Source organism: Hyaena hyaena, unplaced genomic scaffold (assembly GCF_003009895.1).
Source record: "Hyaena hyaena isolate Hyena2069 unplaced genomic scaffold, ASM300989v1 scaffold_113, whole genome shotgun sequence".
NCBI classification, from domain to species: domain Eukaryota; kingdom Metazoa; phylum Chordata; class Mammalia; order Carnivora; family Hyaenidae; genus Hyaena; species Hyaena hyaena.
Window position 1 is genome coordinate 703754 of NW_024080745.1, and position 144179 is coordinate 847932.

At 39.0% G+C, this 144179-nt stretch overlaps 3 protein-coding genes across 7 annotated transcripts; 2 read left to right on the forward strand and 1 right to left on the reverse strand.

The window, feature by feature from the left end:
* Positions 1–20035: 20035 nt before the first annotated feature.
* NUDT4 (nudix hydrolase 4) lies at positions 20036–37896 on the forward strand. Of its 2 annotated transcripts, none has more exons than XM_039236603.1 (5): positions 20036–20517; positions 30913–31023; positions 32216–32260; positions 34645–34732; positions 35027–37896. In XM_039236603.1, the coding sequence occupies exons 1-5, from the start codon at positions 20419–20421 to the stop codon at positions 35227–35229; spliced, it is 546 nt and encodes a 181-aa protein (XP_039092534.1). In that variant the 5' UTR covers positions 20036–20418; the 3' UTR covers positions 35230–37896. The 2 variants fall into 2 exon arrangements, with proteins under 2 accessions (XP_039092534.1, XP_039092535.1); XM_039236604.1 differs by having other exon boundaries at positions 34648–34732.
* A 6701-nt stretch (positions 37897–44597) lies between these two features.
* On the reverse strand, positions 44598–80380 carry UBE2N (ubiquitin conjugating enzyme E2 N). Its single transcript, XM_039236607.1, has 4 exons — positions 80263–80380; positions 46330–46576; positions 45997–46137; positions 44598–45335 (listed from the first exon to the last, which is right to left on the reverse strand). Exons 1-4 carry the CDS (start codon positions 80290–80292, stop codon positions 45295–45297), a joined length of 459 nt encoding a protein of 152 aa, XP_039092538.1. The 5' UTR covers positions 80293–80380; the 3' UTR covers positions 44598–45294.
* A 16620-nt stretch (positions 80381–97000) lies between these two features.
* Positions 97001–124264, forward strand: MRPL42 (mitochondrial ribosomal protein L42). 4 transcript variants are annotated; one of them, XM_039236637.1, is made up of 6 exons: positions 97001–97022; positions 98605–98765; positions 104372–104435; positions 106073–106157; positions 111444–111607; positions 123085–124264. In XM_039236637.1, the coding sequence occupies exons 2-6, from the start codon at positions 98696–98698 to the stop codon at positions 123128–123130; spliced, it is 429 nt and encodes a 142-aa protein (XP_039092568.1). In that variant the 5' UTR covers positions 97001–97022; positions 98605–98695; the 3' UTR covers positions 123131–124264. The 4 variants fall into 4 exon arrangements, with proteins under 4 accessions (XP_039092568.1, XP_039092567.1, XP_039092570.1 ...); XM_039236636.1 differs by having other exon boundaries at positions 97015–97056; XM_039236638.1 differs by lacking the exon at positions 97001–97022 and adding an exon at positions 97111–97185.
* Positions 124265–144179: the final 19915 nt, after the last annotated feature.

Consider the following 144179-nt stretch of genomic DNA (forward strand, 5'->3'; position numbering starts at 1 on the left):
TATTATTTAGAAGATCACTTCTTTCATTAGTTATACATCTAGGAAGACCTTAACAATTACAGGCACACATAAAAAAGGAATTTGTGTATGGATTATGGTACTGAAAACTATCAAGGACTATGAAGGCTCTGAGATAAATACTTATGAATTAACCAGTAAGCCTAATACAGTTTTATGCATGCTGGTAAAAGACAAAGTATATTATTGCTCACATCAATGCCAGTAGCCAGAGTATCAGCACTCTCTTGCGCTGGTTCCCAGAGTGTCAGTCCCCACAAGGTGACATGAAAGGGGCCAGATAACATCTGTACATGCACTGGTTTGCATTAGAAGAGGAGAATGATGAATCTTTTATAATAAGCAGCAAATAAACCTGTTCCTTTGCTCCAGAAGGAGAGAAGACCTCTATTTTCTAAGACCATTCACTATATAAACATCCTTGAAAGGATAGTCTAGAATGAATACAGTCAGTGCATAGGCAGAAATGTGAGAGACCCATGGAAAATATCTGCCAACACTGACCATTCTGCTTGTTAGAAGAATACATGTTTGAAGACTGTATCTTGCTTGGAGCCATAGATTTTTATAAATGTTATAATGGCAACAAATTATTCACCAGGATCTTGGGTTATTCCTTTTCAAAAAAGTCAGTTGTGCCACTATGCTTGTCATACTTTCTTCATATCCTAATAAGTCAATATATACTTTTTAAGTTTATCTATTTTGAGAGAGAAAGAGAGAGCGAGAGTGAGCATATGCTCATGGGGGAGGGGCAGAAAGAGACTCCCAAACGGGCTCCACATTGTCAGCACGGAGCCTGATGTGGGGTTCGATCCCACTAACGCCAAGATCATGACCTGAGCCATGACTAAGAGTCGGACACTTAACCAACTGAGCCATCCAGGTGCCCCCAATACAGATCTTAATAATAAAATTTTCACACAATATAAAATGTAGTGTGGAAACTCACCTCGAGCACCCCAAGATTAAAAGGCTCTAAATACACAACGTAAGCATTTAAATTAAGACTACTGATTATAATATTCTAGAGCAAAATTATTTCAGTAAACAGCTATGAGGTTTTTTTTAAAGTCTGAATCTTCATGTCTAGATTGGAATGATACTGAATCCCCATTTCCTCATTATCCCTTGTGACAGATAAACTGAAAGGAGAAGGAGATTTCTCTCTTAGGAACAGCTTATAAGAATCCAACATTTTAAGCTACTATTCTTTCCTTCTGATCCATCAATACTGTCCTCACTCCTAAAACTGCACTAGTTCCTTCTTTCCAATGGCTCACAGGATTCTGAATCTTGCAGAACCACCTTTTAATAATCAAAAGCTAATATATTGAGGTTCAGAGATCTGTGTTCAGAAAACACCTGTTAAGTATTTCTGTCTGCTGTGATGCTGAGTAGCAGCAAGTTACAAAAATTAAACTTAAAAGTAAGCCCTTCCGTGAGTTTACAGTCACAGTTTATCCATGCAAACCATTTTCACTGCCTTTCCCCTATTCACTCAAATGTTACTCTATGTCTTACAGTCCCCCATTTACTCCCACAAACCAGTTCCATGCACCATTCATAAAATGAAAACAGTAGCAAAGATGTGCTGCTTCAAAATGAGGACATATTTCCTTTTCCCCAAATTTATTTCACCCAAGTATAAACACCCACTGACAAAAAGATGTGGAAAATATGGTGTGATTGAGAACTGCATCTCATATATTGTTTTTTTAAATAATATTTGTGTGGCAGAGTGTTATATATCTGTGTTTCTGTGGCTTTGGAAACATAATGCTAGGAAATATAAAATATAATTTTGTCCTTTAATCTCAATAAAGCTTGCTTTGGCAACTGGCTAGAAATAAACTCAAATTGTGATTGAAAGCTAATTTTTGTTGTTGTTTTTCTTTAATGTAACATTTAACCAAATCAGAGGTTGGTTTAAAAAGAAGTGTCACTCTCCTTTTTTGAATGGCATAAAACACACACACGTGCGCGCGCACACACACACACACACACACACACACACAAATACATGCCTCCCTGGAGAATACTTAACAAGAGCTAAGCTCTAAAATCAAAGAATCTATAGAAAATACAATGATGCACCTGAAATTTGTTTTCATTCTCTCCTTTGTATGAAATTCAATTACATAGAAAGCAAACAAATGGAGCAAACAATGAAAATGGCACATGGGATTTTTTTTCAATTACTATAAACTGCACTCTCTAACACAAAAAGACCATTTATGCAGCAATTGCATCTAATGATGTACATTGTTCTCCTGTCAGGCTATTTCTGATTTTAAAAATGCTGTCTCTTGCGGCCTCATAACACTAAATCCAGTATTAACTCCTTTGTAATAAGAAACTAACTCTCCCCAGAAATGCAAACTTAATAGTGCTTTTATCTTGATCTGTCCAAAAAAAAAAAGAAAAAAAAAAAAAAACACAAGCCTTAAAACTTTAACAATACTAAGAAAGACACAATATGTACTTTCGTCTTTCTAGAAACATTTCACTGAGCTTACTATGACCATTCTAAGGCAGCAAAAATAAAAAGTGTAAACTTTCATTCTTTAACTCAGTTCTAATGTATTGCTTTAGAATTAAAAAAAAACAAGCTACTCTAATATATAAATGCAGCCCTTATAAAAATACCAAAACATACATTTAACAGAGTAATCTAGAAAATTAAAATACACAAAATTCTTCTTCGTGTTCCCTTCAAAAGCAATCTCTTCTTATATTTATTAGACAACTCAAGAACAATTAAAACTTTGCTCCAAAAAAACAAACAAAAACTCTAATTTAACACATCTCCTCATAACACATATCCAGGAGAATGATACCGAGAAGCTGTCTTAACTTAAAAAATATTTTTATTGATTTTAATAAATATATATTTAATTATCCCTCTACTACCACATTATGTGAAAGAATATATGTTTGTTAATATTAATCAATATACATTTCTATCTATATATAACTACATGATGTGAAAGGATTTCAATCTCAAATTGAACTGGAGGATATTAATTGAGGAGTCCCATGCACATGCCCTCCGAGGAGCAGAACTTAAGAACTGAGACACTGATGTCCCATAAACAGCTGCACATGAGTGGAGAGGGACAGAGGGAAAGAGAGAATCTTAAGCAGGCTCCATGCTGGGCAAGGATCACGACTTACAGGATCACGACTGTAAGATCACGACCTGAGCCAAAATCAAGAGTCAGATGCTTAACCAACTGAGCCACCGAGGCTCCCCTTTGGGTGGTGAAATTACAGAATTTTCTTTTTACTTTCTTTTTTTAAAAAACTTGTCAATGTGCATTATAACAATTAAAATAAACACAAATATACAAACGTGTCCAAATGTGTTTCAGTGAACCTCTCTTACCTTTAATCTGGATATTCCCTCCCCCTTTCAAAAGGTAGCATGTGAATTACCCAAAGCATCGTAGAGCCATGTCAGGGCTCAGTGGCCTACATTTCCACAGAGGGACAGCACTGCAGTCGCACCTATGTAGAGGTCCTTCAGAGGACCTCATGACCACACTCACCAGTCGTTTGCCTCATTTTTCAGACAACTTCAAATGCCACAATTACACAAGAATTTAATCATGTGGAGGCATGATTTAGGTAGATTTATTTATAAAACCCGAACTCCTCTCAGGTCCAGAGGAGAAAGCTTTAAATTACTGAGGACAATGCAAAGGCTTTGTGGCCTGAGAGGTAGCTGTTCTTTGTATGTGTCCTGCCAAGCTTCTAAGAATGGTTTTGCCATTAGTTCCAGCCCCATAAGCAGCCTGGTCTGAGCCCCACCCCCTGCAGGAGGCCTATTACAGATAAGTTAGTCAGTGTTCATGGGACAGGCAAGCCTTCTGCGCCAGGTGTGCTTCCCGCCAAGGCTGGGTGTCTACCACCTCTTGATGGTAGTAGCTCATGTTCACATGCAGCCCACAAATGGGCTGCTGGGTGGTTAACCATGCAGGCACAATTACCTACTAACAATAACAGTGCAAACAACCACGGGGCAGTTCCTTGATGGTGGAAGAGAGAGGAAATAGTCACAAGAAGTTGAAACATAATTACATTCCTCTTCCTTAAAACCCTTGCAGGGTGGATACAACCTGAGAACTCAGGTAGATGGGAACAAATGAGAAGAGAAATCCGGCTTTTCCTTGGGATATAGCCAAAGAAGCTGGAAAGCAAACGGTGCTGAGTGGCTCAACAACCCAACAACCCGACTTGGTTCTAGACCAGGGGCGAAGCCAAGTACCCCCAGGATCTCTGGCTCATGGAACAGCTTGCCGAAAGTTCCCCACAGGACCATCAGGTTTACCGGGCCCCAAAATGAACATCCTTTCGTTGCTCCAGCCCTGCTACTTCTGTTGCAATGCTCCCATCTCAGTGAATCACACTCCAACCTACCCCTTTACCAGAGCAAGAACGTAGAAGCCACTTAAACCTCCTCTTTCTTCATCTGCCACATACGATTAATTATCAGGTCCTATAGATTTTACCCTTCTAAATATCTTTCTGATCAGACTTTCCCTCCAGTTCATGCCAACTGTCACAAAACCTGTTGTCCAATTTACTACCTGGATAACCTCCCTAAATTGCAAATCTGATCATGTCATTGACTTATTCTAGCCCTTCTATGATTCTCCATTGTCTGCCCAGATGTTTCTTGAGACAATTTCAAGTGCCTTCACTACTAAGTATTTAAATATGTGAAATCATGGGGTTAATACAGCAAAGCGGGAGGCACTATGGACCTAGAAAAGACCTGTCCCACTTAAAGGCACTCAAAACTGAAACTTTTATTTTTATTTTTGAAAGAGAGAGAGGGAGCAAGGAAGGGGCAGAGAGGGAGAATCTTTTTTTTAAAGTTTGTTTATTTATTTACTTATTTATTTTGTGAGAGAGAGAACAAACACAGGCAACAGCGGGGTACAGAGAGAATCCCAAGCAGGCTACATACCCTGAATCCCAAGCATACTTCACAAGTCCAAAGAGGGGCTCGATCTCATGGCAGTGATATCACCACCTGAACCAAAATCAAGATGCTTAACTGACTCAGCCACCCAGGCACCAAAATAGGGAGAGAGAGGGAGACAGAGACAGACAGAGACAGAGAGAAAGAGAGAGAGAGAGAAGCAAGCTCTCCACCCAGAGCAAAACCAGTGTAGGGCTTGATCTCACAACCGCAAGATCATACCCCAAGTCAAAATCAAGAGTCAGATGCTTAGCCAAATGAGCCACCCAAGTGCCCCAACCTGAAATGATTTTAAAGCAGCTGTGCCAGCCTAGTAAAACTCTTATAGAGATCACTTTGATACTCCCAGTCTTCACAGTAAACTCCAAGGTCCCTAGCCTGTGGTATGGCTGATGCCTGCTTCTGTGGCTTCATCTTCAACTATTCTCAGCAGGTAGCTTTCCTTTTCCTGAGGATTCTGTTTCACATAGCAGTGCCTTTGAACTTGACCTTCCCTTAGCCAGGGCCCCTCTTCTTTCTCTGGCTTTTACTGGAAACTCTCATTTCATGACCTCCACTGCCAGCCTTCCTGGAGCCCCAGGGAGAATTGTACCCATGGACATACATCTCTTATAGTTCTTCTTTCTCAGCTTGCAAATATTTAGTTTCCCCCTACTAGTTAGTACTTCGGGGACTTGTCTTATAACTGAGCAAATTATATGTTACAAAAGAAACAGCAAAGGCAAGAATTCTTAGAGACAGCTTTCCTCCCCAACATTTTAAATAGGATTGAGAAAATATTGTTTGCATCACAGAATGCATTTTTATGCTTTTGGTTTTGTTTGTTTGTTTGTTTGTTTGAGAGAGCAAGAGAGAGAGTACATGAGTAGGAAAGGGGTAGAGGGAGAGAGAGAATCTTAAGGAGTCTCCACTTTCAGTGTAGAGCCTGACACAAGGCTCAGTCTCATGACTGTGAAATCATGAACTGAGCTAAAGTCAAGAGTCAGACACTTAACCTTCTGAGCCACCCAGGTGCCCCTCACAGAATACATTTTTATTTTTTTTATTGTTTTCATAATACATTTAAAAAAAAATTCTGGGGTACCTGGGTGGCTCAGTCAGTTAAGCGTTCAACTTCAGTTCAGGCCATGATCTCACGGCTGGTGAGTTCAAGCCCCACGACAGGTATGTGCTGACAATTCAGAGCCTGGAGGTTGCCTCAGATTCTGTATCTCCCTCTCTCTCTGCCCCTCCCTTGCTCACACTCTGTCTCTCTCTCAAAAATAAGTAAACATTTAAAAATATTTTTTAATTTTTTTGCGTGTCCTTTGAAAGCTAATGGAGATTTTTATGGGACCTCCAAATATGTGCCATGTTCTGTCTTTATGCAGTCTTTGCCCACTAATCCTTTATTGAATATGATATTATAATAATCTTATGCCAGAAAAGCTGATTTAGGTCTTAATCAATTTCATAAAATGTTAATGGGGTAATAATAATCATTACCATGAATTTTCAGTGTTCAAAAGAAAGAAAGGAAAAAAGACACTGTTACATGCTCCAGTTCCTTTTAAAAAGTCACTCTAAGAAATAAAAGGGAACTCAACTGCAGTCCCACAACTGGGTCACAAGCTCCATTGGCGGAAGTAGTTGAGTGCTCAGTTACATGAAATAGTTCTGTTTCTCAGAACTTGTCCAAAGGGATCTCCCCTGCCTGCAGAGATAGAACTAAGGAAAAAAGAATCTTTCCTATACCTTTAAGTTTGACCTGTCCCATTTTCCCCTCCCTTCCTGTCCCTTGATTTAAGTCATTGGGGAGGTATGGAAATAAAATGGGAAGCTGGAAAGGGGAAAGATTTTGAAGGATGAAGGGGAGGGCAGTAGTGGGGACATACAAGGTACATATGTCTGTTGTGGCCAAGGTTAAACGAAGTCAACTGCAAAGCCTGCGTAATCTCACCATTTCCTACTTTGCACAGGAGCAGGCTGAGCTCCAGGTTGGACTTAAAATTGAGTGGTCTGTAGTGAACTCTTTTGTGATACACCTGCCAGAATATTATACAGATTTTTATCATTATTATTGAGATTATAAAGCCCTTTTATTCTTATTAACCAATGTGAGAGCAATTTACTTAGTACTGGGCTGAAAAAAATCAGACTCCATTCTAATATAAAAATGAACATGCTCATAGAAAATTGGAAAAATACAGCTAAATGTAAAGAAACAAATTCACCTATATTCAAACATCTTTATATAATTGGGACTCTATTAGATTTACTTTTAACACTTAAAAAATTAACTTTGTAACAAGCTCTTGACTTATTTTTAGAAGCTACTTTAGCATTGTTTTTTATAGCTACACAGTACTCTTGCAAGTGCATACATTGTCATTTATGTAACCATTTCTCTACTACTAGGCAATAAGTTTTTATCATATTTATTTTGGATTAATACTATGGATTTAAACCTTTCAGTAGCTGTTAGTAATACCAGCTATGAATAAATGAGAACTCTCCAAACAAGGTGGAGGCAGCAGGAGGGGAACAGATTAGGAAGCATTATAGTCATCGGTTTCCTTTAGCAAAACAAACAAACAAACAAACAAACAAAAAACAGGTACAGTATCACTGAGTTATAAGCAAAAGCAGGAAATACTCTGAAAGTTCCTCCAGAATAGAATATTTCATAAGGCTCTGTTGACTTAAAGGTGGGACCAGTTCTAGGAAGGCTTTGAGGGAAGAGAGGAATGTTCGGTCAGGAGCACAAGTACACGAGAGGTGGTATGAAGACATGAAGTTGGGGAAAAGAAACACAAGTTCTTATCAGGACACTGTTAAGTCTCAGCAGACCTTTCCACCCATTATGGGTTTTAATGGGGACTAGACTCTGAGAAGCTTGCCACAAGTCCTTAAATCCTGGAGGAACACTGGGGCGCCTGGGTGGCTCAGTGGGTTAAGTGTCCAGCTCTTGATGTCAGCTCAGGTCATGAACTCACGGTTCATGGGACGGAGCCTTGAATTAGGCTCCAAGCTGACAGCACAGAGCCTCTGTGGGATTCTCTTTCTCCCCTTCTCTCTCCCCCCTCCCCCAAAATAAATAAATAAACCTAAAAAGAAATGTTTTTTTAAAATCTTGGACAAACACTTTCTTTAACATCCCCTACACACCTGAAGTGTCTTTTCACCACCTCATTCACCTTTTCCACGTGCTCTAGACTTTACCAGAAACAGAGTGGATAAGCCAGAGGTTCCTTCACAGATTCAACATGGCTGGAATCACCACTGTGGAATGCTTTTAAAGTGATATAGAATTTAAAGTCTTCCTAAAACCCAATTTCCCTAGACCTTTGTGTCAACCTAGGGAAAATAAAATGCTATGTATCATTATACTTTAATTTTCACTTAAGTCAGTTTTTTTCTTAAAAAGTTATCTTAAAAGTTTGAATTCACTCTACATGCTTTGCTCAAAGTGTTTCCAATTATTTATTATCACACTTTGTCTTCAAGAAACCCTGAGAGATGGACAGGGCGGGCATTACTACCTATATTTCAGAGATAAGAAAACAGATGAAGAAAGTAAAGACGCTGTCACCAGAACCCAGATGTTTTGTGTTTGGCCCAGGGTATCTTCTCCTACAGAAAACACTGTCACAGAGGCTTTGGCAGATAGCATTGTTGGAAAGTCTGTGGAGACACGATTTGTGCTTCTGTGATCAGATATCTCAAAGCAGTTTTGTTCTTGTTTAAACCTGACATATAAACCCTGAGTTCTTCCTGAGGCATGTATAGATGTATTCTGTTTTAAAGCATCTCCAAGTTTTTTCAAATGTAGACTTTAAAAAATCTGTATCTAATTAGCCCACTTAGAAGTAGGAACCAAAGATAATTTTAGCATTCATTTTTCCAAATAGTTAACAGGGATAAAGAAAACCTTCACATACAGTAACATACCTGAAAGCCTGTGTCAAGGAGCACCTGGGTGGCTCAGTCAGTTGCGCGTCTGACTCTTGATTTCGGCTCAGGTCATGGCCTCACCACTTGTCAGATCGAGCTTTGCCTCAAGCTCTGCGGTGACAGCCTGGATTCTGCTCTCTCTCTCTGCCCCTCTCCCTGTTGGTGCTCTCTTTCTCTCTCTAAAAACAAAACAAAACACTATTTCGAGATTTAAAATAACAAAAGTAGGAAATGCAAGTGTGTCCCTTAAAAGCAGAAAAATCTACAGTATATGTGATTTAAATTAAATAAGTAAACATTTATCTTAATGTTACCAAGCTCTGTTAAGTAAGGTAGAACAGTTCTTTCTTGTCTTTTCTTCCTTTCTTTCTTCCTTTCTCTTTCCTGTTTTTCTTTTTCTTTATTTCTCATTCATTCTTTATTTTTTAAAATATCCAGTTTTATAAAGACTCAGCCTAAAAAATTCATTAATAGGAAAGGTATCTATATGCATGTGTAAGGCTACTTGCCCTCTCAAATAATGTGACTTCTTTATAAAGCTGGAACGTTAAGAGTCTTGAACACACAACTTCAATAGAACACGTCTTCTATATATCATACTGCAATGTATCATTGATTTTCTTTTTAAAAATGAAAAGTGATGTTGCAAACTTCTTTCATTAGGGATGAGGGGGTCTGTGTGTGTGTGTACATATCTATACACGTGTGTGTTTGCTGATGAATAGCAGTTTCCAAGGCACCTCAACTCTCTTCTGAATGTGGTTACATTTAGCACTTGACCACACGCAATCTAACTCTTCACTACAGATTGCACTTGTATTGTTCGTGTTTCCTGAAAACACTGCAAAATCTTAAGGTTAAGAACCCAGTCTTCTATTTCTTTTGTATCCTCCATAGTGCCCGCCACAATGTTTGTATTAAGTTTAAAGATAGGGTGTCTGGCTGGCTCAGTTGGTCCCAGGGTTGTAAGTTCAAGCCCCACATTAGGTGTGGCGATTGCTTAAAAATAAAATCTTTTCTGGGGCACCTGGATAGCTTAGTTGGTTGAGTGTCTGACTCTTGATTTCAGCTCAAGTCATGATCTCATGGTTCGTGGGTTTGAGCTCTGCACTGGGCTCTGCATTGACAGCATGGAGCCTGCTTATGATTCATTCTCTCTCTCTCTCTCTCTCTCTGTCCCTCTCCTGCTTGCTCTCTCTCTCAAAATAAAAAAAACTTAAAAAAAAATCTTTTTTTAAAAAAGATAGAAATGCACCAAATGTTCCATGAGAACCAGTCCTACTAACCACTCAATCTTTGAAATAAATTGTTCTCATTCTCAAACTATAAAACTAAATGTTAATATTATTATTTTGTGGAACACCTTGACCCCATAATAATCTGCAATTGTATGATACGGTTGCAAATATTATTATTGTCAAAAATATTATTTTTGTGCTTGCTCTCTGGATATTTTAAGGCCTCAGAGAGAATTTTATAAATGTAGTAAATAGGAGTAAGTCAGTAATAAAAAGCAGAGTCCACCATCCCTGAATCTCCAGTAGATTGCATATAAGGGTATGGAGAGACCCCTTAGGAGGGATAGGTGGAGACATCAGAGAGCTATCTGGGAGCTCAGACCCATTAACTCACACCAAAATACAGCACTATTACAGGGAAGCCTCTTGGCTAAGCCAGGTCTAAAATCAATTCCTTTTCAAGAACAGGCATTTACTAAAACTACCTTTGTTGTGTTCTTTCTTTCCCTCTTTCCTAGTTCCAGGCAGTTTCTACCCTGACATCTGGATTCTGATTTACAAGCTTATGACCAGCTCATGACTGGTAATAATCTTATTCTTGAAGCTGCAGCTGTACTGTTGACAGTGTCACCTGATTCCAACTTTGCCTCTAACTTCCTAACAGCAGATCCAGACTCCGATTGCCCTTGTCTGGGATTTACAGGGGGTCCCTTTCATGTAGCAGTTCTTAATCTTTTTGAGGGTTTCTTTGAAAATGTATGAACACTATGAACTCATCCACTCAAAAAAAGTGTACATTTATACACAAACACACAAAGATTTGCATACAATTTTAAGAGGTTCAGGATCCCACAGAAGCCACCTTCAATGGGCTTCTGTTGGTAGTAACCTGCAGTGTAAAAATAATAATAATAACCTGTAAAACAATGCAATCTATATAATATAGGATCAATTTTTATACCCACCAATGGAGAACTTCCTTTCAACCTTTAGATAGAAGAGAGAAAGAGATAAACACAGCTATCCCGAACCAAGTTAATAAACTTCTATGTTTCTTTCTAATCCTGATTAACTAAGTTTCTCAACAGTCACAAAAGTTCAGCCCTCCTCTGTTTTAGTCACTACAAATAGATGGAATTAATTCTTGGTGGAGTTTGAGAAAAGCTAGCGTTTGTCTTTATCACTTCCAAGATTTTTCTTCTAAAAAAATCACCAAAGTAATATATGTACATTGAAGAAATGTTGGAAGTAAGGAAAAGCATCCATAAGAGTTTTAAATCATCCCAATCCTAGTACTAAAGATACCCAATTGTCAATATTTTAATGTACAGATTTCCAGTCTTTTTTTATTTATATTTGTTAGGTTGCCAGAACACCTTTCCTTCAAGTTCTCCTTCCAGTTCAAGTTCTCCTTTTATAAAAGAACTTGTTATGTGTTCAAAGATTTAGTTCAATCTTTAGGGGTGTGAGAAACTTCTAGACTACCTAAGACTTCCCCTAGGCCTATACACTTCTGCACTCTGACTACAGACCCACCTGCCAGTCTCTTCATCTATACACAGTGTGGACTGTAGCTGAAGCAAGGCATCCTCAGAGATTGCTATCATACCTTATGATTATTAGTTCTGCCATCAATGTTTGTCATTGTGACGATAATTAGTTTTGAAATTCTACTGCCTGAGTTGAACGTTTGGCTCCACTGCCACCTTCCAGTCTTGTGAACTGGACAAGTTATATAACTTGTCTGTGCCTCATTATTCTCATCTATAAAATGGGCACGTTAGTGGACAATAAATGAGTTAATACCTATAAAGTATGATGACACAGGGGTGTCACCTAGGAAGCACTCAGGAGATGCTATCAATTACTATTCTTTCAATATTGTTGTTATCATTTCCCATGAGGTTTCCTGGTTTGTTAGTTCTTCTCTGTCACTGTTGGTCCAGCCATCTAGTCCACTCTACTCTAGCAAACTCTCCCTAGGTTTCAATGATTTTGCCTCAAAGTTTTTCAAGCACATTTCCTTTATTCAGTTGATGCTTTTTCAGAATGAGTACATGCAGGCCTTACAATTAGCCTTGAATACACTGGAGACCTGTGCCCTTAAGTGTCTAGAGTCTCTTGGGAGAAACATAAAAAAAAATAAAGTAAAATAAAAGAAAATAAAAAGTATTTGTAATTCCAAGTGACAAATGTGACCATGGAAGAAGTACAGGGATGGCAACCGGACTTTGCAGGAGGAGGGAGGTAATGCCTCCTAGAGGAAGGGTTTCTAAATTGAATCCTGAAGCAGGAGTTAGCCAAAGAGGGGTGAGAGCCAGAGAGAGAGGCTATGGTTGGAAAATAAGGGATTGGACTATGAGCTTGAAGATTTCTTCCACTTCAAAACTGTAGGACTCTGCTGTCTACCCTGTATGGAAACCCACTTGACCCTTCCTGCTACTTGCTGAAGCCCTTGCCAAATATGATTTTAGCTGGAGGTAGGGATAGTTTCAGAGAAAGCATAAGCTGCCACTGATGCTCACTAAAGCAGCCCCCCTTTTTTCTTTTATATGTGGAACTGATATTTTCTCAATATTATGTCAAATGCTATAAAAACTGTGCTTCTAAAAAGTTCCCTCTTCCAACCAAACCACCAGCCCTAAGTCCCACCTAAAAAATTCGACAGTCCTTTGTGTAACTACCTACTATAAACTGTTTGTGTCACTCTAAAATTCACATGTTGAAATCCTAACTCCCAAGGTGATGGTATAAGAAAGTGTGCCTTTAAGGGGAATCTGGGTGGCTCAGTCAGTTAAGCATCTGACTCTTGGTTTCAATTCATGTCATAATCTCACAGTTCTCAAGGCTGAGTCCTGCATTGGGCTCTGTGCTGGCAGTGTGGAGCCTGCTAGGGATTCTCTCCCCCTCTCTCTGCCTCTCCCCACTCATGCTCTCTGTCTCTGTCTGTCCGTCTCTCTCTCTTTCTCAAAATAAATAAAAATTTTTTAAAACATTAAAAAAAAAAAAGTGTGCCTTTAAGAGATGATTAAGTCACAAGGGCAGAGCCCACATGAATAGGATTAGTGCCCTTAAGAGACTAAGGGGTGCTCCCCGGCCCTTTCCACCTTGTGAGGACACAAGGAACCAGGAAGCATCTATGAATGAGGAACTGAGTTCTCACCAGACACTGAATCTGCCAGCACCTTGATCCTGGACTTTCTAATCTCCAGAACTGTGAGAAATAAATGTCTGGAATTTATGTCAGTCAGTTTACAGTACTCTGTTAGAGTAGCCCAAATAGACTAAGACAGCCACATCTCATCATTGGTCCCTGAGAGGCCCCATTTGTTTATGTCCCTTTGTCCTCATAGCTCACTCCAAACCCCCTCCTCACAAAGAGCAGCTCTTCTTCTAGGTAAATGTACAGATATTTTGTTCTTACCTACTACTGCTGCAAACTATGTCTTGTTTTCTATGGACTTACTTTTAACTTATTGCAAATGATAATACACCTTATTCTCCTTTTTAGGTTTTTCAAAAGGATTCTGTCTTCAAGATCTACCCGTGTTGCTTTTTTTTTTTAAACCTGTGTTGCTTTATGTATTTCTAATTGGTTGCTTCTTATGGTATCCAATCCTCAGCAGTGAGTATCTACCCATTTCACTTCTGAACACAGAAGTCAGAGTCCTCCTAATAAAAAAATAAATAAAAAATAAAAAAAGAGGGCAACTCGGTGGTTCAGTCGGTTAAGCGTCCGACTTTGGCTCAGGTCATGATGTCACGGTTCATGGGTTCAAGCCCCACATCAGGCTCTATGCTGACAGCTAGCTCAGAGCCTGGAGCCTACTTCAGATTCTGTGTCTCCCTCTCTCTCTGACCCTCCCCTGCTCATGCTCTCTCTCTCTGTCTCTGTCTCTCTGTCTCTCTCTCTCAGAAATAAATAAAAAAAAAAAAAGAAGAAAAAGTCAGAGTCCTCCTAAGCCACATCAACACACACAAAAGGTTGATGCAAGTCCTTAAGTCCTTTCTCTAACGCCAAACAAGTGGTGCTTTGAGTGTTTTACTGATGTTGCAAAGAAGGCAGGACTCTTGTAATATTTTAATGGGAACTTAAACATTTAGGAACAGCTAAGTAATACTTTTTCTTTATTTGGATATGTACTGCTTTTTCTCTTCTATTTGGGAATTCTTCACCAAGGAAAGAGAAAGCCAAAGTCATGAGCTAGAAAACAGAATCTACAGGAAATAACTAAACACATTTTAGTCACTGGGTGATGAAACTAAGATATGTGATTATTTGCATAAATTCAAAATACATCTCCATAAAATAATATATGGTTTACAGTAATATAGAAGAACAAAAAATATATATATTTATATATATACTTACTCTATATTACTCTAACTGAGGAATATGATCAATTCAATATATAAGAACAAAAGTATATATATATTTACCTTAATTGAGGAGTATGATCAATTCAATCCTCAGAAGCTCAAGTCCCCAAACCAGAACAATAAACAAAAATCAAGGACAGATTTAAAAATCAGCATAAATAGCCAGAGAGAGATTATCTGCATTTTCTATAGAGGAGTATGATGCATGATATAGTTACTATGCCAACAAGTGCATATATGGACTATCTCACAGCCTATAACTCAGCTGTAACACAAAAATATGACTGGATCACCTGGCTTCCTGTACTCCTAGGACTTGTAATCTTGTTATAAGAATGAAATCTTGTTTCACTAGTAAGGGTGAATGCTGATAACCAAATCAGTCACTATTAAATTTTCACATAGAAATGACCATTAAAATTTTTTCAATTCATGGAATGATATTGGTTAAAATTTTTTTGCATAGGTGAGTGATTTTTTGGTCAGATCTTATTTTATATTTTATAAAAACATTGTATATTTTGCAAACTGCATTTTTTAAAAAAATGTTTATTTTTGAGAGAGAGAGAGACAGAGCATGAGCAAGGGAGGGGCAGAGAGAGAGGGAGACACAGAACCCGAAGCAGGCTCCAGGCTCTGAGCTGTCAGTACAGAGCCCAATGTGGGGTCAAACTCACAAACCGTGAGATCACGACCTGAGCTGAAGCCAGACACTTAACTGACTGAGCCACCCAGGTGCCCTGCAAACTGCACTTCTGATTATTCCAATCATTCTAGACTCTAATACTTGTTTCATGAACATATACAACTTCTATCTAACAACACAGATTTATTTCCATGCTCCATGAAATAGAAGGCATTTCTCCTTTATCTTTCCTTCCTCTCCTCCATTTTCCTAATGGCTTACAAATTCAAGAACAATCAGCTCAGGGCCTGTCTAGTTTCCTCCACACTCCCAACCCATCTTCCCTGCTCCCAGCAACCCAGATGATTTTGAAGAAAATCTCAGAATGCATATCCTTTCAGTTCTGAATATTTTAGTATATATCTCTAAGACGTAAGGAGTTCCCTTTTTAAACATCACAGCCTCCTCCAAAATAACAATAGTTGCTTAATATCGTAAAATATTCATTGCTCACATTCCCTAGCTGTTCTATAAATGTCTTTTTTCTTGTTTATTTGTAGTTTGTTTTAATCTCTATCAAAACAAGGCCCATAGATTATAATTGATTAACATGTCTCTTCCAGCAAACATTCTTTTTTTAGCCTTCTTCCTCAAACAAAAATGCAGGATTTTTATGTAGCAAAAATAAGCAATTCTGAATGAAGCAGGAGTTTAAAATGCTGTCCTGGAGAAAGTGGTGAAAATGTCAAGTCATTGCCTTTGCAGAGGAGATAAGCACTTGGCATACACCTTTCCCTGAATGATAAATAAGGAAAGAGGGAAGTTGTGCTTCCAGTAAACATTTTCATTAGGCCCCCAAAACAGCATATCCAGGTGATGCCTGTGAAACAAAGTGCTCTGCAGTTAAATAGGAATTGAGGAAATGGGGGTTGTAAGTCTGAAAATCATTTCTTTACTTCAGTGAAAGAGAAGCTTATACACAGCCAAACCAGTCTCTTTTAAAGTTTTGCAAATGCTAGTCGCATCCATCCTTTTTAGGATTTTTCATCCTAAAGCTTTAGTTTAATTTAATTTAAGGCTTTTGAATTTTCAACTATTGCTGATTCCATTCTAATCAGTGCCTTTTGTAAAAGAAAGGAAATCATTTTAGATGACGTGAAATTGTAACCAAGACTTCCACTTCCGTTTTGCACTCTAAGAGTTTCTGTTACCATCCCACCTTACACAGAGCTCCTTTTTCATTTTAAATGGAAAAAATTCCCAGTGTCAGAACACAACAAATACAAAATAAATACCAGGGAATAGAAGAGGCAAGACAAGCTTGCAGTGAGTTAAGCAGGAGTTAAGAATATGGGCTAAGAAGACAGAAGGCTGTCCCTGTTTCTTTGCCTGTAAAATGGGGACAATAAGTAGTACTGCTGCTGGGATTACTCAAATGTGATTATGAATAGCACCCAGCACTGAGTAACATCCATTGACTAGGTATTAGTATCACTGGAAAGACATAGGAAGGGATCATTTGTCATGATCAGTTTTACCTTGAGGGACAGACCTTACTTTACAGTAACATTGTGAGTCAGCTCTAAGGGAAGGCAGCCAGCTCCCTGCACTGTACCCCTATTCCACTGCCTCCTGTAAAAAGGCCCAGGGAAAAGAAGTACCCTGCAGAGGGAATGTTGGCTCCCCTCTCTGATGGCTCCAAATATTTGAAAAGAGTAGAAGAAATAGCTCTGTGTATAATTAGTTCTAGGTATGACAAGACTGTGCTCAGTGAACTAAACAGATTAACCTGAAATTGGACTCTGATCCCCAAGGAAACCGGCCAGTGGAGCCCAGTCCTCTGGCCCTGCAGAGAAAAATCAGCCATGTGTCTATCTCAACCGTGATCTGGTTGGATATGATCTAAGCTTTGAAAGGTGCCTAAGCGTATTTCAGATGCATAATACCTGTTAGACAATACTAAGCAGGGGGCTTTAGGGAGAGGAGGCTGGACCCTAATACTGAGGAACTGACATAGGAAATGAAGATCCAGCACTATAATTCCGCCTTTCTCTAGTCTATCATTTTAGTCAGACAGATTTCCTTTTCTCACAGATGTTTGTCAAATAATTCCAAACACTAACTCAATAAATTAACTAACAAAAAAAGTAAGGGGTGGTTATTTATATGATAGAATTCTTCCATTCAAATCATTTGTTGCAAAATTCTTTTTAAAATAAAACCCTTCCCTCACGGTGTGAAAATTCACAGCCCTTTCCAAGCATCTGGCCCTCTCCATCACTCCTTTAACTCCTTGAGGAAAAGAGCAGGAAAGGAACAGAAGGTGAGACCTCCAAGGAAAACTTCCCTGTTAATAATATTCCACGTTTGTTTAAGCGCCTTATAGTTTTAAAGCCTCTCAGATGGACTGTGGTCTTTTACGAGATGGTATAGACAAAATTATACCTAATTGAATGATGAGAAAAATTACATATAGTGATTGGCACAGTGAGACCTGAACCCAAGATCTTTTCAACCAAATGCAGTTTGAGACCAGACACAAGTGGTCCCAGGCTCATGTTCCCAGTTTTCTGTGCAGTTTTTTCCTCCCGTCAATGAGTCAATTCCAGGCATCCTCCTTCCTCCTCGGTTAATTCTCATTCATACCTCACCTCATGTAATTACCAAGTGGGAAAGATTTGAGTGGACCAACATCCAATCAACAAATATTCACTGAGCGCAAACTAGAAGCCAGAACTTTTAAGTTTTAAGCAGAGGAAAACTTAATCTTCTTTATCATTTAGGAAGACTATGGTGAGATTAATCACTTTATCAATTTTTAGACCCAATTATCTAAAAATAATATTTGCATATTGGTCAAAATGGAGTCCCTAGCTAGATGTGTTCAGTCCCGGTTTATAAATCTGGAAATACACTTCAAGTGGCTTCTGTAAGAAAGCTAAGGCTTGGACAATGTCTCTGCATAGACTTGATAAGATTTCCAACTGCGCCATGGTAAAAATCTCATTTCTTAAATTGCTTTTTCAACATTAGGTTACTGTACAAACTTGCTTCTGCTTGGCTCTGGAGGTAAGAAGGTGATGAAGTTAGATCCAGCAGTCGTGAACTTGAAGGAGGTCAGAATCTAGAACAGGAAGACCAGTGCCCTACTCTGGACTCACTAAGGGAATGGTCAGGCCTCACAACCCTCTGGGCCAAAAGTGGAACCCAGCTACCCTCACCCCGTCTACAGCTACATGAGCCTTTTCTCATTTCTATGATTGCTCCTGGCTCCTTCTCCCACTGGACTCTATGTAAGCCCCAGTTTCCTCAGCCTTGAAAGTTCACCAGGCTCTTGGTGGCCTTAGATCACCCCCTCCTCCAGCCCTCAGCTCCTGACCTGCTGCCCTCAGGAAGCCCTTTCTGTCTTGCATGTCTGGTCATATCTGCCTGTGAAACCCTCTACCACCTTCATCCTAATCAGATCTGTAGTTTTATGGGTACTTGTGTGATTGTTTGATATTTGACTGTCTGCTCTCAGGTGCCTAAGATCTTGGCAGGGCAGGGGCTGGTTTGAGGTGCCAGTGCCTGGCACACAGTAGGCCCTCTAGGAATGAAAACCGGTCAGATATGTGTGGAACTAAGTAGCCTGGGCTCTGTGGAGGGGGCAGGGTGGACTGGGTTAGCTTCCTAAACACTGGGTCTCCCGGCTTCTATCTTAACCCTGGACCGACACTCTGAAAAGAAAAGGTTGTTTGTCCCAAGTCCTCAGAAGACTCTAAACTCCTGGATAGCAGAAATCCCATTATATTTAGTGTTGTGGCCCCAGCTGCCTGTTACTGAGCATGAAATACACGTGTAAGACACATCGTATTAATGAATACATTCCAGGGGGTGGGACAAAGTGGGAAACGTTACCCATAGCTTCAAAGAAATATTTAAGCCTGAATGGACTCTTGAAAGAGTATAAACAGGGGGCGTCTGCGTGGCTTAGGCAGTTGAGCTTCAGCTTCCGGCTCAGGTCATGAATTCTGGGTTGATGAGTTCAAGCCCCACTTCAGGCTCCTTACTGGCAGTGTGGAGCCTGCCTGGGGTTTTCTCTCTCTCTCTCTCTCGCCTGCCTGGGGTTTTCTCTCTCTCTCTCTCTCTCTCTCTCGCCTGCCTGGGGTTTTCTCTCTCTCTCTCTCTCCCCCTCCCTCTTTCAAAGTAAATAATTAAACTTAAAAAAAAATACGACCCCTTAACCAAAGATTTTTTTTAAGGGAAAAAAAAAGGAAATTTGCCTGCCCTCCTTCCTCTGGAAAACAAAACCACCAAAGCAACTCACCCCCCCAACCCCCCACCCCCCGCCCCCCGCCCCAAACGAAAACGTCTCAACCAACGTCTTGCCCTTTCCGGGCCTTCACCTTCTCGTCTCCCCGCACTTCACGGGCGAAGGCTGGTCGTCAGTCACTGCGGAGACTGCAACCGCTGCGGTGCAGCAAGGCATTTACTGACCAGGGTGCAACTTTGTGTGGTTGTACGTAGTTGGACCTCCTCTCCTGGAAATGGCATTTATGGGAAACGGGAAACTAGTGGTGTTTGTAGACAGGCGGGGAGGGATTTCTGCCTCTTCGTACTAGCTGGCATCTTGGCCCGCCACAGCCAACGCGCGCTTGCGGGAGGCAGCCCGGGCCCGCAGGCACCGCGGAACGCCGGCCGTCGCGCGGCCGAGGCCCCTCCCCCTCCGCCCCTCCCCCGCCGCAACGGTCCTGGCACGCAGGCGCGTTGGCGCGCGCGGGGCGGGACGCGCGGGGCGGGACGCGCGGGGGCGGGGCTGCGCGGGCTCGCTTAAATACAGAGGCGGTGGGGGCGGCGCGAAGCCGCCGCGGCGCTGCTGCCAGGTTGCCGGGAGTTCTCACAACTGTCTGCCTGTGGCGCGAGTCTCCTGCCTCGCTGTTCCCCCGGCGGCGGCGGCGGCACGGCAGCAGCGGGAGGAGGAGGAAGCGGAGGCAAGCGGGCGACGGGCTCCATGGAGAGCGGCGGACGCCCGGGCAGAGGCAGCTCTTCCTCTCCGGCACCCGGGCTGCAGTGACCCGCGCTTTCGCCCTGTTCCGCGTCGAAGCGGCCGCCGGCTCCGGGACTGACCGGCCTCGCTGTCACTCCCCGCGCCCCTGCGCCCCGACTCGCCCGCGCCCCAACTCCCCGGCGGGGTGGCGGCGGCCGGGCCCCCGCGGCGGCGGCCGGAGCAGCAGCGGCAGCAAGAGCCCGCCTCTATGATGAAGTTCAAGCCCAACCAGACGCGGACCTATGACCGCGAGGGCTTCAAGAAGCGGGCGGCGTGCCTGTGCTTCCGGAGCGAGCTGGAGGACGAGGTGAGGGCGGCCGGCGCGCTCCGCGCCTTCCGCCGCGGCGCCGGGGAGGGCTGGGGGGTGGGGGGCCGGCTGGGGGTCCTAGCCCTCTCCTTCCTCGCCCTACCCCTTCGTTTGGCCACCGGGATGGGAGGGATTAGCCCCCTCCCTCCTTCCCTCCCGCCCTCCCTCCTTCCTTCCTTTTTCTGGGTTGATAAAAGAGACAAAGAGGCTCGCCCAGCCCAGTGTTCCTCCGGGCGGTCGTGAGGCCCCGAGGCCGACGCGCCTCCTGGCCGGCGGCAAGATCCCGGGCCGCATAGGTCGCTTCGGGAGGGAGTCACCATTTTAACACGCGACTTGGGTAAAGCCAGATAAACCTCGAGTGCTAACGGAGGCGGCAGAAATGGCGTGGGTCTTGCAGCCCGAGCCTTCTGCCCCTGTTACATGTTCCTTCCCTGTTAGAGCAGTTTGCGGTTTCGGGTTAAATCTAGGGATGTTTGCGGAATAGCCCGACAATCCCCGTGCTTGAAAATAAAACCCCATTCGGTCCGGTTTTCTCAGTTCCACTTTTAAGTGGACCTTTTAACTCGCAAGCACTTGGCGTAGTTATACTTGACATATTTTTTAAAGGCCTCTTCTTAAAGTTTTCTGACAATAGAAAGATGGCTAGTGGAATAATGCCAGAGGAAGAAGATGGACTAGAGGTGGGCAGAGTTGCCATTTTCAGACAGTAATCTCTAGCTCTCAGCATATGTATCGAGGTTTCTTTACTTTGCTGTATTTAGATTGACATCTGGAGAGGAGCAGCCTTTCTTGCTCTAAGAGTAAGCAGTCTTTAATTTACCCTTCATTGGGTTGATGGCGAGACTCTCAAGGTTTGCCTGGAGAAAAGTTTTTCCTTGTTTCAGTTACATTTAACTTAAAATGGTTCACTGTTTCAAATTTACTTAAAACAATAATACTGATTGGTAGCCAAGGACTTTTTTTCTAAAGCATTGCCACTCCTCTCCATCCGTAAGCATCTGTCTGACTTCCGATTTCCGCCGAGGTGATCATCTCACGGGTTCACGAGTTCTAGAGTTCGAGCCCTGCTACCGGCTCTGTGCTAACAGCTCAGAGCCTGGAGCCTGCCTCAGATTCTGTGTCTCCATCTCTCTCTGCCCCTCCCCAGCTTGTGCTCTGTTTCTCTCTTTCTCAAAAATAAATAAACATTAACAGTTTTTTAAGATTGCCTGGGTGGCTTAGTCGGTTAAGCCTCGGACTCTTGGTTCTGCCTCAGGTCATAATCCCACGGTTTCTGGGTTCAAGCCCCACATCGGGCTCAGTGCTGACAGCGTGGAGTCTGCTTGGGATTCTTCCTGCTCTTCCCCTGCTTGCTTTCTGTCTCTCTCTAAAAAATAAACGGATAAACTCAAAAAAAATTTTTTTTAGTTTTTTTAAAGGCATTGCCACTCCTAAAATGATTAGACGGGAAAAAATTAACAATCTGAATTTTGCTTCCATAACCAACTGTGTCCAATAAAATACCAGGCTAAAGCTGGAGACAGGAATTTAATGGCTTCCTTATTGCTCATCCCTGAAGTTAGGATGAACATGACATAGTGTACACTCAGTGGTATAGTTCTTACTCTATGACCTGGGCCCACTTAGGAGAGCTGGAAACTAAAAGGAGATAGGTTTTTGTGTTTTGTTTTTAACATTTACACAGAAACAGTCTACAAGCATCAAGTGCATTGAGGCAAAAACAAACTTTGGATATAAAAGCATATAATAGCCCACAGTGATCAAGATAGGTCAAGGATCTGGTCTAATTTGCTCAGTGTTGCGTAATCACATTCTTGGTTGAGTGTTTATAGAGTGTGGGGCTTACCTGAAGACCTTTAAGTTTGCTGCATTTAATCCTTTTTGTGCTGGTCTGTATGTGAAGAGACGGTTGCAGAGCCTCAGTACTTTGCCCAAATGACATAATTAGGAAGTGGTGGAGTCAGAATTCAGGATCCAGCCCGTTTCTGATGCTGGGCTCTTGGCACAGGGCTCCATAGCAATTGGGTGCACGCTATTTGCTGAATGAAAGATTTTGTGAGGCTGAGCTTGGAAGCCTTCTGGAAGTGACGACTTTGAAGTCTTGCCATAACCTGAACTTGGAATTCATGCTTTGTAAAAACGGTTCCCAGGGGAATATATAGGAAACGGGAGGAAATTGAAATGATCTGTATTGTGTGAATGGTAAAGCAAAGCCTGAAGAACACTTTAGAAATTATTGTAGCAGATCAAGGAGTTATTTTTGTGCTTGGAAATTGTTCCTGCTGTAATAAATGCTAAATTCCTAGCCTCTGGTTGAGACAAGAGACTAGTGCCATTAGAAAAAATGAAGAAAGGAGCGAGCTCTGGAGCATTTAATAGAGAAATCTGTTATATGAATAAATCTGGTACCATACAGGTTGAGAAATCAAGTCAGTTTGTTAGAGAATACGCTCTGAGGGAAGGCTTGGAATTCTCTAAAATGCACAGCCAACTTCAGTGTGTGGCTTAGGATCTACATTTTTGTAGTTGCATATAGTTGAGGCTCCTTCTGTTATGTGATAGTTACAAAAAGGATCCTGTTAGCTTTCCTGGACATCTTGCTGTTTTGCTGTGAATTTGTTCCCACCTTGTTGAAATTGCATTGGTAGCCTTCCAAGGATAGGATACAAAACAGCCTGAATCCACCTCTATACATTTGATCCTCACTCCACCTCGTTACTTCTGTAGGAACCACCCTAATAGATGGGACTTTTTCCCCCTCCTGGGTTCATAACACCTAGATCCCTGTTGGGAGATTTAAATGTATGCCTTATTTCAGAATGGAATGTTTATAGAGCGTAAATTGATGTAAAATAGGAATTGCTGTTTGACCACAAAAAGTTATGCAGTGCTCCAATATGGCTCTCTTTGTACTGAAGGCGTTCATCAGTAGCCCTTAGTTGAGAACAGGTTGTTTGAGGAAAGAAACAGCAAAGTCTATCTTTTCTTTGGGGTGGTTTTATATATTTGCCCATTTTATCTTCCCTGGGAGGTAAATAAGCATTAGTATTTGTATAGTAAGAAATTAGGCAGCTGAGCTAACTTGTCCCAAGATCACAGAAGCTGGTAGATCTTTCTGAGCCCAGATCCTTTATTTCTAAATCTCCTATACATTTGATCCTCACTCCACCTCGTTACTTCTGTAGGAACCACCCTTAGTTTTGGTTGTTGGGCTTCCACACAAGCCCACGAGTATCCCACATAGAATGGCTGGAATACTGTGTGTGTGCAGTGAAAGAGAACAGTACATTCACAGAAGGCAGCCAGAAATGGACTCTGTTGAACACATTTGCGTATATGATAGTTTGAACAGGGATGCAGAAATGAAAAGAATCCACTCCTAAAAAGCATACTCTGTAGTGGTTGGATAGACAAAACTGATATAAAGGGAAATCAAGTATGGGAAAAGTAATATCAGATGTTTCAGGGTTAAGATCACTGGAGATGGATTTCAGTGAGTTAGAGAGGAAAAGACCAAGCATCACAAACAGAGCAAGACTTAGGGCTGTGGACTAGTTGAAAAAGAGCACCTTGTATATAAGGCTAAGGAGTTGCTAGGCAAGACAGGAACACTTAGTTTTGAACAAGGAATATTTACATTTTAAGTGTATTAAAGCTTGAGGATGATCTAGCAGCAATATAAGATAGAGTTCTGAAGGGGCGCCTGGGTGGCTTAGTCGGTTAAGCGTCCGACTTTCGCTTAGGCCATGATCTCGCGGTTCGTGGGTTCGAGCCCCGCGTAGGGCTCTGTGCTGACTGCCAGCTCAGAGCCTGGAGCCTGTTTCAGTCTGTGACTCCCTCTCTCTCTGACCCTCCCCCTGCTCACGCTGTCTCTCTCTCTTCCCTAGAAATAAATAAAAAAATATTTTTTTAAAAAAAAAAAGATAGAGTTCTGAAAAGAGAAATAGAAATGACTTGATTCTTGGTGGAATCCAGGGACAATTGTGAGTGGGAAATGCTAACAAAACTGTTTTAAGAACTGCCTATTACTCTTCGACTTGGACTTACTGCCCTAATTAGCTTTTAAGCTCCTTGAGCCAGGGCTGCATTCTACTGTCTGCTAAATGCCAAGTGTGTATTAACTAAAATGTCTGAATTCTACAAAATTATGCACTAAAGCTAAGATTTGGTGGGAAAGCAGTCTTAAAACCTGTGAGTCTCTAAAACCAGAGCTCTAATAAAACAATCTTAATAAGAAATTCTAGTACAGATACATCTGTACTAACATTGTATGCTTGGGAGCAACAGGCAGTCAGTCTGCCTTTTCAGATAAACAATCTGGGGCTCATATTTCTGCAGAAGTCCTTTCAGATTTAGGCTCTGCTTTAAGATACTTGCTTCAAATGGAGACGACTTTATCATGAAAATTAAATAACTATCTGAAGGCAGTCTTTTCTAAACAGGGAAGTACCATCTGTGCCTGCAGCTCTCCTAGCCAAAAAGAGCTGCTTAGGCCATTCAAGCAGCCACTTCCTTGAAGGGAAGGCATTTTAGTACAATTTACATCTGTTTTAGGCTCTCGGTATATATCACGAAGGCTTCCTCCAGTGTATGTAAAAGCTAAGCCCATCATTTCAAAACATTGACATGCTACGAGAAAATGTCATGATCAGTCCATTTTAGCATTCTTCTGTTTACCAATCCCATAAGGATAGTCCCTGACTTACAATGGTTCAACTTGTGATTTTTCGACTTTATGATAGTATAAAAGTGATATGCATTCAGGAGAAACCATACTCAAATTTGGAATTTTGATCTTTTCTTGGCCTAGCAATAATCTAATTTGGGCTAAACACGTTTTCCCAAAATAATCTGATTTGGGTAATTTCTGACCCTGGTAATTTCTGTGCCTCAATAGTCCAAAAAGTAGTACTAATTTGCTTAATCATAGCAGTAGGTAGCTGGCTAATGGATACAATAACCACTTAAGATCTTTTAAGACGTCTGTGTGCATACTGGGTATTCCTAATAATACACTGCTTGCTGGCCTAATTTTAGTTAAGAGCCTATAAGACAGCTAACTATGGTAAAAGTTTTAATCATTCATGCATCCTGGTTCATGATAACGTGCGAGAAAGGACAAAAACCCCAATACAGCTTCTAAATAGCTATAGTTCACAAAATAAAACTCTTCATTCCTAGATTTATGGATCACTTGAGGGGTTCTCTGGATAGTCATCCCCCTCTCCCCCCCCCCCCCGGGGGGAAAGAAATAGTCATTTGTAGTGACTAGTTGTTCCCAGAAGCAAGCTGTGACCAGTTATAAGAGTAAAAGCTGAAACACAAATGGCATTTGGGGGCCACTTGGTGAATAGAACTAAGAATTTCATTTACTTCCATGCTCTGAAGGCATAACTGCATTGCATAGATCTTGAACAGCATTTTTTTAGTTTACAAGCACTTACAACCCCCCAGTGAGGAGGACTTGCTAGGTCATAGTAGGATATTGAATCTATACTGTAGATTATTCCAATTCATAGACAAACTGTTGTCCAGCAAGACTCAGGGCTGGTTCCAAGTAGGCCATTATCACTACACTACTGCTGCTAAAAGTGAGAAATACTTATATTCCAAATGCTTAAAACATTAGGAATCTAAGAAAAAGACAAGTGTGGGAAATGGTTTCTTAACAATGACAGGTAAATGGTGTTTTATTCTAATAAACGTTGAATGCACATGGAAGGTAGGGTTGAGGTCTGACAGTATAGTAGCAGGAATGCTTATATGAAGGTGGGCAACAGCGCTGGCTTTGAGGTTGAGTGTGATTCCAGTCTAATTCTGCAGCCTGGTGGGTTGACTAACCTTTCTCCATCACCTTGTCACTAATGTGGCAGACTGTCATCTTGTTGGATACACAAAATGTAATACACCTAGAAAGGTGGTTGAAATGGAATTTAAAACCTATGAACAACCAGGTCTGGATTTGTCAGCTATTGGTGTATCCCCTTACTAAGATTTTGTAATCTAAATAATGTTTTTAGAGCATTCCTAAGCATGCTAAAGCTATATTACAGATCTAGTAGATTGGGGGGTGTTGTAGAAATGTTTATATGGCTTTTTTTCCCTAGGATATGGAATGATAATGATTTGGGATACAGTTCTATAGTTTTAGATTCTTCTCATGTAGTAGGGATTTTAATCATCTTTGTCTCTACTTATGCTGTTCAGATTCATTTCTTCTACCCTGCTAGATAATCACCACCACTCCCCCCTCCACACACAAACAACAAACATACAAATTTGGCCTTGACCTCATTTGAACCTCGAATGAAGTACTCTAGAGGAGTAGGCAAATACATAATGAAACATACTGGTTTTCAAATCTGTTTCATTACCAAAGGCTCATTATCAAATGTCTTAAACTAGTAGTTTAGATGGGGATCATTCTAAACCACAGGTATTAATTACTCATTTATTTTGGAAAGATATATTTGAAGTTAATGGTTTGATCAAATTTAATTGTTTTGGAATGTCAGGGGACTCTTGCACAGATAAGTTTTCAGTTTCTGCTAAATCATTTATCCAAAACTATACAGATCTGTCTTCATGAGGCTTTCTAAAAAGTAATTTATGAAGGGAGCTGTGGAAGCATGTAGAGATTTCCTGTCACTGACTTCGGAAGACAAGTTCAGTCATATGTGAACGATGTCCTGTAGACTGCAGATTAAAAATTTGATTTTAATTAGAAGCATAAGTGTTCAGAAAAGCAGACACGGACTATATTAATGGGTTTGCAACATTATTAACTTTATATAATTTATCTCTTAAACATTATCTTGGGACAAATGGGAATTATCATTGACCTAGATATATGATGCTGAATTTCATTTTTTCAGGATTCAAACATTATGAATATTAATGGTTTTGAAACTCCCCGTTTACTAAATAAATAAGAATGTACTTTTCCCAGGGCTCCTGGGTGGCTCAGTTGGTTAAGCGTCCAACTTCAGCTCAGGTCATAATCTCACGGTTCTTGGGTTCGAGCCCTGCATCAGGCTCTGTGCTGACAGCTAGCTCAGAGCCTGGAGCATGTTTCAGATTCTGTGTCTCCCTCTCTCTCTGCCCCTCCCCTGCTCATGCTCGCTCACTCTCTATCTCTCTCAGAAATAAATTAAAATATATATTTTTTTTAATGTACTTTTCCAGTAGCAAGCCCCTGCAGTGTCCTGTCCCATTATGAACATAATCAAGTACTTTAGGAACATAGAATTGGGTAGTTAAGAATTTCATCCAGCTACTCAGCAATGAAAAAGAATGAAATCTTGCCATTTACAACAACGTGGATGGAACTAGAGGGTATTATGCTAAGTGAAATAAGTCAGGGAAAAACAGATACATGTTCTCTTAACAGAGGGAAGGGAAGGAAAGGCAAAAAAAAAAAAGTTACAAACTGTTTTTTTCTTTTATTAATGTTTATTTACTTAAGGGGGGGAAGGGGCAGAGAGAGAGGGAGACACAGAATCCGAAGCAGGGTCTGAGCTGTGAGCACAAACCTATGTGGGGCTCGAACTCACGAACTGAGATCATGACCTGAGCCAAAGTCGGATGCTCAACCAACTGAGCCACCCAAGTGCCCCTAAATACAGAGAACAAACTGAGGGTTGATCGGGGGGATGGTGTGGAGGAGAATGGGTGATGGGCATTGAGAAGGGCACTTCTTGGGATGAGCACCAGGTGTTGTATTTAAGTGATGAATCATGGAAATCTACTCCCGAAGTCAAGAGCACACTATATACACTGTATGTTAGCTAACATGACAAAAACCTATATCTTATAAAAACAATAAGAATTTCATCCAGGCAATAAAAACTAGATTGTCAGTAAGCCACACCTAGTGACCAGGAAAAGAGGCCTCCAATTCTGCAGTCTGAAACAGTAGCTAGTTTACTTTTACCTTGATGCAAGACATATGCTTTTGTACCTTAAGAATTTTTGTTTTAATTTAAAAACTTAACACTTGCCAGTCTCCATATATAGGCCAGAGCCTTGGAATAGCATAGATAGTTGGTAAGCCTCCTTTTTGAATAAAACAAAAGATGCAATCTGATTTGCAGTCTCACTTTGTTTAAAGAATTTTAATTCAACTTTGAAGAAGACTCTTGTAGGCTCTTTCTGGGTTTTTAAATTTCCTTTTTACAGTATTCTCATCCATATTTAATTTGATAGCAGTTTTTTAATAACCCACCTTTAATTAATCTTTGCAAAGTCTTTTTTGATAGTTCCTTTTTGCCCTCAGTTCATCACTAATTCTCAATAATTATAAAATTAATGAAATGGGCAAAATTTGGGGGGAAAGCCTAATTCTTGATAAGCTGGTTCAGTTCAATTAGTGGGAAAGAAGAAGAACTAGTCATGGCCAACATTGAGTACTTAGGTATTTAAGTCTCATAAACACTCAATAATTCTGTAAGGATAGGTGCTTATTTTTACAGAGCAGGAAACTGGTGCACTGATTGGTAGATTATTAGTCCCTTATTGGGTACATCAAGGAACAAAATACATCTTGGGTATGATCTGTACAGTTGCAAAACATCTTTGCGTTCAAACAACTGTTTTCTAATTGTTGCTAGATTTGTTTATTCTGGCTCTTAAGTTTCTAATTTTGATATGTAAGCCCAGTTTGCTAACACTTTAAATTTAAAGCTGTCTTATGTTTTCATTTTACCAAATTTGCTATATTTGGGCTTGGCGGTACCCTCCCAGTCAGCCATTCATGTTTCAGCTAAGGCTTTATCAGCTGTTAATTTCAGTGCTTTCTCTAGATTTGCATTGTTCTGCCAGTTACTCATTTGAAGGAATGAAGCTGGCAGAAGCAGTGGAGTCCTATCCAGATGAAGAATGAGAGAAACAACGCTCAGACCCCTTGAGCATTAATTGATCACTGCTCTGCGATGATGGTGTGTCCATAGGCAGAAGTGTGCTGCTGCTTTTTGAAATTGAGGCGATATGTGCCTGAAGAGATGTTCCCTTATCTTCCAACTCAGTGTGTTAGAGGCTGGGGAAAGGTGGGAGTTGCTGAACTATTTACGATCATCCTAGAACTTTCCAACTGGGGAAGGATGAGTTCCTGGCAGCCTTCTTGGGTGGGAGGTGAATCCTCATGCTGGCTGTGAACTCTCAAGTGCTGGACAGATAGCACTACCAGCATGCATGTCAGAAAACCAGTACACACGTCAGGGAATACACTTTGCTCTGAACTGATTGATTTATCTGGTGAGAATGTTATGTGTTTACTGAGAGGCAATATACTAAGGTAATTTTGTAAACATTTTTGTTCAGGTTGGTTAAGACACCTGTTACTTCATAAACATCATTTGGTATTTATCATAGTAGACTTTGTTGCTGTTTTAACTCAGGTGAATTTCAACCTAACCTAGCCCACAAATTTTCATGTAGAAGATGGATATATAATACATGTTTCAGGTACCATTAAAGTCATAAACCTCTAGGATACTCTCTGGTAATCTAGTTTGTTTTTCAAAAAGCATTTGCAAATTTCAAGGTTAATGCTATTCTCAGTTGGGGCCTGCAGACTTTTCTTGTAAAGGGCCAGATGGCATGTTAGGCTTTGTGGGCCATGCAGTCTCTGTCACAGCTACCCAACTCTGCTGTTACAGCATGAAAGCAGCCATAGGCAGCATGTAAAATATGAATGAGTGTGGCTGGATTCTCATAAAATTTTATTAACAGTGGAATTTGAATCCCATATAATTAAAAATATAAAAACCATTTTTCACTCACAGACTACACAAAACAAGCAGTGCGCTCACTGTAGCTTGCCATCCCTCTTCTAGATCATAAATTGTAGTTGAGCTGCCAGTTATTCAAAGAAGTGACTTTTGCCCATTTATAGAAGTTTGGAATATGAAGGGTACCTCTTTCCACCTAATCATACGTATAAAAATAACAACTCTGTATTGAGCATTAACTTACCATGAATTCCCCTATTCATTTTGCACAGTATCTGTTATCTTTTAAGTATTCTTACTGTTTCCAGGTGAGAGAACAGGGTGACTGCCTGGAGTCACATATCCTTAACATTTGCAGCAGAATAATAAGGTCCTGTAACTCACGAGTAGCAGATACAACCACGAACCTAAGTGCATGCATCTCTGTGGCTAGCAAACCAAGTCTCCACTTTTATCTTTTGATAGTATCCATGATTTGGAGAACTTTACTAATTGAATCTGGTAGTTTGAGTGATTTCATTAGGTTCAGAATGATTTAGTGGTGTGATCACATTGTTGAATTCTGAATTCCAAGAGTGTTTACAAAGGCTGTCAGCTGCTTTTTTTGGTGGTACAATGTGTACCCCTAATAATTTTGATGAAATTAAAAAATGAGTGGGTCTTGCAGGTGCTGTTGGTGAGTAGCAGTCGGTACCCAGACCAGTGGATCGTCCCGGGAGGAGGAATGGAGCCAGAGGAGGAGCCTGGTGGTGCTGCCGTGCGGGAGGTTTATGAAGAGGTGAGATGAATAGTAGTAGCTGATTTGCTCTCCTTTCACATACACTGTGTTCTGAGCTTTACAGTGTGTTCTGTGTGGCTCTTTGGCTACATGCACGGAGAAGCAAGGCAGGTCACGAGTGCTCTCTTTGTTGTCTGATTCAAGATTTTTAAACGGGTGGCTAGAGCTTGCATTTTGTTAAGCAGGTATTTGTCAAGCCTGGTAAAAGAGAGCTAAAATCCAGGTAGAAGTTCCCCCAGAATTGTGTAACACACAATTGTATAACAGACAATAAACCTGATGAGTGTAGAACAGGATGGCCCTCAGAGCAAGGTTAATATTACACCGTAAGGCACTGCAGGAATGCTCAGAGACATTAATCATGTGCTGTAACTTTTTCAAATGAGTAAGAAGCAAATTGCTTTTATTCTACTTGTTTTGTCTTAAAGTTCAGTAAAATGTGACATGCGCACACATGCACAAAAGCATGAGTGTCTTGTCTTCTTACAGCTGATGACAGAACTTGCTTTTTACTCAGACAAAACAGCATTGACTCTGCCGTAAAAGTTACTGAACAGCAGTTTGGGTATAAATGGGAAGCAAATGTGGATGTTCCTGTTGGGTCTTGGTGTGTAGTTGGAAAGGTTTCAGAGCGGCCTTGAAGGATGAGCATCTTCCTGAGGGAAGGGCACGTCCTAGATAGAAGCGGCAGCAGGCACTGATGCAGTATTGACTACCGTGTGGATCTAAATGGGCGCACACGGACATGGCCGTCAGCCTGTTACCTGTTACAGTCCTGGTAAAAGTAACGAGGACTCTGTAGTAGGAGAGGAACCTATAGGGAGGATTGTACCTCAGAAGCCATTTGAAAAAAGAAAGCAGAGGGGGATTGATCAGTTCACACAGAAAGTCTGTTTTCATTCATGAAGTTTGTGCCAAACTGGTAGAAAGTCTAATTTTTGGTCAATCCCTGTCATTTCTTATAAAATAAATGACAATCTGATTAGTCTGAACTTGTATATGGAATAAATTAAACCATGTTGTATAGCAAACCACAGGTCATGAATCTTGGCATAGTCAAAAAAACTTCAAGAGGGTTGTTATGGAAGGGTCTATTGTGTTTAGATCCTTGGGGCAAAATAGCTAGAAAATAATTTTCATGTCAACTGTCTAACAGTTTTACATTGCATCTTTTTTTTTTTTTTTTAATTAGGCTGGAGTCAAAGGAAAATTAGGCAGACTCCTGGGCATATTTGAGGTGAGTTACAAAAGTAATCCTTGCTAATGAAAGAATTAATGATTCTTTCCTAACCGGCCAGATAATCTAGCAGCAGCCCAAGCTAGACATTCCTCTAAAACTATGACTAAGCAAGTAAATTATAAGGATTAGGAAGGAAGTAAAAGTTACTTAACTTTCATATGCCATCAATTACGTGCAGCATTATAATTACTTCTATATGACAGTACAGTCAGAGAAGGACTTCTCTCTTGGTTTGCTGTACATTGTTTAGGTATAAACTTTTTAGGAGGTACAGTGTCCTCAGTCATTATCACTGAAGGGCTTAGGTCTCTTGTGAATACTGTCTGGAAATGTGTCCTGTGCCTATAGTGCATAACATGTAGATGATACACAAATATTGACTTATCCTTAGAGGACTGTATGAAGGTAAAACACTCAGATACAAGAACAGATGCTAAAAGCATAGAATTCTCCTGTAATCTATTATTACTCAAGTCAGAATGGAATTTGTGGAGGGAATTTGGAATTGGCAGTTATTCTACAGAAGGTAAGGAGAAACATGGTCAGGTCATGAGACCCAAACTATTCTCAAATATATTTTCTTCCAAGAGTCAGACATAGATACATGGTATACCCGACACATTGTGACAAATTTTTTCAAGATAATATTGAAGTGTTAGTTCAGTCCTTCTGGTAGAACTATTATAAATTTTATTTTTAAGGCTTTTTACAGAATTCAGAAATTCAGATTGTGTAGAACTTGGTAGAATTGATGACTCCCAAAATACAGTGTTAGCAGTAAAGTTCTTAAGTTAATATTCAAGCTTTTCCAGAATTCAACACTTGCCTTACCCAACAGCACCATCTTCTGGTTGAACTGAAATATACATTGAAGGTTTTCTGTAATTCACAATAGCCATGGTACAAATAGCACATTGTCAATATGTTGGTAAGATTTTTGAAGAAAACGTCTCACATTATAAATAAAGCTTATAACATAGGAAGATAATAGTATTAACTGCTTTACAAATGCTATTTACATTTCACAGAATCTGAACAGAAAACAGTAATCAATGTACCTTTCCCCTTAGAAAATATAACGGACGGGGCGCCTGGGTGGCTTAGTCGGTTAAGCGTCCGACTTTCGCTTAGGTCATGATCTCGCGGTTTGTGGGTTCGAGCCCCGCGTTGGGCTCTGCGCTGACTGCCAGCTCAGAGCCTGGAGCCTGTTTCAGTCTGTGACTCCCTCTCTCTCTGACCCTCCCCTGCTCACGCTGTCTCTCTCTCTCTCTCTCTCCTAGAAATAAATAAAACATTAAAAAAAAAAAAAGAAGTAAATATTTATAAAAAAAAAAAAAAAAGAAAATATAACGGAAAATTAGCATTATCCTGCCTATTCACCCTGGTGATTTCAATGAATTTTTGAACATAGAATAATAAATGCATTGATTTTCCGGATATAGAGATAAGACCATGGGTTCTTAATAATAATGGGTAGTAATGTTTTATGTGAGAGATGCCTTTCATTTTTTGCTGTTCCCATTCCTTTCCAAAGACCTAATAACGCTGTTTGAATGGAGTGTAGTACTCGGATTGTTTGTGGTGGAAGAAATTGGGGCAATTATCAGGCTACCTGGTTGCCTCAGCCAGTAGAGCATGTGGCTGTTGATCTCAGGATCATGAGTTCAAGCCCCACATTGGACATAGAATTTATTGTATGGGTGGGGGGGGAGGCCTGGGTGACTCAGTTGGTTAAGGTCTTGACTCTTGATTTCAGCTCAAGTCATGATCTCACAGTTTGTAAAATCGAGCCCTGTGTCAACCTCTGCACTTGCTTGGGATTCTCTCGCCTTCTCTCTCTGCTCCTCCCCTGCTCTCTCCCTCAAAATAAACAAACAATTAAAAAAAAAAAAAAAGAAATTTAAAAGATCAGGCAAGTCCTAGACTATAGTAAACAGGCTAACTTAAATTGAGTTGAAGGTAGGGAGACCCTTCATTTTAAGACCAACCTGTGTTTAATTTTCACAAGGTGGCAGTTTTAGTATGGTTAAAAGTAGAGTTTCAGCATATAGGAGTAAAAGATAACATTCCAGAAATAACTAACACATTCTCAACCTTGGTTGCACACAGTTCACCTGGAAGATTTTAAACTACCAATACTTAATCAGTGTCATTAACAAACATGTGCATTGAAATCAAAGTGCTAAAGGTCTGTTATGGGGAGCTGATTTCAGCATTTTAAGTTGTTTTTTGTTACACAGAACTCACTTCGTGCTGGGCTAGACAACCACATATAGTTGCCTGTGTGCTAGTGAGCAGTACACCACAGCTGAATTCTTCCCCTCAGAAATGTGTGAGGGCTAGTTCCTGTAGATTAAAATGCTTTTCTTTTTATATTCAAGCAGAACCAAGACCGAAAGCACAGAACATATGTGTATGTTCTTACTGTCACTGAAATATTAGAAGATTGGGAAGATTCTGTTAATATAGGTAAGTTCCCTTGCCTTTTGCTGTCCAGAGTCTCTTAATTCCACTACTACGCACTTGGATACAGTTTTCATCTTAAATTATTTTGGGTTACCTTTTTTTTTAAGATCAGTATGTCCACATTTGAATTACCTTAAAATTCTTCCCCCAATATATTTATTGTCTAAGCGATTCCAAAAGCAAAAAAGTCGTTATTTATTGGGGAGGAGTGAGGGGCATTGGTAAAGGATGTGGCTTAGTTTTTTGTTTTTGTTTTTTTAATGACTTTATACTGACCAATGTCATACTGTTTTCTAGGAAGGAAGAGAGAATGGTTCAAAGTAGAAGATGCCATCAAAGTTCTCCAGTGTCATAAGCCTGTACATGCAGAGTATCTGGAAAAACTAAAGCTGGGTTGTTCGCCAACCAATGGAAATTCCACGGTCCCTTCCCTTCCAGATAACAACAGTTTGTTTGTGACTGCGGCACAGACCTCTGGGTTGCCATCCAGTGTCAGATAGAGAGGTCGGGGCAGGCCTCCCGTGTGCAGTGAGAGGTCTCTCTTTTCCTTGGCAAACATCTGAATGATGCCTGCAAACTGTCTGAATTTGCCATGCAGGATTTTCAAACAATTTGCATGTTTTTCAGATGTTTTCAAATCTTCTTTTAAAAAAAAGTGTAAAATATTTTAATACGCCAAAGCCATGTGGAATTTTTTTTAGATGCCTTAACTGTGCCCCTAGCCCCACCCCCCATTCTAGTTGTCATTTTTTCACAGCATTTTGTTCAGTTTTTTGTCCATTAGACGTCAGTCTGTGGTTTTTGTCACATCACCTTACTTGTGGGCATATTTCCCCTCTAAATTATTCTCTCATTCACAGCATTAACGTTTTCAACAAATTCTGTTGTGGAGACTTATGAAAATAATTCTTGATATTAAAGGAATCTATCGGCCCATAAACTTGTTTCATAGGACACCGTTTTAATTGATAAATTCTAGACTTGGGACTCTGCATGGTTCCTAACTGTTTTGACAAAGGACTGACTTCACTATTTTCAGGAATTTATCAACTCGTGGGTCTGTTTTCACAACTGGTATTATGTCACTAGCTACCTGATATGGCCAATCCCCCCCAACCCCCACCCCAATAACTCAATAGTCCTTTAACACAAAGTCTAACTATATGTAGAGTGATTTTTAGAGAGGTGTAGTAAAAAGGATGCACGCAGTAAATACATCTTATCATGAAAAACTATTCACGGAATCAGAATTCGCATGCTAGGTTGCCAGTTCCCTTTATCCTTAACCTCTACACAGAGTACTTGATTGAGAACCATAATACCCTTGATGTAAATTCCTTTAAAAAATACACTTCCAGTGTTTGAATTTACTGACCCCTCTTCAGTTAAACTTGCTGGTTACTAGTAACCACAGGATTAGAGTCTAGCCTCAAATGCTAGTCAGTGGTGACTGCATCCCAGTTGAGTAAAATGGCCTTCTTACTGTTCAGCTGTTATAGACTTAGATGACTAGGACACCTCAGAACGTCTCATCTGTTATAGGTTGCCAATAAGTACTTTTTATCCTATAACTAAGTTTTGGGGCACTAGAATGTACCTGAGCTAAGAATTATTTTGTCTTAACACTCATCACTCGTCTTTATACTCAGAATCAAGAATCCCACTGAAAAACACATAAAGTACCCTGTCTGAAACTCCTGTACTACCCCCAGCGTCAAGTCACAAATGAGATGGGAGGAAAAACAAACTTTGAATAAGATACGGGGTTGGGAGGTGAGTGAAAGATCTTTATGTAGATGTTAGCCTTGTAAATACTGTAACCGGTGAGTATAGAGTAGAAAGTAAGCATGGTTGTACATTTGTTCCACAAATTGTTAACCTTTAAAGATATAATTGCTGCTAAAATAGAGTGCTGTTACACTTAAGAAAAATCAGTGCCATTGTTCTGAAAAAGATCTTGTGCCATAAATGCAGCTGAACTAAATAGGAGCATTAGTCCACAAATTAATGCTGTCAGGAATGAGTAAAGTAGAAGAACTTGTAACCAATGACATTTCATTTGAAATTACGTAGTGTGATCGAACATACATGATCATCCAGAATTTTTATGTTTTTCTTTGGACAGATGTTATCCATTCTGGGTGTTTTTAAAGAAACATTTTAAATCCACAGATTGACACTTTCTATCAGTCTTCAATGGACTAGATTTTTTTTTCAGTAATCTGAAATTTCTTTAAATTATATACCCTAACAGCAGAAAAACTGGATTTTGTATATAAAACTGTCCACCTGAAATGCTGTCACAAGTAATGGGGGAGGGGGTTTCTTGTACATGATATTCTTAGAGGTAATAATGCATGAACTTATTTTATAAACTCTTGGACTATGTATTTGACATGTAAGATATGTACAGTATTAATGTCTGCCACCTCTTAAAAGTGAGCCTATAAATATTGTTGTATAATTTTCTTTGGTCAAAAGCATTTGAACTAAGTAGTGCCACTCGGGTCAGGATTTTTCTTCAGTGCCATTTAGCAGACCAAGTGTCTTTAGTCTATGCAACTAGCAAAAATGTGTAGGACACAACAGAATACAGTTGTCACACTTTGAATTTCACATGAGGGATTCACTATTCTTCTGGAACCCAGTCTAGCCCTACGATTTCTGTTAAGAGAAAAAGCCTACATTTTCAGGCTGAACAGCTGAATCTACTACAGGTAACAAATAGTGTCTACTATCTCAACCCTCCAAAGTTTAGAGTGTTGGGGAATTACTTGTGCTTTCTGTGGGATAGTTGGATAAAATTGGCAGCTAAATTTTTCAGTCCCATGTGCCTCCTAAATAAAAGAAATAACTAGGTTACAAGTTGACTTGCAGACACAAAGTAGCAACTATCCTGAATTGTTGGGGAGTTTTGTGTGTGTGTGTTTCATTTTGGTTTTTTTTTTTAATAGGTGAAATTTTCCAACAGGCACATGCCAATTTTCTGTCAATCACAGTTGTATAAAGTAGCAAAACTGAAGGGATGGGGGGTGGAAATGATTGTTGTATACACTCTAAATTGCTTTGCATGGTCTCATGTGAGATAATTGGTGTAAGAATCTTGACTTTTTTATATTTGGAAACCAAATAAAAATGGAAATAAATTATCTTTTTCTTTAACATAACTGAACATAGTCCAAGTTGAAAACTTGTTTGGCACTCCATTGTGAAAATTTTACCCTAAGTAATCTGCTAGAACATGCTGCAGATAACTTTATATATTACCATCACTTAGTTGTTTTAGAAGGGTAACTGGTTAACCTTGCTCACCGTTGTATTTCCCCAAAATACTGTTTATGGCTTTTGACTAGGATTATTAAATGGGAGTGGGGGAGAGAGGGAGCCTGGCATTTTCCAATACTGTCTTCACACTGACACACGAATTCTCCGCAGGCTCTAAGCTGAACTTCGTAGACAAAAATGGCAGGACTAAATGCTAGTTGAGTTTATTACTCAGCAAAATGGGTGGAAGTGGGAATGTCCTACGGTGGATTCAGTCTCCAATGAAGTTTCTAGCTAACACTTTGTCTCATAAATTCTTAGTGTTTACCAGAAGCTGTGCAGTAATTAGCAACTGCTTTATGCCCAGCATTGTTGCTTATACAGAGTACATTTACCCTCAAGAAGCTTACAGTCTAATGGAGTACAGATAAGTGACTTGTCTAGGCGTCTGCTTACAACAAAAGTTCCTAAAATGTATTTCAAGGTGTTACTTTTTTTTTTATGACTTACATTGCACCATCTACAAAAGCAACATTTTATTTGATAATGTAAATCCCCCCCAATACTTAGCAATATTTCATGTGGAGCTATAGGGGGAAAAAAATTCAGGTTGAAAATGATCTCATACCTTACTTTTAATACCTTCCTGACTAGTGCCATCGGCTAAATAATAGCAGTAAGGTAAGAAGGCCTCTAAGGCCTTTCAGCATTGCATTACACAAAGACCCAAATTTATTCAAAGGCTCAATGTTCTTTTTGCCAGATGCCAGCCTTGATTTCTCTATTTTGCTGTGATTCCAACTAATTATCCCCAAAGTTACTCTTCCACTATGTGGAATACTAACTATCCTCTGGACGTATTTCCTGGTTGTTAAAACACTAATGCCAATATTATAAATCTGTTTTTCTCAATCCAGAGATTTTGGCCTGAGCTGAAATCAAAAAGTCAAGCACTTAACTGAGCCACCAAGGTGCCTGTTTTTCTCAATTTTTAATCAAACTCATTCCCTGAAAAAATAAAAATGAAATTAAAAGAATACTTTGACCATTAATGTGTATCAAGAACCTTAAAACCCTACCTCTTGATCAAATTATTACACTAGGAATCCAACTCCTCTCAGGAATGTGGACAAAGATTTCTGTACCAAGATTAGGCAACTAAAGTGAGACATGGAAATAATATACTCATGCCTACAGGGGCAATGTTTAATAAGTAATATATCTATGTAATGAAATGTTATGCAGCCATAAATTACATGGGGGTCAGGTAAGGATCTGTGCTTGTAAATCAGAATAGCCTTCTGGAGAACTGAGTAATACCCATCAAAATTTTAAATGCCTATGAACCTCTGACCCAACAGCTTCACTTCTGGGAATCTAGTCAACAGAAATCGACAAACTGCACAAAATATGGTTAAAGGTGCATATTACACACTTTGTAAAACTGACATCAATTTAAATGTGCAAACGGGGGTGCCTAGATGGCTCAGTTAAATGTCCAACTTCGACTCAAGTCATGATCTGGTCTGTGGGTTTGAGCCCCACGTCGGGCTCTGTCTGTGCCAACAACCTCAGCCTAGAGACTCCTTCGGATTCTGTCTCCCTCTCTCTGTCCCTCCCCCACTCATGCTCCCTCTCCCTCAAAAAATAAACATTTAAAGAAATTTAAATGTGCAAATGGGATTAAATTATGATTAACAGATACTATATGGATACCAAAGAAATGTGATGCCACAAGTGTAAACTTTTTTTCTTGTGTTTTATTTATTATTGAGACAGAAACAGAGCATGAGCGGGGGAGGGTCAGAGAGAGAGGACAGAATCCGAAGCAGGCTGCAGACTCTGAGCTGTCAGCACAGAGCCCAATGCGGGGCTTGAACTCATGAACCGAGAGATCATGACCGGAGTCGAAGTCAGACACTCAACCGACTGAGCCACCTAGGCGCCCCAAGTGTAAACTTTCAAGAACACCTTTCAAAAAACACAACTATACAATAACATTACCTACTAAAGGTCACTTTTTTAAAAACCTGTACAGATTTATTTAAAGACCTGCAGAATTTTAAAATTAACATTCCAAGAAATCTTAAATGTGAAAATGTTTGATAATCTTGCATGAAAAAACTAGGGTTGATAAATGCTCAACCTGTACATAAATTCTATCAAAATATGTACATATTAACAGCAAAGGGTGTAAAGAAACCTGCACCATCTTTGTTACTGGAACAACAGTAATGTATCACTTTTTAGGAGGGGGTTAGAGAGACAGACACATTTGGTTCTACTACAAAAGCAGTGAATAATCAGTCACTGCCAAGTGTGGCGTGGGTTAACAGCCCTATAGGCCAAACCTAGCCCCCCCCCCCATTTTTGTACAGCTTGCAAACTTAGAATTTTTTTTGTAATTTTACAATTTCAGTGGTTGCAAATATTTTGTGACATATGAAAATTAAAGTTTTATCAGAGCATATAGCATGTCCAATCATCCAAAATGGTCTATGGATGCTTTCTCATAACAATGGCAGAGGTGAGTAATTTAGACAGACCTTTGGCCCACAAAGCCCCCAATATTTATTGCTGTAGAAGGAAAAAACAAGACTTTGGCCCTTACTCATTCCCTTGGTTACTCACAGTCCTAATGCTTCCTGCCAAAACAAGGAAAACAGCACCAAGTTAAAATCTAGTGCAACCAATCTATGATGTCTAAACGGCTTTTCACAGGTCTTGAATTTTCACAGGTCTACTCTTGAATGCAAGCAGAATACTTTGGGAGTTGGGGGGGGGGGGGACACATAAAAAGGGAAGGGAGAAGAGAGAGAGAATCCCAAGCAGGCTCCAGGCTGTCAGTGCAGAGCCCAACATGGGGCTCAATCTCAGGATCTGTGAGATAATACCTGAACCAAAATCAAGAGTATGGCCCTTAACCGACTGAACCCCACCGCCCCCCGGTGCCCCAATCATGGAACCATTTCATGGAGTATGGTGGGTGAGAATGGATCAGAGTATAAAAAAGGAAACCTGCTAGTTACTCTAGGAAAATGAGGTGAGATTATCAATCTTTTCTAAGACCTGTTTTGTCCCATGATACAAATGATTAGCAAGGGAGAAATGTTAAAAGTAAAAGCTCCTTAACGAACACCATGAAATGAACTTTTAAACAAAAATGAGATTTCAGTTGTTGACTCTGCTGCAAGAGACAATAAGCAAAGTCTAAATATTTAAGCAATTATTCTATTACACCAATCAGAAACTTGAATCAATTACATCGAATCAGTAGAGGCCTGGCAGTGTAGCCAGTCTGCATTCGGACAACTGAACCACCACAGCAAGAGGCACAGATGAAATGAGACCAGCTGAAGGTTGCCAAAGTTGTAACTGGGAAGAAAGACCTGAACTCTTCCCGTTGAGCTCTACACTTAACCAGGAAAAACTGTAACCCAACTCCTAGTTGTGCAGCCAGGGGAAATTTACCCAATTTGTAATAAGCTGTAGCAAAGCTAACTCCTGGAACAAATCCGCCCAATTTCCAACATCAGTGAGAAATGGAATTAACACATGGGGATATGGTCAAAGTATCAAACAAAGTATCACCAGTCTGGGTGGAAGATTACAGATTTTTATTCTTCATATTTTTTCAAGTTATTACATTCAACATGTTTTGCTTTTGTGATCAAATCATTTAAAAAATAAACCCTGATATAATTCCTTAAATTAAGCAGCATGCTAAATAGCTAAATGTTATTACCCCCAGCCCAAAAATACATTATTCCAATGAAATATTACATTTTTCTTAAATAGGCTGATGAATTAGCTGCCCTATAATCATGGCATTTTAACTATCTGTTTTTGGGCCAGCTTTGCTAGATAAGGCTACTTTTTTAAACCTTTGCTGCTGCAACTGACAAAAATTGATATGGCTAGAATAGCCAAAAGAGATTCCTGAATCGTCAAATAGAAAAATAAAGCCAATTCCTAAGACGCCAATAGTTCCACTTCGCTGAAATTGTTTATGATGTCTTGCAGGATACCAGATTTCCTGCCCTATTCTCCTTGAACAGTGCTAAACTATGCAGCACCTGTAGCTATATTAGCTTGTATTTAAGCTTATTTTAAGATGTTTCTGTAGGGGGTGGGGCAGGGAATAAAATAAAATGCTTCTGAAATTTTGTATTGAAGTATGTTCTTGGTCTAGAGTAGAGTTTAAGTTCAATACATGTCAGATCTAAGATCTTATTAGGCAGGACCAAGAATAACTAGTGTGGAAACAATTAGCAAAGCAGTGTAACAAAACAAAAAAATCAAAAAACCATAAAAGCTCCTATCAATGTCTCAGGATTTCAGAAAAGCTCCTCCTAATGGGCCGAGTCGATTTTTAAGAAGCCGCTTACATATTTAGACTCTTTTCTTCTCCCCCAGGGCTTTTTGCACATGCTGTTCCTCCTGCCTAAAGGTGTTCATCTGGCTCGAGTCCAGATGAGCAGACCTTGACCAGTACTTCTTCCCTTCTCCAGGACAGAGCTGGGACTGCTGTTTGTCCATGCCCCTACCCCATCAGAAGGTCCAAAAGGGAAAGCCCCATGCCAGTCTCATTCACCTAATCCTCCCCAAGGAGTACAGTGTTGGGTGCATATTAAACTTCTGTCAAATTAACAAAAAAACTCCTTAAGCTTAGGAGTTATAAAATCAAAGGCTTACAAGGGAAGAGGAAGGGAACTACATAAAGGAGCAAGTGGGCTGGCAGGGGACTCTAACCAACTGGAGAGTCATTGGAAGAGAAAAGAGTGACAACCTCTTTGTTAGGGCAGCTGCTGCTCAGCTCCTCCCAGACGGTGCTGCGCACAAAGGCTGGTCATGTCTGCAGTGGCCAGATCTTCAGATCATTCAAGTTACCAAAATTCTGGATTTTCACATGAATCTCCTGATTTTTAAAAATGCTGGCACTGGATTCAAAATATTTTAACCAAACACACTGTGTGCGCCAAGGAAAACAGGCCCCAAACCCAGATGTAGCTGCCAGTTTCTGAAATCTACCCTGGCCTCTCCCAGAGCCTTTTCAATCCTAAGCAAGTTCAATCAACAAACTGCCTGCCTCCTTTCATCTCGCTGCTTAAGAAAGAGTCTTATCAATACAATGGGGACTCTTAGCAAGATTACAAAGGGAAAAAATATGATGCCATGAAATCAGGAGTTCCTATCTGCAACAAAAACAGGGAATTATTCCATTTCAGTACTTATATAACTCCAATTCAGCAGACATGAGAGTCCTATTCTAGACATATTTTTACAGTACAATGGATTTAAATCTGGAATTTTAGGACTTAACAAATTGCTATGTGATACCAGCTATCATCACGAGCAGGGCCACCTGCATTACATAAAGCTGCTCTCCACTGAACTGCCCGAGTGTTCGTTTTGGCCCCAGAATGAGATTCAGCTTCCTTAGTTGCAAGACACGCTCTGCACAAGCACAAGAACTGTTATAAATGATAACTGCTCCTAAGAGCTTTAAATTTGCAACATTAAGGTTACGAACAATTTTATTCTGAATTAAACTAACATTTGTTTCCAAGCAATACATTTTATTTGGAAGGATACAGTTACCAGTCATCAAAAACTTCTGTTATGTTGAAAATGTAATTTTAATAGATAATTCATCTTACATAGGAGCACAATAAAATACACCACATTCTGAAGAAACTCCAGAAGTTATAAGAATAAAGAGTAGGGGAATTCAGATGGGCTACAATATCCATTACCTTAAATTGCAGGAGACAAAGGTTCCAACCCGCAGGTTAACATTTACATACTTGGGACTGGCTTCACTTAAAAATAACAAGGATCAGTAATCAGATATGGAAATGGTGGGAAAGAACAGGTTTTTTTAAAGGGAGGAACTCTGTCAATGCAGAAAAAATTACTGAATATCAAACAATAGCTCCCAGAGCAAATACTGAAGGATGAAAGTAAGAATTACGAACTGAGGACGTGAGGCTCACAAAGGAAGAAACCTTTCGGATGACCCTTATGCAAGCTGGTTGCTTGAGATCTGCTCGTCAGGTCTACAAGGAAGACTCATAAATGCCTCAGCAAACCCCAAATGATTCTCAGACTGGTGTTTCCTAACAGCACATACCAGTGGTTACACGTGAAGTTTTCAGACAAAAACTGAGAAAAAGGTCATATCCCAAATGCCAGACAAATGCGGCACAACATGTGAGTCCTACACAGAGCCAGTCACACGGCTGCTTTGCTGTGACTCTCCTGTACAGTAATTTTCAAACATCATGGCAAGACACCAATGATCATCTACCTAATCAGACAACACAAACACATTTATTTCAAATTTCCAGGAGGTAAAAAAAAAAATATCAGATACCAATGCTTCATGCATGCTCAGGGCCAGCTTATAAATACTCCATTTAGTGATATTTTAACACAAGTTTGCATCAGTGAAAAGAAACTGGCAAAATCCAACCTCTTGTCATTCAACTTGTCAGATGGTGAAGACCAAAACAGAAAGTTCCATCAGTTTTAATTTTTAAATACGATTGTCACAATGGGAAAATGAAATAAACACAGTAAAATAAACTGTACAAAGGCAAAGTAGAATAACAAAAAATATTTTACTAAAACATAAGATTTACAGAAGTTCCAGACAAGCCATACAAAATGGTCACAAGCTTTTTTTGAAGGAAGGATTCTACACTTGACAGCAAAGTCACAATGTTATTAGTGAGGGCTGTGATGTTTGTTTAATGTTCCCATTTTGGTTCAAACAATCAAGCTTGTCCATCTACAGCGTCTAAATAAAGTTAGACTTGGCTAGAGAGCATATTCTAAAGAACTGGTTAGCTGCTTTTACCCAATGCAATTAGATCACCATAAAAAGGGGGGGAAGGAGCCCACAAAATTAAAATAAAACTACCTCTCCCCCCCTCAAAAAAAAAAATAATAGAGAGAAAACACCCACACCCCTGCAGCTAACCCTGACAACTACCTTCATTCACAGTGCTTTATACCTTAACCATCATGGGGGAAATGGATAAAAGCAGAGAGGTGCCACTGCTTTTAAACATTTCACAACAATCCAGATGGTACTTCTAGCCTCTGCTCATGCTTTACAACAGTGAATCAGGACAAGACAAAGATTTGCTAATGTGCATTTAATCACCAAAGGACTGTAGATGTCTGGGCTTTTATTCTGTAATGTTTCTAAGACTGTGTCCATTAAATGCAAACAAAAAAGGAAGAAGTCTTGGCAGAACAGGAGAAATGATGCACACTGGATGATCAGATCGATTTTAAATATTATTCATGGCATATAGCCTAGTCCATGCTCTAGCTGCAGACAAAAACAAACATTCAATTATTATTTGACTTAGCTTAATGTTACTTTCCAAACTCTATAAAAATTAAGTAGTATTAAGTTAATTCACGCCATTTTTCTGTCATCTGGGTCAGACAGAAAGCCTATGTATGTCTAATTACCAAAACAATAGAGTGGAATCCAGAAGTTCTACAAAATTCAACATCATGAGAAGACTTGTCTCCTTCATTTCTAGATATATAATGCTCTCCACTAATTTTGTTAAAATCTGTAGCAGGAAGCTCAATGATATCAAACTCCCTAGCTCTGAAGTGATACAGTCTTATTAATCAGATGAAATACAAAGCAGCTCAAGGCGTTAAAAAGTTTTCCATTATCTCTATGTCCTGCTAGATAAATAGTACACACTCAGTATCTGAGGCACCAGGTATAGGTTATACAAGAGTTGAAGAGCTCCCTATTACAGGCAGTCTTTAATTTGGGGGTCAAGAAGCAGACCATCAGGTGGAGCTTAAACATCCATTAAAAGGTGCTCATATACTTAGAAGCAGGATCTGACTTACTCCTCTTTATATTATTTTTTATTTTTGTTAAGACTCTAAAAGAGGTTTTTTAAAACGTAGTTTATTTGTTTTAAAAAGTGGAGGTAGTGTGAAGGAGAATGGATATTAAATACCTGTTTCTATGGCTTGGGCTTCGTTGGTCTTCCACTGCTCCGCTACATCGTTTGCTAATGGATCGTCTGGATTGGGAGCACTTAACAATGCCTGGATCGATAGCAGAACTGTGCGGATCTGCAGCGCTGGGGACCACTTATCTAGGAAGAGAACAGGCCCAGAATGATCAGGCATGAAACAACAGCCCCAGAACTACTGCATTTCATTCCCACAGACCTTCCTGGTCTTTATATATAATAGGCAAGATTACAACGTTCAGATTCTCAATATGGAATGCTTAAGAGAAAAAGGAGTAATCTTAATAGCATATATTGATAAAAGTTAACACTTACCTTTCAAAATATCTAAACATATTCTTCCCAACTTGTCTACATTAGGATGATAAATTTTGGTCATGAAACGTACTTTAGGGGCTGCCATCGGGTATTCTTCTGGAAGGAATAGTTCAAGCTTAAAAGTCCCTCCCTCAAAGGGGGAATCCTGGGGGCCAGCAATGACCACATGAAAATAACGGGCGTTGCTCTCATCTGGTTCTGCTTTAATGCCAGGAACTGGTTCCGCCAGCAAACGCTGGGTTTCCTACAACAGAAAAACAATGCATTTGTCACACAAATGTAACTTTGCTGAACACCATAATAAAAATTATGCAGTTCACCTCTTGGAATTGGGCATAACAGAACCTCTCCAATCTCCTGATGGGTTTTTATTCATTTTATAAAACTCAAAAGTTCAAAGAAAAAACTATTTAAATCATCCCAATCAGCCGAATGCAAGAGCAAATGAATACTGATGACACATATATACTGTAGCCACAAATGTCCAAAAATGTTGATAATAAAAATTAAGCTAATGAAACCGATTTTATATTTAGTTGAGAAGTGAGGAAAGGGGAGAGGGAAGAGAAAAAGGAAAGTAACACTGGCATTATCACATTAGTAAAGGCAACTTGCTCTCTTTAAACTCCACTCAAACCAAGCTGTTTATAAAGTAAAATTCAGGGCACCTGGCTGGCTCCGTCAATGGAGCATGTGACTCTTGATCTCAGGGTTGTGAGTTCAAGCCCCATACTGGGTGTGGAAATTAAAAATAAAATCGTTTTAATAAATAAAAAGTAAAATCAGTGCTAAAAGTCACTAAAAATCTTTCCTCTGAAAAACAGAAGGGAATGTAGGAGGGCCAAGTGCCTAAGCACCTCAACAGGGCTAGAGAAATATGTACACCCCTGACGACAAACTCTGCTGCTCCACAACAATCAGTTCTTAATTCTCTTTTCCATCTTTCTCTCTCCTAAAGAACTCGAAGGTTCCTCTTGTCACTATGGATAAAATGGCCATCAATCTTAGCTAAGACTGACCTCTCCTCTAAAGAAAGCACTAGACCTTATCTCCTTCTCACCTATTCAAGGACATTGCTCTAGCATCTCCTTCCTCTCCTGAATCATCACTTTCCCTTCTTTATTGGATTTATCCCAAACTACAAACCTGCTGTAATTTTGCCCAGTAAGAGGAGCAAATAACCTTGACCTTACTCTCCCCAGACCAGCTAACACCCCACTGCTCAACTGTTTATTGAAAGTTATTTATGCTTGCTTGTCTCCAATTTCTCTCCTCTCCTCCTATCTTGAACACAACTCTCCAGAGTCTAGCCACTCACCTGCTTGTTGAGGTTAACTGAGGTCCTGCACAGTTAAATCAAATGCCCAATGCTTAATCTTCATCTTATTTGACCTAAAGGGAACATCTTATCCAGCTGGCCTGCCCTCCTCCTTGTTCCTCGCTCCTCACCCAACTTCCATTAGCCATGCTCTCCTGTCTTCCTATTAGTCTGGCAGCAACCTCTGTGTTGGTTCCTATCTCCCCAACACTGAAGTGCCCCAGGGCCCTGTCCTAGACCTTCTCTACTACACACCTCCACAGTGATCCCATATAGTCCAATGAATCTAAATACTAAATACACTCTGTATATGATGCTTTCCCAAACTCATATCCGGCAAAGATCTCTCCCCTGGATCACACTTTCTCCATCCATAATGACCTGTTCAAGAGCTCCTCGAGTGTCTAATAAGCACCAAACTTAGCATGCCCCACCCTCAACCTGCTCCTCCCTCAAAGCCTTCTTTATATCAGTTAACCATAAATACACCCTTCCAACGGGATCAAACCTATTCCTTCATAACCCACCACATCTAATCTGACAGGCAGATTTTGTCAGCTTAAACTTCAAAATATATCCACGATTGGACTACTTTTTACCACCCCATGGCTACACTTCCAATCCAAGCCACCATCAAGTTCTCACCTGGCATACTGCAATAGCCCAACTTTGTACTTCCTGCTTCTGACCTTGTTCCCCACTCCCTCCTGGGTCTGTTATTTCATAAACCTTTCAAAGTCCTTATAACAGCTCCCCAAGAAGAGGTTTTATATGGTCCCTTCACTCAACCTACTTTTAACTCATCTTCAGCTATGTTTCCCCCAACCTACTTCCACCCTGGCACTTTGTTTCACCCAGATTAGCTTCTTTGTAGTTCTCCAACATGCCATACTGCTCCCTCAAAAGCTCTGCACTTGCTCTTTTCCTCCCAAATTTCTATCTGGTTTGCTCTCTCAGCTCCTAAGATCTTCATGCAAATGTGTCTTCTCAGTGAAGCCTCCATAATTGAAACTGCAAAACCCCATTCCACCCTAACCCCCACCCTCCCTCCCTATCCCTGTTCCCCTACTTTATCTCCACAAGCACTAATAACATATTACATATCTAACTTATTTTGTTCAGACTCGAAGTGCCATAAAAGGAGTTTTGTGCGTGTTTTATTTACTGCTATATCCTCAGCATCTGGAACAGTGCCTGGCACCACAGATGTTCCATAAATACTTTCTGAATTATGAATCTATTTGATGTTACAAAGAACAAGGAATAAACTACCAGAATTTCATCTTTAACATTAAAGCAGGGTTATTCAAAGCAGGATGTGCACATCAACTATCAGAATTTCATCTTTAACATTAAAGCAGGGTTATTCAAAGCAGGATGTGCACATCAGAGGAGGAAAACAAAAGGATCCATTCAGGCATGGAAAGAAATAATCTAACTGCTATTTATAAACAACTTACAAATAGCCAAAAAAATGTTAATATGCAATAAAGGAAACTAACAATACTATGTGTAATTTCATGTAATAATATATTTTCAACATTTTGAATAAGCATGTGCAATCAGAAGTTTCAGAACACTGCTATATCGACAGCATTAGTATAAAAAATAATCAATGAGAATACTGTATTTATGCTGTCTTCACTTGCAAAAAAAAAAAAAATCACACACGTTATACCATTTCATTCTAAGCCTACAGTGCACATACTAAAAAAGATTTACCTATCATATACTAAAATAATTGTAAGATGCAGATAAAAATTAAATCCTTTCCCAAATTGTATTAAACTCATAGCCATTTAAAGTAATGCCGTTAGTATTTTAATTAGAGACTAGGGGGTTTTGGGGTTTTTGCTTTTTGCTTTGTTTTAATCATGGCAATGCAAGGACAAATGAGAAGCTAAAATGCTGTCAACTACTTTAAGGTTCAAAGTAAAACATGTTTAGAGCATTAAAAACATCTCAAGATGCAATAATGAACCCTCCCACTGTGGGAAGTCCTCCAACATGGAATTAGAACAAGAGAGGCCGGTCTTCATTTTTAGCAAAAAAGTAAAGATATTAAGGATGAAGGGTAAGAGTAAATAAAGGAATGAGAAAAAAACTGGATGGTAAAATTCCTTGAATTCCGGCCTCTCCTCACCTCCATCCTCCTTTCATTTTGTCCCAGGTCTTCATATTTTTAGAAACCCATTAAGAGGGAGTTGGTAAAAAAAGAAAAGGCTGGGGTCCAAGAGCCCCAAAACCCCACTCCCTGGTTACACAAAGTAGTAGCAGCTCTATTTAGGGCTATAAAAAGCTGCCAAAGGGCCTCCAAGATCATATCCCAAAATAGCCTCAAAATCACTCTCAGAACACACTGTCAGAGACTCCACATTCCTTCCTCATCTTCAGTTCCTCTTCAAAATCAGAGGCTTTCTAAAAAATGTACACAGTAAACATAATACACGACCTGGTCAATTATAAGATTTCAACAGGGCACAATCTAGAATAAGCTTTAAGGTGTAGAAGACTTTTTCAAACAGTTTTTATATGCTCTCAAGTTCTCATACATTTTGATATAATGAACAGATGCATAATTCTTTGACTATACGGCACTGATTTCCGAAACAAACCCACACCACAAATTACAGGATGAAAAAAGAATAAAATCCAAACCAAACGAAGAAGTCTCACCCAAAGAAGTTGGAGTCAATTTTTTTCCCCAAAAAAGGCAAAACTGGGTAGGAAATGAAATCCTTCCTATTGCTTTCTATTCACACAAACTATGAAACACCTCCTAGTTTTATATTACTTTTTGGTAGAAAGAGGGGTGCCTGGTGCTTCAATCGGTTAAGTACACTATGGTTTCTTCATGTCTGTAAGTAATGGGTTCAAATTCCTACCATACTGCTTACTTAACTATTATTTCTGACCAAATAATTTACACTGCTCTAAGCCTCAGCTGCCTTATCTATATCATAATAAGATTACCTCTCATGCAGAGTTGCTATGTCCATCAAAAGAGCTAATACTGCAGAAAGGCTTAACAAATGAGATCCCATAAGAAGGCCATAGCCATATACAACCAACTCAAAAAGAATCTAAGAGCAAGGCACAATAACATATCTTAAGATTTATTAAATAGGTTTGTTTCTAAAGAAACAGAATAACCATTAGTTGCACTGTGACCTACTTGTTTAAAAGCACTCCTAGGACCCAATCCCAGGTAGCAACTGAGTTTAGGTCATACAGAACAAAAAGTACCTTAGACTATTTAGAGAATTAGTTACTAAAAAATAGAAAAGTACATACAATCAGAGTATGAATTTAAGGGACAGTATGATTAAGTCTCAAGGAAACTCATTTTACAGAGGGAGTATAATAGTTTATGCTGTAAATATTTTTTTCATGCCATAAATACTTTAAGAAGAAATTAAGTAACATCAAATTGATCTGATCATCAATAGATCTACTGGGAAAGCAAATCCCAGAATTATACACCACAATAAACTGCAACACTTGACAGTCTGTCAACTTAATCCCATGAACTAGGTTTTTTCCCACTTTAAAGTTCAATAACTTGTGCTCACTAAGAAGCAATGGAAGGTCTTACACATTTTTTAAGGCAATGATTGAATAATGTACAGTAAAATTCTAGATAATAAACCGTGTTCCTAGAAAAAGAGTGGTAATATGCATACGAGAAAAGTTAGTAACTTTATACACTTCCAACATACATCTACAGCAATCAGTTTTCCCCTATTCAGAATATTATCTGCAACACAAAATGCAATGTATTACTAATAGTGCCAATTATAGATATTTTAGATCATTTCACCCAAGAGCCATCTGACTATACTTGACAATGTATCAATCTTGTTACCACAATTCATTCTTTAGAAAACCTGACAGATGCCTCCGTGATGCCAACCTCTGTTAACCCTGTCTTTAAGCAATTCTAAAATATTAACAAGGGATCCTTTTTTGGAATTACTGATAAAGCAAAAGCCAATTTTTCATTATACGCACAATTGTAAACTACTTAAGGGCATCTACAACGTCACCCTCTAAGTGGGCATTTAAAAAAACGTTACCAACATTTTTAAGAGTCATGCCCCTAACATTTTATCCATGAGTTATGTGGTTTTTACTGACAATTTCAGTTAACACAATGAATTTTAGGAACACACAGTATCTCCTTATAGTAGAAGTGACTGTATTTATTCTGGCTGGGATTAGAAACGGAGCCAAAGTTGTGCTCAATTTCCCCACTACACTTCCCTACAAATCTTAAGGCCAGTTAGAGGTATGTACAGCATGATAAAAACAGTTGATGAATATTTTCTCTATAGCAGTGCTGTCCAAAAGAAATATGAGCTGCAAATATAATATTAAATTTTCTACTAGCCACTTTAAAAAGTAAAGAAACAGGTAAACTTGTTTTCTTTAACAAAATACTCCAATAGCATCATTTCAACACATAATCAATATAAAAATAATTGGGGCACCTGGGTGACTCAGTCCGTTAAACGTGTGACTCTTGGTTTTGGCTCAGGTCATGGGTTTGAGCCCTGCCTTGGGCTTTTGCACTCAAGGTGCAGAGCCTGCTTGAGATTCTGTCTCCCTCTCTCTCTCTGCCTCTCCACCATGAGAGCTCTCTCAAAATAAATAAACTTTAAGGTATATATATACATATATATAAATTATTAACATTTTACAATCTTTTTCACATGTTTTCAAAATCCAGTAATTTACATTTATAACCCATATCAATTCAAACTAGCCACAGTTCAATTGCTCAACAGCCACATGGGGTTAGTAGCTACTGTACAGGATACTGAAACACAAGACAATCCTGTTAGAATGATGTTACTTACAAGTCATTAAAATAATTTTATTTCATATAGTGAGTAAAATATAGTAGAGAAACTTAAAAGCATCACTTTTTCCCCTCCAAAAATTCTATACAAAAAGTAATGTCAGAACATCTGAATCACTAAAAACAGGAACATAGATAAGTGTTATTATTTGTTACAGTCACAAGATTGCACTTAAAAATAGTGATTTGCAGGAATTTTGAAAAAAACCTAGCATGCACAAAAATTAATTCAAACAACACAACTGCATGAAGAAATTAAGGGTCAATCCCTGAGGAATAATTTTAATTTTTACAGTCCACACTACCCCCTAGTGGACGAAAGACCTCATTTACCTATTTCAACACCTTTTCCTTCACAAATGGCTCATAAATTATTATACTCTAATTCACAAAGTTTAAAAAAAAAATGCTTATCCTAAAGCCAGATGAGAATAACAATTCAAGGCACACCCCCCACCACCCTCTGTTTCCCCCTCTACTCCCACATACATCAACCTCACAATTTCCTTCTCTGAAATGGAGGAAAAAAATGGAAGAAGCTGTTTCAAAGGCTCTAGGTATCAAGGACTACATCTTAGAGTTTAGACCAAGGTATCCCTTTAATGAAAAGCTTTATTTCCAGTTGGACTGATAAGTAATAGAAACTGAACACAGGAGTTAGGGGCATTGGCCCCCTGCATGGTTGAAAATCCATACATAACTTGTGACTCCCCAAAACTGTTAACTACTAACAGCCTACTATTGACCAGAAGCCTTACAAATTAACACAAATTTTATATATTACACACTGCATTCTTATATTGAAGCAAGCTAGAGAAAAAAGAATGTTAAAATCATAAGGAAGAGAAAATACATCAACAGTGCTCTGCTGCATTTATTAAAATGAAAAGATCCATATATAAGTGGCCTCACGTGTAAGTGAGCCAGCACAGTTCAAACTCGTGTTCAAGGGTCAACTGTACTCTGTATTCAACTTGGAGTAATACCCAAGAGATGGGACAGAATGATCTGGGCTAGAAATAAATCTCTAGTTTTTTTCTCTCAACCCAACACTGTGTTAAATTCAGCAAAAAGGAAGGAGATGTGGAAGCCAGAGAAGGATTTCTGAAAAGCTACTATGTATAGGAGACTGATGTGCTACCTACTGTGCTAACAAGGCACCTCTGAAAAGCTAGGTATAGGCAACCAACTTGTTTCTCTGGTTTGAATTAGTCTGGAAGCATCTCCCCTGTACTTCCAGTTTCCCGGGCATTTCTACCATTCCTCTTACTATAGCTAGGACAATAACTGTTAGGCCCTAGTCAGGCCTACTGTTGTTAGTCAGGCCCTAAACTATTTGAAGGTGGGAACTTCAGACAGCAAATGGTGGTGGTGAATGAAGTGCTAAGTAAATGCTTGTTCATTGAATAAATTCAGGCTTAGGTACCACACAGGCTGAGAAGAAGAATTACTATACTTACTGTGTTAGTTGGTAACTTCCACCCCAGGAATGGCATTTAAAATTATTCCAATCATTGACAACAGACAAAAATCTGAAAATCCTACTAACAGAGTATGCCTACAACAAGGGAAACCATTAGGCTGAATTCCTTGTCCAGCACCTCCCAATTCTTTTGTCCTAAGCATATGCATATCAGGTCATACTGTAGTCTGTTTCTTTTCCTTCCCCCACTAGTCTGTAAATTCCGTAAGGGCAAGGACTCTATGCAATTACCAAGCACTGTGCCCAGATAGGCAGAGAATCAAAAGATCAAGTAACAATAAAAACTAACTGAGCCAAATAGTAACTTAAGTGCTCTACATGTATTATTAACTCACTTAATCTTAATACCCATTTTACAAATGAGGGAAATGAGAAACTAAGAGTGACCATTTACATTATAACCAAAGTTAGCAAGTGACAGAGTCAAGATTAAAATCCAGGTTATTGGGTTTACTCATTACTCAGTCTGTCTTCAGAGCCTAATTGCTCAATCTCAATGGTATTCAGAAAGACAACAATATACAGTAAATGTCAAATGTCTGACAGGACTATATAGAACAGAAGTAAAGGAGGGGCTATTTTCAGTACTTCATAATCATGAAGAAGTGCTTCATGAAAGAGGTAAATTAATTTAAACCATAATGTCACTTATTTTTTCCCTTTGGGACTGGCAATTGAAATATACAGTCTTAACATAAAAGAAGTAGAATAAATCTGCTTTATTTGATGGAAAAATTGGTGTATGCCATTTTGACCTGGAATTATTACATAATATGCCACTTTGCCTATCTCTTATATTATACAAAACCTCCATGCTCTGAAATGTTGTGACTTTGAAATAGGATTTACTAACAAATGTTTATTTTATACACAACATTGTGGTATCAACTAATTCAAAGGAAGAATAAAACAAAGACACCTGCCCCTGAAGAATTTATTTTGCACTGAGTATGAAGTACCCATGAAAGTCAATTTTCACATTTTTTAAGTCTATTTTGAGAGAGTGTGAGTGGGGGGGGGGGGGGGGGGGGAATGGGAATNAGAAATGGGAGGGGGCAAGGGAGTCAAGGGGAAGGGGGAGGGGGAATGGGAATGAGAATGAATCCCAAGCAGGCTCCTCGCTGACAGCACAGAGCTTGATGCAAGGCTTGAACCCACAACCATAAGATTATGTCCTGAGCCAAAACCAAGAGTCGGATGCTCAAACAACTGAGCTACCCAGGCACCCCTAGTCAATTTTTGAAAGATGCATTTTAGAGTGGGGTATGTCAAGGTCTTAGAGAAGATGGTACAAGTGTGATTAGGAATTAGTTACTAACAACAGCACTATACTAGGAGCACATCATGACCTTGCTTATTTCTGAAGATACAAAAATCTTTTAAAATTTTTCTGGAAAGGAAACTTTTCATCTCCATCTTTTCTTTTTCTGTTTTTGAAAGATTGCTAAATACTGGCATCACAGTTTAAAGACAATGCCAAATACTCCTTCACAAAATACTCATGATTCTTTTTTTTTTAATAGTTTGTCAAGTTGGTTTCCATATAACACCCAGTGCTCATCCCAATAAATGCCCTCCTCCATGTCCACCACCCCTTTTCCCCTCTCTCCCACCCCATCAACTCTCAGTTTGTTCTCAGTATTTAAGAGTTTCTTATGGTTTGCCTCCCTCCCTCTCAACTATTTTTCCCCCTTCATTGCCTGGACTTTCTTTAGCACCAGCTCAAAAACTGTAAGTATGTCTTTAATGATCTGAATAATGCAACTGTCCTTCTGTCTTAATGAATTCTGCGTCTTAGGAATGAGGTCTCAGAACTCAGAAGAGAGGATCTAGCTTAATAACACTTCATTGAGATTGGGGCTGTTGAAAAAGGTCCTTAGGGTACCAATAACAAACCCATCAAAAAAGCATTTTTTAAATATTTGCATATTTTAGATTCTGGGAAGAAGTATATAATTTAGTAGACAGGGGAGGAAAAGTCTTCTGTATTCATCCTGAATGAAAACAGGACAATTTTTAAGTGTCTATTTCTATACAGTGAAAACTAAAATTATGGGAAGTATTAGCAAAAACCAGTGACTACGTACTTTAAAATTCAGCATTTAAGTTAGAAATTACCTCAATTGTGGGTTTCTTTCTTAAAATTTTAACTGGTTATTTGAAGTTGATTATTCATTTTAAGGCCTTTATGTATAATTTTAGCCATCTGTCTACAAACTTGTCTATTAGGCAATAGTACAATCCCTTCACCCCCCCACCCCCCATTCATTCGTATCTTCCCTCCTCTTCCTAAGTGCAATGTTCAAACTGGGAGCTTAAGAATGTGGAAGTTTGAACATCAAAAAAAACTTATCTATTGTCACATAGAAAGAATGCCTGGCAGCATAAGGCAAAATGAGGTTCACAGCAGACCTTCATCATTCCTTTTAACAACCTGACAAGCAAAATAGCCTTTTTGGGAAATACCCCCTTAGCCTTTATGGATTCCCACCTCCCTCAATATCAGCTTTAGAGTCAGAAAATTTCCTAGCTGTCTGCCCAGCATGTAAGACCTAGGCTCAGTCAAAACCTGCGTATCAAAGCTAAAATACACAAGGATCGACTGTGAAGTAGTTTCCTCCAGACAGCAACGGAAGGACTTCCACAGCAGCATGCTGTATTTGGCATCTGCAATCAAACTGCTAAGGATGATGCACACAATGCAGGCAGCGAAGTCTCCACCATGTTGAAATTCTGAGCCTCCTTTCCTGAATGCCTCTTTCTTTGGCTCCTCTGAAGATCATGTGAGGTACACCTAATAACTCAATAAACACTATTTCTACTCAAACTAGTCAAAGTTGACCTCCACTGCTTGCTATAAATGCAAAGTCTAAGCTAGATAGAGAAGAAAGTGAGGAAAAGGTAAGAAGTAATAGAATAAGGGGTACATGTGGATGAAGAGGTTAAGAGGCTAAATATCTCTTTGGGATTAAATGAGATCAAAGGAGAGCACCCAAGTCGGCTAGCCTCTTTATCAAAGAACTTCTACCTAGTTTAACAGCCTTTAAAGAAGGAGCTAATTTTACATTGAGAGAGCCAACTTCAACTAGACAGCCTGGTACACCTACTGGGAAAAAACTTGGAACTAAGATATCTGAATTTAATCTCAATTCTAACTGTACCAATTTGTTATACAAGCACACAAATTCAATTACCTCCCTGGTCTTCTAAAATGTAGTCCCTTGAACATTTCAAAGGTTCTCTCTAGCACTAAAATTGACTGGAAACTTTATTATTGGAATGGGTTAAATCTTACTGCTATATACTTCCTTCCAGTAGAAGGTCCCTTTTATAATGCTCTTTAACCCTGAAATTACTGTTCAATATTTTGCCCTCCCTGTTGAGGGAATAGGGATTATGGACTGTATCCTCAGCATCTATGCCAATGCCCAATATCTAAATAAAGAAGAAATGTGATGCTAATGGTACCAGCTTTTTTTCCCAATTATTTTTCACCTGCTCATTAAAGAAAAATACAGTATCAACTTAAATAAGCCACAGTCCTAATAACCAAAATCTAATTAACATTTTAGTATGTTTATATTTTATTCTGATAAAAATAAAAGCCCTTAAAAACAGTTTAATATTTTTACACTTTTTCATTTACCATGTCACTGCACCCTGCTTTCCTGATTGCTTTACAAGTAAATTAATCAATATTCTTTGCAAACTGTATGACATAACTAGTCACTTTTACTAGCCTACAAACTAGTGGCTACACTTGTACAGCTACCATATATTACTTACCTAACCCTTGATCACTAGAAACATCAGGTTTCAAATGGGATAATCACAACAAAATTTAATTGTAAAATGCCTGAGATCTCCACTAAGAGGTTAAGTCCTATGCTTACATTAACAGACAAAAAGATGGACAGAAGCAAAAGCAGTTGAAATTTTCAGTGAGGCAAACAAAAACAAGTTACAGTTGGTCCAGATTTGCATTCTCAATTCAATTGTGCTACTGACACAATTTTGTCCAAAATCTAAACCACAAGAAGAAAATGGGTTTTTTTTTCACATACTGCATACTAACTCTGAGATAAATTAGAAAGCAATCAGATATTAGAGTTCCTGTCTCCCCCCAAAATAAGCTCATTTAACAAGCCTGCCACACTACACAGCTCCAAGAGAGGACCATTCAGATCACAATCGGCATGAATGGCACCCCCTAAAGCTGTGCAGGGCAAGATCCTAAATACTCTGGATTAAAGAATAAAACCTCAGTTTAGCAGCTATACAAATCAACTTTATTGTTGTCTAATTCACGGGAAATTGACCATACTAAAATCAAAACAATTTTAATAAAATCAGAATATAGTATTTACCTCAAACACCCCATTTCCCTACCCACTGTTGACAAGTAGGCATTGACTATGCCTTAAAAAGACCTATGTCCCATTTCAGGGGGTTCTGTTTAAGATCATCTGTTTGGTGGAACTAATACATAAATGATGAAGTTTATGCGCACTGAGAAGATACTCATTTTACAGTGAAGCAGCATCTTTGCAAAATCAGAAAGCAGTAATAACACTATAAGGCTAAGTATTATGGCAGGCTCTTCTCTGCACTCTAACCCTTTCAACCACCCTAGAGCTAGATTAATATATTAAAGAGAGAAAGAAGTAGAGGTCAAGTAGGCTGTACAAGCTAGTACTTGGCACAGCTGTAAGTCAAGCCCAGAAAGCCTAGCCCCCACATTCTGTGCTCCTACCACACATAATCCACACAGCTAGCTCCACATACCCAATATCCTTTTGCTATGGAGAATTAGGAAGTAGATCTAAGACATTTAAGACACTAACCATTATTTTGCCCACAAAGAAGCATTTCTACCATTTTGAAAGTCAACTGTCACTTAAGAGATAAGCAATTAACTAGACGCTGACTAAAAAAGCAAGAGTATTGTTGGGCGGCAGGAGTGCACCTTCTGCAGAAAACTATCCCTTGTACACTGTCCCCCATCTGACTCCCCAGCCACACTAGTCCCTATAGGTCAAGGCCGAGGTGTAACATTTGCAGCCCTAATACTAAGCAGGACAGTGTCTCACATTCCATACTGGTGGAATGAACAGATCTACTACTGAAAAAAGTCCCGGGGATTGGGGGGGGGGGGGGGGGGGGGGGTAGGATACGGGAGGAGAATACTGACAGGGTAAAGAGGGATTCAAGAACTTCTAAATATGGTAGGCCCAAGGTTTTAGGGGCCAGACTGTGGCCATAAATGGCCAGGAATATGCAGAAAAAAGGACTTTTTAAGGCTTTAAACCCATCTTTAGGAAATACTTCATACTTTTTGCTTAAAAGCCTTGGCCTTGAGGAGCACCTGGGTGGCTCCGTGGGTTGAGCATTAGACTTCAGCTCTGGTCATGATCTTATGGTTCCTGAGTTCAAGACCTGAATCAGTCTCACTGCTGTCAACACAGAGTCCAGTTCAGATCCTGTCCCTGTCTCTCTCTGCCCCTCCTGCACTCATGCTCTCCCTCTCAAAAATAAACATTAAAAAAAAAAAAAAGCGCCTTGGCTTTGATATCTTCCTTACAAGTTGTGCACTTAAAGGACCAAACACTAAGCACCAGAGTATCAGGTTTAAGTTTCTTTCACCCCATTAGTATCTTTGATGATCTAATAATCATTTTTCTCGAGTTTAATAATGATCACTTGCGCAATACTAACTGGCTGACGTATTTAAGATTCACTCTTCTACCTCAAAGTTTTTGGAAGAATTTGAAATGAAACTGCTCAAGAAACCAAGGTTTGAAATTAAAAAAAAAAAAATCGAACAACACAGAGCCTCACCTCAACCACCTCTCTGCTTTTACCCTAAAAAACACTGCATTTTTATCTCATCACTTGCAATTTTATCTTGTGGGACAACCAGGAATATTTCCAAGCATTGTATATGTTCCTTGAGATCATAATTGCTCCTGGTTTTGAACCATTGCTCTCAAAGTTCCCTCCTACGTTATATACTCTGTTGTATATATTCTATTTCTTGGAAATTCTTGCCTTTTCACTAGATAAAAGCAAGAGGCTGAGGGGCACAACGATCTAAGCTTATAACTAATAATTCATGCTTTTCTGGGAAATCTGGATTTGGGCATTTGGTTTTTCTTCATATAAAGTTTATTTTCTCATTTATAAAGTATTGTACTATTGTTCACTATTATATTAAGCTACAGAATAGTATCATGAAGAAAAATGTCAATCTTATCCAAATAACTAAGGGAAGTCATATCAACATTCTGGCATATTTCTTGGTAGGATTTTTTGACCCGAGTTCTTCAGTAAAGAAACTATAATCATAAAATTAAAAAAAAAAAAAAAGAAACCAAGGTTAGAAATTTTAATATTTCATACATTATCAATCTGGTTTGAAAATTACATAATCTTAAGAGATCCAGCTGAAGTATCTAACTCAGTAGATATTTTATTCTTCTGTGATTTCAGATGATTATTTTGTCCTGTACTCCTGAGCCAGAGAAGGAAATGACCCAGACAGATTTTAATATAACTGAAAGAACAACAAATTTACATACTGAGGCAGACATATTATATGACAAGAGTTTCTGTGTATTAATAGTACTGGGTCAGATTCACCCACTTCATGTGGATAGCTAGAGTCTCTGCAATAATGCAGTATGAATGCTGGATTCAGGGTTTGCTAGCACTGTGAATATGATATTAAGTAAAACTGCACCTAAACAACAATAACAAAATTTCAAAAAAAAAATAACAAAAGCTTATAAAATTATAAACTAATTTATATGGTCCAATAGTGGTTTCCTTGAGGAGAGTAATTAGATGATTGAGACATAGAGGTGGGGAACACGTCAGTGAGGACCCTTTTGATTTTGTAACACATGCAAGCACTACTTACCAAAAAAAGCAAGAAAAATGTTTTTAAAATAAAATCACCCAAGGAAGTGTCTTATAGTATACGTCTTGAGCATATTGAGGGCAGCAACTGGGTCTTAATTTGGGTAGACAGGGCTCTTTATTCACCTGAATAAGTGTTGGGATTTAGAGCCAGGGGCTACACTGATCAAATAAGCATTTTAAGTAGCCCTATTCTGAAAGTAACAATGTCTCATTATCAAGACAACCCTTAAAACTGAGAACAAAGATTTTTTTTTTTTTTAATGTTACTTAGTGTTGTGGAGAAAATTGGCTCTCACATATATGGCTTGTGGGATTACAAGCTAACCCACCCTTTAAAATTTCACGTCTTAAAATTTATCCTAAGGAAACATGTGAATGAGTTCAAAAGTACACCTCCAGAAATGATCATACCAAAGCCTATGAGAAAAAGATGTTGTAAACGTAATGTGTAACACCAAAGAAATATACTCCTTCTATATAAAGTGAAAACACACTTCAAAACAGTATAATCTTTTAATTAAGTGTTGTGCTGGGGCAGAATATTACAAATCTTAACAAGATGTTGGTTTCATAGCTGTTGTCAAAACTTAAATTAGTACACTTAAAAGGACGCATCAATTGTATGTAAATTATACCTCAATAAAGTTTACATAAAAGGAAAAAGAAAGTGTAGTGTATGTCTTGAGCATACTGAGGACAGCAACTGGGTCTTAATTTGGGTAGATGGGCTCAGTATTCACCTGAGTATTTGTTGGGATTTAGAGGCAGGGGCTACACTGATCAAGCATTCACAAATTTGAGCAGTGGAGCAACACAGGAAGAAAGAAACTAGAAGAAAAACACCAAGAGTCAAGGAGATGGCTTATGACCACTGGCTGCTAAACTCTCAATGAAAATCACTCAATTTGCAAAATATTTGCAATTACATAGCAGATTTTTTAATGGGAACTGTTGAAAGGGCTGAGCTGTGTGTCTGAGTTAACAGCATATACAATCCCAGAACCACAGACAAAAGGAAACTTCAAGATCTTCAACTACTTGATAAATGGCCAAACCCTGGGCAGGACATTGGCTTTTCAGAAGCTAATGAATTAGAAAGCTAGAAAAATTTAGTTAGAACTCTAATGTGTAGGGATTGACACCAGAATTAATCCTTAAAACTGACCTGGTTGTTCACATGTGTTGTTTCATTTAGGCCTCAGAACCACCTCCAGAAATGTACACTACAAAAGTGGCAGAACATGGAATAGAAGCCCACTTCCAGTTAAGGGCTCTCTTTACACTTAACAATTAACTTTGAATCCCCAGTAGTGCTACACTCACATCCACAAACTCTAGGTGAAGGACAGAGTCAGAACTATAAGGTGTTATCAGAGCTAAAAATACGAAACATTTCTTCATTTGTTCTCATAAATATATGAAGAAGTGTCCTTAGAGCTGATGCAGAGTCACCAAGGATAGGAGAAAGGATAAAATCTAGAAAGCACCATTTGCTTTTGCATTTTCTCTCTCTAACCCTGCTTTCTTCTCTAACATCCTAGCTTGAAAACAAGCAGTTCTGGTCTTTCCTGAGATTTGAGGCTTGGTCCAAAATAGAGGGGGAAAGATTCAACTGATTTGGAACAAAGGCATTTCTCTATAGGATATGTTGCTTTTTTTTTTTTAAGTTTATTTATTTATTTTGAGAAAGAGAACACATGTGCCTGTGCAAGGAAGAGGCAGAGAGAGAGAGAGAGAAATCTCAGGTAGGCTCCGTGCTGTTAGCGCGGTACCCGATGCAGGGCTCGAACTCACGAGATCATGACCTGAGACAAAAATCAAGAGTCTGAAGCTTAACCAACTAAGGCACCCATGCACCCCTGTATGTTGCTTACTTTTAAAAAATCCTGACAGTCACATGGTGTGTATGTTAGGGGAGGGGGAAGGAGGTTGCAGCAGAGGTCCTCTTACCCTAAGCTTAATCGTCCTATCTATCTCCCTTTAGAGGTCTGCATCCCAGCTGGGGTTCCTCAACCGTTTCTAAATTTTAATAATTCCCATCTTTCCTCTGTTTTCTTCTGAGATTTGTGGGTGGTATCTGCTTCCAATTCTACCTCCACAATACCTTAAAGCTCTCTTTTCACCGTTTCAGTCACGTTAACACCCTTTTAATTATTACTTTTGACAGAGAGGGGGAGAGCGAGCAAGCACATCCAGGGGAGGGGCAGAGAAGGAGAGGGGACAGAGGGTCCAAAGCAGGCTCTGCAGTAACAGCAGAGAGCCCAACTCCAGGCTCAAACTCACAAATCATTAGATCATGATCTGAGCCAAAGTCTGACGCTTAACAGAGCCACCCAGGCACCTCTTGGGAACACATTTTATCTGTGACAGTTCCCACATGTTCACAGAACTGCCAGAGTAAGGATTAGTCCAGCTGCCTGCACATACCTAGTACCACCCCAACTCTCCACCCCTGCCTTCCACTCTGCAAAGGATAAAAGGACAGCTGGGAAGTACAAGGGCAGTTATTCCAGTTAAGGAAATGCCAATCCTAGAGAGTGCCCATGCAAGTACTTCAAGTCCCGAAATGTTTGGGAGCCCTTTCACTGGACATAGGTAAAAGCCACAATGCCCATATCTAACAACTAAAATCAAATAATCAAATTCAGTATTCAAAGGGTGGTTTATTCAAAAACACTAATTTGAAAAGATATCCATCCCAATGTTTATTGTAGCATTATATACAACAGTCAAATTATGAAAGCAACCCCAGTGTCCACTGACAGATGAATGAATAAAGAACATGTGGGGTGTGTGTGTGTGTGTGTGTGTGTGTGTGTGTAATATTACTCAACTAAAAAAAAGGGAAGGGGGATGAGATCTTGCCACTTGAGGCAACCATGCATGGACCTAGAGGGTATAATGTAAGTGAAATAAATCAAAGACAAATACCATAATTTCACTCACATCTGGAATTTAAAAAACACAACAAACAAAAGGCACAAACAGACACATAAATACAGAGAATAAACTGATGGCTGCCAGAGGGAAGGAAAGTGCGGGGATTGAGCAAAATGGGTGAAGAGGAGTGGGAGACACAGGCTTCCAGTAATGGAATGAGTAAGTCATGGATGAGAATAAAGGGAACAGCACAGGGAATATAGTCAATGGTACCATAATAGCTTTGTATGGTTACAGGCTCCAGTTAGACTTATGGTGAGCACAGCATAAGGTATAAACTTGTCCTAGCCACTATGTTGTAACACCTGAAACTAATGGTACGTTGCGTGTCAAATGCAGTTCAACGTTTCAAAAATGTGGTTTACTGGTATCAATATGTAGGTTTCACAGAAATCAGGACCAACACTATACCAACTAAGATATACCATACCATTCCTCACTTTTCAAAGCAGCAGACCACAACTAGATGCTCTTCAGAGAACAACCTGATGATATATGTATGCTCAAAGCAAGCCATACCCAAACGCGAATGACCCAAACACTTTCATAATCTGGCAAGATTTCTGAGACTCCCAACTCCCAGATAACCAACTTCTCCCCAACCACACATCTCCAATATCCCTAACAGAAGATTTAGGGTTCAGCAATACTCTGAGGCAACACCTTCACATGTAGAGGAGTCAAATAAACTAAAGAAAAAGGTAACCTTAAGATTACAAGATTAAGGGGGCAATCCTTGGGATCTCCCTGCCAGAGGAAATAATAAACATCTCTTCTCAGTCTTTCTCACTTCCATCATAAAGTTTTTTCAATATACATAAGAACAAGACCCTCGTTTTTGTGAAATTGGTAACATTTCTATACTTTGCAATTAATCACATTTTTTTCAAGACACTGGTTTTCCAACCAAGGTTGTATAATTGACTCTGCGATATAACAAAAGAGCATGATAATGTGAAACACGCACAAATGTATGATTTTTTTTTAAAGTTTATTTATTTGAGAGAGAGTTTGAGGGCAGAGGCAGAGAAAAGGAGAAAATTCCAAACCAGCTCTGAACCCCAAGGTCTCATGGTTAGTGAGACCATGACTTGAGCAGAAATCAAGAATCATATGCCTAACCGAGATACCAAGGTACCCCACCAAGACACCCCATAATTTTATAATTTTAAAGTGAATTTTTGGACTTGAAATGCAACCTGTTTGGAGCCTTAAAAAAATCTTTCTTCCTTTTTCTTAAATATTTTGTGTTTCTACCCTCCCCTCCTACTCCATCCATACATTTGCTTTTATTTTACTAAAATCAAATATTTAAATTAAATTATTCTCTGACTATATATGCCAGCTAATGGCAAAATGAAGTGGCTGATATACACCAAGCAGAAAGAATTAAATATTTTCAGTGCCATAAACAGAGAAAATTAACTATAATCAGTACAAAGAACAGATACTCAACATACTAATACTTGTAATGTTTAAAAAATTAACATACCTAATCATAACCGTAATTGGCCTGATGATTCAACTCAAGAAATATAGGGGTACTTTAAAGAAGTGTGTGTGTGCACTCTAAGAATATTAAAATTGCTATAATTTGATTACTCATAAGAGGGAACATATGCTAGTTTTACTTTCCTTTTTCATTGACAGTAGACTTAAATAGCTGCATTTTTTAAATACATAACTGTGGGGCACAGGAAACAAAAACCTGCTCACTGACTAGGACTGGGTTCTTGGCAGTCAGGGTCCCACTGTATCCTAATACAGGAAAATCTGCTAAAGTAATCTCTACAATGAGGGGCCAGGACTGGAATTCTCCAACACCTTTGTTTATAGCCCTGTTATAACTAATCCATTATTATCAATTAAGCAACAGAAAACAAAAAGGCTAGTATCTATGTGTGTGAACCATCAGAGCAAGGATCTATACAGGCTTTTTAAAAAGTATATATGGTGCTTAAAACTCTCTGACCCAGGGAGTGCCAGATATTTTATTTTTCTAATGGTTACAAAGAGCAAATTAAAATATTTTTCATCAGCTTTAAAAAAAAATAAGTAAAGGGGCATCTGGGTGACTCAGTCAGTTGAGTGTCTGACTTCGGCTCAGGTCATGATCTCACAATTCGTGGGTTGGAGCACTGCGTCGGGCTCTGTGCTAACAACTAGCTCAAAGCCTGGAGACTGCTTCGGATTCTAGATCTCCCTCTCTCTCTGACCCTCCCCTGCTCACGCTGCCTCTCTCTCAGAGATAAATTTAAAAAAACATTAAAAAAAAAAAAAAAACTAAAAAAAATAAGTAAATCCTGCCATTTGTGACAATGAAGTTATACTAAGACAAACACAGAAAGACAAATATGCATTATCTCACTTATGTGTGGAATCTTTAAAAAAAACAAACAAAAAAACCCAACGTAGAACAGTGGTTACCACAGAGGCTATAGAACGCGGAAGGATGCCTGGGTGGCTCAGTGGGCTAAGCGTCTGACTTTGGCTCAGGTCATAATCTCACAATTCGTGGGTTCGAGCCCCGCATCAGGCTCTGTGCTGACAGCTAGCACAGAGCCTGGAGCCTGCTTCAGATTCTGTATCTCCCTCTCTCTGACCTCCCCTGCTCACACTGTCTCTATTGCTCTCTCAAAAATAAGTAACACATTAAAAAAAGAAAAAAAAGAATGTGGAAAAAAAGGGAAGATGGTGAATCAAAGAGTAAAATTTTTAAAAAAAGTAAAATGTTTCAGTTATAAGATGAACAAACTCTGGAGACCTAATTTATCACATGTAACAACAGTCACCACACTGCAGACTTGGAATTTGCTGAGAATAGATCAAGTGTTCTGACCACAACAACAAAAAATAACTATGGGAACTAAGACCTACGTTTACAAGTTTGTAGTAATCACTTCAAAAGGTATACACATATCAAAAAACATCATGCTATACACCTTAAGTATATATAATTTCTACTTGTAAAAAAAAATTTTTAACATATTTTTTCACTGTAATTAATGACTCAGCAAGACCAACATTGGGTTTCCCAGAGTACCTCAACAGGATCCCAGAAAATAAAGCAAAGGACTTAAATTTTATCCCTGATTTTCTTTTCATAGAACTTATAGAAATAACAGAACATAGTACTTCTAGTTCTAAACCACAATCTACTTGTTATTAAGAACATTCTCAGGAGAGCAGAGGAAACTAACCCAAACAACACAGAATGCTGGGCAGTCACATTTGATGAGGGATGCTTCCTTGCAAACACCGCATAATCCAGAAGCTAGAAAATACATCACTTTGGCTGGTAAACAATATCACTATCACTATCAGAAGTTGTTTAAGAAAGGGGAGACAGGAAGGAGATACCAATAAGATGAAAGGCCAGCTTGTGAAAAAGTAGTACATGCCAAGTTAAAAAGTTTCAACTTCATCCTATATACAGTAGAGAGCCACATGAGCACATCAATGTTTTTACAATGTGATGGTGTGGAAAATGGGAAGAGAATGAAGACAGAGAGAGGAGTTCTGAGATTATTGCAAAAACGAGGAAAGGATGAATAAAGGCCCACAAAGACAACTGGAAAGAGAGAAGACAGGAAAGGGTTACCAGAGACATTTCTCAGGCTAAATCAACTGGGCTTAATAGCAAACTGAATGTGAAAGGAACAAGTGGAGGGAAGAGGAGGAGTAAATCTCAGGCAACTGGGTTAATGGTGGCATAAGAAAGAGAAGAAACACTAGAAGTGCTGACTCACATGAGGGGAGACAGCAATATGAATACATTTCATTGTAAAAAAGTAAATAGTTGATTTAAAAATATCTGCAACATTATTAACAATAGCCAATAGCCAAACTGGAAAGAACCCAAATGTCCACCAACTGATGAATAAAGAAGATTCGGTATACATATACAAATGGATATTTAAGAAATATCCATTTGATATTTCGTTCATATGTGGAATTTAAGAAACAAAACAGATGAACATATGGAAAGGAGGAAGAAAAAAAGAGAGGGGGAAACAAGCCACAAGAGACTCTTAACAATAAGAAAACTCTGAGGGCTGATGGAGGGAGGTGGGTGGGGGATGGGCTAGATGGGTGATGGTGATGGTCATTAAAGAGGGCACTTGCTGTGGAGTGTCATATGCAAGTGATCACTGAATTCTACTCCTTAAACCAATATTGACACTGTATGTTATTTAACTAGAATTTAGATTTAAAAAAAAAGAAAGAAAGAAAGAAAAAAATGTCTGCAAGACATCTAAGTGGGAGAAAGAAAAGTAGGCAGCTGGAAAGACTTGAAAATCCACACTAGATTTTGGAATAATTGAGCCATGTAGACTGAAACCAAGTAAAGCAAATAAATATGTTCAAGGGAATAAATAATGAGAAAAAAGGTCCAAGGAGACCCCAAGAGAACATAAACATTTAAAGTGTCTTTAAGAGAAGGGAGGTGATGGGCATGCAGGAGGGCACTTGTTGGGATGAGCACTGGGTGATATACGTAAACCAACTTGACAATAAACTATTTAAGGAAAAAAAAATAAAGTGGTTTTAAAACTATCAATGCTGATAGGATACAGGCCTGCATATTAGTTATACTGGAAAACTATACATTTATTTCAGAATACTACTCAGCATTTTACATTGGAGGAGCAGGGGATTCCCTAAGATCCAGTTTAAAAGCCAAATGGGAAAATCAGTTCTAGGACTATGCAACCATAGTCTTTTCTCACTGTTTTAAATTCTGCCCAAAGTGATCACATAATCACCAAGTTTTAAAACAGGAATTTGTGGGGCACCTGGGTGGCTCAGTCAGTTAAGCATCCGACTTCGGCTCAGGTCATGATCTCACGATTCGTGGGTTCGAGCCCCGCGTCAGGCTCTGTGCTGACAGCTAGCTCAGAACCTGGAGCCTGCTTCAGATTCTGTCTCCCCCTCTCTCTGACCCTCCTCTGCTCATGCTGTCTCTCTCTGTCTCTCAGAAATAAATAAAAAATTAAAAAAAAAATAATAAAATAAACAAACAGGAATTTGAAGGGCACCTGGGTAGCTCAATCAGTTGAGCACCCAAGTCTTGATTTCCGCTCCCAGGGTCATGGGATCGACCCCCTCATTGGGCATGGAGTTTGCTTAAAATTCTCCCTCTCCCTCCCTTTGCCCCTTTCCACTGCTTGCGTTCTCTCTAAAAAATAAATTTAAAAGGAATTAGAAATAACTGAGGCCCAGGGAAAGTGCCTTGGCCAAGGTCATAAGGTTTCTTAATCCTTGAAATAAGAATAAAAGTCAGTGCTGATCCCTTAACCACTGTTCACCAACATGGGCTTAATTTTCTCAGTGTCCAGCAATCAAGTCTAATCTTTAAAGATAAAGACTTACTACCATTGACAAGTTAAAAAACAAAAAATAGCATAGAAGGCTCAAGAATATTTCTTAAATGTTCTAAAGCAACGCAGGTTTCAAATGTGACTAGATTTGGGGAATAAACACAGATCATTTGCTGAAACTACTGCTTTGTTACATTCAGCACTCTCATTTCTTAAAAGTTATTAACTGAGATAACTTCAGCTAAAAATCTTTAAAGGGAATGAAGTACTGATACACATTACAATATGAACCTTGAAAACATGCTAAGTGAAAGAAGCCAGACACAAAAAGCCACGTATTTTATGATTCCATTTACATGAAATGTCCAGAACCGATGAAACCAGAGACAGAAAATAGAGAAGCTGAGGGAGAAGGGGTGAATAGTAACTGCTAATGGGCACAGGGTTTCTTTTCCGGGTGATGAAAAAGTTCTGGAATTAGTAGTGATGGGTGCACAACTTTGCGAATTATTAAAACCACTGAATTGTATATTTCAAATGGATGAATTTTATAGAATGTGAGTTGTATCTCAAAAAAATAAATGAAGCATTTAGGTTTTTCCTTCCATATTCAGTAAGATTTTAGCCATTCTACCTATGAACTGAAGATTGAAATAGCAAAAGAAAATGAAGAGGAAATAATTCTCTGTATTACTTAATTTTATTATAGAACATACTTGGCATATTAATTGAATATTTATAACAAATATACATTCATAAACTAGACTTCTGAAGAAAAAAAAAATCTCAATTTAGGACTGCATTTAAAGTGTCTGTGGTCCAAGCAAGGAAGTGCTGACTCACGTTACAGCTTTAGCACTGCTCAAGTGTCTTCCTGGAGTTCGAGACGCCTAACCTGAAATGACATTCTACTCTCTACACACCCCCCGCCTCACTTTTCTACTTAGCCTTCAAATGTGAGCTCAAATATCAATCCTCTAAAAATCTCTTTCCCTAAACCAATCTTGAAGGTTTCCCCACCCCTAGACTGTCAGGTCTTTGACATTTCCATTGATGCCTGCGCTTTCTACAAATGAAAAGGCCCTGGCTATGTGATTTTACTTACATCTTGTATCCCCCACGTTCTACCGATCTTTACACACAAGGCCATTGTTCCTGCAAAGTGCCCATAAAAACCATCTGGAGAGCTTAAAACATAACAACAACAAAAACCATGCTGGGCTGGTATATGTCAAATTTATGAATGGCCCAGTTAATTCTGATGTACAACCATGAACTCAGATTATAAACAAGTGTTCACAGAAAATATCTTCTAGTTCCTACCACCCATACACCAGCAGCCTTCCCAATGAAACCAGAAGATTCTGACAGGAAATAGGCCCAAGTATTCACTGATGTCCAATTGTATTGGCGCAGGAGCCTGAATGGAGCTTTCAGCACTTTCAGTTTAACTCCTTCCTGAAGGGCACCAAGAAAGAAAGGGTGGACAGAATGCTTTATTTGAGAAAATGTTACTTAACAGGAATAGCTCTTTCACATTTAAAGGCAAGAAACATCAAGCTTTATAGCTGTAAATCACTGTGCCTCCAACTGTGAAAAATTACTTTTCTAAAAAGCCACAAGAATTATTATATTATTATAGTATATGCAGGTGTGTATGGGGAGTTATACTCAAACAGCACTTTTCCCTACTCTCTCCAAATGGAAGTGAGGAAACTAAGTCAGATACAAATAACCTGGGCTGAAAACACAAAATTCAATTTAATATATAAATGTGTGTAAGATAATTCTAATCTATTTTTAGGCTTAATGAGTGAAAAAAAAATTTTTTAAGTAGGTCCATTCCAAGCATGGAGCCCAACACAACGCGGAGCTTGAACTCATGACCCAGAACTCAAGACCTGAGCTAAGATCAGGATTTGCATGTTGAATCAACTAAGCCACCCAGGCGCCCCTGGGTGAAAAATACTGTTTAAAATAACATTAGAGAGACTACGTTCTAATGCAGTGATACCTCAAATGTATTTTCCCTGGTAAGAAATAGCAAGAAAGAGGGGAATAGCTGCTCTTTAGCTCCTTCCCACCAAACCCCAAACTGACCAAATCCAAGGATTCAGGAGAGGAATATACCACCCCAGACCAGAGGCATTCAGTCCTAAGTGACACGATGACTAAACAAGACTCACTTGTGCAAAAGCCTCCAATTAAATTGCAATAAGGAGACTTCTAATGAAAAAGAAGAAAGCTGAGCACTTAGACTGCACATGAACATGTTTTTCTACTTCCTCTGTCCAAATGATAAAATATAAAAAATACAGTGCCAGTTATTAACTAGGGGCAGATAAGCTCTAGCACCTTCCATCTATAGCACCTGCAGTCTAGTTTCAGACTGCTGAGGTTCATGTCACAGCTCCATCAACCATTGAACCCCTCTGTGCAGGTTTCTGTATGTCTAATGCAGGACTAATACTAATATCCATATCATAGGATTGCTGTTAGAATTAAATAAATGAATGCATGTAACATGCTTAGAATAACGCCTCATACGTAGTAAGTGCTCAATAAAAGCTGTCTTCCGTACATAATAAAAACTGTATGACCAATCTCACTTCAAGAACAGTCACCACACCGGACTCTGGTGAATGATTCGTTCATACCTTAAGTCTGAATTTAACAATTCAAAACTCAACAATACTTTCTTTGCCCAACAGTTCTTGATGCCAACTCTCTAAACTTAATATCTGGACAGTAATACTTCTTGTGGGAACTTGATAATTATATAAGACCCTATCCATCACACATACTGGATTTCTGGAATATACTATACCTTTTGTGCACTTTCTCTCTGTTCCTTTCTCCTTCAAGCCTTCACTCCCTCCTTCTCTTCAACTTTAATAACATTCCTTCATCCTTACTTTCCTTGATCCTCAGACTAGGGTAAATCTCATGTATATCTTCCCACAATGCACCTCACTTCATTTCTTGTTTCATGACTGTGTTTCCCATTAGACAGGGATATCTTTCTTGTTCACCTGGCTTAGAGCTAAATACCTATTATGCATTCAGTAACTGTCCATTTAATTGAACTGAAACATGCCTTAAGAATGGATTTTTTAAAAAGGATAATAAAAAGGCAGACAAACTGCAATTCATGGAAAAATGAAATTTGGCACTAGGCTCCAAATAGCTCACTAAAGTCACTTTTGCCCCAACCTATTTTAAGGGGGTGAAGTGGATGCTAATGTCATTAAGGGTCATAAAAACACAGACTTTATGGGAACAACATTTTCCTTAGTATAAATCTTTAAAAATTTTAAAATCTTAGATTGTAAACACTTTGAAAATAAAAAACAGATATGCCAAAAAGAGACCAAATTACTGAGAGACATACTGAAAACTGAAGGAGTTTGAAAATCTGAACACGCGACAGCCAAAAAGCAAAATATATCAACATTAGATTCTGAAACCAATGTCTGAAAGCACTTTAGAGACACTTGGCTGGCTCAGTCAATAGAGTATGCAACTCTTGATCTCAAGGTCATGAGTTCGAGCCACAAGTTCGGCACAGAGGTTACATTTACTTATTTACTTATAATAAACAAGATAGAAGTACTTTTATAGCTAAATCCTAATAATTTAGAAACATTTGAGTTGTAGGCCAAGTCAGAATTATAAAAATTTTGATTTTTAAGTATCCTTAGGGGATTTTAAAATAGCTACAAACAGGATTTTAGCGAATATACAATACCCTGAATAGTGTGGTATAGCTCTGAAAGAATGGATAGCAAGTCTTTCTGTTGATTCTCTGGGGGCTCATCCAATCACATAATAATGGTTCCTGCCACCAGAGATGCTAGGGCAGTTCTCAGACTATGGTGATCTTACATCATTATCTAATCCACAAATTAAAGAAAACTAACATTTTTTTTTTTAAAAAAACCCACTTCAATTAGGAAGCATTTTTAGAAGCTGCTAAGATTTCAGGTGAAGTTAACTGATTCCCTATTATTCCATCTCCTAATTTATATATTCATGCTGATGTCTTTCATACCCTAAATTTGCAAAGAAAATTTCAACTATATAAAAGTCCAACTCATTTTTCATACAGAAAAGGAGTATTTCTTGATATGAATTACTACATGTACTATGGCTTTCAGACCTATTTTGTTTTTAGAAAGTGAAATTGTACAGTAATTAGGCCTCTGAATCAAAACTGATTACAACTGTAATGCCCAAAGCCCCTGGTGGATGCTATCCTCATCTCCTTGTTTCCTTAGTTCTCTAGAGCATACGTATCTGTAACTCATGATAACAGATTTAAATTGTGAATACAATCCATACTACCTGAATCTGTAGCACAACCTATTTTCTTTTTAAAACCATTTACACACAAGTAAACCAGCCTATAAGGTATAGGGGAAAAAAGCAAAGACACCAACTTGTAAGCAGAATCCTAGCTATCAACTTCTTTGCCTACAGACTCATCAGAGAATGGAAACGATGGGCATTCTCTAACGTGTAAAACTCTATGCCTATAAAGTGGTCACAAGTGTGGAAAAAACTAAGAACTTCTGCAAAGCAAATGTATATTTCTGATGCCATAATTAGTTAGCATAGTGGATACTCAGGCAATGTTCAATAATTTGACAAAACTCAATTTCTATTGTTGGAGAGCCGATCAACCTGAAGAAAATCCTTGACATAGAGAAGCTTAAATAACACCGGCGGCTCCTGGGTGGCTGAGTCATTAATTAAGCATTTGGCTCTGGATTTTGGTTCAGGTCATGACCTCAGTTTTGTAGGTCTGAGTCCCACATCAGGATCTGCACTGACAGCACAGAATCTGCTTCATATTCTCCCTCTCTGTGTCCGTCCCCTGCTCATGCTCGCTCTGTCCCTCTCAAAATAAACTTTAAAAAAAAATACTATTTTTAATTTCTGTTCAATTATGCCCACATTTCATAATCAAAATATTAGGCAGTATATTAAACAATATCCTTATAGGCTGAAAGTTTAATCACTACCAAAAGTAGTCCAAGGATTCCTAACCTGGAATCCATGGAGACCAAAATGATTCAAAAATAAGCTTCTCAAGAATCTGAATCTCGGTGCACCTGGGTGGCTGGTCAAACATCTTGACTCGATTTTGGCATCTTCTACATCATACAGCCTGCTTAGGATTCTCTCTCTCTGCTCCTTTCCAGCACTAGAATGTGCATGCTCTCTAAAAACAAACTTAAAAAAAATCTGAATTCCCATAATTTACATGCAAAAATAAGGCTTATCTTCCTAGGATGGCCAGAAAAGTCTTAAATTGGAACAACCACCAAAAGAGCCAAGAGCCACACTGTTTCTGGTCAAATTTTTACTCTAAAAGCTTATCAGTTTCCTAAGGATGTTTTAATTACATATAACAAGTACATCCTCATCATGTAAGAGTCTCATGACTTTTTTTAAACGGGGAAAAAACATTATCAAACTTTCAAGGTTTAAAAAAAGGGCAAGTTTTCTAAATCATTTTTCTACTAGAATAGATAACAAATGAGCAAATTAGCGGCTTTTTAAATAGTGATGGGGTGGGGGCTGGGTGACTCAGTTAAGCACCAAACCCCTGATTTCGACTCAGGCTGAGCTGGGCTTGGAGCCTGCTTAAGATTCTCTCTCCCCCTCTTCCTCTACCCCTCCCCTGCTCACACACACACATGCATGCACATGTTCTGTCTGTCTCTCTCTCTCTCAAAAAATAAATAAGGAAAATAAATAGTGATAGGGAAAAAGTAATATCTGAATTTTTAAAAATCGAAATTATTAAAGTAAAAAGTATACAGAACTCAAGCCTAAATTCAGAGTCAGATCATATGAGGTTTTTAAAAATCTGGAACTAAACCTCACCAACAGAAGAGTAAACTCTAGGAAAGTGTGGTGAAAATCAAATCTGAGCAGGTGGTTTGCCAGGTTTTAATCAAATAAGTCAACTCCCTCAGGTAAGCTAACTACTGTTTCTTAGGGCTATATTTTAGTTTTCATGATTTATTTTAAGAAGACAGAAGAACACTCTATTTTTAATTTTTCTAGTATTTATTTTTGAGAGAGACAGAGCATGAGTGGGGGATGAGCAAAGAGAGAGGGAGACACAGATCTGAAGCAGGCTCCAGGCTCTGAGCTGTCAGCAGAGTCTGACACAGGTCTCAAACCCACAAGGCACAAGATCATGACCTGGGCCAAAGTCAGATGCTCAACCAATGGAGCCACCCAGGCACCCAAGAAAACAGCACTCTTAAAGTCATGTGAAATAAACTTTTGACCAAGGCCACAACTACAAGTCTCATTTATCTGCCCCCAAAATAACTGTAATTCTTTATGATGAGTAGGTTAAGGAGGACCTTTTATTTTAGGTACCTTTTAATGTGATTTTAAGCTTTAACTGCTCGGTCACTTTGAGAGACTCTAAAAGAGCTCAGGCCGAGGCAAAGAGAGAAAAAAACAAATTCTAAAAATTTAAGCAAAACATGGAACTGTCAAGATTCACTGTAACTAACATGTGTACAAAATACCTCTAACTATAAGACTATTACAGCACTGTTTACATGCAAATTTGTGGGACAATGTAAAAGTCAGCAATAAGCAATTTGTTAAATTAAGGTCTAACCACATGGTTCCACAAAGAACCCCTTTAAAAAAGGAGTCAATTCAAAGATGTATTGGTTTGGGGGGGAAAGACTACGGTATTAGCATCAGGAGGAGGGGAATAAACCTACTATCCATGTAGTAAGTCTCTCTGGTCCTTCTGGAAGAATACACAATGAAAATAATGGTTGTCTGGGCAGGGGAACTTCAACGCTGAAGGACAGAGGAGAGAGTCTGAATATTCTCCATGTACCCTTTTAGAACCTTTCAAATGCTATGCTCTATATGTGTATTCCCTATTTGACAAAATAAAAAATTGACTTACTTTTTAATGAATTAGAGATTAACTTTTAGCATAGACACTGGTTTAGATAAAATCTACTAAGCAATAACCATGTCAAATTATGATACAGAATAACTCTCCTAAAACTTAGTTCCAGAGACTGAATGAAGCACATTCATTCATTCGACCAACAGTTCAGTGCCTACCATATCGTCTAGGTATTAGAGGAATGCCCAAGTCTTCTAAGAATCCCTGTCTTCATAGAGATTTAGTAGGAGCAGAAATAAATGGTATAAAATATAACTTCAAATAGTGATAACAGCTATATAGAAGAGAGGGAAATAATGGGAATAAAGAACTACAGGGGAGGGGGAGAGGAAAACCCCGTTTTGGGATAGTTAAGGTAGACCTCTCTGAAGGTGACATATGAGCCAAGAACTGAATATGCCAAAACAAGCAATGCAGTAAACAGAAGGAAAGCCCTATGACCGGAACAAACATAGGCTTTTATTGTTCAGTATACAGCAAAGAAACAGTATAGCTGCAGTGAAGTGATCCAAGGAGAGAAGCAGATGATCTCAGGGGTAGGCAGATGTAAAGCAGACCCTGAAACTAAGGGAGGGAAGATGGAATCAAGATTTTATTCTAAATGTGATGGAAAACCTTTGTAGAGTTCTGAGAAGAGGAGTGACATGATCTGTATTCTAAAAGGTAGCATTAGGGGCGCTTCGGTGGCTCAGTCGGTTAAGCTTCCGACTTCAGCTCAGGTCATGATCTCACGGTTCCTGGGTCCGAGCCCCGTGTCAGGCTCTGTGTTAGCTCAGAGCCTGGAGCCTGTTTCGGATTCTGTATCTCCCTCTCTCCCTGACCCTCCCCTGCTCACGCGGTCTCTCTCTCTCACTAAGAAATAAATAAAACATTAAAAAATTAATTAATTAATTAATTAAATAAAAGGTATGCACTAGCTGCTGCTAAGAAGACAAACACAGTAGACTAGGCAGCAAATGATGGAACTGAAAAGTGGTTTCAGAGAGATGAGTAAATGTGTCTGATAAAATGTTGTCTGTGTGGATCAGTAGGTTAAGCGTCTGACTCTTGATTTCAGCTCAGGTCTTGATCTCATGATTTTTGAGTCTGAGCCCCGTATCAGCCTCCTTGGAATTCTCTCTCTGCCCTTCCCATGTGTGTTTGCACAGAGCATGCACACACATTCTCTCTCAAAATAAAATTTAGGGGCGCTTGGGTGGCTCAGTTGGGTTAAGCCTCTGACTTCAGCTCATGGTTCATGATCTCTTGGTTCAAGCCAAGCCCAGCATCGGGCTCTGTCCTGACAGCTCAGAGCCTGGAGCCTGATTCAGATTCTGTGTCTCCCTCGCTCTCTGCCCCTCCCCTGCTCACACTCTGTCATTCTCTCTCAAAAATAAAATAAACATAAGTAAAAAAATTTTTAATAAACTTTAAAATAAAGGATATATTTTGAAAGTTAAGTGCCTAGAGAATTTCCTAGTGGATTGTATAGGAGAATCTGAGTGGGACAGTAAATGATGAAAAGTAATTCAAAAACTCACCTTATATTTGCATAGTTATTTACAGTTGTCAAGGTACATTGACATACATTATGTAATTTCATTATAAGAGGCAGGGGAAGGTCACACTGGGTAAAAATCCAAGTTCTGCCTCTTGCCAGTTTCAAAGCCCTAAGAAAATCATTTGAATGGATTTCTAGACTATAAACGATAGTCTACTTCACAAGATCAAGATCTGCAAGTATCAAATGGTCCAAGAATTTTGCAAATGTAAGGGTGCCTGGAACATGCAACTCTTGATCTCGGGGTTATGGGTTCAAGCCCCACATCCCATAAGTGTAGAGATTACTTAAAAATAAAATGAATTTTGCAAATGTAAATAATGACCATTTGGAGGTAAACAGCATCCTATTAATAGCTGTCTTCCACCACCACTGTGGTTAACAGAGAGGAGGCAAACTTAAAAAATAAACTATTTTTAATAAAAAAAAAAAAAAACATTTTTGCACTGGGTGTTATACGTAGGGGATGAATCACTGGATTCTACCTGAAACCATTATTACTAACTAACCAAGTTACTAACTAACTTGCATGTAAATTTTTTAAAAATTAGAAATAAATTAAAATATTTTTACTGAGTACAGGGAAATATACGTAACACAAGAGCAGGCACTAGGAAAAACATTAAAAACTTGTAATCGTTCCTAGGGATTGGCGAACATAGTTCTCTGAAGCTAAGCTATAAAAGGCATTGAAGTAAAACCACCTAACTTTCAAAAGATAAAACCCAAATCAAGTCGCCTTTTATTACAGATATGCTATCAACAAGATACTGTAAAATTAAGATCATATGAGTTATTACTGTCTTGGTTAAAATAGTAAAATGAAAATAGTGTAAACTCAATTACTGTGTGTCAAATAAACTGAATTATGAGGACTTCAATTCATTGTCATAAATCATTTCTGTAACTTCATTAAACAAGGTTTCACAGAATTTATTTTTCCATCCAAAGCTTTCATATTACTGCAGAAATGTCCAGAATCAAGCAAAACTGGGGGGGAAATGTTAAACTTTTGATTTACTATGTGTTTTTAGAAAACTATCTTGAATATCAATTTGTACTATGTAGTTGATAACCCCATTACAGAACACAAAAATTTTAATGGGGGAATCTTCTATCCCTCATGTTCAACTGGGCCTCAGTAAACACGACTGGGGCCATGTGAGCAAACCCACATCGTAAGAACCATCCAGTGCAGACAGCAATTAAACTGTCTTGTACAGAATCTGAGACATGTCCGTAATACAACAAATTTCGCACTATGAAGTTTCACTTTATTAAACTCCAGCATACCATGACAATCTATGCTACTTCCCTGATTTCTAAGAATTTCTACCATATAAAATGTCTTATTTCTCCAAATCAAGCACCTTTAGGTTAGAAACATCCCCACCCCACCCCCATCTCAGATATATTTAAGTGCAATTGCACGAAGAACTACACAATACATCATCCTTCCAAGATCCTGAGCTTGGTATACATCTCCCCGCAAACTTTAGAAGTAGGCTATGCCAAGGAAACGATGTTGCAAGCGAGTCACTTTAATACGCATACTGAGCAATACAGAGATCCAACTAAAATTTTCACTAAAAATGACAAGCAACTTCAAGGTTTTGTTTTGGTACACTGCAAGAAATACCGCACATCTGAGGACCTGATATTATGTAAAGAATTTACAAAACAAATGTAGAATTTTTCATGCTCCCATATGCATTTGTCAAAGTATAGTATTTATAAAGAGCCTAAGAACGGTTTAAAACTAAACGTGCATAAAATCGAGAGGCAAAGGATTTCAGTCTCCCATACCTGCGCTGCCCCTCCCCCCCCATGTTGTGTTAAACTATTCCCTCTGAGCAGAAACAGCTCTCAGAGTTTGCCAACCAGAGTAAAATCACTTCACAGAGATAACGAGCGGAAACGTATTTAAAAAGGAGGGGATCACGAAGGCGAGGGCAGCGGGGCGCGGAGCCCCACGTCCCCAGACCCCAGCAGCCACCGGCGGACATGTGCCTACCGCTGCAGGACGCGCGGCCCTCCCGGAGCCGCCTCCCGGGGCACAGGGCCCCGCCCGGCCTCCCTCTCCTGGTTCATTCATTCTGAATCCGGGGCTTCCGCACCCCCGCGCTCCCGCCCGGCCCCAAAGAAGGCTCCAGGGATGAGGGGCTGTGTCGGGCCACAGCTCCCGCCCGGAGTCCGGGCCCCGTCGCGATTCCCGCGCGCTCGCGGCCTCCTCCCGGGTGGTCTGAGAGACTGCGGAGGCCCGCACCGGCCCGCACCCGCGACCAAAGCCCCGCAACCCAGCGGCCCCACCCTCCGCCAATGTGCAGGCCGGACCTTCCCCGCCTCAGGGGCGGCCACCTGGGATCCCCCGGTCTCCGCCGCCCGGCTACCCCACCGCGGCCGGAAGTCTCCCCGGAGCCCCCTCCCCAGCGCCTGACTTCCCTTGCCGCCGCGGCCAGACCCTCTCCGCTCTGCCCTCGGGCCTCCCAGCGCGGGCCGCGGACCGGAGGAAGCGAGGAACTGCGCCGCCGGGTCCGCCGAGCGGACAAGAGCAGAGCGCAGAGCCGGGGGTTGGCCTGGGCGGTTACCTTGATAATCCTGCGGGGCAGCCCGGCCATCTTGTCAGATCCCGAGTTCGGCCTCTGGTCTTGACTCTGGCTCCGCTCGCCTCACGCACGAGTGGAAGTCCAGGGCTCCACTTCCGGGGAACGTTGCCGCGCCCGCCGCCGCCGCCGCCGCCGCCGCCGAGGCCCCTCGGGAAATGTAGTCCCTGCTCGCGCGCGGGCGGGCTTCCCTCGAACCTGGCCCCCTCCCCCGCGTTCCCCGCCCCAACCCCGGCCCGGGGATGGCGGAAGTGACGAGTCCCGCCGGGGCAGGGAGTTGGGGGAGGCGGCGCGGGGCGGTGCGGAGCTCTGGCGCTCGTGGCCGAGCTCGCCGCGCGATGTTGGGACTGCGCAGCCGGCGCCCCGCCCGCACTAGTGAGCGACGTAACAGAGGCCCGGACGCGGATGCAGCCCATTCATTCATCCGCTAGTTTTTTTGCTTCATTCAACGTTCCAGCCTAGCGCGCTGCCGCAGTTGGCGCTGCGGGAAAGACTGCGGTGAAGCTGAGCCGCGGGCTCCTTCCTTTAAGGGGGTGGGGAGGTGGAAGACCGGAACTCAGTAGCCAAACTCGTGAATGTGGGTTTCTGAAGTTATCCAGGAAAACCCTAGCCAGAGAGTTTTGAAATTTAATTTTGATATTTAAATCTCACGTAAATCGGTCCCCTTAAAACCCGGGGCAAGCTGAAAGAAGGGATTTGGAGAGAGTGGGGGCAGGGAACTGGCTTCTGAACGCCCCGACGCAACTGGTTGAGGCGCAGAGTTGCTAGCTGGAAGAATGACCAAGGACAGGATTAGAGAGCCCAGAGTAATCCCTAAAAGAGGGATTACCCATGGAGTTCGAGGCTCTAAAGGAAGATTAGAGTGGCGGTACCTGAAAATGGGATTGTCCGGGAAACATTTTGTGACATCCTGATGATTGCTTGCTTGCTATGGGATAGGTTTTTCGCGGATTTTATTTTCCTTCATCTTCACAGCAACCTTAAGAAGATGTCTCTACTTTAATCTCCACTTTGCAAATGAAGCTCAGAAACGTTAGCTTTTCCCTAGGTTATGCAGCTTTTTCCTAGCTGTTTTGATCCCAGGCGTGTCCCCCAAAACATGGACCCCTTAACTGCTTAACCATAGTGTTTCCTAGCACAGCACAGACAGTAGATAGTGAATAAAGATATGCCAGGTGCTGTGTTGAGGGATGAGAATACAAAGAGCCTGACTGCCTTCCAGTAACTTAGAATCCAATAGAGAAGAGAGACAAGTACCTGTAAACACTTAATTACAACCCATCGTGTTAAGGGGTATAATGGAGGTTGCTCCAAGGCGCTATTTGAGCCCGCAGAGGCATTAATTGGTTGACAGAGAAGGTTTCCACAGGAGAAGTAGAGTCCTCAAGGATAAATGAGAGTCCAACTGACCTGGTAGGGAAGAGCATGTCAGGCATGGGAAATAGCCTGTGAAATGGCACTGGACTACAAGAAAAATAATAATTATATATCTCTGTATCTGCATCTATTTATATGTAGATAGATAAGAGCATCAAAGAAATGGAGACTATGAGTGCAAGAAACCTAATAAAAATAAGAAGACATGTGCTGGGCACAATGCAAAATGATTTACATGGATTACCTCATCCGAACTATAAGGTTCATAAGGTAGGTTCTCTTATTACGAGTGCTTTTTAGATGAGAAACTGAGCCTCAGTGGCAATAATAACTTCACATAACCAGAAGCCTGAAATGAATGGTTCTGTGACTCGAAGAATCTGGGATAATAAATAACATCGGACAAGGATACTTTCAGGATATTTTAGAGAAGGCCCAGGAGAATTCACCCTGACAGGAAGAAAAGCAGCCTGAACGTTACGTTAGAAGTGTGTTCTTCCAGTTATCTTGTTGCCTAACAAACCAGTTCCACCTTACTGTTCAAAATGACAACAGTGGTTTACTTAGCTCTTGAATCTGCAATTTGGGCAGGGCTTGGCAGGGAAGGCGCATCTCTGCTCTATGTTGTGCTGTGTCAGCCTGGGCAGCCTGACTGGGCCTAGATCCACTTCCAAGATGGCTCACATAGCTGGCAAGTTCATGCTGGCTATTAGTTTCTCTCCAAGTGGGCCTCTCCCTGGGGCAGCTTTGCCTTTCTGAGTACACGGTGGCTAGGTTCCAGCAGTATTCCAGCTAGCAAAAACAGAAGCCAAATCATCTTTTTTGACTTAGCCCTGGAAGTCACGTTGCATCTCCCACTATAATCTATTGGTTGACTAATCACAAGAACCCACGCAATTTCCAAGGTATGTGGCATGGACTCCACCTCTTGAAAGGGGAGTGGAGAGATTCTAGAAACCAGCCCGGTATGTGTGTGATGGAAGATGTGGTTGTGGCCAACTTTGGAAAACACAAGCTGTCATAGGTACGACATTTGTTAGTATGCTTACAGCCACCTGCCTTAGTGTCACCTGCCTATGATTCCAAGTGCTGGTTAGGATAAGCCCTTCCCTCAGAGATTCTAATTCTCTAAGTCAGTGGCGAGGTCTGGGAATCTGCATTTAAATGACTAATTTTGATGGATCCTAAAATTTTAGAATAAAAGATTTTGAATAAACATCAACAAGAATGGATGAACCAAAAATGTTGCCAAGTGCCTTCTTTTGGCTACTGTCTATTAGGATAGATCATGAGTGGGGCGCCTGGGTGGCTCAGTCAGTTAAGCGTCCGACTTCGGCTCAGGTCATGATCTCACGGTTCGTGGATTTGAGCCCCACATCGGGCTCTGTGCTGGCAGCTAGCTCAGAGCCTGGAGCCTGTTTCGGATTCTGTGTCTCCCTCTCTCTCTGATCCTGCCCTGCTCACACTGTCTCTCTCTCTCTCTCAAAAAGAAATAAAACATTTAAAAAAAAAAAGGATAGATCATGAGTATCACACAAATTAAAAGTGAGTGCTCTGGAGCCCTGATCTAGGTTTGAAAACTTAACGTTTGCCTAGCTTGTCTATCTTTGATTTTCTTTACGTATAAAATGTACACACATGTGACTGTTGTGATGTGTAAATGAACCCTACATAGCACTTAAAAAGGCCTATTGTGTTCATAATCATGATAGAACCAGGTATAGTTTTCCTTAGGAAACAAGATTTCTAAAACTTGACAGTATAACTTTGTTTGGCAGAGGCTGTTTGATGGCATGAAACACTCATGAGAGTATTAATACTAAAATATAATTTTTCATGTCTCTTCTAGTTGTTTTTCCCATTCTTTTCCCCCTTGAGAACAACTCACACTCTACTCATCTGGAAAATAAAATCTGAACTTCTGATTCATGTCTATCCCGTAGAACAGGATATATATAATCTAGGACAGGTTGCCACAGGACCAAGAGGAGGTCTATTCTCAAGTTAGAAATCTAGTCAAGAATCCTCCTTATTACATCCATAAACTATAGGTAAAACAAGGATATCCACCAAACTGAATCAATTCCTTCAGAAGAGGGGTGTTGGATATTAGAAAACAGAAGTAAAAGAAAGACATTTCACTTCTACTCTTGTACCTTTAAGATTTTGAACTGTGCGAGTGTGTTACCTATTTAAAACATTAAATAATCCAATTCACTACTTTTGACAGTCTTAAGAGATATTCAAGGTTCTTTCAATGCTGATCAAGGATGATACTATACACTCAAAACAGCGAAGGATGCTGATCCACGGTATTGACTAGAGTGACCAGATAGCTCCATTAAGCTGAATACCACTAGGCAGAATTCTTAGCTAATTAATTTTCTTTGCCTTTTTGTCAGACCTCACTCTCAACTATGTTTTGTTTTGTTTTGTTTTGTTTTGTTTTCCAGTCTCTGCTCCCTCCAGGACTCCAACTACAAGTACCTTTGCATTATAATGTAGGGAGGGACCAAGCAAGAATGCTGTGCTGGAGGAATTAGAGAGATTCTATTCCATGCCAAGCCTTAGCTCCCAGAACACGATTTTATTGCATTCTGTGCCTTTCCCACCCTTACCCTCAAATATTGCACGTTTGCTACTTTGGTCCTATAATAGCAGATACATAAGTACTATTTACCTTGCAGGTAATATCTTGGGACATTTATACCTCAGCTTTTCAGTGTTGTGGATCTCTTCCATTTTGGTCACCAGTGTAGCCCTGGGGCCTAGCTCAGGGCCTACTACATGATAGTTTTCAAAAAATATTTGTCAAGGGAATGAACCAATAACTATAGGAGGAAAATGAACACCGCTTTGAGAATAGGTCACATCGATTCATGATCAGTAAGTGAATGCTTACCGAAAGCACAGGATGTTTATGCCCACCCCTAAACTTTTCAACTTCCTGAAGGGCAACGGCTTTTTTCTTTTTTTTTTTTTTCTTTCCACAAGCCACCTTGTGCTTTACAGAGACAAAATAGAAGGTGAGTTTGGAATATGGTAGATCAGCCACCTCTAATAGAGGCCCTGTTTCAACTCAAGAGTGGAGTCATCTGGCAGGAATATTTGTTTGCAAGTACCCTTCTTGTTTCTTGCAGCATAAGAAAGCCCTTTAGTGGGCGATCAAGACAGGAGTATCTGTGAGAAGAGAGCTCATGAACACAGTCAGGGAGGAAGTGGGTGGGGGAGGAAGAAAAAGCTGCACACCGATTTAAAAAAGAAAATAATGCCTGCTGCCTCATACTCAAGACTTCAATGTAAATAGCTGAGCACTTACAAACTGTTAACCAACACAATGCCAGCCTGTAAGTAGGAGCTGAGTGGGCTCATGGAGGGTCATAAGAATACTAGACAATGGTGGAGGCCATCAGGAAAGACAAGACCCAGGGGAATCAGAGTAACAAGGTTTACCTTTGTTTAATGCCTTATGCTTTACAAAGCATTTTTGAATGTTACCTCACCCACAGGGAGCCTTTAAGTGCATGCCTCGCTGGAGGCATTCTGTGGAGCCCAAAGTTGACTCCACCATATGTCTATAAAGGTAGATGGGGAGGGGAGATCTTTCTCGGACCAGTTCCCAGTGTAAACAGGATTCCAGGGGATCGTGACTCAAGACATTTGGCCGGAAGCCTGGCTGGAACGGAAACTCTGGAAGCAAGGTTCTCTTCCCTGCAAATGTGCGCCACCCTTTCAGGTTCTCAAGGCACTGTTGGCATTCCGGAACCTCAGGCTTCAGTCACTGCATAACTCGGCCTGTGACTGCATACTCACCCTGCCAGCTAAACTGTCCCTGCGTTTCTCTCCTTCTGGTGTGCCCTGACCTTTCTTTTTCCCCAGCCAGCACCTATCTCCCTCAATCCTACTGGTTTCTGACACGTTTATGTTGTGTTGCTTGCTCTCTGCAGAAACTGCCCACCTGGTTCCAGAATGATTAGAAATGTTTTGAGGAGCGTTTTTGCCTTTGAAAACAATGACTTGGGATCCAATAAACTCTGGAGCAGAGGTTTCCAAACTTTGGAGGGTTAAACACCTCAAAGGCTGCTTAAACATACAGGTGCACGGCCCCACCCAAGGTCTTCTGTGTATAAGTCACAGGCCCTGCGCGTCTGTGTTTTTAACCAACTCCCCAGGCACTACTGAAGGGCCCAAAGTTTGAGAGTCACTATCTCATATTACCTGGTCTACTCAAGAAAACAGAACAGTTGCAATGGGAATCTTGACTTATCCTGTTCCTGTTCCTGTTTTTCTAGATCCTCTTTGACCCCCAAACTCGTATTTTTCCTCCTGCTTCTTCTTCTAATTTTCTGGTCCAAATGTTAGATATTTCCGATTATTTGTGTTTAAGTTGGCCCAAATGTTCAGAATCCCAGATTGTTGGGTTTTGAGGAGGCCAATAAATAAAATCCCCTTTCCCCTCCTGAAGCTGCAACCAACTGAAAGAGATGGAGATCAGAACATTGCTTTCATTACTAATAAAGCTCATTGGAGGACACAGCTCTGAGTCTGCAGTAATTTTGGCTTACTAATATTCCCCCCATTCGGGGCGCCTGGCTGGCTCAGTCGGTTAGGCGTCGGACTTCGGCTCAGGTCATGATCTAACAGTTCGTGGGTTCGAGCACCGCGTCGGGCTCTGTGCTGACAGAGCCTGGAGCCTGCTTCGGATTCTGTGTCTCCCTCTCTCTCTGACCCTCCCCTGCTTGCACTCTGTCTCTCTGTCTCTGTCTCTTTCTCAAAAATAATAAACACTGAAAAAATAACAAAATAAAATGAACCAGGTAATGGGGTGCCTGGGCAGCTCAGTCAGTTAAGCATCTGTCTCTTGGTCTTGGCTCAGGTAGTGATCTCACAATTCATGAGTTCCAGCTCCAAGTAAGGCTTCTCAATGACAGTGTGGAGCCTGCTTGGGATTCTCTCTGTCTCCCTCTTTCTCTGCCGCTCTCCTGCTTGCTCTTTCTCTCTCTCAAAATAAATAAATAAAAACTTTAAAAAATAAAATAAAATGAACCAAGTAGGACCTCCAGTCTTGAACTTAATTTCTAATATGGAAAATATATTTAAACAAATTAATATATTTGAGGTGGTAAGTTCTATAATTGAGATATAGAAGATACAGTGACAAGTATATATAAGATACAGGCAAGGCTTCATTCAATTATTTAAAAACATTTAGTGAGTGCCTACTAAGAATCAGGCACAATACTAGTTTCTATAGGTAAATGATGAGCCAAATCAAACATGGAAATTACCCTCACAGAGAATGGATGCAGACATAAATGAGTGAAATTAATACAAGGTAAGTGTGAAGTGTAATTTTAATCAAAGTTCCTGATTGCAGGCATTAGAAACTGACTCAGACTAACAGAAAAGGAATTCATTGGGAGGACATTGGGTGGTTCATCTGTTCACAGGGAAGGCCGCAGACCAGGCTCAAAAACACAGATGGTGCTGGCCTTCTGGAGCTGGGCAAGGAAGGGAGCCAGGGGACTCACTGTGCCAGTTTTCTGTTAGACACTTCTCCCCTGCCCTCCTCCAGGTATGCTGTTCCTGAGTCCAGAGCCTTTTGGATTCTGATTGCCATTTCTGAGTAGGTGGGCCGATGGGCGTGAGAGTCTGGAGTCTAACTGCACTTTATACTTACTTTCAACCATCTCGTCAGTTTTCAGCCCCCTCCTCACTCCCTCTTCCTAAATACTTGGTGCCACCCATTATATGAGCCTTCGTACAACCAAGTCTTAACTTTGCTCTGTGAAGTCAGGTGCATTCCTGCATTGGCTGGCTTTCATTTTTGTTCTCATTACTGTTTGGGTATGATTTGAGGTAAGAAGGTAAAAACTCATTTTATGCTGAAATGAATATGTTTGTGGCTTTGTAATCTTTGAGGCAACTTTCCTGCGAAAGGAGATTATTCACAGATTAGTTTTTAATTAACAATTTATTAAAGTAACAATAAAGTCTAGTTTTTCTTCAAATTTTCAAGTTCAACAATAAATCTTATTCTATTTGTAAGACTAGCAAAATATTTTTTAAAATTGGAATCACAGGGGCACCTGGGTGGCTCAGTCAGTAAAATGTCTGACTTTGGCTAAGGTCATGATCTTGTGGCCTATGGGTTTGAGCCCCATGTTGGACTCTGCTACAGCTCAGAGCCTCAAGCCTGTTTCAGATTCTGTGTCTCCCTCTCTTTCTCCCCCTCCCCTGCTCATGCTTTGTCTCTCTCTCTCAAAAATAAATAAACATTAAAAAAAAATTTAATTAGAATAATTTAATTCTAATATAATAGCTAATCTAACAGACCACAAACAAAATCTGATACAAATTATTTTATATAATCTAAATACTTAAATATAAACATGGCATACACATGTTTGTAAATGTTGTATTTTCAAATCTAACTGGAAGTTAGTACTAATAGATGGGCTTGATTTTCTTACTTCCTTTCTACAATTAATTCTAAAAAAAATTTTTTTTGAGAGAGAGGGAAAGTGTGTGAGAACACAAATGTGAGCCAAGGAGGGGCACAGGAAGAGAAAAGAGAAAACCTTAAGCAGTTTCCACACCCAGCACAGAGCTTGATGTGGGGCTCAATCTCACAACCATGAGATCACAACCTGAGCCAAAATCAAGAGTCAAATGCTGGGACGGATGAAATGTTTTAAAATTGATCATGCCAATGGTTACCCAACTCTGTAAATCCATTAAACACCAAATGGTACTTTTTAAATGGATAAATTGTACAGTTGGTGACTCATATTTCAACAAAGTTGTTAAAAACATGTAAAGAGCACAGATTATTTCATCGAAAGATTTACAACAATTACGCCTTTGACTTTAAGTCTCGAAGAGCTTCTATTAGGAGCATTCTTTTTTTTTTTTTTAATGTTTTATTTATTTCTAGGAGAGAGAGAGAGAGAGAGAGAGACAGCGTGAACAGGGGAGGGTCAGAGAGAGAGGGAGTCACAGACTGAAACAGGCTCCAGGCTCTGAGCTGGCAGTCAGCACAGAGCCGGACGCGGGGCCCGAACCCACGAACCGCGAGATCATGACCCAAGCGAAAGTAAATCTTGGAAGAATTAAAGTCATTTATGTCCAAGGAAACAATTAAGGACCCTCCAAGTAATCTGGGATTACCTACAGCATCAGTTTGAGGAGCCTTCTAGATTGGTTGTAAAGGTGAAGTCTGGAAATGCAGTCTTCCAGGATCATCTTCTGAGTGATCTGGAGGAAGAACAGAGCCTTCTTTTATGGTTTCTATGTCAATAGAAATTTCAAGTCCATTTCCACCAATAGGGTCATCTCACTGCCTGTGTCACTTGAATTCAGGTTATACATATACTTAAATCTTAGTGTAATTTGAGGGCCTAATCTCTTGCCCAGGTCGTTTCACTATTTGATTTACTAATACATTCAATAAAGCTACTATTGCTTGAAACTATTCAGAATTCTTTTCACATTCTATCCATATGGGAGAGTCACATTGCTTATACTTAAGTGAAATCCAATTGGATTCTGCACCAATCTCTGGCTTTCCATTTACAATGCTAAACACATGCTAATGATACCTGTTCTGATATGGTACCAGTTATCTCCCCTTTGCTCTATTACCTTGTCCACCCTGCTCTCTGCCCAGGAAGTTGATCTCAATGTACTACCCTGCATGGAAGGGGTTCCTTGCCCTTTGGTTTGGAGGAGGATAGGGAGGTGAGAGTAATTATTAACCTGGGTTAGTTCTGGCAAGATCACCTTAGGCTGGCTATGCCCTTCGACAGATTACCCCTCTTCTCAAGGTAGCCAACTATAAAATATTCTGCCTTCTGGTCTGGAAGGAATAGCCAGTGCTACTAAACTTGGGTTATACCACTACTACCACTTCTTGTGATTCCACTCACACCTCTGTAAAGAATTCCTCTGTAAATAAACCTGTCTGGAATTATGTAAGTTAGAGTATGTCATTCTGTTTTCTGCTATGACCTTAAGTGATTTACCAACTTAAAGATAGAAATTATTGGGATGCCTGGGTCACTCAGTCAGTTTAGTGTGCAACTTCAGCTCAGTTCATGATCTCACAGCTCATGAATTTGAACTCCATGTCAGGGACTGTGCTGACAGCTCAGAACCTGGAGCCTGCTTCAGATTCTGTGAGTCCCTCTCTCTCTCTGCCCCTCCCCCACTCATACTCTGTCTCTCTCAAAAATAAATATTAAAAAAAAATTTTAAGCTAGAAATTGTTATTGTTCATTTTAGCCTAAATATATTTTTTCATTTTTAATTACATTCATTAGATTATTTCTGACAGTCAAGAGGGAAGGATTCTATTTTAATGCCTAAAAAATAAGTACTCTCCTTGGGCAAGATATTCACAAATATTTATTAAGCACCTGCAAGGTACAATTATTATTAACATTGATTGGGTGCTTATTACATGCCAGGTACTTTGTTAAGCATTTAACTTACCTTCTTTTGTTTAATCCATTCAACAATTCTATAAAGTAGATCATTATTATCCCTCTGTTATAAAAAGTAAACTAAGACCCCAAAATATTAAGAAAATAAATGTTTCCAAATAACAGAGTTAGGAAATAAGAAAATCGAGATTCTAATTTAGGCAGAGAGAGTCTCAGAATCCACTTATTAATCTCCACACTCTATTGTTTCCTTAACATTAAACTATACATATGAGGTACACAGATGAAAAATAAGATGGGCTTATATGCAGGAAGCCTAAGATCTTACAGGTAGAGAAGACACGAACATAAAACTCACTTGGAGCATTCACAAAAGAACTTTTGAAGGAAAAGTAGTTTATAACTCATGGTCTATATTGTACTTAGTATTATGTATTATGATGTATGTATTAGTATCATGAAGATCCTTAGTGTTTAATCAGTTCTAATTTACATATATTTTTTCCTTGAATTATTTATGATTTATTTCATTCTGTCATTTCAGTGAGGATTTGGTTCCACTAATAGTAAAAGAGGCTTAAAGTAACATGGGCTTAAACAAGATAAAAGTTTATTTCCCTCTTTTATAAAAACTCATAAGTAGGAACCCCAAGAATTGGGAAATCTGGTCCACAAAATTATCAAAATCCCAGACTCTTGCCAGCTGACTGCTCCATCGATGCAAAGTCAAGACCCTTATCTTAGTGTTTTAAGATAGTGACCATAGCATCCACACTGCAGGAGAAAGGATGGAGTGAGGGGCAGACAGAACCTGTCAGATTCTTTGAGGAAGACACAAAGCTGCTACAAGACCCATTTGCTTACATCTGATTGGCCACCTTTTAGTCACATGACCACACCTATGTTTGCAAGAAATGCTGGGAAATATGGAGTTTTAAATTCTGAGCAGGTAGGGGCACCTGGGTGGCTCAGTTGGTTAAGCGTCCGACTTTGGCTCAGGTCATGATTTCACAGTTCATGAGTTTGAGCCACACATTGGGCTCTGTGCTGACAGCTTTGAGCCTGGAGTCTGGAGACTGCTTTGGATTCTGTGTCTCCCTCTCTCTCTGCCCCTCCCCTGCTCATGTTCTGGCTCTCTCTCTCTCTCTCTCTCTCTCTGTCTCTCAAAAATAAACAAACATCAAAAAATAAATAAATTCTGAGTAGTCAAAGATTATCGGTTCAATTAATATGGAGGAAAGGGAGAAATATCTATTGGAGAAAATCTCTAGCAATTTCTGTTATAAATTTCTCACTGTTTCTGGTGGGATCATTTACCATCATCATATTTAATAATTATGCAATTAAAGGTATATACTTTATCTAAAGAAGGCAAAGCAGGGGCACCTGGGTGGCTCAGTCAACTATTTGACTCTTGATTTCAGCTCAGGTCATGATCTCCCAGCTGTGAGATTATGCCCCGAGTTTGCCTCTGTGCTGGGCATGGAGCCTGCTTAAGATTCTCTCTTTCCTTCTCTCTGACCCTCCCCCACTCATTCTCTCTCTCAAAAAAAATGAATAAAAAATAAAAAATAAAAAAATAGGAGCACCTGTGTGGCCTAGTTGGTTAAGCAGCCAACTCTTGATTTCAGCTCAGGTCATGATCTCATGGTTCATGGTATCAGGCTCTGCACTGAGATTCTCTCTCTCTGCCCTTCCCTTGGTTGCATGCATTCTCTCTCAAAAAATAAATAAACATTAAAATAAATAAAAACTAAATGAATCTTTAAGAAGGCAAAGCAAATACTTCTTCAGAAGAACACCCAATGCTTACTAGGAAAACAGGGTCTTATTCTTTGGTTAACTACAGTTCAAACAGATGTAGTCTATAAATGTAGAAAGCTCCTTTTAAGTGCTGCCTATATTAGAAATATAAAACAGATCTGCCTTCGTCACCAGCCTCATTGTTTTTGTTTCACTCTTTATTCTAGTCATATGGACCTTATTTTTGTTTCCTGAGAGACTCATACTGCTTCCTATTTTAGGGCTCTCATACAAGCTGTGCTTTTTGCCCTCTTGGTCTTCTTTACCTCTACCCTTCCTTCAGATTCCTATTTAAAGTCATATCTGTAGGGGTGTCTTTCCCAACCTCAACAGACCACTTATATACTCCATGGCGTTCTTTTCCTCCGAGACACTCAGCACAATTAATAAAATGATTAATGACATAATTATACACTCGATATATGCCACTTGATGCATACTCCATGAAGCCAGAAACTGTTGCTCTGGTGTCTGGTACATTAATAGGCACTTGGTAAATATGTGTTGAATGAATGAATGAAGTAGAATAAATTTAAAATTTAAGAGTTGCATGAAAGCATCTAATAATGAAATAACTTTAAAATAAAAACTATATTGTAAGGATTTTTAATAATATAAATAAGTTCCAATGATGGAGGCTTGCAGTTTAAAATTGACACAATTTTTGGGTGCCTGGGTGGTTCAGTTGGTTGACTGTCAGTGACAGTCAGTGACTGACTCTTGATTTTGGTTCAGGTCATGATTCCAGGGCAGTGCTGAGCATGGAGCCTGTTGGAGATTCCTCTCTCCCTCTGCCCCTCCCCCATCTCTTGCACACGCATGCGTGCTCTCTCTTTCTCTCTATAAAATTTAAAAAAAACACTATTTAGGCTATTCCTAGGATAGATGTCATGACACATTGTTGTTTATATATAATGCATATATCTAGAGTTTTATAAAAAGAAAATCTATGTGTGCAAGTTTTTGTGTATTCATACATATATATTAATAGGAACAAAAGAAAACCTAAATATTGTGTGTTTGTGTAAAAGACAGGGAGATTGAAGGAAAACCAGGCTGTCTGGTTCATATCTCAGCTCTGCTATTTATTGGCATAGGATCTGAGGACAGTACACATAATGTGTCCAATAAATGTTACCTATTATAATATAGATATAAGAACAGATTAAAAGTGACAGATTATATACCAAGGTGTTAGCAGTGATTCTCTCTTGGGATTTGTTTTTTAAATCTGTATTAGCATTTTTAAAAAATATTTATTTATTTTTGAGAGAAAGAGAGAAAGCAAGTGGGGGAGGGCCAGAGAGAGAGAGAGAGATACATAGAATCTGAAGCAGGCTCCAGGCTCTGAGCTGTCAGCACAGAGCCCGAGGCAGGGTTCAAACCCACGAACCAGGAGATCATAACCCAAGCAGAAGTCAGATGCTTAACCAGCTAAGCCACGCAGGTGCCTCTGTATTAGTATTTTTTTTTAATGTACATTTTCTATTTGGAAATGATAACCGCACGAGTTCACACAGTGGTCAAGCTCATGGGCGCTGAATCAGTAGTTCCCAGCTTAAATCTCAGTTCCGCCATTTGTACCTTGCATGACTCTGAACAAGTTATTTAACTTCTCTGTACTTCTGTAACTTCATTTGCACAATGACAGTCATAATAATTATACTCATCTCCTGGGACTATCAGAAAGAAGAGAAGAAAAAAACATGTAAAGTGTTTGAAGAATAACGTCTGTCACATACTTAGTGCTCAAAACTGTAGCCAATTTTATGTAATAAAATAAATAAAAGGTTTTAGAAAGATTATCCCTAGTAGTTTGGCAGTTAGATTGCTCTGGAATCTTCGATCTCTGATTTATATAAAAAGGGACTTTATTCTGTGAAGTTAGAGGAGAAATAAGGTAATCCCCTTTTCAGCTGAAGCCATTTGAAGCCAGCTCCAAAGTTGTCCAATTTTGTGTTTCATCATTTTACTAGTATAAATTTAAACTGCTTTTATGTAGGCCAATGGGGTTTCAAGTTTGTTTCTTGGGGAATTATAGTTTTAAATTTGCTGGCACCAAACTCTAAAGTTATGAAACACTTCATGACATGCCTCTCTTTGCTACTCACACACCACAGTCTCTTGGTTTTTATACTGCCTCTCTCCTTGCCACTTCTGAGAGGCCCTTGCTGTCCATCCTCCTCCACGTGACCTCTAAATGTTGGAATTCCCTGGGTCAGGTTCCAGGGCCTTTTTCTTTTATTCCTACACTCTTTCGTTGTATGCACTCAACATTCCCATGTCTAGCATGTGAATCAAATCTGCATCTAGCCGAACGTCTATTCTTCGGACCGTCTGCGTCATTTTACGTCTCTGTTATATCTGTTTCCATCTCAGAGGGATCTCAAACGCAACAACTCCCATGTGGAGTTATTCACTTCCACCCTCACTAGATGCCAGAACCTGCTCCTCGTTGAGTCTCCCCTACCTCGGGAAGCACACCACTTTCAAGCTAGTTGTCCAAGTGTCTCCTGAGGTGTCTTTCCTCTTCCTCAACTCCCACATTCAATCACTCCATCAGCGGTTCAGTCATCATTTCTACTTTCAACAGATATCTGGACTCTCTGCCCTTCTCTCCGTCTCATTTTTGCCACCCTCATCACGCCATTGCTCCTCACAAGCACAGCCAGAGTAATATTTTAAAAAAGTATATTGTAGGGGCACCTGGATGGCTCAGTGGTTAGGCATCTGATTTAGGCTCAGGTCATGATCTCATGGTTTGTGAGTTCAAGCCCTGTGTCAGACTCTGTGCTCAGAGCCTGGAGCTTGCTTTAGAATCTGAGTCTCCCTCTCTCTCTGCCCCTCTTACCCTCACTCTCTGTCTCTCTGTCTCTCTCTCTCAAAAATAAATAAATATTAAAAAATTTTTTTAACATATATTGTATCATGTCTCTTCTTTTGCATTAGAACCCTTCAGTGATTCCCTACTGCATTTAGAATAACATCTACACATATGGCCTCGATTCCAATTCCATGTTATCACTACCAGCACCTACAAAGCCCAACATGATCTGGCTCTTATTCACCTCATGTCCCACCACTCTCCTCCACACCATACTCCAGCTATTTCTTTAAAAAAATTTTTTAAAAAACTTTTTATTAAAAAAAAATGTTTTTAATGTTTACTTATTTTTGAGAGACAGAGAGAGACAGAATATGAGCAGGGGAGGGGCAGAGAGAGAGACACACACAGAATCTGAAGCAGGCTCCAGGCTCTGAGCTGTCAGCACAGAGCCTGATGTGGGGCTCCAACCCGCGAATCAGAAGATCATGACCTGAGCCGAAGTTGGATGCTCAACCAACTGAGCCACCCAGGCGCCCCTGTTTATTTATTTTTGAGAGACAGAGAGACAGACTGTGAGCAGGAGAGGGGCAGAGAGAGAGGGAGACACAGAATCTGAAGCAGGCTCCAGGCTCTGAGCTGTCAGCACAGAGCCCAACACAGGGCTTGAACCCACACACTGTGAGATCATGACCTGAGCCAAAGTCGGACGCTTAACCAACTGAGCCACCCAGGCGCCCCTTTACTGCAGTTATTTCTATACCCTTTAGATTTTTAAGTTGTTCCCTTAGCCTAGAACTGTCTCTACTTTCTTTTCCATGCACATGGTTTGTTTCTTTCCTGGTCTCAACTTTGTCAGTTTTTCCTGGCCCCACTAAGTCCCCTTGTTAGTCAGTGGTGCCCACTCAACTCACAGTCATCAAGACGTGTCCTCTGGGGTCATCATTGATCCATCCCTCTTCTGCTTTGCTTAGCAAATGTTTAACAAGTCCAGTTGATTGTTCATTCAAATCTGTTCTCCTTCTGTCTCTTCCTACAGCATAGTCCAGAAATACATTACAGGGCAGCTTTGAAAGATGGACACGATTAGATAGGACAGAGATGGGTCCTCAGTGTGGGCTCTACAGGAACAAAGATTAGTAGCAGAATGAGCTTGGTATTCTGTGAAAAATAAGGAGACACCAAAGCAGCAGCCCGCATTTATTTTTCTTTCCTGTGAACTTATGTTCACTTATCTTCAATGTTAATCACTCTGGACTATGGCCCTTAACTTTTTGAGGAGTTTATTGCCCCCTTTGAATACATGATTAGAAGTTATGAATTCTTTACAGAAAAATGTACCTTAATACAAAATTTTGCAAATCATTTGGAAAAGGAATTCCCAGGCTAAACTGCTGCTTTAGCAGTCAGTCATCTACTATTTGGGATACCCACAGTGTTATTTGTTTCGTTTATTCAACAAATGTTGGAGGCCTACAATGGGGCCAAGAGCAGTTGTAGATGTTGGATTTGTATATGGTGTAGAACATGGTAGATACTTGTTCTTGCCTTCATGGAGCTTGCATTCTATCATGAGAGACAGACATTAAACAAGGAAAAAAATGATAAAGTGTTATATAATGATAAATGTTATAAGGAAAAATAAAGGAGGGCAATGGGATAAGGGTAGATGAGGCTCTTTTAATGATGTGTTTCTCTGCGAGATGATATGTGGACAAGATAAAGTAAGGCAGTGGTCATGAGAAGAGGTGAGAGAAAAACATTACTGGCAATGAGGGCAAAAAGTGCAAAGGCCCAGGGGCCTTCTTCTCTGCATTAAGATATAAGGTACCGTCCAGGATTCTGCACGTTTTCTTCCTCCCGTAATGAATAGCCAGCACGATTCTCAGAACACAGTGTGGGGTTTTCGGGTGCAAGGGCCTCCCCACTTCCCCATTTCAAACGACAAATCCAACCCCACCGGCCTTCAGCCCTCTCTGAAATACCACTCCCCCCAGGAAACCTTAACTCATCCACCTAGGAGCTATCTCGAGCTCCAAAATTTGTATAAACTTAAAAAAAAAAAATAGTCCTTGTTTCCTTCTAAGGATGAGTGCGTAAGGCAGTGATTTTGTTTTCTAGGGGTGTAATACCGCTGAAGTTGAGGCAAACCGGGTCAACTAAACGCGGGAGCCTGCTGGGTGGACCCAGGCGCTTGTGCGGAAATCCCGAGTTCTTCCAGCGGAGACTACATTTCCCAGACTGCCCTGCGGGCCAGGGAGGTGCGTGAAGCGGTGTCTCCTAGGACCCGGATTGAGGTAAGATGGCGGGCCCGCGGTGAGCGGCTGTCAGGTAAACTGCTGCCTTCTCCTCCAGTCAAGGAATTTCTAGAAGCTAGGCAGGCCCAGAAGCCTTATGGGGAGATGTTGATGTCCCCTGCCTGTCGTTCGCGGTAGGATGAACTTGGTGTCCCCAGTCGCGGTCAGTCCTGCAGAAGGGTTGGCTTATGGCCGTGTGCTTGTGGGGCTTCGCTCGTTCCTGGGTGGGTCAGTGGAGGACCCCTGCAGTGCCGGTCTTTTTGGATCTGTCCCTGGGTCCTAGTCCCGGTGCTCTCCGTAGCCTGTTCCTGAGACCGCGTGTCCTCTGAGGCTCTCAGCAGCTTTTGCTTCGGGGTTTGAAGTCTGGGCCAAGAAATTTACTATCTGAACTGGAGTGAGTAATGTAACTTCCAGCTGGGTGTGCTTGCTCCGGATTGGGGGGACCCAATGTTCCCCCCAGATATTTTGTTCCTTGGTTTGTGGTCAGAAAACGTGGAATTGTGTTCCATCCATTCTACCTATAAAGCAGCGGTACAAGTGAGCAGGTAAATCGTTTGACCTCTGTGACCCTTGGTTCTCAGTGTGTAAAATGAAGATGCCTACTTCACAGACTTGTGATAGAGCATAGAATGTTTAGGGAAACGGGTTGTAAGCTGTAAAAAAAAAAAAAGTGTATAAACTCATGAAAAGCAATGCACATGTACGGACCGTGCAAGGAATCGCCCTGCATTTTAGTCCCGCTTATAAGACTGTGCGGCCTGTGTCCCGATTCCATATAATCACTGTTGGGGGAAGGGAACCAACAGTTATCAGGCCGATTAAAAATCAGGGATGTAGCAACGGTGAGAAGTCATTTACTTACAAAAGCCGTGGAGGATGTGGTTGTTTTCCCTATTTTACCCTGGAAGAAACAAAGGGTCCAAAGTTTCCACGAGAGCGACTTTAAAGTTCTTGTAAGCTAATCATTTGAATTTTGTGCTTTAGTTTCTTCATGAATGAAAATAAAGATACCTGTAAAGTAAAATGGTACTGAAAGCAGCTCCGAAAGTGAAAAACCTTGTGCATAGAGAAGAGGGTGAAATTTTACTTGGGACTTTAGAGAGGTTATATGTCTTCCTCTAAATCAGTATTTAATGGGCCAACGATAGGACTTGTTTAATATTTAATCGGAAACAATCCTACTTCAAGTGATGTAGTAAGATCGTGTGTATAGCACCTGAGAGGCTGCATACAGACACTTTAATATTGAGGGAGGACGCTTGTGTAGCATGTGTGAGTGACTGTTTCTAAGGGGAGTTAAGCATTTGCTGAATGCTCACTAAATGGAAAGAACTACACTAGGTGCTGAGAAGTTTGCATTTAAGAAAAATAGTAATTGATATCAGTCCAAGGTTGTAGGTCTTATATATTCTGGTGGTGGTCTTTGTCCTGTATCACATGGAAATTGAAAGTTGTTTAAAAGTTTTTCTTGTGACGGTATAGTTCTAGGTAGTGGTTCCTATCTTGTTCTTACAGTGTTCAATATATTGTACCCCTTTAATTTACCATAGGTAGCACTAATTTTTCTTTATCTCTTATGCAGGGATGAAAATAGGTATGCCTGGAAGCAGATTTTAAAAGCAGTTTCTCTTCAGATCATCTTTCACACCACCTGATAAGCATCTTGAATCATCATGGTGTTAGCAGCAGTAAAATGGGTGATATCAAACAGAACTCTCTGGAAACCTTTCTTTCCGATTCAAAGTGAGATTTTTTTTTTTAATGTTTAAAAGTTAAAAAATGTTCAAATGTTATAGAAATCCTGTTCACTGTAGAAAATATAAAGTGTTGAGGTATTAATCCCCCCAAAAAAGTGTTTAGTTATTGTAAATGCCTCTTAATAGCAGGAATGTTTGCAATAATGGAAAAGGGGAGAAAGTCTAAATATCTGTCAAAGGGGGATAGATAAATTATGGCATCTCTTTATTATGAATATACAGCCGTTACCAACATGAAAAGATCTCTAAATAGGAGGGGTAAAAGTATGTCACAGAACAGTATCTATTGTATGATCCCATTTGTGCATTTTAATGATGATCTACCATATACGTGTGTATGTGTATGTATAAATATAGAGTAAAAGATGTGGACCAAAAAAATTATCTGTGTAGATCACTACTGGGATTCAGCTGAGGGCAAGTGAGGGATTGACAAAGAGGAACTTTCTCTGGTTTGAATCACTTAAATTTACTGTGTTTTCACACGTTACTTTTTTTAGTAGTTCTTAAGATTAGCAAATACAGGGCAAATTTACAGTTTCATCTTATAAAAATCATTGCTAATATTTTGGATTTCAGTTTGTTTTTTCTATGTACTTAGCCATTTAAAAAATATATTTATATATAATATAAACGTATTTTAGGGGCGCCCGGGTGGCGTAGTCGGTTAAGCGTCCGACTTTCGCTCGGGTCATGATCTCGCGGTTCGTGGGTTCGAGCCCCGCGTCGGGCTCTGTGCTGACTGCCAGCTCAGAGCCTGGAGCCTGTTTCAGTCTGTGACTCCCTCTCTCTCTGACCCTCCGCTGCTCACGCTGTCTCTCTCTCTCTCCTAGAAATAAATAAAACATTTAAAAAAAAAATTAAAAAAAAAACAAAAACGTATTTTATATTTTATAATACAGAAAATGTTTATAACCTATAGGGGCACCTTGCTGACTCAGTGGGTAGAACATGTAACTCTTAGTCTTGGGGTCGTGACTTCAAGCCTCCTGTTAGGCATGGAGCTTACTTTTAAAATTTTATAATTTATATAATATATAATCTGTACCTTTTCTGAAGAAATGTGGATAGTCTAATGTTTTCTTCAAAGGCTATTAATACATGTTTGATAGTCAAAACATTGACCCATATAAATAAATAGACTATTAAAATTTAATCTCCCACCTGGTCTTGCTTTCACTCTCCCTTTCTTCTGTCTGTTTCTTCTTCCATTTCTAAGACATAGTTAGAGTGTTACAATAGGTTTGCATTTTCATCATTAGCTATACTAGCCAACTTTTATATACATCTCCAGCTGACCATAATCTCTTCCTTCATGTTTCCTGTTTATTGCAATTTATAATTGAACATTGGTTTATTGAGTTAGGGAGAAAGAGTTGGAAGACTAGGTAAAAACTGAGTAAAAGTATAATTAACCTTAAGTCAGTGGAGGAGGAGATTGCCAAGAGACTTTAGATATAAACTAAGATCAGAATGAGAATGAAACAAAACTCTAGTCTGCTCTTGATTTCTTAGAAGCATTTTAGTTGTTGAGAATTGGGAGAGAGACCTCTGCTGTTTACCCTTCCCTTTGCCCTGACTGGAACCCAGCCTGAAGGCTGATGGGAAATCAGACCCAATACATTTTTCCCTGGTCCATGTCTTGAAAGAGCAATTAACTCTCACTGAGGTTAGTCTAAAAACCAGTTAATATGCCCCTGGATAAGTGAAAATTATCCATGTATACTTTATCTGCTGGATTATAAATTTGTAGTGTCTAATTTATTTTGACTTTCTCAGTACCTCTCACACATGGTAGGTGGTAAGTGTTTGAACTGATTTGAATAGATTGAAATTGTTTACATATGTAGTTAACTAAGAATTAATTGATGTTACCCCAGCAAATTAATCCATTTTCACTCAGGCATCCTAACAGTCAGTGAATACCTAACTTCTTGCATTCTAAAGCCCCTTATTCTGCATGAGTTCTATTATTACTATTATTGAAGGTAAAATATTCCTATTATTGATATTTTATATGAAAAGGAAGAACGTTAAGATCAGAGGCAAAGCAAAACCATTATTAAGGGAGAAAGTTCTGTGAACAGAAATAAAAAGGCCTCCCCATAAGCCAGAAGGAACATTTAAAACCTTTCAAAATATACAGTCAAAATTGGAATGTAGAATATTTTAGGTTTTTAAGTGTATTAAGTCATTTCATCTTTACAACTTTAAATAATGGTAGGTATTTAATGAAGGTGAAGAAAGTTGAGTTCTCTGATCTCTCAGAAACCTAATCAAAGTTGTATATCTAATAGATGGGAGCTGTGATCAAAGCTTAGGTCTTCCCATCTTATTTAGCCTGAGACGTTTTCCTATACCTTCTATCCTGTAGAAACTTAAAATATTGAGGGGTGCCTGGGTGGCTCAGTCGGTTAAGCATCTGACCTTGGCTCAGGTCATGATCTCACGGTTCATGGGTTCGAGCCCCGTGTTGGGCTCTGTGCTGACAGCTAGCCCAGAGCCTGGCACCTGCTTCTGATTCTGTGTCTCCCTCTCTCTCTGACCTTGCCCTGCACATGCTGTCTGTCTGTCTCTCTCAAAAAAATAAACATTAAAAAAAATTTTTAAAAATTGAAAATATTGAGCATTTGAAAGTTAAGCAAGACTATCAGTTCTTATGGATCTTATCAGAAAGCAATTAAACATATGTACACGTAACAAGAATAGCTTGTAAGTTATGGAGAATGGACTCTCATTGAAATTCTTTTTGGTGCGTTGAGTTGATTGATGTTAACTTTGGCATTAATTCTAATTATATATTTAAAACCTCTGATATTTAGCATATTTAGAGTTTTTCTCTTGGCAAAGTGTCAAATGAGTTTTTTAGATTATGTACTAATTATGAAGAATTAACATTTATTTATTTATTTATTTATGTTTTTTATTCATTTCTGAGAAAGAGAGAGACAACGTGAGCAGGGGAGGGTCAGAAAGAGAGGGTGATACAGAATCTGAAGCAGGCTCCAGGCTCTGAGCTGGCTGTCAGCACAGAGTCCGATGTGGGGCTCGAACCCACGAACTGTGAGATCATGACCTGAGCCAAAGTCGGACGCTCAACCGACTGAGCCACCCAGGCACCCTGAAGAATTAACATTTAGAGGCAGTTTGAGAATCACTTTTTTATTAGTAGCCACTATAGGGGACAGAGTAATGATCGAAATTTGGTTCCTTGCCTTAAAGAACTTATTTATGCTTGTAGGTGAAATAGACATCTATGGAAATAAGAAATACCTGGAATATGAGGTAGAATGCAGTGTACGTCATGAGGGTGCAAACAAATGTCTGTATGGGTGCAGGATAGAAATTTAATAGAGTTTCTTGTTGACCTGAGAGACCATGGTCTTGAGTTTCCCCTCCTGCCTATTTTAAAAACACTTAAGTCTGTCTGTCCTGCCCCTGCCACCCAAGCCTATTTGTTTGACTGAATGTATATATCACCTAGCTGGCTTATATTCAGAGAATACAAACTTCTTTCAATATTAGTTCATATATGATTAGGAAGATCTCAAACAGTGTCAGAGAGAAAATAAGCGTAAGTGGTTTTTTTACATTGTCCTCTGCTTTGTCTTTTTGAATGCTTCTTTATATTAGCACAGATAATTGAAAATCAAATCTTTTGGGAGATGAGGTTAAATTTCCAGTTCTTTGCATTTTATTATCCTAAATCAATGGAATTTTGGGATTGACATTTTGCTGAGCAGTCTTTTATGATAAAAGTGAGTTTTGTTAAGGCACTTTTTATGCTTTGGAGTAAGAATTTATATTTAGACCTCTAAGTATATGCAGTCTTGGGAAGAGGAGAAGTATATACGAAGGTGGAAAATATACATCTTTTTTACACATCTTTCGTATATATAAATAACTGATGCAGAAAACAGTAAAGACCACAAAGAAGGTATAGTAAGTCGTATGAAGCGTTACTTGTGGGACATGCAACATAGAGTACTTTTTTTTCTGCGATGGGAGTTGTGGGGCAGGGAGGGGACAAAAGATTTCCTGGAAGAGTAGCATTTGACTTTGAAGGATGAGTGGTATTTGAACAAAGTGGGGATTTCACTCCATACTGAGGGACAAGAGATTGGGTTGAAAGAAGTTGATCCTTGGCTTTACCCAAAATACACAGTAGTTCACCCTTTTCCACGAAAGATGTATTCCAAGTCCCCCAGTGGTTGCCTGACACGGTGGGTAGTACTGAACCCTGTGTTTTTTCCGATCCATATATGACTGTGATAAAGTTAAAGTTAGCAATTAGGCACAGTAAGAGTAACAATCATAATAATAAAATCGAACAATTTTAATATACTGTAGTAAAAATTATGTGAATGTGGTCTCAATAGTTTATTGGGTTTTTTTTTTTTTTTGATGTTTTTATTTATTTCTAAGAGAGAGAGACAGCGTGAGCAGGGGAGGGTCAGAGAGAGAGGGAGACACAGAATCTGAAGCAGGCTCCAGGCTCTGAGCTGGCTGTCAGCACAGAGCCCAATGCGGAGCTCGAACCCACTAACTGAGATCATGACCTGAGCCGAAGTTGGACGCTTAACTGACTGAGCCACCCAGGCGCCCCATTAGCTTATTGTATTGTACACACCCTTCTTTTTGTGATGATGTGAGATAAAATGTATATGTGATAAGTTGAAGCAAGGTGAATGACATTAGCACTGTGATGTAGCTTTAGGCTACTATTGACCTGCCACTATGTCAGGAGGGTCATCTGCTTCTGGACTGAGGTCGACCTTGGGTAACTGAAACTACAGAAGGCAGAAATATGGATAAGGGCTGGGGGTAGGGGAAGGAGTACTGTATTCAGATCTGTTTTTAAGTATACTGAGCTACATTTACATTTTTTCTTTATTTTTAAAAGCACCATTTCTCTGAAGATAGGAGAAGCTTTAACAAACCTAAAGTAGTGATGGCTCTTGAATTTGCAGGTATTCTAAAAAAGGGAAAATATGCTATGAAATGTGAGCATTTTGATTAAGAAAAGTTAATTTTGAACAATTTATTTTGTATTTCATCCTTAACACTCCCCCTTTGTGAACTGTGCACTTGGTCTCATAAAAGGTTTTTTTGATTAATTGGTTAATTTATTTAACAGAAGTTTTTTAGAATACCTAAATGCTTCATGTTCTTTCTTACCTGTGGTCCTTAGTACTTGTAACTCTGCAAAGATCATTGTCCTCAACCACGGCCAACTCACTCCTCCTTATTCCTCCATTCTTCAGAGTACTTTAGACATCATTTCCACTGGAAAGGCATTCTTAAACCAGCACAGCCCTATTTTGTAACCTGTCGGTGTGCCCCTCTCCCAATGCCTACCCGTCCTAACAGGGCTTATCGTTTAGACTGGAATAGTTTGTTTGTATTGGAATGCTCTCTCACCAGACTTGTACCCATTTTGAAAGCAGGGACTGAACGGCTGGTCTCCAGTACAGCCCTGCTTCCTAGTAAGCGCAGTAAATGTTGGCTGAATGAGTGAGAGCAGCTTTACATGTATGTGAGAACATATGCTGAAATTGACTGAATCCATTCTACTGCTTGCGGTTTTTGCAGACGGAGCTTTATATTGTGTTTGTCATAAGTCTACGTATTCTCCTCTTCCAGATGACTATAATTGGTATGTATTTAAATTCAGTTGAAAAAATGATAGTCTTTTGTATCTGATTTAATTTTTTTCTCCTTTTGGTATTTTCTGCTTTCTTTTCTGATTACTTTGTATTTCATTTTGTATTTAAAAATTATTTCATTGGTCTTATTAACCCAGTATCTGGGCTTATAAATGCGTTAAATAAAAATCATTATCATTGTGTTTCAGTGAATACTTAATTTGTTGTAAGACAGACATGTTGTTAGACATGCTGTCTTTTATTCCAAAGCAATTCTTAGCTTTATGGAAAAGTTAGTTTTTATAGTTTTTTTTCTCTTGAGGTTCATATCTGTTAGCTTAAGCAGTTATTTATCTTTTGTTTAATGTTGAATAATCCTAAATTACAAATAATTTAATGCAGTCACAATTTATTTGGTATTTATTCAATTCTAGTCACTATGCTAAGAACTAGGAATAACATGAATAAGATGTTGGCTTTTTTTCTCTGCAGAAGAGACTGATATATGGAAACTGCAACATATTTTCTTAAGCTATGTTGTTTTTATTGCAAATTTTAGTAAAAATAAATTTTTTCCGTCTTGACACTATAGTTTGAGTTTTAAGTGTATATTTAGTAAGTACTAAGATAGTGACGAGATGAGACTAAGTAATAGGAAATACTTTTTAAACCTGAAAATATTCAGTCTCATAAGTGTTTTGTATTATGTAAAACTCCATTCTTCATAAAAAATCATTTTAGATTCAGTGTTCATTATAGCCGTGTTATGTTATTTCATCTTAAAATCGTGGTGAAAGAACCTGACCCCTTATCCTGCATTAGCTAAAATATGTTGTAGTGTTTAATTGCAACTCTGGTTCAGATCTGCTTGATATTGAAATCCTAGAGACTCAAATTTATAGAAGTGTGAAGAACACATAAAGTTAATGAAAGGTAAAAGTTGTTCTCTTTAGAATGTATATGGATCTAAATACAATAGTAGTTGCTATAAAAAACCAGCTTGGTCAGTTGTTAACTGAATGAGATCCAGCCAGAGCATTCTGGAAAAAATATTTGGAGGAGTATTGCCTAAAATGTGTTTTTCTGAGGGATGCTAATGGAGAGAAGGGATAGGTATTCAGTAATTAACCAAATTTATTTGACCTCAGAACTCTATGGGAGGCTTCTTACGGTTGTACTGTAAGAATGCACTTAGAGAAATGCTGATCTAGAAAAAGTGCTCTACTGTAATCTTTATGATTGGAAATTCAGGTGATCCTTTGCCTTGAAGATTATTTACTTTGCTGATCTTTTACTTTAATAATTCAAGTAATGTACTTCTTACATTAGCTTAGCTTTTTGAAGGTAGTTTTTAGATAAGGAAAATTTCTAATAATGGTGATGAGTCATCATGAAGATTTCTTCCAAAGATTTGGATAGTCTGAAAACAAATAATCTGAAAAATAATTCAGATACAGTAGTGGATAACACATTAAGGGTTTGTTGTGGTAGTTAAGCTATTTGGTGGAGTAGTCGAGTGGTCCTCTGTGATATGGGTACTAGGTGCCATAGCTTCATTCTCAGGGGTTGAGGATTAATTACTTTTATCTCTAAGAAAGTCATTCTGCCTTGAATACAGTATAACTATTTCTAAAACATTCTTTTTTAGCAAAGTAGAGCTTGCTTTGACATCAGATGGCAGGACAATAGTATGCTACCACCCTTCTGTGGACATTCCATATGAACATACAAAAGTACGTATGAGAAAACCTCTTGTAATTTTTAATTTGCTGTTAGAAATATTCATACTTCCTTACAGTATCCAAAACGAATAGAGCTGTTTGATTTCCTTTATTTGGTTTAGATTTTTGTTTTTTATTTTACTATTTCAATTTTTCTTTTCCATCTTCTTTCCTTAAAAGCTTTTTTCTGTACACAAAGTGAACCATTTAAATGTAATCATAGCATCAATTTTCTGGTCTAAAATTTGGTAGATTTTTGTATAGTATAAATTTACAAAACACATTGTCCCATACTACCTTATATTGTGATCTCATAAATCATGAAACACTGTATTTTAGAATGCTGTTTTAAACCTTTCATATTGAATTGGTTCTGATAATCCTTTTATTTATTTATTAAAAAACTTTTTTTTAATGTTTTATTTATTTCTGAGAGAGAGACAGCGTGAGCGGGGGAGGGTCAGAGGGAGAGGGAGAAACAGAATCTGAAATACTCTTCAGGCTCTGAGCTGGCTGTCAGCACAGAGCCCGACGCAGGGCTTGAACCCACCAACCGCGAGATCATGATCTGAGCTGAAGTCAGACACTTAACCGACTGAGCCACCCAGGCGCCCCTCTGATAGTCCTTTTAATCTTTGGTGAATTTCCTTTTTTTTTTTTTTTTTCCAATTAGCTTTTTCTAATGGGACAACATGGGCATATATTTTAAGGACTAGTTTAATTTTTTCCATATTTCTTCAAAAGCCACCCACTAGGAAGAGGGGGGTTTAGTTTTGCTTTCAGTACAATTTACTTAAAAAATTTGTTTAATGTTTATTTTTTTGAGAGAGATAGAGCATGAGCAGAGGAGGAGCAGAGAGGGAGACAGAATCTGAAGCAGGTTCCAGGCTCTGAGCTGATAGCACAGAGCCCGATGGGAAGCTCCAACTCACCAATGGCAAGTTCCATGACCTTAGCTGAAGTTGAACATTTAGCCAACTGAGCCACCCTGATGCCCCTCAATACAGTTTATTTTAGCTTGACCCAAGTTTTTTTGTTATTTCACATTTATTTGAAATGCTTTCTCCTATGTCTTTAAGCCTTCTTTTACCATATTTGATAATGTCTGGTTTGCTTTTTGAGGTGAAAATAATTAGATAATTCAAATCCTGATGTGATGCATCTAATTGTACCTATTTTTGAAAATCATCATTAGGGCCAGAATACTGGTTGATCTGACAAAATAGATTAAAGTTACTTTGCTAGTTTTTATTCCCTTTTTAACCTCACCATTTCATCTGCCTGCTTTATACTGCTGTGTATTCTAGCCAAATATCATAGGCGATAATCCAGTACCTCTTTTGTTTCATTTCTTGGGGCAATGTGTATGTGTAGAAAATAGGTGTAAGTCATTGACTTTGTCTTGTAAACACTCCAGCTCATGCTGTTTTTGCCTTCCTCTATTGTTACTTTGAATTATATTTCTGGTTATGTGCTTTATCTTTGTTTAGCAGTTCTAATGAGAATCTGAAAGTCATTTCTCAATGTCAGATTCTCATCCATATATGGTTTGTTTTTTTTTTTAATTTTTATTTATTTCTAGGAGAGAGAGAGAGAGACAGCGTGAGCAGGGGAGGGTCAGAGAGAGAGGGAGTCACAGACCGAAACAGGCTCCAGGCTCTGAGCTGGCAGTCAGCACAAAGCCCGACGCGGGGCTCGAACCCACAAACCGCGAGATCATGACCTAAGCGAAAGTCGGACGCTTAACCGACTAAGCCACCCAGGCGCCCCCATATATGGTTTTTTACATCCCTGAATCTGATACTTTTCCTTTCTTTCCTAACTCTCAAAACTTTCCACTATATTTTAGAAATTAACATCATCATTAAAATCTCTCATCATCTTAACTTCTTCCAGAATTTTGCCTTCACCTCTGGCTCTACCAGAAACCTGGCTGGACCCTGGGGCCATTGCTTTGTCAGCAATTTTTTTAAGTGGTTGATGTTTTCTTCCCTATTCCCTTTTACTACTGGACCTCTAGGGGAAGTAGATGTCCCTATAGCTCCTTGTTGTCATAGCCAGACCATTTTCCCTCCTCCCTAACAATTTCTAGCTTTGTAATTTGTACTAGGAAGTTCTTTTTAGTGGCTGATTTAGTAGCAAATTTTAAAAGTCAAATTTTGAAAATCCTTAAGAGAAACAAGGGAAATTCAGGATGATAGTTCTGAATGTTTTTTAAACTTGACATTCAGTTTTATTGTAGTTTTTCGTTTTTACTGAAGCATTCACATATCCTTTCTTTGAAGTTTGAGCAAGGAGATCAGATTCTACCTAAAAATCAATTCTGAGTCAGCCAGAGGCTCTTGGTATAGACTTCGAAGAATCCATTAATTCCAATGTCTTTTATCTATGTGCCTGGAAAAGAAGGGTTTTTAATCATACAAAGCAGAGAGAATTTGTGATATATTAGAATTGAGCCTGCTTGGGAATAGGAAGAAGACGTTCATTAACACTTGTAAACAACTTAACTTTTGATAGTACTAAAAACACTTGATCTTTAGCAGCAAGCATAGGGATCTAAAAGAGAGAAAACTATTACAGGCTCTGACCCCATGTTTGCTAGATCCCTGAGGGTCTGATAGTAACTTGCAAAGATACTAATATTTTACTTAACATACAAGTAATAATCTTTTAAAATTACTTTAAATGTCTAAGGAGAGCTTTTTCTTTAAATTATAAATTTAATTTAAATTCTTCTGTTTGAGGCCTTAAAAGATATCTTAGTAGCTACCTACCATTACTGAAGGTTTAAAAAAAATTTTTTTTTTCCTTAACATTTATTTATTTTTGAGAGACAAAGAGAGACCTAGCATGAACGGGGGAGGGACAGAAAGAGAAAGAGACACAGAATCTGAAGTAGGCGCCAGGCTCCAAGCTGTCAGTACAGAGCCCGACGCGGGGCTTGAACTCAAGAACCTTGAGATCATGACTTGAGCCAAAGTTGGATGCCTAACCAAAGTTGGACACTTAACCAGTTGAGCCACCCAGGCTCCCCACTACTGAACTCTTAAGAGTACCAGGGACAGAGGCATCTGGGTGGCTCAGTCGGTTGAGAGTCTGACTTTGGCTTAGGTCATGATCTCCCAGTTTGTGAGTTTGAGCCCTGCCTTGGGCTCACTGCTGTTAGTTCAGAGACTGCTTCAGATCCTCTGTCCTCCCCTCTCTCTGCCCCTCCCCTGCTCATATGCTTGCTTTCTCTTTTTCTCTCTCTCAAAAATAATAAACATTAAAAAAAGTACTAGGGACAGCTAAGCATACTGGATATTATTATTTCATTTAATCCCCATTAAGACCTTATTGGGTAGGTATTATTTCTCTGACTGGAAATGGAAATTAAGAGCTTAAGTAACTTGTTCAAGGTCAGGAGCTAGTAAGTGGCAGAATTAGAGACCAAAGCTCAAGTCCTTAACTTCTTTTAATCCACTTCCTTATTTCCTCCTACACTAAGTAAGTGGTTCCTTATTTCTCCTTACCTCAAGTTGTTAATGGCGAGTCTAATTTGAAGGCCTTTCATAATCCGGTTTCTCATGATCCATTTTTAAAGTTTATCCGTATTGTGTGTTCTTACCTACTTCCCCTTACTTGTAATATTTGTTATCCCTTGTAGAATACATTATGCTCTCTGACAAGGTTCTGACTTGGCTCCTGTTCTACTTCTCACTAATAATCTTTGTTACTTTGCATTTTTGTAATACTAAGTCAATTGTGTCACCTTCATGCCCTTATAGATTGCTTTTTAAAGAAGTCTTATTCTGTCGTGTGCATATACCAAATAAATATAAGTATATGCTGTCCCATTATACAATGGTAGAATGTTGTTGTTGACATTAATAGTGTATGAACGTGAAGACTTTTATGATTGAATTGTTTCCTTTCTGGTTGTAAATTCAGATTTTCATTGTATTATAATGCATATATACGGTATTTGTAAAGGAAGGCAATGTTCCCCCCTTGTGATACATACAGTATCATTTAATATATAAAATATACATGACTTGACTTTCCAAAACAATGATTTTTTTTTTTTGAGAGAGTGCACTTTCAAGTGGGGGAGGGGCATAGGGAGAGGGAGAAAGAATCACAACCAGTCTCCACACCCAGCACGAGCCCGATCTGACTCAGGGCTGGATCTCATGACCGTGAGATCATGACATGAGCTGAAATCAAGAGTTGGACACTTAACTGACTGAGCCATCCAGGCGCTCCCCCCAAGACAGTGATTAAGGATATAATGAGCTAGTGTTATTGATGGGAATATGTCATATCACTCATAATGTGTTATAGACGAGATGAGATTTTAGTAATTGATGTCTTTGCGTGAAAAACTACTCAGGTTACCATAAAGCATCATTTGATGACATTTCAGTCACATAAATGAAAGTATTGAAATTTTTAAAATTTCCTTTGGATAGAAGAATTACCATTTCAAAGTAATGTTTTTCATCGTGGGGCACCTGGGTAGCTCAGTCGGTTAAGTGTACAGCTTCAGTTCAGGTCATGATATCACACTTTTTGAATTTGAGCCTGGCAACTCTGATGACAGCTCAGAGCCTGGAACCTGCTTCAGATTCTGTGTCTCCCTCTCTCTCTGCCCCTCTCCTACTCGCACTCTGTCTCTCTATATCAAAAATAAACAAACATTTAAGAAATTTTAAAAAACATTTTTCATTGTATTTCACTTTAATGATAAGCAAGGTTAGAGACTATAAACTTTTTTTTTAATGTTTATTCATTTTTGAGAGAGACAGAAGCCCAGGATGAGTCGGGGAGGGGCAGAGAGAGAGGGAGACACAGAATCCGAAGCAGCTCCAGGCTCTGAGCTGTCAGTACAGATCCCGATGTGGGGCTTGAACTAACATACGGTGAGATCATGACCTCGGCTGAAGCCAGACATTTAACTGACTGAGCCACCCAGGTGCCCTGAGACTGTAAATTTTTAAGTTAAAAAATAATAAGTCCAATTTATAGTTTTAGGAAATAGAAATTAAAGTAGTAAGTGCTTTATTATTGGGGGGAAAATAACGTTAAATAAGAACTTTATTACTGGAAAATAAACCCAAAACTTGATATGAAAGGAAAAATATTTCTGATTCTTTAATGAATAATGCAACTAAGCAAAATTCTGTTCTGAAAACGTACTTATGTACCTTGAGGTACTGTAATAGATTCCTGAATGTGGTAATTGTTGTATTGTAAGCTCAATCTAAGGCTGGCTAACATTCCTACATTTGATGTTGTTCATTACTTATTATTTTATAGCCTATTCCACGGCCAGATCCTGTGAATAATAATGAAGAAACACATGATCAAGTGCTGAAAACCAGATTAGAAGAAAAAAATGAACACTTTGAGCAAGGCCCTATGATAGAACAACTTAGCAAAATGTTCTTTACTACTAAGCACCGCTGGTATCCTCGTGGACAGTGAGTTCTATTTTCTTTTCTTTAACTCCCACTCCGCGACTAAAAGAATATGTAACCTTCCTTGCATTAACAAACAATACAACAGAGGTTGTATTCTGCATGAGAAAATTAACATCCAGTATGATCACCTACTAAATTGTAGTTTTAGATGTACATATAGTGTAGCTAAAATGAAATAATCCTTCTTTTTTCTTTTACTTTAGTCGGGGAATTTAACCATGCTTTCAGTGAATTTTGCAAGAATTCTTGAAAGTTTTTCTATTCTGTGGTATAGTCATTTGCTGTATTTTTATTCATCCTCCTGTCAAATAATTAATTTTGTCCTTGGCTCTTCATCCATTTATTTAACAGATTTTGAGTCATTGTTTAAAAAATTGGGGTACAGCAAGTGATTGGGCAGTGTATGTGCCTTTAGAAACTAGTTGTCCCTCTATCTGCTAGTAGTCATACTTTATTACATTGATTTTTTTTTTTTTTTTTTTTACCTCCTGTCTCTGGCTTTAGTTTTTTTTTCTTCTTTTGATTCTTCTTTCTTTTATATCTTACTCCCTACCAAAACTAAGAGGTGACTGTTTTTAATCGTTTATGTTTGAACAAACTGTTCTTATCAGTCACCAGTCACCCAGTAATTAAGCACATTTTATGACAGGACATGTTTATGGAATTAATGAATGTACACACGTCTACCTGCTCTACTAGGTGCTGGGCGATCACAAATACCATCCTTGTTGTAAGTTGTTTATAGTTAAGGAGAGAAGATAAAATCGAGTGATTGAGTCTTAAAGAATGGCTAGGGGTTAGCCGTGGGGAAGGCTGGAAAGGCTCTACAGGCAGAGAGAACAGGGTGTCATAGAGAATGCAGAGGACATTGCAAGTAGTTCAGCGTGGAGGGGATCCAGAATCGGAGGGAATGAAGGAACGGGCTTACGAAGGATTTTGTATTGTGCTGAGGAGTTTAGATTTTATTTTCATTGTCAGATTTTAAAAAGAAAGGTTTATATATTAAAAAATCATTAAGTGTGTGTGGGGATACCTGGGTGGCTCAGTGGGTTAAGCATTCAACTCGGCTCAGGTCATGATCTCACATTCTGCGTGTTTGAGCCCCACGTTAGGCTCTGTGCTGACAGCTCAGAGCCTGGAGCCTGCTTCAGATCCTGTGTCTCCCTCTCTCTCTGCCCTTCTCCTCCTTGTGCTCTGTCTGTCTCTGTCTCTCAAAAATAAATAAACATTAAAAAAAAAATCATTAAGTGGGTTCTGTATTGGGACAAGGTGATATATGGGAAGCTTAGAGTCAGGGGGACCCATTTGGAAACTATTATAATAGTCTAGGTGAAATTTGTTGAAAATCTAAATGAAAGGACCAGCAATGGGAATAGAAAGGAGGAAAATAAAAGAACTATAATAAAAGGAAATAAAAGGAGGAAGAAGGAAAATAAAAGAATTTTAATTAGCAGCACTAGGTCACTGATTAGGCATGGGAAGAGACAGGTGGCCTCTCAAGTTCCAGACAGAGCTGTTTGGGTGGATGATGGTGCCATTCATACACATGGGGAAACAGGTTTGACGGTGAGGAAGATGAACCCATTGTTGGTCATACTGAGTCTGGAAGGAACAGTGGATCCATCTGGTAGGGAGCAATTCTGAAAGCAAATGAATGTATGGATCTGTTTTTAGTTTCTCTTTAGAAGGTCCTTCCTTTTCCTTAGTTAAATTGGAGATTCTTTGGAGCTTTGTCTCATACTCCATGTCTTGCTGAAAATCATTCTAAGAGCTTTAACTATACTCATTATATCGATGACATGCAACTTGCTCCATTATATATTTTTTTATTTCCTTGATCTTATTCCCAGTTTGTCCTTAGAAATTTCAAACTAGGTATCTTGTCCAAAGTTTTAAATTTATTATAACAAAAACACACCTCTTTTTGTCTGTCTTAAAAAAGCTCCTCTTAATAATCACTCTATAATAAAAGTGATATTTTTGTATCAATTCTCAAGAAGAGATTTGCAGTATTTTGGCCACCATGGTATTTTTCAATTCCTGCTTCTGATTTTTCTTTTCTTTTTTTTTTTTTAAGTTTTGGGGCGCCTGGGTGGCTCAGTCGGTTAAGCATCCGACTTCAGCTCAGGTCATGATCTCATGGTTTGTGAGCTCGAGCCTGGCATCGGACTCTGCATCTGATAGCTTTGAGCCTGGAGCCTGCTTCGGATTTTGTCTCCTTCTCTCTCTGCCCCACTCTGGCTCACACTCTGTCTGTCTCTCTCTCATTAAACATTTAAAAAAAATTAAAGTTTATTTATTTTGAGAGAGAGAGAGGGCTTGAGGGATGGGGAGAGACAGGAGAGAGAGAGAATCCCAAGTCCAGGTGGGGCTCCATCCCACAACCGTGATAGCATGACCTGAGCTAAAATCAAGATTTGGACACTTAACCAACTGAGCCACCCAGGCATCCCAACCTGCTTATTTTATATCCTCTTCTTTGGTTTTTCTTTTCTTATTTAATACCCACTTTGTTTCTACATTCTCTCTGAGTTTTTTTCCTGTCTTTGTAATTGTAATTAAGGGCATGTGGAAACAAATTAGCAAACTATTTCTTAGCCCCATATCTAAGTCATTACTGTATTCTAAGATTTCTTTCCATGATTCATAATGTCGCTCGTGGTTTTTATTTTGTCTCATTATCCAGATATTTTAGTTGAGGCCCTATCTCAAAATTCTTCTGTAATGGCTTTCACTACCTCTTTTCTCCCGCATGTTCCATACTGCTGTAATCTTTTGCCATCTTTGTTTATAACCAAATCACTGTAGTTATGAAAATCCTGTAAAGGGCACTTGAAGGGGACAAAATTGACAGCAAGAAGACTGCTACAGAATCTTAAAACCATGCTTGTCATCCTCATACTTTTAGGTCTAGTATCTCACCTATACTTAATCTTATTTACTTACTTAATCTTATTACTGCTAATTAGCTTTTGACTGCTAATTAATTTAATCTCCTGGTATGTCTTGTCCCATCAGGATTACTAGGCTGTGTACAATTGTAAGCAGACTTTAATTAGATGCAATTGATTATCCCAGTATCTCTCCTAATAGTTTAATTTTTTTAATGTTTATTCTTTTTTTTTTTTGAGAGACAGAGTGAGACAGAGAGTGAGCGGGGGAGGGGCAGAGAGAGAAGGAGATACAGAATCGGAAACAGGCTCCAGGCTCTGAGCAAGTGTTCAGCACAGAGCCTGATGCGAGATCATGACCTGAGCTGAAGTCTGACACTCAACTGACTGAGCCACCCAGACGCCCTTTTAATGTTAATGCTTAAGAGAGACAGACATGGGTGGGGGAGGGGCAGAGAGAGAGAGGGAGTTAATGTTAATTCTTAAGAGAGACAGACATGGGTGGGGGAGGGGCAGAGAGAGAGAGGGAGACACAGAATACAAAGCAGGCTCCAGACTCTGAGCTGTCAGCACAGAGCTCAATGTGGGGCTCAAACCCAGGAGCTGCAAGATAATGACCTGAGCTGAAGTTGGACGCTTAACCGACTGAGCCACCCAGGCATCCCTCTCCTAATAGTTTAACAGAAAAACTTCAGATACTAGCTTATATGTATACGGAAAATTTTTACCTGTAGGCATTGCCCTTGTGTGTTGCATTATCTTTCAGAATTTTAAACAAGCTAAGGTGTGATCACTAATCATTCAACTAGTATTTATTTGCTATCAAAATATTTTGGATTAATCTAAGCCATTTTTCAAGTGTTGAGTTCTAGATGTCATTGAGCTCTTCTTAAACATTAGGCACATATAGGAGGATATTTTACTAAATATTTCACAGTTTTTAGGTTATGGCAATCAAAAGATTGGGACCCATTATGAATTTAAAAATTGGGGTGTATAATATCTTTTTATTTTTTTATTTTTTTTTATAATATCTTTTTAAATAAGTGTTTATTGGGGCGCCTGGGTGGCTCAGTCGGTTGAACGTCCGACTTCAGCTCAGGTCATATGTCATGGTTTGTGGGTTTGAGCCCCACGTTGGGCTCTGTGCTGACAGCGGCTCAGTGTACTTGATAGATAGGGCTATTCAGTTTCTCTCTTTTTGAAGAAGCTTTGGTAGTTTGTATCTTTCAAGGGATTTGGCCCATTTCACCTAAATTATTGAACTTATTTGCACATAGTTTATAATATTCCTTTATTATACACACTACTACACTAGTGTGTAGTGATATCACTTCTCTCATTCGTGGTATCGTTATTTTGTTGAGGTTTTTGAGAACTAGCTTTTGGTTTAATTGATTTTCTCTGTTGTCTTTCTGTTTTCTATTTTTGATCCTTGTTATTTCCTTCTGCTTACTCTGGATTTAATTAGTTCCTTTTCTGGTTTCTAATGGCTTATTGTTAAGAAATCTGCCGCCTTTTTCAATTTAATCTTTTAATGCTATAAATTTCCTGTTAAGCACTGCGTTAGCTGCATCCCACAAATTTTGATATGTTTTCACTTTCATTTAGTTCAAAATATTTTCTCATTTCTCTTATGATTTCTTCTTTGACACTATGGGTTGGTTACTTGGAAGTGAATTAATTTCTAAATAGTTTGAAAATTTTGTTAGTGGTTTCTAGTTTAATTCTGTTGTGATCACAAAACCTACTTTATATGATTTCAGTCTTTAAATTGATTAAGATTTGATTTATTTTATTTCTTTATTTTTAAAAAATTTTTTTATAGTTTATTTATTTTTGAGGCAGAGAGAGACAGCATGAGCAGAGGAGGATCAGAGAGAGAAGGAGACACAGAATCTGAAACGGGCTCCAGGCTCTGAGCTGTTAGCACAGAGCCTGACGCGGGGCATGAACCCACAAACTGTGAGATCATGACCTGAGCTGAAGTTGGATGCTTAACCAACTGAATCACCCAGGCCCCAATTAAGATTTGTTTTAAGGCCCAGATTATGCTCTGTCTTGGTAAATGTTTCACATACATTTGAAAAGTAGGCAGAACAATATTCTGCCATTGTTTCTGGTAGTCTATAAAAATATCAATTAGGTCTACTTGGCTGGTAGCGTTATTCAAGTTTTCTATACCCTTACTAATTTTCTGTTTATCTAATCAATTATTATTAGAGTAGTATTGAAATCTACAGCTATATTTGTGGATTCTTCTTCTATTTCATCTCCCAATTCTGTTTGTTTTCATATATTTTGGAGTTGTGTTATTAATTATATATACATTTGTATTATTACAGCTTCTTGATGAATTGAGACATTTATCTTTATGAAGTCTTTTTTTTTTTAATGTTTATTTATTTTTTAAAGAGAGAGAGAGAGAGCACAGGAGGGGTAGAGAGAGAGGGAGTCAGAGAATTCCAAGCAGGCTTTGTACTCTCAGCGCCAAGTCTGATGTGGGGCTTGAACCCATGAACAGTGAGATATGACCTGAGCTGAAACTAAGAATCAGACATTTAACTGACTGAGCCACCCAAGCACCCCCGAAGCCTTCTTATTTATTGCTGGTAATATTTTAAGTTTATTTATTTATTTTGAGAGAGAAGAGAGTGTGTGTGAAGGAAGGGCAGAGAGAGAGAATCCCAAGTAGGCTCTGCACTGTCAGCACAGAGTCCGATGTGAGGCTCCAACTCATGAACCATGAGATCATGACCTGAGGCAAAACCAAGAGTTGGACAGTTAATGGACTGAGCCACCCAGGTGCCCCTCTTTTCTTTGACTTTTAACCTATCTGTGTCTTTATATTTCAAGTGGGTTTCTTAGAAGTAGAATTTTACTTTTGGATTTTAACTTTTTTGTCCAATCTGACGCTTCATTTCAGTCAAGCCATCATTAAATGGTGTTTCCTTTGATTTTTGGGACTTTCATTTTTCTACCATTTGCTCCATGAAATTTAATTTGATTATAGTCATTTGAACAACTGTTTCCTGTTAGCACAACTATATATAACTATAGATGGCTGGGTATCTGTTAATGTTATATTTGTATTTGTGGGTAATTTTTTGTTCATATCTCCTGCTCTAGATGATTCTCTCTTCATCAGGAATACATCTTTTGTAGGTTTCCACATGATCTCTAATACAGTATTCTTAATATAGTGTGTGGGTGCTCAGTTGCTGTTTGATGAAATATATCTTACCTAATTATCTTCACAGCTTCTTGAAGGTGTTTAGTTTTTCTTTGAAACGGTACTTTATTTATGGTAGTTTTGGGGATGGTCCCCTGGTAAATTTCTCAGTGATTCTTAGAAGTTTATTCCCAGAGTTTAGCTATCAAGTTATGTGGGTTTATTCAATTTCCATTTTATTTAGGAGGGTCACAGGTAGAATAAGTTGTTTCTTATCAGATTCCTAATCAAGGTCAGCAGTGGCTTTATGATCCCAAGGTGTTGCCTCACTTCATTCAGTCCTGAACCTACATGCATTTAATTAATGGCCTCACCCAAAATGGATGGGCTGGAAGTGCAGGTAGTGTGACTGTACAGAATCGATGCTGATATAGCCCAGTGGCCAATAAACATTGGTGATTAGATAATCTCAAGTCTGGAAACCTAAAGTTAATACGTTACTGCTAAATTTGTGAATTGCTTTTTGCTTTTTCCTAATCCTGGTAATCCTGTTTACTTTGGGAAGACAATTCAAAGAGTCTTCCTAGATTTGAGCTTAATGCTGAGACTGGATGGTAGAACTGTTTGAATTTTTAGTGTGGGAGATAGGTGATGAGGAAACCCAAGACACTGCATCTGCAGTTAAATTGAACTTTAAGTTCCTTACACTTTGCCTTAGCTTGAATGACTGTTTTTATATTCATTTGTGCAGAGGTTGATTTTAATAGATAACCATGTGGCTCCTGCTACTTCCTGTTTGATAATATTACAGGTATGAAAACAAACTAGCTTAGTTATTACATCATATTCACCTGAAGTCATGGGGCTTTGAACATATTCTTTGAAGGATATCCATTATGCAAATCTATTTTTTTTTTCATATTCTCGGCAGCAGTTTGCATTAGATATCTCCTTTGTAAATTGTTGTTGAAGACATGATTCTGAGTGGCTTTGCCCTGCACTGCAGCCCCTGTGGCATCTCCTGTTGGCCTGTAGGGTTGCCAGTACTCCGGAAGCAAGGATGTCATCATTGCCCTTAGTTGCCAGCATTTGTGTACAGGATGTTTTTCCTTTCTTTCAGTCTTCCTTGGTTGGCATGAAAAACATCAGAAGTGATGGCGTATTCTTTCTGTTACAACTCTTTCCAAAACACATCATTTTAGCAATGTTACAGAGTCCCTAATAGCTTGGGTTATGTTACTTTTTTCATTAATTCAACTTTAATAGCTTCATTGAAACTATTTTTATATATCTAAAGTTCATATGCTATCCTGGTTTCTCCTACTGATTCCTTTTCATACCTTTCATCTCTAGATTTTGGAGTGCCCACGATCAGTCCTTGGTTCTCACTTCTTTTCTGTCCCATTTTCTAAGCTAGTGATCTTATCTAGTCTCAGGCTTTAAATATCTTCTGTATGCTGATGGCTCCCAGCTCTTTTTTGTTGCTGTTGTCGTTGTTGTTTAGCTTTTATTTCATTATCATAATCTTCACTCTGCAATCCAACTAGACATGGAGAGGAGTAAGGAAAACATGGAACCCGTGAAACCGCTGCAAGAACGCAAAGAGTATAGGATATTTTGACAAAGGGGGGTGGAGCAGTGTTCTCCCGAGCTACAGAAAGAATGCTCTAGTAGTTAAGATAAAACACAAGTCAAATTTTTTAGATTTGTCCACAGTCAGCAATGGTGATCTTCTTGCTGGTCTTGCCATTCCTGGACCCAAAATGCTTCAAGGCTTCCACAGAATTCATGCCCTCCTTCACCTTTGCCAGACACCACGTGCTTGCCATCCAACTACTCAGTCTTGGCAGTGCAGATTAAAAAATGGGAACCGTTTGTGTTGGGTCCAGCATTTGCCATGGACAAGATGCTAGGACCTGTGTGCTTCAGGCTGAAATTATCATGTCAAATTTCTCCCTGTAGATGGACTTGGTGCCAGTGCCATCATGGCATGTGAAGTCACCACCCTGGCACATAAACCTTGGAATAATCCTATGGAAGCAGGAACCTTTATAACCAAGTCCTTTCTCTCCAGTGCTCAGAGCATGAAAGTTCTCTGCTGTTTTTGGAACTTTGCAAACAGCTTGAAGGAGATGCAGCCCGAGGGCTCGCTGTCCATGGCAATGTTGCACAACATGGTGGGACTGACCATGGCTGGGCAGTGTGGGCAGCTCCAGGGTGGTGGCGTCTGCAAAGCCCCAATTCTTTTTTTTTTTTTTTAAACATTTATTTATTTTGAGAGAGCCAGAGAGAGCACCAGCACCTGTGGTGGGAGGGACAGAGAGAGGAAGAGAGAGAATCCCAAGCTGTCAGTGTAGAACCCAATGAGGGGCTCAGTCTCAGGAAGTGTGAGATCATGACCTGAGCTGAAATCAAGAGTCTGACGCTTAACTGATGAGCAACCCAGGTGTCCCTGATGCCTCCCAATTCAATCTCTGGCCAAGACCTCTTCCTTGATCTCCAGAACTGTATATCCAGCTGTCTACTTGACATGTCTAATAGGCAGCCTTAACTCAATATGTCTCTGAGTAAGCTTCTGAGGGTCTGCTGCAAACCAGCTTCTCCTGCAGCCTTCCCTATCTCAGTTAATGCTAGCTCCATTCTTGTCTCTGCTTGGTGCAGAAACCTTGGTTCCATTCCTGATTCTTCTCTTTGTCTCACACCCAACATCTGTGTATCAGCAAATTCTATTAGCTCTGTCTCCCAAAATGTGTCCACATTCGACCATTTATCACCATACTTTCTGCCGCCATCCTGGTCCATGTGACCATCCTTTGCCTGGTTTATTGAAGTCACTTCTGAACTAGTCTTCCTGCTTCTGTTTGGCTTCCCTACTGTCTATTCTTAGCACATTGTCAGAGTAACCCTGTTAAAACTTCCCTTAGTCCTTACAATTTTTCTGTTGAAAACCTTCCAACAGTTTCCCATCTTAATCGGAGAAAAAGCTAACGGCCTTAACTATTATGTATAAGAACCTCTGTGATCTGATTCTCCATTACGTCTCCATTCTCATTTTCTTTTGTTTTCTTCCTTGTTCACTCTATTCCAGCCACATGGCCTTTTTGCTGTTCCTTGATCATGCCTTTCCTCCAGAGCCCTTATATTTGCTGTTCACTCTGTGTAGAATTCTCTTCTTGCTGGTATCAGCAAAAATAGCTTTCTCACTTTGGGTTTTTCTTCCTGAAACCTTCCCTGGCTAACTTACTTATTTTTCTATCTCCTGCACTAGAATGTAAGCTTTATGAGGATGGAGATTCTTTCTTGTTTCGTGTACTACAGAATTCTTAGCACCTAGAGGTAGTGCCTGGTAGATGTTCACATATTTAAGAATAAGTAAATGAATAAATGATCTCATTCTCATAATATCTCTTAAAAAAGAAGATAATAAGCTAACATAGCACTACTAGATGTCAAGTTATGTTGAAAGAAAGAAGGATAGAAGGATTGAAAGAAGGCTGGATGGAAAGTAAGAAAGATTTGGAAAATAATTTTAAATTTCTCGAAATATAGGGCAATCCTATAAATGTATGAATAGCAGTACTACTTTATATAAGTAACTATTTTAATATTTTTCCATGGAGCCCACGAAAATTAGTTACTACCATCAGTAGGAAACAGATTTGATCATCTAGCTGCAGTGTATACCAGGAGATAAAGTTTTGCTCTCGATTAAGAACTGTGGACAAGTATTTCATATATCACTGAATCATTGTGTAATTTAAGATTATAATACGTCTTGGTTTTCCAGGAAGAATCTTGGTTTAACTGTTTTGTTAGTGATTAATGGGGTAGGTTTTTAGTTCTCTCAGTCTCAAGGTCTGAATGATAAGTTATAAGGGTACCCTCTAATTAAAGTGCTTGCTTCTGGCTAGTGATTGTAGCAGAAACTGAAATTCATGCATCCTAAGAAATTGTGACTTCCCAAACCCCTATTCTCATGACTCGCTACTTTGAGAGACCACCTTCCAGGCTTGCACTAGTAAAACCTTGATTATCTGGCACATAACTGGAAGCCTTAAGAAAATGGTGATTGTTTTCTGTGCCAGTATAAGTACATGTAGAAAATATATGTATATTATATTATGCCATATAGATATATATAAATAATTCTACAACTTAATGTTTTGTGTTATAGATGTACTTCATTTTTTCAACTTAATTTCTGTGTTTTGTCAGTTTTCAAAAAATCATATAAAAAATGTATCGGAAACTTGCCTGCATGAAACCATAAGCAAAAAGAATGCTTTCAATATCTTAATCACAACTAAAGAGCATAAGATACATGGCTTACTATTTATGGTATAGAAATCCTTACGTTGGATTTCCACATTAGCAAAAAAAGTTAATAAATAACTCAGGCCAACTTGCCAAATCTAGCCTTAAGGGAATTTTTGAGGCGAACTCATCACCATAAACACATGTACTGTATGCAGAAATTCTCTTAAGAAAGAGTATAAGGACATGCAAAGAAGCAAAAAGAAAAATTCTTCATAGTAAAGTCACTCAAAGTTAATCATTGGTAACAGTGCATTTCATATTTCTCTGTTTTTTGGTTTGCTTATTTTTATATGGTCTTAATTCTGTATATGTAAATGTGCATCCTGTATTTCCCCCTCCGATTAATATTAATACTTAATACTTAATATATTTTAGTATTAAAATAGTATTTTAACTCTTTTTCTGTGTGTTTTAGAATAGGTTTTCAGAAGAGGACTTACTAGATCAAAAGTAATACTATTTAAAAACTTTTTTGATATATATTGCCACACTGCTTTTCCTGAATATTTTGCCAATTAATACTTTAACCAATCATGTCTGATGTTGCTTATTTCATCACACCTGCACTTGGGTTGGTTTTGATTTTTTAAAATATTTGTGATTGCAAAAACAAGTAAAAGGTTCCCCACTTTTAGTTTGCATTTCTTACATTTTTGTGATCTTGTACCTTTTTCTGTAAATGTGTTACTGATTGTATCCTATTGTATATTAAAATATAATTTTGTAGCTTAAGAGGGCTCCATGTGGGGGAAAACATTCCCTTTTGAATAATGTGGTTTCTTTACGATAAAGATAATTATTAGTTTTTAATTAAGAATTATCTAGGTTACCATATTGAAATTAACCTCAACAGCTGCAAAATCCTTTCCAAAATGCTTCATTAGTAGAAAACAATTTCCACAGTGGGGAAATGTGGCTTCCTGTTAAGACATATTTATCTGGACTATATTTAACAGTGTATATATATATATGTATTTGGTTTCGTTCATTTCTTTGAGTACTGATCAACAGCAGACTAATCATTGAAATTTTCTATTTCTATCAGGAACAGTTAACATTTACTAAAATAATATCTTAAATATTTTCTTCTTTTCAAGGTATCATAGACGTCGTAGGAAACTGGATCCTCCAAAAGACAGATGATATTGAGGTTTTCAGAAATCAAAGAGATGTTATCTTGTGTCTTATTTGCCATTTGAGAAAATGCAATTGAGTATATTCACTGTTATATAGCAAAACAATAATAAAATGTCTTTTTATATATTAGAATGACTGTTTCTTTATGTATCTAAGTAATTGTGGATTTGACATTCTTATATACAGAAACTTACTTGGTCTATCTTGCCTTTGAGATAGTAAGGTCTGCCATTTATTTTTATGTATCTAGTTGTGATTAAGCATTTTTGCTTTATCAGCCAAATATTGTTAGTAGTATAAATATGATTAATAAAAATGTGCATGGTTCTCCTTCACAAGGAGATTTTTTAATTGTCTTTGAAAAGAAACTCATAAGGTCCACCCAGAAAATAAATGTTAAAATGTTTTCTTTCTTGTGGCTTTTAGGAAATAATTAAATTGGAGTTGACCATTGAACCACACAAGTTTGAACCAGTCTACTTATACACAGAATTCTTTTTGGATAAATACAGTACAGTACTGTAAATATATTTTCTCTTCAGGTTTTTTTAGTAACATTTTCTTTTCCCTAGCTTTATTGTAACAAAATAATATAAAATACATATAACATGCAGAATACATGTTAATCAATTATGTTTATCAGTGAGGCCACCAGTCAACATAGGCTATTAGTAATTAAGTTTTTGGGGAGTCAAAAGTTATATGTGGGTTTTTGACTGCAATGAGGATTGGTACCCCTAACCCCCTTGTTCAGGGGTTAACTGTAGTTACATTTTAATTAGTTTCTACTGCTTTCCAGGTCCTTTCTGTATATATACATCATTATTAAATTCTCACAATAATCCTTTGAAGAAAAATCATCATCCCCACTTTACAGGTAAGGCCAAGTAACTTTGAACCTACCTAGCAAGTGGAGTGGAAGAGCCAGGATCCAAATGGTCTGGTTCCAGAGCCTTTTTACAGTGCATTACAGTGACAAAGGTATATTTTCTTTTACCCAAGAATGTTCTTTCCTAGAAAGGATATTATATAATTTCTTTTAATTTTTTTTTTCTGGCTGTTTTAGAAATTATACTTGCTTTAGAACACATGCAACTCAGTGGTGAAAATGTTAATATCACTAAACTAGTGTGATGAGAATGTTAATTGAATATTTTGCTATTGATTGTCACTGCCGCCTTGTGTGTGATCCTTAATGGCATTGCTGCCCCTGTGATTTCAGCTTAGGACGTGAGGAATCTTTTAAGAAGGTGGAAAGGTGCTTTATTCAAACTTGTAAAATATTTGTGGTATTTTAAAATTTGATGTGGAAAATGATTTCATTGAAGTGAAATTGAAATGAAATTCATTGAATTGAAAACTTCATTTAAAGTCTGATGTTTTGGGATGCCTGGGTGGCTTGGCTGGTTAAGCGTCTGACTACATTTTGGCTCAGGTCATGATTGCATGGTTCATGAGTTTGAGCCCCACATGAGGCTCTGCACTGACGACATGGAGCCTGCTTGGGATTTTCTGTCTCCCTCTCTCTCTGCCCCTCCCCAACATGTGCACTCATGCTCTCTCTCTCTCAAAATAAATAAATAAAAACTAAAAACAATAAAAAGTTTGTTGTTTAATCTAATTCTTTTAATAAAGGAACTCTATCTGAAGTTTCAAGTATTGAGTAAAAATGTAAAGAATAATAAATAGAAAAGAACTAAGGAAATAATAATGGCCACCCTCTGTTACCAAAAGGAAATGTTTTTAAGTGGCTTCCTTTTATCATTAATATATTAATGTGGGGGGAAAGATCAAGGAAAAACAAGTTGATAAAACTTAACTAGTCAGAAATATTTACCAGCCACGTTCAGTAACATATTTTTGAAAAATGGTTAGATTTTTTTCAGGTTGTTTTATATCCAAATTTTTACAAAGATTGAGATATGTCACATTATAAAAGTAGGAAGAATAAAGAATAATTATAATTACATTAATTAAAAACTTTTTTTCTAAGTACAGAGATGTACTAAAGAGATTGTTCAACTGTAGGATGCCCAAACCACACATCCACATGTCAGTGCTTTGGAGAATTAACTTTGATTTTGTTGTACTGGAACTATAGGTTAATACTGTAGATGCTAGAATTTGGCTTTCATGCATTGCTGTTATTTAGTTTTGCTATGTAAGTACATGTTCCATCACCACCATCCCCTCCTCTCTGCTCCTTCCGTTCTCTACCCCAGGATTAGTAACTTATCCACCATCATGAACATTTTAGCAAAGGTCCACTTATTTGTCTCCTTTTTTCTAGAAACTTAAAAACTACATAAGGTGGGATGGTCATTTAAAGGGAATTCATTTGGCTTCATGAAAAATTTCCAATTCCCATGTTTCCATTGGGGAGATGGATTAACACACCTCAAGTTGATATAATAGCGTTGTCAGTGAAACCACCAGAGGGCAGTCTCAGAGTTCAGTTCAAATATTGCTCACCCAAAGGTAGTAACTTAATGTGCTTAATTACCAGAGACTATTTGGATGTTCTTCAGGTAAGAATGTCTAGTAGAATAAATGGCAGTAGTGAAATTATGTGTTGAAATATTCTGAGGCCATTATTCATTCTGTTGACCTAGTCGTCAAGCATTTACCAAACAACTAATACATTTGAAGAGGCATTACGCTTTTTGCTAGGCCTACAGCAAAAAATGGTGGGACGCTTAACTGACTGAGCCACCCAGGTGCCCATAATTGCCCCTTGTAAAGATAATACTAAAATCTTTGCTTCCCTTCTTCCCTCTTATTTCACTGCATATTTCAAAAAATAAAAACAGTATTATGTATGCTATTTTATAACTTGCTTTTTTCATTTAATATAACTGAATTTTTTGCCATATCATTAAATACTCTCATTTAATGAATGCATATTCAAAAATCTGGATTGACATAATTAACTTCCTCGCTGCTTTTAGACATAATCATTGTTTCTGTTCCCTATTATAAATAATGCTGTTGGAGTCCCTGGTTGACTCAGTCGATTAAGCGTCTGACTTTGGCTCAAATTATGATCTCACTGTTTGTGAGTTTGAGCCCCATGTTGGGCTCTGTGCTGACAGCTCGGCCTGGAGCCGCTTCAGATTCTGTTTCTGTCTCTCTGCCCCTTCCCTGCTTGCATTCTCTCCCTCTCTCTCTGAAATATAAGATAAAACATAAAAAAATAATAATAATGCTGTTATTAACATCCTAGTGGATATTTTTCCTTTTTTAAAAAGACTTCCTTTTTTAGAATAGTTTTAGGTTCACAGCAAAATTGAAAGGAAGGTACAGATATTTTCCGTGTCCCCACACGTGCATAGCTTTCCCTGTAATCAACATCACCCACCAGGATGATGCGTTTGTTACAACTGATGTACCAACATTGACATATCATCACCCATGGTTCATAGTTTACATTAGGGTTTATTCTTGGTGTTGTACATTTTGTGTGTTTTGACAAATATAGAATGGCATATTTATACCATTATAGTTTCTTTTTTTTTTTTTTTTTTAATATTTTTATTTATTTCTAGGAGAGAGAGAGACAGCGTGAGCAGGGGAGGGTCAGAGAGAGAGGGAGTCACAGACTGAAACAGGCTCCAGGCTCTGAGCTGGCAGTCAGCACAGAGCCCGACGCAGGGCTCGAACCCACGAACCGCGAGACCATGACCCAAGCGAAAGTCGGACGCTTAACCGACTAAGCCACCCAGGCGCCCCTATACCATTATAGTTTCTACAGCATAGTTTCATTGCCCTAAAATTAGTGTCTGCCTATTTATTCTCTTTTCCTTCCCAACCCCTGGTAATCACTGATCTTTCTTGTCTCCATAGTTTTGCATTTTCCATAATGTTATATGTTAGAATCGTACAGAATGTCGCATTTTCAGATTGGCTTCTTTCATTTAGTAGTATGTCTTTTTATAGCTTGGTAGTTGATTTTCTTTTAGCTCTGAAAAATAGTCCATTGTCTGGACATACCACACTTTCTCCATTCACCTACTGAACGGCATGTTGGTCACTTCCACATTTGGGAATTATAAATAAAGCTGCTGTAAACATCTATGCACAAGTGTGGACATAAATTTTCATCTCTTTTCAGTAAATACCAAGGAGCATGATTACTGGATTGTAAGCTAAGAGTATGTTTAGTTTTGTAAGAAACTGGCAAACTTGTTTCTAAAGTGGCTGGACCATTCTGCATTCTGACCAATAAGAGTTTCCATTGCTGCACATCCTCACCAGCAATTGGTGATGTGTTTTTGGATTTGGCCATTCTAATAGGTGTGTAGTATCTGATTGTTTTAATTTGCATTTCTTTGATACATGACTGTGGAGCACCTTTTTATATACTTATTTGCCATCTGTATATCTTCTTTGTTGAACTGTGTTAAAGTCTTTGGCCCATTTTTTAATTGGGTTATTTGTTTTCTTATTGTTGAGTTTTAAGACTTCTTCTTATATTTTGTGTATCAATCTATTATTAGGTAGGCCTCTTACATATGTTTTCTCCCAATCTGTGGCTTGCCTTTTCATTCTCTTCACACTGTTGTTTCACAGAGCAGAAATTTTTAATTTTTATGAAGTCTAGCGTATTAATTTTTTCTTTCATGGATCATGCCTTTGATGTTGTATCTAAAAAGTTATCATCTTGGGGCGCCTGGGTGGCTTAGTCGGTTAAGCGTCCGACTTTCGCTTGGGTCATGATCTCGCGGTTCGTGGGTTCGAGCCCCGCGTCGGGCTCTGTGCTGACTGCCAGCTCAGAGCCTGGAGCCTGTTTCAGTCTGTGACTCCCTCTCTCTCTGACCCTCCCCTGCTCACGCTGTCTCTCTCTCTGTCTCCTAGAAATAAATAAACATTTAAAAAAAAAAAAAAGTTATCATCAAACCCAAGATCATCTAAATTTTCTCCTATATTATTTTCTAAGCATTTTATAATTTTGCATTTTACTTGTAAGTAGTCTGTGACCCGTGTGTGTGTGTGTGTGTGTGTGTGTGTGTGTGTGTGAGATCCATTTTAAGTAAACTTTTATGAAGGATGTAAAGTTATTGTTTTGTAATATTTTGCTTCATTGTATTGCATTTACTCCTTTGTCAACAATCAGTTGACTATATTTATCTGTTTTTTTTTTAGGCTCTCCCATTCTGTTCTGTTGAAATATTTTGTCTGTTCGCTAGTACCACACATCCTTGACTGTAGCTTTGTAGTCAGTCTTGAAGTCAGACAGTGTCAGTCCTCTACCTTTGTTCTTCTTCAGCACTAGTGGATTGCATTAATTTATTTTTTGAAGTTGAACTAGCCTTATACACCTGGCATAAATTCCATTTGATCATGGTGCATAATTATTTTACACTTTTGGGGGGGGGTTGATTTACTAGTATTTTGTTGAGGATTTTCGCATCTATATTCATTTTAGATATTAGCTTGTGGTTTTTGAGTAATGCCTTTGTCTGGTTTTGGTCTCGGTAATGTTGCCCTCAGAGAATGAATTAGGAAGTATTCCCTCTGCTCTATCCCCTGAAAAAGATTGTAGAGAATAGGTATTATTTTTCTCTTAAATGTTAGGTAGAATTCACAGTGAACCCATCTGGGCCTGATGCTTTATATCTGGAAGGTTATTATTGATACAATTTCTTTAATAGATACAGGCTTATTCAAGTAGTCTATTTCATGTGTGAATTTTGCCAGATTGTCTTTCAAAGAATTGGTTCACTTTATCTTAGTTATCTGAGGGTATAGAGTTAGTTGTCCCTGGGAATTGTAATAATGTCCCTTGTTTCATTTCTGATATCAGCAATTTGTGTCTTCTTTTTTTTTTTTCTTAGCCTGGTTAGTGGCTTATTAATTTTTTCGATCTTTACAAAGAACCAGCTTTTGGTTTTATCAGTTTTTTCTATTGATTTCCTGTTTTCAGTGTTATGGATTTCCACTCTAATTCTTATTATTTTTTTTCTTCTGCATACTTTGGATTTAATTTGCTCTTTTCTTTCTAGTTTCCTAAGGTGGAAGCTTAGATGGTTGATTTTAGATATTTCTTTTTTTTTCTAACATGCGCATTCAATGCTAAAATTTCCCTTTAAGCATTTGTGGCTTATACTACATCCCACAAATTTTGATAAGTTGTGTTTCATTTTCATTTAGTGCAAAACCTGTTTAATTTCTCTTGATATTTCTTTGTGACCCATGTGTTCTGTAGCAGTGTATTGTTTAATCTTCAAGTATTTTGGGATTGTCCAGCTGGCTTCCCATTAATGATTTCTAGTTTAATCCCACTGTAAACTGACAGCAGACATTGTATGATTTCTGTTTTCTTTAGTTAATTTATTTTTAATTTACATTCAAGTTAGTTAGCATATAGTACAATAATGATTTTAGGAATGGATTCTAGTGATTCATCCCCTATGTATAACACCCAGTGCTCATCCCAACAAGTGTCCGTTTTTATATTATTTTTGCTTCCCTTCCCTTACATTCATATGTTTTGTATCTTAAATTCCACATATGAGTGAAGTCCTATGATATTTGTCTTTATCTGACTTATTTCACTTAACATACTACCCTCTAGTTCTGTCCATGTTGCTGCAAATGGCAGGGTTTCATTCTTTTTGATTGCTGACTAATTGTGTGTGTGTGTGTGTGTGTGTATACATATATATATACATATATATATCACATATTCTTTATCCATTCATCATCTGTCGATGGACATTTGGGCTCTTTCCATACTTTGGCTATAGACATTGTATGATTTCTATTTCTATTTTAAATTTGGTTAGTTGTGTTATATGGCCCAGAATGTAGTCTATATTAGTGAATGTTTCATGTGAACTTGAGAAGAATATGTAGTCTGCTGTTGTTGGCTGAAGTAGTCTGTAGATGTCCATTTTATCTATTTGATTGATGGTGGTCTTGAGTTCAGCTATGTCTTTACTGATTTCCTGCCTGCTGGATCTGTCCATTTCTGATAGAGGGAGTTAAAGTCTACAGTTATAATAATGGATTCATCTGTTTCTCCTTGCAGTCTCATCAGTTTTTGCTTCACATATTTTGGCATTCTATTGTTAGGTGCGTACATGTTAACAGTTGTTATGTCTTCTTGGAGAAGTAACCATTTTATCATTATATAATGCCCTTCTTTTCCCTGATAGCATTCCTTGCTCTGAAGTTTGCTATGTCTGAACTTAATATAACTACTCCTGCTTTTTTTTTAATAGTGTTACTATAGTATATCTTTCTCCCTTTATTTTTAATCTGTATATGTTTTTATATTTTAAATAGGTTTCTTGCAGGCAACATAGAGTTAGGTCTTATTTTTTTTAATCTACTCTGACAATCTCTGTCTTTTAATTGGTGCCTTTAGACCATTGACATTCAAAGTGATTGTTGATATAGTTGGATTATTTTCCACTATATTTGCTACTATTTCCTGTTTGTTGTCTTTGTTCTTTGTTTCTATTTTTGTCTTTTACTCTTTTTCTGCCTTTTATGGTTTTAATTTATGTGATTCTGTTTTCTCTGCTTTTTTCACTTAAGGCCTTCCTACATGCCAGGCCCTGTTGTAATATACTTCTTTTTTAAAAATCTTTTTTAGTGATTGCACTAGAGTGCTTGCATATAAACATTTGCAAATAAGCCAAGTCCACTTTCAAGCAACACTATACTGCTTCATGGGCAGTGCAGGTACCTTATAATAATGAAATAATTCTAATTCCTCCCTCCTGTGTCTTATATCATTGTGGTCATTCATTTCTCATGCATAAGCATATATACATATAATCAAATACACTTGTTATGTTTTTAAACAAACTGTTATGTTAGATCAGTGAAGAATTAGAAAAATTAAAGTTTACGTTTTGTCTTCACTTACCCTTCACCACTGCTCTTTCTCTGTAGATCTGAGTTTCTGACGTGTATTATTTTCCTTCTCTCTAAAGAACTTCTTTTAATAGTTTTTGCAAGACAGGTCTAAAGAATTGGCAACAAATTCTTTACATTTTTGTTTGTTTGACAAAGTCTTTATTTCTCCTTCAATTTTGAAGGATAATATTGAAGGGTACAGAATTTTAGGTTGGTGGGTTTTTCTGCTCTCAATGCTTTAAAGATTTCCCTCCATTCTCTCCTTGCTTGCATGGTATCTGAAAGAAGTTGGATATATTTCTTACTCTGTAGCACTTGACAAAGTTTTTAATTAAGTATTTCTGTGTGTATATGATTATTTGATAAATGTCCATCTTTCCTACTGGACTGTAAGCTCTAGAACTTGCATAGTCCGAGACTGGCTGTGTATACCACTGTGTCCTTAGTGCCTAATATGGCCTGGCACATTCATATGACAAACATGATGTTGTGAAAGATTTGCTGGAGCGCAGAGGACTTAAATCTAAGAATTTTAAAAATTGGATTTGGAGTTGGTGGGGTATCTATGAAACTCCCAAAATTGTGTAGATTTTTGAGAATATATATCTGTGTGTTTTGCTGGGGATAGAATCTGTAGTTTTTTCAGTTCATTAAAGGCTGTAGCACATCATACCCTAGTTCTTACTTGCCTGAAGCTAAGTACATAATAACATTAGAACTGGAATGGTATTGATATGCAAGATAGAAAGTTTGGTTTCCACATATTTTAAGAAAGCAACGTTAGTTAGATTCCAAGCATTTTTAAGAACAGAAGAAAACAAGACATCATGCACCTTCATTTTGGAAAGCTCTAGCAGTGTATGCAAACCCCTACTTATGGAATATTTTTCAGATGTGTATTTATGATTTCCAGAAATGAATCAGCTGAAGTATCAGTGCCTAAACACAAGATGTTAGCAAATTATTTTATTTGCTGAAGGCATAAGTGTCTCTACTGCTTACAGGGAAAGGGAATGGTTTCTTGGATTTTTTTCTCAGAAGTTCAAGATGACTTGCTAATATTCTTAGCAGAATAATTTGCAAATATTGTCCCAATTACAGTTTGGCCATTAACCCCCTACTATTTTTTAATATGCTGTTTAACGTTCTGAAAGAAAAGATATTTTAACACACTGGGAAGAAATGCTCAGGAAGAATATGTAATGTGCTTTCTAGTTTGGCACAAGGCATCTACTTTGATTTAGTCACATCATCTCATATTTATATAGCATCTTCCTGTAGGATTCCCCACATGCTTCACAGTTGTGATTGCCTGAATTCTTATAATGTTGCGTATAAACATTTTTAGATGGAGAAACTGAGGCAGAGTTCCACAATTATATATGGAAATCACAAGTAGAGTCAATCCTGAGTCAGTAATTCAGCAAGATTGTATTTTCTTTCCAGTTTTCTCTCCAGGTCTAATTATTTCATTCCTTTTTTTTTTTTTTTTTTTAATTTTTTTTTTAATGTTTTATTTATTTCTAGGAGAGAGAGAGAGAGACAGCGTGAGCAGGGGAGGGTCAGAGAGAGAGGGAGTCACAGACTGAAACAGGCTCCAGGCTCTGAGCTGGCAGTCAGCACAGAGCCCGACGCGGGGCTCGAACCCACGAACCGCGAGATCATGACCTAAGCGAAAGTCGGATGCTTAACCGACTAAGCCACCCAGGCGCCCCCAGGTCTAATTATTTCAGCACATTTTATTAAGCACTTGTAGAGTTCAAGCCACTGTGTATTCAAAGATGCGACCTCATTCCTGATTGACAAAATATCTTGCCCAGACCTTCTCTAATCTCCTTTAGTCAGAATTCACCTCTTCCTTCTCCATGATCCAAATCACATTGCATTACTAATGTATTGCTTTCTTTAATTTGTCTTAAATTAGAGCAAAGATTGTGGTTGTTAACATGGTCAGTGTGACAATTTTTTCACCTGCGTGGCCTTTTTCATCATTGTCACCCAGGTATAACTACCATCATCAGTAGGATCATAGAAGATAAAAACAGTAGACCTGAAAAACACCTTAAAGATGTTTGAGGCACATACGTTGATTTTACAGATAGAGGAACTGAGATTCAGCAAGACTAATTGAATGCCATGTGAACAGGCCAGGACTGACCTGGCCAAGATTACATCATGGCAGAACCAACCAATGTCTTCTTTAAACATTAAGGATATTTTTATATGTATATTTACACATACACATGCTGATGAAATTTGTCTGCAGCAACAGATGTGTTCATTAGTATACTGTGAGTTCTGGCTCTGCCTGGTAATGCTTGCCAGTTTCCATGGTGTAAGTATTCTCATCATGGCTGATTTACTCTACCAACAGTTTAACAACTGGCTCACAAAACTTCTGAAAATTTAGTAATTGGATATCAGGTTGCTATGAACCAGCTCTAGCATTCCACTGGATGTGTCCCTGAAATCATACATTTACTATTAAAACATTAGATCATTTTCTTACTCATTCTAGTTATCTATTCAGAGACACTTTACCTTATTTTCTGATTAATAGTTTCATGAAGAAATAAAATATTCCTTACATGTCAGCTTTAGTCTTCACTTTAAGGTTTTTTGTTTTGTTTTGTTTGTTTTGTTTTTAGGATTTAATAACTTGTTAATAAGTGTTTAAAATTACTTGAGCGTCTGTCTCTTAAGAGAACTTTGGATGAATCCCTGAATATCAGTTATCTATTGTTAAGTTACAGGTCTCCCCAAATACTTATTAGCTTAAAACAACAACCTGGATCACCTGGGTGGCTCAGTTGGTTGAGCGTCTGGCTTTGGCTCAGGTCACGATCACAGTTTGTGAGTTCAAGCCCCATCTTGGCCTTTGTGCTGATGATGCAGAGCCTGCTTCCAATTCTGTCTTTCTCTCTACCCCTCCTCCACTCACACAAGCACTCTCTCTCTCAAATAAGTAAATATTTTTAAAAAGTTTTTTAAATTAAATGATAAAAACCCTATGTTTAGTTTACAGTTCTGGGTAGATCTTGTCTAGGTTGGGCTCACCTGATCCTGACTGGCTTTGTCCATGCATCTGAGGTGTTAACTGGGTTGATGAAGCTGGCAGGTCTTAGCTGGTGTCACCCATGTGTCCAGTGATTGAGCGACTGTCAGCTGGAGCCATAAGTGGACTTTGTGTTTCTCATTATCCAGTGAGTCAGTCCTGGCCTGTTCACATGGCTTCAGGGTTTCAAGGGTGCAAGACTGGAAACTGCAAAGTCTCATAAGGCCTAGTGTCTAAACTAGTACATTACTTCCACAAGTCCATCCCAGTTCAGGGAGTGGGGAAAGAGACTCTACCTTTTGAAGGTAGAAGCAGCAAATAGTTTGGCCATTCCATTCCATTACTGATTTGTTTTAAGGTTTAGATTGTTATGTCCATGAGACAGAGCTGAGTGTACACAATATGGTTGTCCTTCAGTCAGAAATTAATTAGGGGCACCTGAATGGCTCGGTTGGTTAAGCTTCTGACTTTGGGTCAGGTCATGATCTCACAGTTTGTGGGTTCGAGCCCCGCGCTGGGCTCTGTGCTGACAGCTCAGAGCCTGGAACCTGCCTGAGATTCTGTGTCTCCCTCTTTCTCTGCCCTTCCCCCACTCACACTCTGTCTCTGTCTCTCTCAAAAATAAACTTCAAAAAAATTCTAATAAAGTTTTTAAAAAAGAAATTGATTAGAGTTTTCTTTTCCAGTGTTTAAAAGAAATTCATAGCCTTTACTTATAAACCATCTCTACTTGAATGATCACTCATTGATACACTCAACAACTAATAATTTCCTTATCAGTTTAATTCATATAGTTTAAGTGATTCGTCACTTACATAGAACACCCACTGCTCATCCCAACAAGTGCCCTACTTAGTACCCATCACCCATTAAGCCCGTCCCCCCACCCAACACACTGTCAACAACCCTCAGTTTGTTCTCTGTATTTAAAAGTGTCTTAAGGTTTGCCTCCCTCTCTGTTTTCATTTTACTTTTTCTGCCTTTGGCCTATGTTCATCTGTTTTGTTTCTTAAATTCCACATATGAGTGAAATCATATGATGCCTTTATCTGACTGACTTATTTCGCTTAGCTTAATACACTCTAGTTCTATCCACATTGCTGCAAATGGCAAGATTTCATTCTTTTTGATGGTCGAATAGTATTCCATTGTGTGTACATACCACATTGTCTTTATTCATTCGTCAGTTGATGGACCTTTGGGCTCTTTCCATTCTTTGGCTGTTGTCAATAGTGCTGCTGTAAACATTGGTGTGGATGTGCCCCTTCGAATCAGCACTCCTGTATCCTTTGGATAAATACCTAGTAGTGCAATTGGGTACTTCTATCTTTAATTTTTTGAGGAACCTCCATACTGTTTTCCAGAGAGGCTGCACCAGTTTCCATTTCCACCAGCAGTGCAAAAGGGTTCCTCTTTCTCCACAACCTCGCCAACATCTGTTGTTTACTGCGTCATTAATTTAACCATTCTGACTGGTGTGAGGTGGTCTCTCATTGTGATTTTGATTTATATTTCCCTGAGGATGAGTACATTTTTTCATGGGTCTGTTAGCCATCTGGGTGTCTTCTTTGGAAAAGTGTGTATTCATGTCTTTTGCCCATTTCTTCACTGGATTATTTGTTTTGTGGGTGTTGTTTGATAAGTTCTTTATAGATTTTGGATACTAACCCTTTTCTGATATGTTATCTTCTCCCATTCTATTGGTTGCCTTTTAGCTTTGCTGATTATTTCCTTCACTGTGGCGAAGCTTTTTATCTTGATGAGGTCCCAATAGTTCATTTTTGCTTTTATTTCCCTTGCCTCTGGAAACATGTCAAGTAAGAAGTTGCTGCAGCTGAGGCCAAAAAGGTTGTTGCCTGTTTTCTCCTCTAGGATTTTGATGGCTTCCTGTCTTATGTTTAGGCATTTCATCCATTTTGAGTTTATTTTTGTGTATGGTGTAAGAAAGTGGTCCAGGTTCATTCCTCTGCATGTCACTGTCCAGTTTTCCCAACACCATTTGCTGAAGAGACTGTCTTTATTCCATCGGATATTTTTTCCTGCTTTGTCAAAGATTAGTTGGCCATACATTTGTGGGTCCATTTCTGGGTTCTCTATTCTGTTCCATTGATCTGAGTGTCTGTTTTTGTGCCAGTACCATATTGTCTTGATGATTACAGCTTAGTAATACAGCTTGAAGTCTGGAATTGTGATGCCTCCAGCTTTAGTTTTCTTTTTCATGATTGCTTTGGCTATTTGGGGTCTTTTGTGGTTCCATACAAATTTTAGGATTGTTTGTTCTAGCTCTGTGAAGAATGCTGGTGTTATTTTGATACGGATTGTATTGAATATGTAGATTAGTTTGGGTACTACTAACATTTTAACAATATTTGTTCTTCCTATCCAGGAGCATGGAACATTTTTCCTTTTTTTATGTGTGTCTTCTTCAGTTTCCTTCATAAGCTTTCTATAGATCTCAGTATATAGATTTTTCACCTGTTTGGTTAGGCTAATTCTTAGGTCTTTTGTGGGTTTTGGTGCAATTATAAATAGGATCGATTCCTCGATTTCTCCTGCTGCTACTTCATTATTGGTGTGTAAAAATACAACTGATTTCTGTACATTGATTTTATAATCTGAGACTTTGCTGAATTTATGTGTCAGTTTTAGCAGTTTTTTGGGGGAGTCTTTTGGGTTTCCCACATATAGTATGTTATCTGCAAAGAGTGAAAGTTTGACTTCCTCCTTGCCAATTTGGATACCTTTTATTTCTTTTTGTTATCTGCTGAGGCTAGGGCTTCCAACACTATGTTGAATAACAGTGGTAAGAGTGGAACAATGAACAAGTTTTTTAAATCACTCTTTTATATCTTTGTTCTAATTCTAGTTGCTGAAATGTAATGTTCATTGAATCAGATAATAAAAAAAATTAAGCTTATACTTCTAATTTTTTTTCATTTCCACTAATTTCATTTTATTGTAATTTATAAAAGTATTAGACCACAATACATTAAGGTACTGTCCCTTCAACAGAAGATTTGACAACCCTCATTTAACAGTATACTTTCCAGATAATTATTCAGCTTTGGCTTGAACCCTTCTAGTAAATATGAGTTCATTACCTTTCTAGGAAGCTAACTCATTATTGGACTGTTCTGATTATTAGAAAATGTTTTCTTAGAGTGAGTAGAAATCAATCTTCCTTTGATTTTTAATCCTGAGACTTGATCCTGCCTCTGGAACTATACAAAATAAATTTACTCCCTTTTAATGTATGACAACTCTTTGGAGATTCAAAAACACTTGACATATCCCTCCTTAGTTTTCTTTAAGTCTCACTTTTTCTGATTATCCATATGACACAGTTTTCAGAATCTCCTTGTCCTGATTGCCCTCTTCTGGACAAACTCTTTTAATAATAACCTTTCTTAAAATGTATTACCCAGAACTGAATGGAACATAAATTTCTTTTTCTGGACAATAAATATACTTCTGCAAATGGTGCCAATAATGCAGTAAGTTTTTTTTAGCAGTCCTGTCACTGTTGATTCACACTGAGTCATAATTTCTTAAGAGGGAATCAGAACTTCAAAATAGTCTCCATATTCAGCTGCTTCCTTGTGTAAATACACTTATCCGTCTTTTTTGATTCCTTTTAGGGAGAAAAGAAAAAAGTTAATTTTCATTTCTAACCTCAGTGGTTTTTAATTTTTCATTTTAATATTAGTGACATGGCTGGCAATGTAACGAGATTTTAAGCAGGGGCACTATATTTAGAAACGGCGTTGCGGGTAAAGGGTGGAGGGTAGCAGATGAACTGGAACAGGAGGGAGATGAAATGTTGGATGAACTGTTCTGTGACTGATATAGGAACTCAGATGACAAACAACAATGGCCTTGGTTAGAGAAGAAACAAAGAAGATGTAGAGAAGGGGACAGAGCCCAGAGATATGTGAGTAATAAAGTTAATGGGATTTGGTAACTAATTTATATGGAAATGACACAGAGTAATGAGTGAAGAAGGGGGAAACAGTGCCTCCTGACATTTAGAAGCTGACTTGGCATTTACAGGGAGGCCATGATATTTCCTGTTGAGTGTAAGAATTTCACAGAAGACCGTCCAATGAGATTATTCTGAGGCCATAATAATGTAAGACAAAACAGGTCCGCTCCATGCTTAGACAAAAGCAGTCACTGTACCATCCCCAAAATTCCAAACATCCCCATCTTTTGACTGAAATGAAGCCTTCTTACCAGTTGTAGCATTGTGCTTGCTCTGGACGTAAGATGTGTTGAGATCTCTATCGTAAAATTCCCCCTTTCTGACAGCATCCAATCTAGAATAGACCTCTGCTTCCTTAGACTCTCTCTCAAATCACTCAAGCAAATAGCAAATCCTATAATGGATTCTTTCTGACATTCTCGTGCTGAGTTCCATGGTTCCCTATGCTGTGCATTCTTCTCTGCAATGAGCCATAAACTCACCTTCTTCAACTAGAGATGTGTTCCTGGTTGTCTCTGGCTGAAGGGTATTAAGAATAATCCCAGGGTTTCTTGCTTGTACAATAGGTGTTAGTAGCACCAGTAAAAAAATAAAGAATACGAGAATGAGAGGAAGGTAATATCTTCCATTTTTAATAGGTTGTCTTTGAGATAAGAATGGTTGAATCTCAGTGGAGATATCCAGGAGGCTTTTGGTTGGATATATGGCTCTGGGGCTTAAGAAAGATGGCTTTTTCTTTAAATATTTAGTTTATTTTTTTTAAGTTTACCTATTTATTTTGAAAAAGAGAGAGAGAGTGGGTGTAAGTGGGGTAGGGGAAGAGAGAACGGAGAGAGAATCCCAATCAGGCTCCACGCTATCGGCACAGAGCCCACTTGGGGCTCAGTCTCACCAACCGTGAGATCATGACCTGAGCTGAAATCAAGAATTGGATGCTTAACTGGCTGACCAACCCAGGCTCACTTTAAAGATTTTATTTATTATTGTTTATTATTATTTTAATGTTTATTTATTTTTGCGAGAAAGGAACAGAGCACAAGCGGGGGAGGGGCATAGAGGGAGGGAGACACAGAACCTTTTTTTTTTTTTTTTTTACAAATAGTTTATTGTCAAATTAGTTTCCACATAACACCCAGTGCTCATCCCCACAAGTGTCCTCCATGCCCATCTCCCTTCCCCTCCATATCCATCAGTCCTCAGTTTTTGTCAGCATTCAAGAGTCTCTCATGGTTTGCCTCTCTCCCTTTCCCCCACCATTTCCCCCCTTCTCCCCCTTGTTCCTCAGTTAAGTTCCTCCTAATCATCCTATATGTGCAAACATACGATATTTGTCCTTCTCTGCCTGACTTATTTCGCTCAGCATAACACCCTCAAGGTCCATCCATGTGGCTACACATGGCCAGATTTCATTGTTTCTCATTGCCATGTAGTATTCCATGGTATAGATAAACCACATCTTCTTGATCCATTCGTCCAGTGATGGACACTTAGGCTCTTTCCATGTTTTAGCTATTGTGGAGAGTGCTGCTATGAACATTGGGGTACATGTGCTCCTATGCCTCAGCATTTCTGTATCCCTTGGGTAAATTCCTAGCAGTGCTATTGCTGGGTCCTAGGGGAGTTCTATTGTTAGTTTCCTGAGGAACCTCCACACTGTTTTCCAGAGGGGCTGTACCAGTTTACATTCCCACCAACAGTGTAGGAGGGTGCCCGTTTCTCCACATCCTCGCCAGCATCTAGAGTTCTCTGATTTGCTCATTTTAGCCACTCTGACTGGCGTGAGGTGGTATCTCAGTGTGGTTTTGATTTGTATTTCCCTGATGAGGAGGGATGCTGAGCATTGTTTCATGTGTCTGCTAGCCATCTGGATGTCCTCTTTGGAGAAGGGTCTGTTCATATCTTCTGCCCATTTCTTTACTGGGTTGTTTGTTTTTTGGGTGTGAAGTTTGGTGAGTTCCTTATAGATTCTGTACATTAACCCTTTATCTGATATGGGAGACACAGAACCTAAAGCAGACTTCACACTCTGAGCTGTCAGCAGAGAGCGCAATGCGGAGCTTGAACTCACAGACTGTGAGCTCATGACCTGAACTGAAGTCAGATGCTTAACTAACTAAGCCACCAGGCACCCCTAGATTTTATTTTTATGTAATCTCTATACCCAATTGTTGGGAGCCATTTCTGAACTCATAGATTGAGAAAGAATTCCTTGTGAGGTTAGGATAAGTAGCATGGACTCTTACCATAAGATGGTGACTGATATCCACCCCCACCCAATTGTTTCTGCTTGAGCACAAACCCCCAAGTCACCTTGTTGATTGGTAGTAGGAGTGACTCATTTGGGCCTTGATATGCTGATTGCATTTTGTGAAGGAACTTATTGTAGGAACTTATTCTTTTGTGGTTATGGGAGCCACATTGCATTCCTGAAAGACCTGTTTTTCTTAATAACTCCCATTAAGCGATAAACAGGCTGTTGACCCCTGGTCACAAAGAACTAACTTTTTTTTTTTTTTTTTTTTTCCATAAAGAACGAACTTTTGCCTTTACTATGCTAATGCCACCTCTGGGCTATTCCCCATCCTTTTGCATATCAGTGTTCTGGAAAGTTTATAGAACGAACTTTTGCCTTTACTATGCTAATGCCACCTCTGGGCTATTCCCCATCCTTTTGCATATCAGTGTTCTGGAAAGTTTATACTGATAAAAGAATTTATTATCAGAATGCCACTTCTGTGCCATCCCCCAAACACTAGATCATAAAATAAAGTTGAGTCTCAGACAGTGTGGAGAGGCCTGGCTGGTGATCAGAAAGAATCTTGCGCCTCTCTCATCCCTCCCTCGCTGACACCGTCCACCCTTCAGGGACCCCTGGACTGGACCTGGCCGGAGCGGGACTCTGGCACCCAATGTGGGGCACTTGAACTCACAACCCCAAGAGTTGTGTGCTGTACTGACTGAGCCAGCCAGGTGCCCCTAAGTGAGATGTCTGTGCTGAATGTATCTATTTCTCATCTCTACCCATCCATAAGTATACTCAGAAATATATATTTGAGAGCCATTGTTTATATAACAACTGAAGCTGTGGGGTTAGCTGAGCTCAGCGGGGAGAGAAGAGAATGAGAAGAGAAAAGGGCTGAGGACTGAACCCTGAGGAACACCTATATTTATGAGGTGAGCAGAAAATGAGATACCCAGAAAAGAATCTTAGGGGAAGCTGCCATTAAGAAAAGAAGAGAATCAGAAGTAGGAAAAGGCCAGAAGTTAGAGGAGAGAGTTTCAAGAAGGAGAATGAGATTAGTTCTATGTGCTGTTAAGAAGTCAAGTGAAATAAGGAGCCCTTCAAGCCATCTGACATGTTCCATCATTTTTTGAGCACCTCTTTGCTTTCTGGCACAATAAGATGTTTCAGGCTCCTCCTCTTCTTCTTCTTCCCTACCTAGCCCTAGCATCAGCCATTTGTCTAAGAATTCCTGTTTCCTTTGAGTGGAAAATGGTTTAGAAACCATGATCTGGGGTCCTATTCCTTTTAAGAAGCTTGTCTGTGAAGGCCAGTGGCTTACATGGCAGTCAATGGAGAGAGGGAGAAACTTGGCATAAATAAAGATGAGCAAAGCAGATGATGATGATCAGACCTGAAGCTTAAGGTCAGAAGCAAGACAAGGATGATTTGACCTTGAGTCCCAGAGTGGCATATAGAACTTCAAAGGTTAGGATTCATTTTAGGAACCTGCGTGGAATTCTGCCTTTCAGTGTGCATTAAGAGAGGCCGTCTGGCAAGCCTGTACACCAAAGCAAAGCTTGAAGCCGCCTGTGAAATATTTGGGTTATCTCCTGTGCCTTTTTTCCTGGCATGTGGTTTAGTGGTACAATTGTAATTAATTATTAATGTGATAATGATATTTATTGACTTTAAATATCCTTTATCATTAAGAAAAGAATTGGATGTTTGGTATAAACATCTTTGGTTTTGTTGACCAAGCATTCCAACTCTCTTTCTTCCATAAAATATCCATTTTCCTACCACAAACATCTTGTAGGGAGTCCCAACTCCTGGCTGAAGTTTATTGGACTAAAGGTGAGTAACCACATCAAGTAGGGCTGATTAAAATACTGTGTTTTGGTCCTGAGTGAGCAGATGATCTAAACCAGGTCAATGAGAATCCTTTCTCTGGGTTTGAAAAACTGATGCTGGGAATGAGGCTTATTCCCTCTCTCAGACAGAGAGGTGGAACATCAATTTGTGGTATAATTCCCAGGAAGAAGCCCAGTGCGAGAGGAGCAGAGATGTGAGATGAAAGAAGACTCCAAGTGGCATCTGAATGTCTCTGATTCCTCGTCTGTGAGGCATAGGTGCACTCCTATCATCTCAGAACTGGGTGGGCCTTCTGCCACAGATTCCTTTTTGCCCAGGCTAGTTTTGACGTGAGTTTCAGTCACTTTTCACCAAAAGAGAGAGACCTCACTCATACGATGACTTCAAATAAGTCTCATTTGAATTTGTATTGTTAAAAGCTTATGACTTCATTGGTACTGTCAAGAGTTAACTTCATCCCCCCCCCCTTTTCAAACTGAAGTATATTAACAAATAGTGTTAACATTAATGTTAGGTGTACACTATAATGATTCAACAATTGTATCCATTTCTTAGTACTCATCAAAAGTAAGTGTACTCTTGATCTCCTTTATCTATTTTACTCCTCCCCCTGTCCACCTCCCCTCTGGCAACCACCAGTTTGTTCTCTGTATTTTAGAGTATGTATCTTTTAGTTTGTCTTCTTGTAATTTGTTTGTTTGTTTTGTTTCTTATATTCCACATATAAGTGAAATCATATGGTATTTTTTAAATTTTATTTATTTATTTAATGTTTTCTTTTATTTTACTTTAACATTTATTTATTTTTGAGAGACAGAGAAAGAACATAAGTGGGGGAGGGACAGAGAGAGACGGAGACACAGAATCTGAAGCAGGCTCCAGGCTCTGAGCTGTTAGCACAGAGCCTGATGTGGGGCTTGAACCCATGAACTGTGAGATCATGACCTGAACTGAAGTCAGATGCTTAACCAACTGAGCCACCGAGGTGCCTCTATGTTTTATTTTATTTCTGAAAGAGAGAGACAGACAGAATGTGAGCAGGGGATGGGCAGAGAGAAAGAGAAACACAGAGTTCAGGCTCTAGGGCTTGAACCCAAAAACCATGAGATCATGATCTGGACCAAAGTTGGACGTTTAACTGACTGAGCCACCCAGGCACCCCGGTAATTGCCTTTTTCTGTATGACATATTTCATTTAGCAGTATACCCTCTAGGTCCATCTTTGTTGTTACAAACGGCAAGAGCTCATTCTTTTTTTATGGCTGAGTAATATTCCTCATGTGTATATATTTGTATCTATATCGATATCTGTATCTGTATCTATATCTGTATCTGTATCTATCTATCTATCTTTATCCATTTGTCTTTATCCACATCTTTATTCACTCATCTATCAATGGATACTCGGGTGGCTTCTATAACTTGCCATATCTTGGCTGTTGTAAATAATGCTGCAGTAAACATAGGGGTGTATATATCTTTTCAAAGTAGTGTCTTTGTTTTCTTTGGATAAAAACCCAGTAATAGAATTACTGGATCAAACAGTAGTTCTATTTTTAACTTTTTGAGGAAACTTCATACTGTTTCTCACAGTGGCTGCATCAATTTGTATTCCCATCAAAGTGCACGAGGGTTCCTGTTTCTCTACATCCTTGTCAACATTTGTTGTTTCTTCTGTTTTTTATTTTAGCCATTCTGACAGGTGTGAGGTGATATCTCATTGTAGTTTTGATTTGCATTTCCCTGATGATAAGTGATATTGAGCATCTTTTCATACATCTGTTGGCCACCTGGCCTAATTACTTGAACCAAAAATTAACTTTTTGCTCAATCCCATTTGAATGAATCTGTTACTTATAACCAAAAGAATCTTTTTTTTAAGTTTATCTATTTATCTTGAGAGAGAACGAGTGGAAGAGGGACAGAGGGAGAGAGAGAGAGATTGGAATTCCAAGCAGGCTCCTGATCACCCACAGGGCTCAATCTCACAAACTGTGAGATCAGGCAGCAACCTCTTTGACCTTGGCCCCAACAACTTCTTACTTGATATATCTCT

What these genes read in the sequence shown, in the direction of transcription:
- NUDT4 (XM_039236603.1), top strand. Translation starts at nt 20,419, where the DNA reads ATGATGAAGTTCAAGCCCAACCAGACGCGGACCTATGACCGCGAGGGC. An exon ending in GACTCCTGGGCATATTTGAG is followed by an intron (nt 32,261 to 34,644) that starts GTGAGTTACAAA and finishes TTTATATTCAAG; the next exon opens with CAGAACCAAGACCGAAAGCA. An exon ending in GGAAGATTCTGTTAATATAG is followed by an intron (nt 34,733 to 35,026) that starts GTAAGTTCCCTT and finishes ACTGTTTTCTAG; the next exon opens with GAAGGAAGAGAGAATGGTTC.
- UBE2N (XM_039236607.1), bottom strand. Translation starts at nt 80,292, where the DNA reads ATGGCCGGGCTGCCCCGCAGGATTATCAAG. An exon ending in ATGTTTAGATATTTTGAAAG is followed by an intron (nt 46,138 to 46,329) that starts GTAAGTGTTAAC and finishes TTCTCTTCCTAG; the next exon opens with ATAAGTGGTCCCCAGCGCTG. An exon ending in AGCCCAAGCCATAGAAACAG is followed by an intron (nt 45,336 to 45,996) that starts GTATTTAATATC and finishes TTTTGTCTGCAG; the next exon opens with CTAGAGCATGGACTAGGCTA.
- MRPL42 (XM_039236637.1), top strand. Translation starts at nt 98,696, where the DNA reads ATGGTGTTAGCAGCAGTAAAATGGGTGATATCAAACAGAACTCTCTGG. An exon ending in ACCTTTCTTTCCGATTCAAA is followed by an intron (nt 98,766 to 104,371) that starts GTGAGATTTTTT and finishes CGGTTTTTGCAG; the next exon opens with ACGGAGCTTTATATTGTGTT. An exon ending in CGCTGGTATCCTCGTGGACA is followed by an intron (nt 111,608 to 123,084) that starts GTGAGTTCTATT and finishes CTTCTTTTCAAG; the next exon opens with GTATCATAGACGTCGTAGGA.